General features: G+C 33.3%; 6 protein-coding genes, 1 non-coding gene and 2 pseudogenes across 13 annotated transcripts; 7 read left to right on the top strand and 2 right to left on the bottom strand.

The window, feature by feature from the left end:
* Positions 1-45,139: 45,139 nt before the first annotated feature.
* Positions 45,140-50,479, top strand: LOC18110907 (uncharacterized). 4 transcript variants are annotated; one of them, XM_024607758.2, is made up of 4 exons: positions 45,204-45,263; positions 45,481-45,554; positions 46,584-47,420; positions 48,099-50,479. In XM_024607758.2, the coding sequence occupies exons 2-4, from the start codon at positions 45,549-45,551 to the stop codon at positions 49,881-49,883; spliced, it is 2,628 nt and encodes an 875-aa protein (XP_024463526.1). In that variant the 5' UTR covers positions 45,204-45,263; positions 45,481-45,548; the 3' UTR covers positions 49,884-50,479. The 4 variants fall into 4 exon arrangements, with proteins under 4 accessions (XP_006389225.2, XP_024463528.1, XP_024463526.1 ...); XM_024607759.2 differs by having other exon boundaries at positions 45,204-45,267; XM_006389163.3 differs by lacking the exon at positions 45,481-45,554 and having other exon boundaries at positions 45,140-45,263.
* A 17,607-nt stretch (positions 50,480-68,086) lies between these two features.
* LOC18110896 (uncharacterized) lies at positions 68,087-70,665 on the top strand. The gene is made up of 3 exons (XM_006389164.3): positions 68,087-68,427; positions 69,278-69,402; positions 70,186-70,665. The coding sequence occupies exons 1-3, from the start codon at positions 68,274-68,276 to the stop codon at positions 70,468-70,470; spliced, it is 564 nt and encodes a 187-aa protein (XP_006389226.1). The 5' UTR covers positions 68,087-68,273; the 3' UTR covers positions 70,471-70,665.
* Positions 70,666-71,216: 551 nt separating this feature from the next.
* LOC18110895 (mitochondrial thiamine diphosphate carrier 2) lies at positions 71,217-75,552 on the bottom strand. Of its 4 annotated transcripts, none has more exons than XM_006389166.3 (8): positions 75,366-75,552; positions 75,015-75,229; positions 74,388-74,504; positions 73,593-73,704; positions 72,999-73,126; positions 72,603-72,755; positions 71,843-71,992; positions 71,217-71,679 (listed from the first exon to the last, which is right to left on the bottom strand). In XM_006389166.3, the coding sequence occupies exons 2-8, from the start codon at positions 75,162-75,164 to the stop codon at positions 71,461-71,463; spliced, it is 1,029 nt and encodes a 342-aa protein (XP_006389228.1). In that variant the 5' UTR covers positions 75,165-75,229; positions 75,366-75,552; the 3' UTR covers positions 71,217-71,460. The 4 variants fall into 4 exon arrangements, with proteins under 4 accessions (XP_006389228.1, XP_024463156.1, XP_024463157.1 ...); XM_024607388.2 differs by having other exon boundaries at positions 75,369-75,552; XM_024607389.2 differs by lacking the exons at positions 75,015-75,229; positions 75,366-75,552 and adding an exon at positions 74,598-74,987.
* A 21,609-nt stretch (positions 75,553-97,161) lies between these two features.
* On the top strand, positions 97,162-98,495 carry LOC18110898 (protein SRC2). The gene has a single exon (XM_006389168.3). The coding sequence runs from the start codon at positions 97,308-97,310 to the stop codon at positions 98,208-98,210; it is 903 nt and encodes a 300-aa protein (XP_006389230.1). The 5' UTR covers positions 97,162-97,307; the 3' UTR covers positions 98,211-98,495.
* A 1,496-nt stretch (positions 98,496-99,991) lies between these two features.
* Positions 99,992-101,197, top strand: LOC18110899 (glutathione S-transferase F13-like; annotated as a pseudogene).
* Positions 101,198-107,833: 6,636 nt separating this feature from the next.
* Positions 107,834-109,524, top strand: LOC18110900 (uncharacterized). Its single transcript, XM_006389170.3, has 2 exons — positions 107,834-108,590; positions 109,235-109,524. Exon 1 carries the CDS (start codon positions 107,918-107,920, stop codon positions 108,479-108,481), a length of 564 nt encoding a protein of 187 aa, XP_006389232.2. The 5' UTR covers positions 107,834-107,917; the 3' UTR covers positions 108,482-108,590; positions 109,235-109,524.
* Positions 109,525-113,367: 3,843 nt separating this feature from the next.
* TRNAG-CCC (transfer RNA glycine (anticodon CCC)) lies at positions 113,368-113,438 on the bottom strand. The gene has a single exon. It is a non-coding gene; the product is annotated as a tRNA-Gly (tRNA).
* A 13,514-nt stretch (positions 113,439-126,952) lies between these two features.
* Positions 126,953-128,021, top strand: LOC127905676 (L10-interacting MYB domain-containing protein-like; annotated as a pseudogene).
* A 5,847-nt stretch (positions 128,022-133,868) lies between these two features.
* LOC18110904 (flowering-promoting factor 1-like protein 3) lies at positions 133,869-134,560 on the top strand. The gene has a single exon (XM_006389174.3). The coding sequence runs from the start codon at positions 133,973-133,975 to the stop codon at positions 134,309-134,311; it is 339 nt and encodes a 112-aa protein (XP_006389236.1). The 5' UTR covers positions 133,869-133,972; the 3' UTR covers positions 134,312-134,560.
* Positions 134,561-144,179: the final 9,619 nt, after the last annotated feature.

Raw genomic sequence — 144,179 nt, 5'->3', positions numbered from 1 at the left:
TTGATCAAAATGAGAGAGTTTTGGGTATGTTTTATAGTTGTAAGATTTATACCTATGTTGGTTTTACAATGGTGGTTGTCGCACATGTGCAAAAGACGAGTAGAGGCTGAAAGAGTCGCTACCTAGTTGTTTGGTTCAGGGTTGCTAAGGAACCTAGGTGTATTGGTCTTATTTGAGATTTGAAGGTAAGGGACTGATTGTGACTAGGGAAGGTATTAGCACTCCCAACACACGCTGTCTGGGGTAAGTTGTTTTGTGTGGTTTGATGTGGTTTAGAGGTTTCGGATTGAGATTTACTTGTATGAATAAATCTAGTGTTTAAGAATTTATTATGCACTCGTGTACCCAAATAAATTCTTAAGAAAAAATTCTTTTTAATTTGTGTATTACGATGAAAAATACTCTCAATTAAAATTGTTGAATATTTAGAATAATTTTGAGAATTTTCTGATCAACTCCTGACATTTCAAATACTAGCCTCATTTGTAGGTCCAACGTTCTATACCAAGATTTTTAACAATTAATTCTCATGAATTAAAAAAAATATGATTTATTGAAATATTGGTCAAATTCTCATGGATTTAATAAATTGATTATTGAATCCTAAATTGCATGTCAAATGTGAAACCCGAGAACAAATTATACAAAAAAGGGAGGATTTATAATAAATTAAATTTTTATAATACAAAAATAATGCAACTACAAAAATAATAATGATGATGATAAAATTTATTAGTTTTGGAGAACAAAAAAAAATGGCTTAACTATGAAAAAGGGAGAAAGATGGGGCCAAAATGGAATTAAAAAGAAATGAGACTATAAATACCTCATTCCTTCTCTCTTCCAAGATCGGCTGGAAAACATAAAAGAGGGAGGGGATTTTTAGATTTTATTCAAGTAAAATGAGAGAGAAAAACACCAAGGTTTAACAAATTTTAAATCCTAGACAAGTTTAAAGGAGGAGAACATCATTGTACAAGAGAAATTACAAGGAAACAAATGTGGGAATTGTTAAGAGAAGGAAAAGAGTGGTCGGCTATATGCAAGGAGAAGAAGGCTAATATTATTTTTAAATTTTATGAAGTAAAGCTTAGATTTCATCCAAGTAAAGAGTCCTAATCCTAATTTATATGAAATTAACTTCAATTTGATTAGAAGTTTCATAATTTTCTTGAATTGAGAATTAGGGTTCTTGAACATAAAATTTGGGGAAAAAGCAAAATTTCTTGAAGCTAGACCTATTAGGGTGATAGTAATGACCTTGAATGTGGAGCGGTGCAATGGAAAAAAGAAGAAGAACAGATTCAAGGTGACCGACTACTGGAGGGGAAGAAAGGAGAGGAAGAGAAATTATGATTTCCTTATTTAATTAATTGAGATGTGTTGTTGCAATGTGATTGATAAATAGGGAAAATTACATCACTTAGAAGGAGGAGGAACCCTTATTTCCTTTGGATAGGCTCGACCAAAGTAAGAATGGATTTATTAAATTGGTGCAAATAACTTTGGGAGATTATAATTAGATGGGTTGCTATATATATGGTGAAGGCATGACTGTATCAGATGAGGAAGAAGGGATTAGAGATAAAATTTGATATACTTGTCCATTGACGAAACAATGTAGGTTTGACCCCTTGATTCCTGAGGGAATTTGGACCTGAAGACGATAGAATTCGAGGAAGGTCCTTTCATAAAAGTTGTTGTCGGGAGTGTCAGCTTTCAAACAAATCTGACCATATCTAATTTGGAGTTTTGGAACTCCAAATACAAATAAAAATCTGAGAGGAGGTCAAGTTGTCACCCCTGCTAGCAGATTCGACCAAGTCGATAAAACGATGAAATTTAGCCATATTACGGGTAGAATTCATTTTCTTGCCCTTTATAAAGTGTGTAACATAGTGTCTTGATCTTCAAAAAGAAATAAACTGTGATCAAAATTGAATTCATGATGTCGACTTGGGCTACTAATAAGCTGAAAATGTTAAAGGATAATAATGAGGAATGTAGGTGAGAAAGAAAAGAATGGTAAAAGAGAAATGAATATTATTGTCATTGTTGTTGTTGTGTTGTGATATGTGGACTAATATGGAACAATGATGGGTGTTTGTGGTTTCAAAAGGAACCGCGGGAGGAGTACAGCAACAACAAGGGAACGCAAGTCAAACGTCTATAGCAGGTAGGTACTCGGTACCTATATCTCCTCTAGTTAATAATTATTTTAACTAATTGCTTAACTATAAATTTTGGTGCTTATTGATGAGGAAAAGAAAAGGGGAAAAGGAAAGGTTAAACAACGGGAAAATGAAAACAGAGAACTAGATTTAATTTATGGCTCATTTAAAAAAAAAATGGACAATAACAATAAACTTTAGGAATGACTGTTCCTCGAATTTGATTAGCTTGTCCTAGATACGAGAGGCTAATGGTGTTAGCCAAGTTGGTAACATTGGCATGACCGGTACGTGGGAGGAGAAATATATAACTTGATTAACTATTCGGGTTCAGAATAGTTAATGATATTGGCGGGTGACGTCGATATCGGCAAAATTTATAGGACTTGATTAGCTTTCTAAGGTGAAAGCTAATGATGTCAAGAATCATTGGCATACCCGAGGACCTCCCAAGGTAACATGGAGCATTGATTAACTATTCTGGCCTGAAAATAGTTAATGACACCAACGATCGCGTTAATGTCGGTATTTTCATAAATTTGATTAGTTGATCCCAGTACGGGCAACTAAAGACACTAGAGGGGGTCATTAGTGTCAGCGGTAGTCTTCTCAATGTGGGGAGAAGTGGCAGGGTGGATACCCTCTATTAGAGCTTGGATTACCAAAAAAAAAGAGGGGGATATAGTTAAAGGAAAAAAATTTGTTAATCCTTAAAAGGGGTTAGTTGTGGTGTATAGAAATGCATATGACTTAAGTAGGTAGATGTGTTGTATAATTTTTCTTTTATAAAATTGTTTGTATTTAATTTTTATTTTTTTAATTATATGAAAAATTTATGTTTTGCAGGTCCCTTCCATTCACGTCAAGAGTAGAATTTAGGTTATTTGATCCATTTTTGTATAAGTTAGGAACTTAGGGATTATTCATATAATTTTGTTATGCAGTAAACATGTAACCTGAATATAATAGTAGACTCCTTATATTATTTTGTGTTTGGAATATTAAATGTATCAATATATGCTTAGGATATTATAATGTACTAGTTTATGTTTAGAATGCTAAATTGTGTTGTGTTTATATATGAAATTTCAGTGCTTGGATGGTTCTCTTAATTACTAATTTATGCATGTGATATGAGATGGAGATTGAGTATGAAGATTTGTCTTGCGTATATTCTCAAATGAATTAAATGGTTGAATTGGACAAATTATGGATGTGTTTATGGGTGGGACGTGATTATAAATGTGTGCAGGGTAAATTGTCGATAACTTGGGACCTCCCGGTATAGGGAAGACTCTGCCCAAATTTTGGTGAACTTAATGTTCAAAAAAACATATATGCTCCATTTACCCTTTATGTGGAAGTTAAACGGATAAACTGATCTAACTATTAGGGTTGTTACACCAAAACACATTTTTTTTTTATTTTTGTAATCCTCTATAGATCAAGAATCAAGAGTTTATTTATGTTAATGATCAACAAAATCATATGATTTTACCAAAAAGAGGTTGCAGTTCGAAACCAAAACTTTAGGATTTAAATACATTAAAACATGTTATTGATGCAAAAAAAATACTAGATTACTTATCAAAGATGATGGGCGAACCTATCTAAACCAGAAACTAAACCAATCAAGCCCTGAAACTAGTACCTAAGGCAAGATTCAACGGATGAATCTGCCTTAAGCCCATAAACAGGCTGCCTAAAAACCATAGATATGAAATGCACCCAAAAAGGCCTATTTTGGCCTCTAAAGTGCATCCTCTTTATCCCTACCGACCATACTATTGATGAGGAACATGATTATGGCCAAAGAAACAACAAAACAACATAAAAACTCAAAATGTGAATTGATTTCCAATCCTAAAAGCTACCAACTCAAAACAATAATAAATCTTTAATAGAATGAGCTTCAAAATCTGACTATTCTCACTTCAAATGGCCAGACGAACTGCCTAGAAGCATGGGCTATCCTTTCATTAACATAAAATGCCTATACCCCTTTACTGCCACCTTTGGCATCCCTTAAACCAAGGTTTCATGTAATAAAATGATAGAAAAGCAATCAAGAGCATATCAAGGCATTCAAGACTTTGTGTAATATCCTAATAATTAAAAAAAGCCAAAATCGATGGTAAATTTTTTTTTTTCATTTTTTGTAAGCCATCATAATCTCGATGCTTCTCACAGTAGCATTCTGAAGGTTAGTACATGGGTTCCATCCATTAGCATGGCACAATTCTCATATGATTGCGTAAATCCAACATATCTGTATAAGAAGCACTCAACACACCTACCACACAACATCATATTTACATATACATAGGTTTACATCATAATAATAACATATGCATAAGTTCGCATCCTTATTCGAATATTGTTATTGTTACTAGATTATACAAAAGTGTTGAACGACAATTCTACAAGTAGTACATTCGCTCCTACAAAATACATAACACCTAAACATGTGAATACATAGTTTTTTTCAAACATTTATGAACCTGTGGATCGGGATTACCTACGCACCTTGTTTGTGTGATGTTCCTATTACAAAAGCAAAATAGATACAAGAATTATAAATAATCTAAACATTATAATAAACAATTAGAAGAATGTTATCGTTACTTTTTATTAGCAACTTAATGGCTACATTCCTTCTTTTATTTCTCATATGCATATTGCAATCCTTATTATTTTATCCATAATATTATCCTTACTCATACACCCTAAGCTCTCCATAGGAGTTGTGGGACCGGAGTGAAAACATTGGTCGAGGTTAATCACTTCACTTTAACCCGGTCATCCACCTTGGATGCTTTTAGCTGTAGCTAACGCAATCTTGAAACTCGGCCATCCATCTCGGATGCCATTATCCGAAGCTAATCACAATATCTAACCCGATCAACTTTTATGCCATTAACCAAAGTCAATCATCATAATCAACACAGTTATCCATCTAGGATGTCATTAGCCAAACTTAATCATCATATTCAACTTGACCATCCATCTAGGATGTCAATAGTTGAAGCTAATCATCATACTCAACCTGGTCATCCATCTAGGGTGCCATTAGTCGAAAATAATCATCACAATCAACCCGACATCCATCTAGAATGTCATTAGCCAAAGCTAATCATTATACTTAATCAAGTATTCCATATGCGATTTATTATTCATCACAAGATAATACTAAATAATTCGTAATGAATTCATTTAGAGAGTTTATATTATGCTAAGAGAGGATGGAAACCACTTACCTGTTTCTCCTGTGGAGTGCCCTCATTCGGTCGAAGGTCCGCTCCCGGTCGTACCACATGACATATCAAATGATCATAATCAACATACTCGTATCAAGCAACCATATAACCATCATCATACATATCCCAAAAATACAAAATACACATATTCACATTCAAGTGTTCCACACATTATACAATCATACAATGAACATCATCGTATCAAGACACTTCTTTTTATTTTAAACGTGGCCACTCATGGACATCCTACTGTTTAATTCTTGAGTTTTGTAGTGACTTTGATCAAACCGATGATGAAATCATCACAAGCATTAAGTCATTTCTGATATGGAATTCATCAACGAAATAAGTTGTTGCTATCATAGAAAGTCGTCAGCGAAAACTACTTTCATGACTGACGCCTGGAATCGTCAGTGAATACATTCATTGTCGATTCAGAAATTGTCAACAAAAACTGCGTCGCTGCGGACTTAGAAATCATCAATGAAACTACTTTCTCAGCTAATGCTTGGATACATCAGTGCACATACTCACTATTAACTAAGAAATCATTGACGAAAATTGTTGTTGTTCACCCAGAAATCATCAATGCGATCTAGTTCTACTGTTGGTGAATGAAATCATCAGCGCACATAATCTACTATTGACTCAAAAATTATTGATGAAAATTGCATCGTTGCCGACTGAGAAATTATCAACGCAATCAAATTTTATTGCTGGCCCATGAAATCGTTAGCACATATAATCTATTGTTGACTCAGAAATCATTGATAAAAATTGTGTCGCAGCCAACCTAGAAATCATCAACGTGATTCAGTTCTCCTGCTGGCGCATAAAATCGTCAGCGCACATAATCTACTGTTGACTCACAAATCATTAACAAAAATTACATCGTTGTCCACCCATAAATCATCAATGTGATTCAATTTTACTACTGATGCATGAAAGTGGACATAATTTACTATTGACTCAGAAATTGTTGACAAAAAGTGCGTTATTGCCGACCCATAAATCATAAACACAATCCTAGTCACTGTCGATTTAGAAATCATCAGTGATGATTGAGTCACTTTTGGTTTTTACTCTTTCCCTTGGCTAAGCATAAGGTCTACGCTACCCTTTTATATTTCACCCCCAATCGAGTTTGAACATATACCAAAATCAATCACATTCAAATTTTATCACAAAACCATCGATAATGCATAACCAAATCTCAACATGTATATTCTTCCAAAGAATCCCCTAATCATCACTTTAAGGCCGAAACCTAGACTTGTTTCCCCTAAGGTGTACATCATGACATATCCCTTCATGGTTCTCTCTTTTTCTATGGCCGAACATTGTTGTCCATTTCTCCCTAATTTGTATATATGCAATTCATCATTTTTTATCATAAGTATATTCACAACCACAAGCTACAACCATACCTTTATTCACTTGGTTTATAACCATGCAATTTCATCAATCACATAGCAAAATCAAAGCATTAATATCAACATGAATTCTATTTCAACACAAGTGTGTTCCTAGGAGTTTAACAAAGTCACAATCCATGTATTCTATCATTTCATCTCACATTTCATACAAGTTCATTAATCACATGTGCAAGGTCAAGACATTAACTTCATCATAGATTTTATTTTAGTTTAAGCATAGTCTTAAGAGTTCAACAAGAACATAATTTAGGCATTTCATTATTTTATTCCACATTCCATTCATCCTTTCAATTTGGCCACCCCACTTTTAGGTTTACACACTCATATTCACATATATTTCTTTTGTAAGAGTCTTTCCTTGTGTTCTTCTATTCATTATTCTATTTAGAACTTCATATTTTATCATTCCTGAAATCATAAGTGTAAGAACCTTAAGCCTTCTACTTTAGGGTTTCATCCTCTTTTTATCCCGAAATCATGAGGTAGTAACCAGTCAAGGAAATGATATTCCTTATACCTCATGTTTTTAACAACTCCATGGAAGGTTTGATGATATTATTCTTCTCTTCCTCTTGATTTCTTCTCTTCTTTTCCTGTTGCAGTAGGCGTTCCTCTAGGCTCCCTTTTCTTTCATAGTTGTAGTTGCATCTCTTCTCTCTAACTCTCCCTTCAATCAAACACTCAAGGAAGACAACATGTAGCTAGGTTTGGTAAGGTTTTCTTTGGGGAAGAGAGACTGTTACAGCTGGAGTTTCAGCTGGTTTTGGGGGAAAGGAAGAGTCATCTCTTTCTCTCCCCCTTATATTTATATCACTTATAAATGTGATGGGGTTTTTTAGAGGTTGGTTATTTATGTTGTTATCCCTCTTTTGGGTTATCTTAGAGCTGCTTACTACCCTATAATTTCCACCTATGATAGGTTGGTTTTCCTTCCCCATTTTCCACCTATAGCATGCCAATTTGTTCTCATTAATTCTTGCTTAGCATAGGTTAGCCTTTTACTTAGATTTTTGTCGGGTTTTACATTCTCCCCCCTTAATATAAATTTCATCCTCGAAATTATAAAGGTTTCACATTCCATACCTGGTTGTTTAAAGAGTTTGGGGGTATTTCTTTCTCATTTTGATGTCCCTCTCCCAAGTTTCCTCTTTTATTTGAGTGCTCTGCCATAAAACCCTAACAATAGGGATCTTTTTATTTCGTAGTTCTTTCACTTCCCATTCTAGAATTCTTATGGGTCTCACTTTGAGTGTTAAGTCTTTCTTGACTTCTACCAGAACTTGGGGTAGGACTCGAGTGGGATCCACATCGGTCTTTCATAGCAAAGAGACATGGAAAACATCGTGACCTTGGCTAACTGCGGGGGGCAAGTTTACTTTATAGGCTACTAGCCTAATTCGCTGCAAAATTTTAAATTGTCTGATAAAGTAGGGAGCTAGCTTTCCTTTTAATCCAAATCTCAACATGTTTTTCCATGAGGCTACCTTCAAGAACATTTGGTCCCCCACACTAAACTCGAAGGGTCTTCTCCTCATATCTGCATACTACTTCTGTCTGTCTTGTGCGACTTTTATTCGATCCTTGATGGTTCTCACTTTCCCGTGGTGACTTGAACCAATTTTGTGCCATGCAACTTCATATCCCTAATTTCTTCCCAACATAAAGGAGTCCTGCACCTTCTACCATACAAGGCATTGTATGGGGCCATCCCTATTGTGGTTTGGTGACTACTGTTGTACATGAACTCTACTAATGCTATATGCTCTTCCCAGTTTCCTTCAAACTCTAACATATACGCCCTTAATAGGTCTTCCAAAACTTGGATAACTCTTTCTGATTGGCCATCGGTCTGGAGGTGAAATGCGGTGTTTATATCCAATCTTTTCCCTAAGACGTGTTGTATGCTCGGCCAAAGACGGGAAGTGAACCTTGGATCCTGATCTGAGACAATAGATACGGGAATCTCATGAAGCCACACTACCTCATTTATATATATCTTGGCAAGTTTGTCTACTGAATCAGTCATCTTTATTGGCAGGAATAACGCAGACTTTGTCAAGTGGTCTACAATGACCCATATTGCATCATTCCCTTTTTTCCTTTAGGAAATCCCAACACAAAATCCATGGTGATCATCTCCCACTTCAATGCTGGGATTTATAGTGGCTATAATGGTCATGCTGGCCTTTGATGTTCGAGTTTAACTTGTTGATGTATTCCGCACTTCGACACATATTCAGCTATTTCTCTCTTCATGTTAGGCCATCATTAGTGGAGTTTCAGGTCCTAGTACATCTTGGTGCTGCCAGGATGCATGGTGAATTTAGATTCGTGTGCTTCTCATAGAATCATCTATTTAACCATTTCATTATTAGGTACATACAAACATTATCCCATTATCAATGTTCCATCATCCGCTATTCGAAATGGAGTTTCTATCATGGCTTCTATTTTCTTCCTAATTTTGGACCCTTCAATGTCACTGGATTGAGCTTGCAATATATGTTCTCGATACATTGGTTGCACTATCAGCTGAGCTAAGTTAATACCTAATTTTGCACCCATCTCTTTCAACTCTACTAGTTGTTGCTAGTTGTCCCCCCCCCCCCCAATATTGGCTTACTTAGTAGCCTTTTTAGGGTGGCATTTTATGGTGCAGTCATAGTCCTTAATGAGTTTTATCCACCTTCTTTGCCGCATATTTAACTCTTTTTGCGACATCAAATACGTCAAACTTTTATGATTAGTAAAGATTTGGGTTCGAGACCCATATAGGTAATGTCTCTATATTCTCAAAGTGAATTCCACAGCGGCTAATTCCATGTTGTGCACCAGATAATTCTTTTCATGAGTCTTTAATTGTTTCGAGGCATTAACAATCACCTTCCCATATTGCATTAAAACACACCTTAACCCTTTCCTCGAGGCATCATTATAAACCACAAAACCTTTGGTTCCTAAGGGAAGTGTTAACATTAGGGCAGTGGTGAGCTCTTTTTTAACTCTTAAAAGTTGTCTTCACATTTTTTTTTACCATACCCACACTTGTCTTTCCTAGTTAACTGTGTCAAAGGGGTTACAATCAGGAAAAACCCTTCAATGAATCTTCTGTAGTATCTTGCAAGTCCCAAGAAACTATGTTTTTCGGTTACTAAAGTCGATCTCTCCTACTTCAAGACTGTTTCGACCTTCTGGGGGTCTACAAATGACATGTCCTAGAAACATTACTCTTTCCATCCAAAACTCACACTTGTTTAGTTTAGCATATAAATGGTGGTTTCTTAAAGTTTGTAGTACTTGTCTTATATGTCTCATGTTCCTCAAAGGAATTTGAGTAAACCAGGATGTCATCAATAAACACCACCACGTACTTATCAATGTATGGTTAGAAGACCCAGTTCATCACATTCATGAAAAGGGTCGGAGCATTAGTCAACCCAAAGGTAACACTAAAAACTCTTAATGCCCGTAACGAGTCTGAAATGTGGTCTTTGGTACATCTGATTCCTTAATCTTCATTTGATAGTATCCTGACCTCAAATCTATCTTTGAAAATAGTCTAGCTACTTGCAGTTGGTCAAATAGGTCATCTATCCACGGTAGTGGGGTCTTATTTTTCATTGTTATCTTGTTTAACTAACGATAGTCAATACAAAGTTTGTGAGTTCCATTCTTTTTCTTCACAAATAGGACCGGTGCCCCTTGGTGAAATACTAGGCCATAAAAACCCCTTGTCTAACAATTCATGTAGTTAAGTCTTTAACTCATTCAATTTTATCGGAGCCATTCGATATGGTAGTTGGGCTATGGGCGGTACCTCTGGGAAGGTGTTTATAGACACTTTTACCTCTCGTTCTAGGGGCAGTCCCGACAGTTCTTTAGGAAACACGTCTGAAAATTCCTTTACTATAGGAATATCCTTCAGCCGCGAAGTTTCTCCATTAGAGTTTAAGATGTATACGAGGTATCCCATACATCTTTTTCCCTTCCTGATGTCATAACCCAATTCTAGGTTATTCCCCAAAATCACCTTTTTCAAAATAAAAATCAAAAAAATAAAATAAAGACTGGCAATGTGGAGAAAGCAGATCAAGAAGGACTAAAAAAATAGGGAAAAATCAAGCTGCAATTTTAGAGGAAATTCAAGGCCTAACTGTACCCCATTATGCCCAAAAATGGAGAAAAAATACAAATTCAAGGTCAAATTAAATGATTATTGGACGAATTTGCATAAAAATTAAGTCCAATGACATAATTAAATTTTTAATAGGCCAATTTGATTTAATCATGGGCCAAATTAAATTTTAATTATGTTTAAAAATTAATTTGGGTCCAATTGAAGGATTTAATTAAGTGCAAGGACTTAATTATACTTTAAATTGGTCAAATTAATTTTATTTGGGGCTTAATTGGTGAAAAATTAAGTTTGGGAGCCTAATTTGGGCTTAATTGAGGAGATTGGAATTTTAAGAGACCAAATTTAATTTTTTTTTCCAAGTTAATTGATTGAAATTAGGGGCCAAATTGCAAGAAAATTGAAGTTTTGGGGTCAATTAGGGGCTAAATTGAAGAAATTCGCAGACCATAGGTTCCTAGTGACTATAATACTAGGTGACGACTCCTAAACATTAATCATAATTTTATGATTAAATCCAAAAAAACCTTCCCAACACACCACACCCCTCATCAGGAGGCACGACACGAGCCTCCGCCGTCGCCAGACGATGTCGCGCCCCCCGCGACAGGATGGCGACTCCACTGGGGACAGCCTTGTCTGGTCGGACTAAGTTTTGATTGTTTGATTGTTTCCTTTTGTTGGTCTTTTAATTTTAGCTCGCATTTTTACTGATTTAGCATGCATTTTAGTTTTGCGAATAAAGACCAATTCTAGGTTAGGTGGGGAGTAGCGGTCTGCCTCATGACTTTCAGTTGGGATTCAGATTTGTGAAACATCCAACTATGAGCTGAGTGTTTACTCGGTAATGGCGGTCACACTGTGCCCCAACCATTCCTTGTAAACCCCTATATTGCCTTCACGTGAGGTGGTCACTGGGTAGTTCATAGACCCTTTTAAGACAAGGTAGAAAGCCTACCTATCATGTAATGACTTAGAACCTTCCTTTAGAGCATGAACTTCCTACAAAGTCGTTCTGCATGGGTTTTTGCCATTCATGTACATGCATTTGCATCCATCCATTGTAAATAATATACATACTTCTATCAGGTTGAAATATAGGTCCCCAAAGAGCCTACAACACCCGTCTCCGAGCAAGAAACATGGAAGATGAAGAGCGTGCTCACCGTGACGCCCATTTTCAAGAAGAGTTAGAGTCTCTGAAAGCAAGTGTGGCTCATCTCACTAAGCAAGTGTGGCTCATCTCACTAGCTTACTCGAGCAAACACTTAGAAATGGCTCTAGTAAAGGTCCTTCTAACCAGCCTGCTATTTTTGTTCAGCCTCCAACAACAGCTCAACTTGAAGAAACAATGAGTGAACATGGTCAAGAACCTCCATACAATCCAACATTTTTACACTCAACGCCACCAGCACCCGCCCCTGCAGTCATAAATCCATTTGCCAATGAGTCCCACAAGACCAAGTCTTCCAATAACATTGATCAAGATAAGATGACAGCATTGGAAGCCCGGATTAAAGCCATTGAAGGGGCAGACTTGTACGATCCAGTACGGGCAGCAGAAATGTGTTTGGTCCCAAATGTGGTTGTCCTGAAGAAGTTTTGTGTTCCTGAATTCATCAAATATACTGGAACACAATGCCCCATGACTCATCTCAAATCCTATTATAACAAAATGGCAGAAGTAGTACATGATGAAAAACTACTGATGCACTTTCCAAAATAGCTTAAGTGGGGCAGCATTAAGTTGGTACATGAGATTGGACAACACCAAGATCTAAAAATGGAAAGACTTGGTGGATACTTTTGTCATGCAATACAAGTACAATATGGACATTGCTCCTGATAGAACCAGTTTGTCCAATCTAGAGAAAAGGGACAAGGAAAGCATAAGAGAATATGATTAAAGGTGAAGAGACCTAGCTGCTCAAGTACATCCTCCACTCCTAGATAAAGAGATGGTCACTCTGTTTGCCAACACACTTAAAGACCCATACTACGAGCATGTGATGGGTAGTTCGGCCCAGCAATTTACTGATGTTGTGGCAGTAGCTGAGCGCATAGAGCAAGGAGTCAAAAGTGGTAGAATCTATACACCTGTGGAAAAAAGAGGCTTCGAAAGTAAAAGAAAAGAGGTTGACCATGTTGAGGGTAGCTATAGGGGTAGGAAAAAGCCATTTCAAAAATACCACACTCCATCCCCTTCACCCCTAATTTCTAACATCAATCTCAACCCTACATTCCCCACAAGAAAACCTGAGGCTCAAACCAAACACGAAAGAGTCCAAGAACAACTACCTCCATTATCATTGCCCTTAAATGAGATGTACCAAAAGCTACTGAGCATCGGGCATATAGCTCCAGAACCCTTGACACCTCTGCAACCACCTTACCCCAACTGGTACAAGCCCGACCTCACTTGCGAGTACCATGCTGGTGCTACGGGACACAACATTCATACCTATAGTGCCTTCAAAAAAAGGCTCATACATTGGGTCAAAGCTGGGTGGATAACATTCGAAGGAACTCCAAACGTGAGTTTGAACCCTCTACCCAATCATGCTTTAGGTACTAGATCAATGAATGCACTGGAGGCGGAATGCTCTGGAAACCTTAAAGCACCGATGGCAAGAGCAAAGTTTGAAGCAGGCAATGTGCACTCTCGAGGATAAAGGATAAAGTTCTTCTATAGAATGGGAAGATGGAGCCTACCCAATTATTTCCTTTTGTTTGATCACGCCTATTTTAACCTGTTTTAGTTGGCAATTTAGCTCATAATGCCACAAGACTTTCTCTGTCAAATGATGTGCCTTCATGCAAATAACTTACTGAACACACCTTTTACTCACAAAACCACTGCACCAAGAATTCTTTGGTGTTTTCCCTTTTTTTTCTCTCCAAAAAAAAAAAACAAGCATGACCCCATGTTTTCACAAGGAGTTTTGGGAAATCAAAGTTTTAATACAAAAACAAAAATCAAATTGGTGTTTGTTCTGATAAACAAGTTTTGAAAATTCAAGTGATATCCTAACACCTATAAAAAACCTGAAAGACAACCCGAACACTATGAGATAACTTCAAAGCTGAGTTTTGATTGCATGAATAATGAGAAACCATTTTGCATATTCGCATGTGAGAAAGCAAAGCTTGCCGATTCTGAATGCATGCATTTGAAATGAAGAAAGGCCATCTTTGATAATCCTTTCACAAATTCTAAAAAAATCCCTTGAAGTCCCTTTTTAAGCCTAATGTATTTTTCTTGAAAAATAACCTTGGCTAAGATCACACCCTACACTGGGGGGCAAGTGCAAAAAAATCCTTAATGACTAAAAGTGCCCAAACAACCCTGAGAGGCATGAAAAAGTCCTCAACATTATATAAAAGTACCTAAACAACACTGGGGGGGCATGAAAGAAAATCCTCAATGATCAAAAGTGCCCAAACAAAGCTGGGGGGGGCATGAAAGAGTTCCAAAAATATTTGAGCGTGCCACAAAAATCACTAATATAATGATGCTCAAAACCAAAAGAAGAAAAAGCCCAACATTGGGGGGCACCGTGGACCATTTTGCAAATCAATTCCAAGGTCTAGAAATGTATGAACAAAAAAAGAGTTTGGGATATAAGCACTAGTGATCCTTAGTCTTAAAGTCCCTTAAACACCTTTTGAGCCTAAATATCCTTTTTCTTCATAGCCAAGAGCCAAAGCCTACGTTACGAGCTCAATCAAGCCCTTTCTGATCAAAAGCAGGAATCTAGATCGGCAGGCTTTGCTTTCCCATGTGAAACAAGTCATTATTCATGCAAGCAAAATGAATGCTTTAAAAACTTGTTCTTTAAAACCCTCAGATTAGATCTTGAACCCTTTTTAACCAATCGAAACATCACTTCATTTCACCAAAAGCAAAACAAAATTTTTCAACACTTATGCAAATCTATCCATGAGAATAGCTTAAATTTTTCAGAACAAGTTTGTTTTGAACAAACATCAAAATGATTTTTTGAAATATCTTTGAAATTCCAAAAATTCTCCATGAAAACAACTCCTTGTAAATAACCAAATCTTCTTCCACATAGCATCATCCAAGGAAAACCCAAATTGAACACTTGGAGACATGATCAAACTGGGGGGCAGTCCACCAAAACATATAGGGATGGCTCTATGATTCCTTTTTTAAGAAAACATGAGATATAGTGCATAGCTGGCAATCCTTCAGATAAAGGTTTGTGGACAAAGAAGTATGTTGATCCCCCTCAGAGGTCAAAATCACAAGATATGACTTGAGTAAGCAAGAGCGAAAAGAGCCATTAAAGCTTACTATCAGAGACTCAAACTTTTGAGAAAAGGAAAACTCCATGAAGAAAAAGGGACCTATATTTCTCAGGTACTTATACATGCATATTGATCATGATGCATTACTTTCACCCCTGATAGATCGGTGTCTCATTGTCACCTCTTTTTGAGCGGGCTACTAAGTCCTTATCATGTAGATAGTGTGCTTTTAGCCATATCTACCTTCTTTTGAGTGCGCCATAGAGCCCTCGACCCCTTCAGGTAGTGTGTTTTCTAACCCTGCCTCCTTTTAAGTGCGCCTTAGAGCCCTTTACCACTTTAGGTAGTGCGTTTTCTAACCTTACCTTTTTCCAAGTGCACCTTAGAGCCCTTGACCACTTTAGGTAATGCATTTTCTAACCTTACCTCTTTCTGAGTGCGCCTTAAAGCCCTCGACCACCTTAGGTAATGCGTTTTCTAACCTTACCTCTTTTTGAGTGCGCCTTCGAGCCCTCACCTCTTGGGTAGTGTGTTTTCTAACCCTACCTTCATTTGAGTGCGCCATAGAGCCCTCGACCCCCTCAGGTAGTTGTTTTCTAACTCTGCCTCCTTTTAAGTGCACCTTCGAGCCCTCACCTCTTAGGTAGTGCGTTTTTTAACCCTACCTCTTATCGAGCGTGCTTTTTCAGCCTTCGTTCCCCTTCGGGTCCTATCACTTTTTGAATGCTCCTTTGAGCTATCGTCTCTTGAATAGCACGCCTTCAAGCCCTATCATGTCATTCCTTCAAGACATTTCATTTCACCTGGGTAGGTCACTCATCACAATCAGACCTCTTTGAAAACTCTTTTCATCTTTCTTTTGGGCCGATTGCCCATTACAATGAAACCATTTTGAGAAATCCTCATATTTCTCACCACCTCCAAATTTTTTTCATTTGGGCAGGTCGCCCATTACAACAAGACCACTTTGAAAAATCTTTGTATTTTTCACCACCTTGAAAAATCTTGGTATTTTTCACCTAGGCGGGTCGCCCATTATAACAAGACCACTTTGAAAAATCTCTGCATTTTTCACCATTTTGAAAAAAATCTTTGAAAACTCTTTGCATTTTTCACCTGGGTAGGTCACCCATTACAATAATACCACCTCAAAAAACCTTTTTTTCAATTTCCTCTGGGTAGGTCACCCATGATAATTCGACCACTTCAAAATCTCTGAATTTTCAACAAAAAAAAAATCTTCCAGTTTTTACTCTGAGTGCGCTTTCTAGCCCTCAAAAGGATTCATCCTTTCTCAATATGATGAGTCCATCATCTCTCATTCTTCTTTTTCTTCTTTACAACGCTTACTATCTAAAGTCTCTTACAAGACTTTCTATCGTAAGCCTTGTAAAGAGGGGGGCAACTGTCATAACCCAATTCTAGATTATTCCTCAAAATCACTTTTTTTCAAAATAAAAATAAAAAAAATAAAATAAAGGCTAGCAATGTGGAGAAAGCATATCAAGAAGGACTAAAAAAATAGGGAAAAATCAAGCTGCAATTTTGAAGGAAATTCAAGGCCTAATTGTACCCCATTATACCTAAAAATGGAGAAAAAATGCAAATTCAAGGTCAAATTAAATGATTATTGGACGAATTTGCATAAAAATTAAGTCCAATGACATAATTAATTTTTTAATAGGTCAATTTGATTTAATCATGGGCCAAATTAAATTTTAATTATGTTTAAAAATTAATTTGGGTCCAATTGAAAGATTTAATTAAGTGCAAGGACTTAATTATACTTTAAATTGGTCAAATTAATTTTATTTGGGGCTTCATTGGTGAAAACTTAAGTTTGAGAATCTAATTTGGGCTTAATTGAGGAGATTGAAATTTTAAGAGACCAAATTTAATTTTTTCCAAGTTAATTGATTGAAATTAGGGGCCAAATTGCAAGAAAATTGAAGTTTTGGGGTCAATTAAGGGCTAAATTGAAGAAATTCACAGACCATAGGTTCCTAGTGACCATAATACTAGGTGGCGACTCCTAAACATTAATCATAATTTTATGATTAAATCCAAAAAACCTTCCCAACACACCACACCCCTCATCAGGAGGCACGACACGAGCCTCCGTCGTCGCTAGATGACGTCGCGCCCCCGCGACACCTGGCAGTTACAATCGATACTAGGTTGATCGGGTTGGGAACCTTTTCTCCTTTGAAGACCATCCTCCTACCCTCAAATATTTGGAACGTAACAGTTTTAGTATAATAGTTTATCAAGGTCTTATACTTACTCAGCCAATCCATGCTTAGGATTACATCAAAATCATATAATTCTAAGGGTATCATGTCTACTTTTGCTTTATACCCAGTTAGACTAATCCCCACCCCCACATATATACTATTTGTTTCTATCTTGTTTCCCATCGGAGTCCCAATTATAAACTCTTTTTCTACTACTTTCACTCCTTCCCTAATTTGATGACAATTCTCTTATCAATAAATGAGTGGGTGGCACATGGATCAAAAAACACATGCATATTAAAGTTATTCATCAGTAGCATACCTACCACCACATCATATACAACCCTAACCTCTTCTTGTATCAAGTGAAAGACTCTTCCTAGGGTTTGGTCATTCTATGTCCTTAGCCTTCCTCGGCTGGAGTTTGCCCTTGATTGGGAAGATCTCACCAGCCTATTCACGGTGACTGATTGTTAGTGACCTTGACTCAACTATCTAAATCTTAGTGCCTATCCAGTGTTCTTATTAGGGCACTCCTTCTTATAATGGTCTCTTTCGCCGGAGTAATGGCATCCTTGCCCTAGATACTGATAGTTTCTCCATCTGTAACCCTGTCCTCTACATACAAAACATCGCCCCAGAGAAACAAAGTATTCTCCAAAGTGCCTTTGATCACATTTCGTATAGTGAGGGTAGTTCACATTATTTTGGTCACTAGTCCCTCATGAAAAGTTTGCCTTTGAGTGAGTTTGTCCACCCATCATTCTTCCGCTTTGTTGTTGGTGGAATGACATCGTTAATGCTTCTTTTTTCCTGTATTGTTCAAACATTCCAATCTTTCCCTTCTTCATAAGTAACGGTCTCCTAGTAGAATAATCCTTATCTCTCTTTTAATTTGTTCCTTGATGCCCTTGTTGACCCTCTCCAATACGAGCTTCTAAAGCTTGTGTTACCTTAATCAACTCCCTCACTATTTTAAATTGTAAGGTAATCAATTCTTGCCTCAATTCCTACAGAAACCTATCTCTTAGCTTCTCAATCATGTGCTCTTTGGTCAGGACGTAGTGTGGGGTAAACAATAAGAGATCATGGAATCTCCTTTCATACTTCAACACTATCATCTCACCCTGTCTCAACACTAGGAACTCTTACTCTTTCACTTTGCGATAGTACCTGGAATAGAATTGGTTCTCAAACTTCGATTTAAAGTCACTCCAAGTCAGTGTTTCAGTTGCACGCCTCAGTTGAACAATTTCTTACCATGTCAAGTCTCGATCAAACAATAATTGAATGGCATAGTTTACTTGCAAGCCCTCGGGTATCTTAATCTGGATCATATTCTTATCTACCTTCATGATCCACCTCTCTACTATTTTAGCATCTTGCTCCCACATAAATGGTTCATAACCTATTTTCCTCATACTTTTGATTAACCGCACAAGTAACAACACGTTGTTCGTGGTCGTGACAATCCATGGGGTGGCCTGCGGAACCCGCGTGATTGGAACTGCCTAAGTTATAGAGCTAGCCATGCCTTCTACTATTGCCTTAACTATTTGGACCAAGAGTCCCGGATCTGCATAAGGCGGGGCACTCCTATTGGAACGGTCGATGGGTGTGCCTCTGTTCTTTTTTGTTATCCCACCCCTATTATGGTTACCTCTTTCATTCGATTTGGTACCCGTTCTCCCTCAGCTTTCGCGGTGCTTCCACGAAAGGGCTTAGATGATCTCACTAGAGTATGAGAAGCAGTATCATCCAATGGATCCTCATCCTGTGAGTCTTGGGCGTTTCGACCTCCACTCCTCATTTCTATGAAAGGTGGCTCGATTTGCGTCCCTTGTCGAGTGCGCACCATCCTAAAATAGATCACAACAACATCATCATCATCATCAATCTTCAGGATCCAAACCAGGTGTTCTAATACCAACTGTAATATCCCAATAATTCAAAGCCAAAATTGATGGTAATTGTTTTTTTTTATAAGCCATCATATTCTCGATGCTTCTCATAGTAGCATTATGAGGGTTAGTACATGGGTTCCATCCATTAGCATGGCACAATACTCATATGATTGCGTAAATCCAACATCTTTGTATAAGAAACACTCAACACACCTACCACACAACATGATATTTACATATACATAGGTTTACATCATCATAATAACATATGCATAAGTTCGCATCCTTATTCGAATATTGTTATTGTTACTAGATTATACAAAAGTGTTGAACGACAATTCTACAAGTAGTACATTCACTCCTACAAAATACATAACACCTAAACATGTGAATACATAGTTTTTTAAAAAAATTATGGACCTATGAATCGGGATTTCCTATGCACTTTGATTGTGTGATGTCCCTGTTACAAAAGCAAAATGAATACAACAATTATAAATAATCTAAACATGATAATAAACAATTAGAAGAATGTTGTCATTACTTTTCGAGCAACTTAGTGGGTACATTCCTTCTTTTACTTCTCATATGCATAATACAATCCTTATTTTTTCGTCTATTATATTATCCTTACTCATGCGCCCTAACCTCATTATAGAACTTGTGGGGCTGGAGTTAAAACATCGGTCGAGGTTAATCACTTCACTTTAACCCGGTCATCCACCTTGGATGCAATCCTTACTATTTCGTCTATTGTATTATCCTTACTCGTACGCCCTAACCTCTTCATTGAACTTGTGGGGCTGGAGTTAAAACATCGGCCGAGGTTAATCACTTCACTTTAACCCGGTCATCCACCTTGGATGCTTTTAGCGGTAGCTAACACAATATTCAAACTCAGTCATCCGTCTCGGATGCTATTAGCCAAAGCTAATCACAATACCGATCATCTCTTCCAAATGCCATTAGCCAAAGTCAATCATCATTTAGAACTGCTGTTTTGAATAGGACTAAATCTTTATGGTCAATTACATGAATTCTTTTTGTTGTAGTCGATCACTTTCTTTGATGAATCGTGACTGCTAACCAATTTCATTATCGATTTAAGCTTTCCTTTTCTTGTTTGGTTGTGAACAACCATTATTTTTATTTGAACGACATACAAATATTTATTTTTTATGTAAATACATATAGAGAATTTTGGTGGAAGAGTAGTAACAAGGAGATATTTTGTTAGATATGATGGGAAAGATTGAGAGAGAAATGATATTTAACCATGATCCTAAAAACTTTTCTTTAAAAATTAACATAGTGTTGGTTTCCTGAATGTCATACATGCAACGAAAAGAATAAAACAAAATTATTCAAAAGTCTCTAGGATCCTGTTAGATAGATTCTGAAGTTATGATCTTCTTCGACTTTGAATATTTTTTAAATGCTAGGTTGTCGCAAATCACAAGTCGTCCAATTATCCAGCTTCTAACTGTAATCCAACAAACTACTGGTGAAAAATCTTCTAAATTTCTATTTAGGAGAGAATGATTGTTATGCCTAGAGTGCTAGCTCTCTATTATATAACTTATGTAGTTTTTCTATTTAACAGGCAACCTCGGTTGAAAAATAAGAGGCATAACTTACTATTTATAGGGAAATTTGAAAAACCTATAAATTAGCAAAATATCAATTTGCCCTTTAAATAATATTCATATATTATTTATGGATAATTTTATAAATTCAATGAATCAAGTCCCTACTTGATTATTCTAGGACTAAAATTATAATCCAAAAATTAGATATATTATAGTGCTTAATTTCTAAAATTATTTTCAATCAAGTCACACTTGATTAATTATCCCAGTTTGATTTTTGACTAATGGTTTTTAATATGTGTGACCCATTAGGTTCCTAATATGTTGACCCAAATATAAGTTATAATTATAATTAAATAAATTCAACAATTTAATTTATTATTAATTCAACAATTGATTAATTTATATTTGAAGACTAGGTGCATCGTCTAACAATGTGTCATAATTCCTCAAATATTAGAAAATTCATTAATGGTTTGACTTAACATTTTAGTGACTGGTTTCTCAATGTAATTAATATCTTTTCATCAATAATATTTCGATTTAACATTAAGCATGGAGTATATCTGCCGTGTTAAATCATGTTTATTCTCTAGATAATAGTCATTGATTGTTTGAATAAGATTTGAAAAGAGTTTCAAATCTCATTCCATCTTGACCAAGGATTTCTTAGTTAATACTATTTGAGAATAGATGGAACATTTTCCCTAATTCATCTAAGATGATTCATCATCTCTTGATCAATCAAGTACGTTCATATACTTCATGTTATACCTAATGACTGCCTTTTTGTTACCTCGATTAAGATAACATGTAACGGGATCAAAACATAACATTCTTTATATAAGATAACTAAGTAATCTCAAGTCTATAGATCGCTTACACAACCGTCATGTGAGCCTTTCCATAGACATAGGTGATCTCTCTATATGAAATTCTCATGCAAGTTAGTTTAGTGTACATGTTTTATGATAAGCACTTACATATTAATTCTAGACATCCTTTATACCTTAGCTTATAAGAACAACCGCTTCCTTTCATAAAAGAAGAAACATAATATGTATTAGTCTTTATAGCTCTAATAAATTACCAATATTTAAGATAACATCGACCATGAACAGTTTAGAAACAGTGTTTTGATGCAATAGAAATCCTATAATTATAATAACTTTATAATTTTCTTTACGAAGTAATTTTTTTTCTCATGGACTTTATCTTCACTCTAGATTTATAAATAAAATATTAGATTTATTAATTTAATATCATGTTAATATTAAAAATAAATTAAATTTTTATTAATAATATATATATATATATATATATATATATATATATATATAAAACACGTGTAATCAACCGATTTACATATTAAATTAAGACATAACCATGTTTAATGGAGATTTGGGAATAGAGGATTTAATAGACAACGTGATAATTGTGATAAAGTGATGGAATATGAAAGATTGTCGGCAGAGGAGACGAGGCAAATGGTTGAATTTAAATCGAGAGGGAGGTAAAAGAAGTTCTAACAAAAGATAAGATGAATGTTCAAAGTTGATTCTACAGTAGACTACTATGGAGAGGGAATTTGTTCTCCATTGAAACTAAAAGGCATTGAGGAAAATAATTTTCAAGTTAGAGAAAATGTTTCGAAACATATTCTACCGATAACAAGAGAATTATCTCTATCTATCAGACTCACAGCTTTAGATCAGTGTTCTAACAAAGCTTTGGATAACCGATAGTTATTGAGAATGCGGGGGGAGGCACAGTTACTTGCCATTTTAGAAGCATTTTCACGCAGGGGAACGTATCTTGGTCAGCGATGGGCTTTCTTAAATAATGGAGGGTTGTCAACGTTTTACCCCTTTATGCCCTATATCATAGATGGTGAGGATTTTTCGACTTCTGGTAGCCCTTCAGGCTATTTCCCATGTCGACTCGACAATGCATTGCGTGGGCTACATGCCATTTCGAAGCCAATGCTAAAATGTTGGGCGGGTTCCTGTTCAATCCATTCTGTTGATAGGGCCTAGAGGCTCAATCCATATCTTCTTAAATTTTGAAAATTTGTGGGAGTGTTCAGTAACTGAGAAATACTCCATTTTCCCAGGAAAAATAGAAAAATGAACTTGGGAAATGTAATATTTTTACAAATTAGAAAAAGAAAAGGTGATTTTCCATGATATAGCTTTGGTTTTTATGGAGGAAGGGCTTGGAGATATTGGGTTGTTGACAGTGTCTGAGGGTGAAAGGAAGATGATGGAGCCAGTAAAGGGGTCGCATCGCATGATTTTGTTTAGTTATGGAAAATGGTGAGAGCTTGGTTTTGTGGTTTTTGTGTGACAGTGGGTGAGAAGACCATCATCCGGCAGAGAGGAAGTGAGGGATTAGAGGAGGAAACAGGTCTGTGTTGCTATTCTTGCTTATCATGAATTAATTCAATTGCTGGGATTAAGGAATTTGAATCATGAATTAATTAGGGACTAGATCGAATCAATTTGTTAAAATCATTGGACTAAATTGGGCTGAATTAAATAATTGGACTAAATTGGACTGAAATGATTGGAATGAAACAAATGGGACTTGAATGAAATTAACTAAAATCACTGAAAAAAACATATTTTTTAAAATTTATATTCCAAAAAAAATAAAATTGAGCATGATTTTCATTTTATTATTTTTTCTCGAAATGGAAAACTGAATAACATGAACACATTTTTCTGATTTTTTATTGGAGATGAAAAACTGTATATTAACCTGACAGAATATTTATATTTTGAAGGTGGGAGAGAAGATAACGATGGATTGATAAATGTATTTTGTTCATCAAAGATCGTACATAGTTGTTAATTATTGTCACTGCCAGCTAATCGATGGTAGCCTGCATTTATTTTATTTTTTAGTTAGGTGAGAAGATATATTTTCTGTTTCAATCTCAAAAATAAATTTTTTTTTTTTTTATGAATGAATATCATGCTCGCGCTACTATGAATTTATAAAAAAATATATATTTAATAATATTATAATTTTGAATTAGCATTAAATAAGTAATAGAAACTAAATGTATGGTTGAGTCAATATTTCATGACGGAAAAAAAAAATTATGTTTGTGATCAAAAACTTAGAGACTGAACAAAATAATTTGTAGCAATCCATAGTGTTTTGTGAGGAAAGATACAATATTTTCCCCACATGATTTAGCTTTTCTGTTAATAAAAAAAAATTACAAATCTAAATTCTCTACCAACTTAATATTAAAAAAAAATCGACAAAGATAATTTTGTAAGGAAAAAAAATCATAAGAAAAAACGTTGTAGCAATTGACAATGTTTTGTGAGGAAAACAACGGTGCTTTCCCCAATAAAATTAACAAAGATAATTTTGAAAAAAATCATAAAAAAAAACCATCTATAGAAATATTGTAGCAATCCATACTGTTTTGTGAGGAAAACTACAACGTTTTTCCCATATGATTTAACTTTATTTTAATTATAATTCTTAACCAACTCAATATTCAAAAAAAAAATTGACAAAGATAATTTTGGAATAAATCATAAAAAAATCATATGGAAAAATACTGCAGCAATTCACAGTGTTTTAAAGAAAAAAAATTACAAAGCTAAATTCTCAATCAGTTCGATATTAAAAAAATAAAATCGACAGAGTCAATTTTAGAAAAAAAAATATAACAAAAAAAACAGGGAAAAAAAACCATATTGAGAACACTGTAGCAATTCACAGTGTTTTGTGATGAAAGCTATAGTGCTTCTCCACATGATTTAGCCGTATTTGTAATTACTTGTAATTCTAATTCTCAACCAGCTCAATATTAAAAAAATAAAATTGACAAAGATAATTTTGAAAAAATCATAAGAAAAAAAACCATGTGGAGAGACACTGTAGCAATCCACAGTGTTTTGTGAGGAAAGCTACAGTGCTTTCCTCACATGATTAAGCTTTATTACAAAGTTAAATTCTAACTAGTTCAATATTAAAAAAAATAAAATCGATAAAGATAATTTTGAAAAAACATATTAAAAAAAACACAAAAGAAACTGGAAAAAAACCATGTGAGGAAAAACTTTAGCAATCCATTGTGTTTTGTAAGGAAAGCTTCAGCGTTTTCCCTACATGATTTAGTCTTACTTGTATTTACTTGTAACTGTAATTCTTAATCAGCTCAATATTTAAAAAATAAAATTGACAAACATAATTTTAGGAAAAAACAAAAAAAAACCATGTAGGAAAAAACACTGTAGCAATCCATAGTAATTTATGAGGAAAGCAATAGTGTTTTCCCCACATATTGTAACTGTAATTCTTAACCAGTTCAATATTAAAAAATAAAATTGACAAAGATAATTTTGAAAAAAAAAAAACAAAAACAAAAAAATCATGTGGAAAAACACTATAGCAATCAACAATGTTTTAAAAAAAATTACAAAACTAAATTCTCAATCAGCTCAATATTAAAAAATAAAAAATCAACAAATATAATTTTGAAAAATAAAAAAATAAAATAGAAAAACCATATAGGAAAACACCGTAGCAATTCACAGTATTTTAAAGGGAAAAAATTTCAAAACTAAATTTTTAACTAGCTCAATATTAAAAAAACAAAATTGACAAAGATAATTTTGGAAAAAAAAAAGAAAAGAAAAAGAAAAGAAAAGGGGGAAAGTATTGTAGGAGAAAAAAAAAGAGAAAGTACTGTAGCAATCCACAGTAACATGTGAGGAAAGCTACAGTACTTTCCCCACATGTTTTAGCTTTATGTATAATAAAATAAAAAAATCATGTGAGAAAACACCGTAGCAATCTACAATATTTTAAAGGAAAAAAATTACAAAGCTAAATTTTTAACCAGCTCAATATTAAAAAAGTAAAATTGACAAAAATAATTTTGAAAAAAAAAACAAAAAAAAAGGAAAGCACTGTAGCAATCCATAGTAACATGAGAGGAAAGCTACAATACTTTCCCCATATGTTTTAACTTTATGTATAATGTTTTTTTTTTTTTTTTGAAACTATTGTTTTTAACTATATGGGATAAACGATAACAAAGTCAAGTTCAATTAAAAAGAAAACAATCCCACCAAACTTGTAAACCGGAACAACTTAAGTTACCATAGCAAATAGATAAACCATTTTAACCATGTAAAAAGGCAAAATGAAAGGAAATAAATTACAAAACTTAATTTTCAATTACATCAATATTAAAAAAAAAATAAAAAAAAGTGAAAAAAAGTGAAAAAAATAATTAAAAATTTAAAAAAATTTAAAAAAATAAAAAAGTGATAAAAAAAAAAAAAAAGGAATGCACTGTGGATTACTATTGTAATCCACAGTGCGAATGAGTGTGGGTGAACAATGAATTCCCTATACCATTTAGCTTTATGTATAATGATCTTAAAAATATATATGATACACTCATAAATATTAATAAATTCTATGAATATTGATCTTAAAATTATAATTTTTATACTAAAAAATTTAGGATACAACATATCTCTTTTATTGTTCATATAAACAGTGAAGGAGATTCTTTCTTTTTTAATTTTTGCATTTTCCCTTCTTTTTTATTCATCAATTTTTTTTTTAATTTTATCCTTTAATATTTGCTTGGTTTAGAATTTATCTTCATAAATTGTTTCAGTTTACTTTCTATGAGGTTCTTTCAGTATCAAATAAACATCCCGACATTTGATGTATGTTTGGTTTGTGTTTGATTTTATAAGCATATATTTTTGTTATCATATAATTAAGTAAAAAATAGTTTTAAAAAATAAAGTTCTTAAACCCTATGGATTTCATAACCCGGACCACAGATTTTTGGCGTGTTAAGCCGCAAAACCCAGATCAGTTCAATTTATAGTTGTCTCAATATTACAAAAAAAAAAAAAGATCATCTTGAGTTTTTTTATGTCAAACAACGTTTTTTTACTAATCGTCCAAGTTGTCTTTAGACTTGTCGACTAGGTGATATGAAGCTCTTAATCACATGGTCAAACAACCCCCAACAAAGTAGATAACAACTCGTAAAGCCAAAATCCAAGTTTGATAAAACCCTGATCCAGAGGTAACCCTATACTTAAGAACCAAAGATATTGAAAAAAGACTTCAACCTAGAGATAACATTGTATCTAAAAACCCTAAGTATGTGAATGACGTCACAAAGCCAATTAATCTTCAATAAGTCAAATTTGTTCTTTGTCCTAACAAATAAAACGTGTTGCATAACGTAAAACACAAATTTCTTTCATAAATCCATGGTTGCTGAAGATTTTTTCTTACAAAACCTTATATAATAACTCAACTAGTAACCCTAATGGATCATTTTTTAGGTTGCAAGCTAATGGATCTAAACTAGTAATCAACTAACATTAGTCTAATAATGAAGTAAATCCCTAAATAATATCTAATGGTCCAGAACAAAACCAAATAAAAAAATAATTATTCAAAAAAAAAATAGGATGATAAAAACAAAGTCTTCATGCTAAAATTTCTTTATGTAGCTCAAATCTCCAAATTTCGACTTTCTTGGCAGATTTTAGTCTTAACTTCAAACACATTGTTTTTTCTCGTTTAGATGAATTACTGAACCTACCATATATGGTTGGGAAGCTTGAGATGTTTAGTTTTCATCTCAACTTTAATCGTAGCACAATTCCACCCATAGATCCATAAACGTCTCAAACAGTACACAAAGATCTAGTCTGGTAGATTTGACAAGATTCGTCTAGTAAGTTAGACCCTCTGAAATAATATGTTCTCAAACTCCATTTGACCTAAAAATTTACCACAATATAATTCCATGTGTCTATTACATCCTTGTAAAATTTCAACTTGATCTTGCAAAACTAGTTAATGAATATCTTAAGGCTAAATTTGGGTCTGACTTGGTTCATATCATCCTTCCCTTCTTTAAAAATAAATTGACTTCAAATATTTGTAAAGGAAAACATCTTCTAAGGTCAATAAATGAGTATCAAGCTGAAAAATAGCATCATCATCAAAATCAAGAAGAAGTTTGATATACAAGCTCTTTTTTTCAGTCATCCTCCTCTTCTTTAATTTTAGTTGCTCCTCTTTGGACTTTTTTTCCTTCTTTTTTTATTTTACTTTTAACATTACTGATATATTTTGAGACAGCAACAAACTAAAATAACCATTTTTTTAAGGAACTCTGGACGCAAACTTCTGAGTTCTAGATATAAAATAATAAAAATCAAATCAAAGACAACAAAAGCTAAGAAAGTCGAATCAAACAAGAAGAAAATAAATGATATAACTTGATTTAAGAGTTTAGCTTAGATACCGACTAATAAGGACATCTTGTTCACATAAGTTTTGCTTTTGTTTATTTGTTTCTAAAGAACATTTATTTACAAGGACAAAAAACAAATTTGATTTATTAAAAATTAATTAGCTTTGTGGTGTCATTTATATACATAGGATTTTTAGATACATAATTATCTCTAGTTCTAAGTTTTTTTTTCAAAAGCACACTTTATAATAATTTCATATAATTTTTTATTGCCTAGATATTTTTTATATATATATTAAAAAAAAAACTTTTGATTCGGGTAACAGTATCGCTAACTATAAACTAGTTTAAATCTAAAAAAAATAAATAAATAAACATACATCAGCATGCGTTTCTCTAATGACATGATTTTGTCCAAACTCTCCATTTCACATTGGTCAATTTCCTGCCCCATCAGGTCACCGTACTTACTCCAGACAGAAAATCGCTCAACAAATGTACCTTTAGAATAAAGTGAAAGGAGAAAAAAATAAGAGGACAAGGGCAAACGAAAATTCAACATGTCCAACCCGACTACTTTTCCTGGCAATTCTTGGTCAATTGATGAAATAGACTCCACGAATAGGACGGCCTGGATGCTTTGCATCTTTTTTCTTTTTCTTTTTTTTTTCAAGTTGATTAATCGAGTCTGACTATTCCTAATTCTATGTATGGAGTCCCTGTATTTTTTATCCCTTTACATATAGGCCCTTCGTTCAACTTTGTTTATTACTTGGTTATCTACTTGTGGTTGAAATGCCGTGCATTTTACTAAAGAAAATGTGCCCTTCGAAGCGTATTACAATCGGTTTTGTAGCAAATTTTACTTGGTATGTCATTGATATAAAGCAACTTAGTTGTCTAGTGGTGGTATGCTTGATCTTATAGGTGTTTTCAGCAATGTTATTAAATATCATCTGATTTAATGGGTTAAATCTAGCGACTTGTTGAATTATGATTTGAACCATACTGAATTTTAAATTAAATTGGATGGGAGTTGACTCGATCAACCCGTGACCCAATCAAAAATTGATTTGATTTAAAAAATAATTTTAAAACGATATCATTTAATTTTTTAAAAAAAATCTTGGAATGATGGTAATGGACCGTTAAAATAATATTTTTAATTTGAAAAAAACTATTGACACATGTAGTACATGCGGCAGCGTATTGGAGCTGCCCACGCACTTTGAGCAGCACGTGTAGTGGCTTCGGGTGCTCAAAAATAAACTCCAACTGCCTCATGTTATTCCTCATCGTTTCCTCTTTCATTTAGAGTGGTGTGTGGTGTCTAGATGTTTCTGGTTTATCGTCGGTGATCCTTTTTTTTCCCCTTCATTTCTCTCTCCTAGCCCAATAAATACATGGTGGTCCTCATTGTTATTGATATTTCAGATTCGATCTTTTTAGTTTTGATTTCTGTATTTATTTCATTTTCCCTTTAGTTAAAGTTTTTTTTTTCAATTTAACCTTTGCTTTTTAATTTATATAAATAATGTTTTTTTGATTCGGTACTTCTACTTTTAATTGCTTATTTTAATCCTTTACCCCTTTGTCAAAGTTTTTATGGCTTTCAATTTTATCATTTATAGTTTTTGTTTTCTCAATGATAATAATGATTCCAATTTGCTTCCTTTCTTTTGATTTTTATTATTTTTCTTGGTTTTTTTGTCAAAGTTTTTATAGTTTTTAATTGTATTCTTTAAATTAAGTTCATGACTTTATTTTTCAATAATAATAGTAGTAGTGGTGGTGGTTGTAATAACCCGACTTTTTCAAAGCAAAAAACAGTGGTGATTATATATATATATATATATATATATATATATATATATATATATATATATATGCCATCACATTAATGATGATTCTCACAACGGTATTTAGGGGTTTACCATAACAGAATTCATCTCTTAATATAATGCAATACTCATGATTTCACAATACAATATCCTCATAAAAGGAAATATCACATACATACATTCATAACATTATGTTTACATGTTCATACATTCACATCCGTGTTCCATTACAATTAACGATACAAGTAATTTCAGAACTGTCGAATGACAATTAGTAATTCGCTCCTTCCAAATACATAACACCTAAAACATGTTATTACATAGTTCCTTTCAAAATATATGGACCCGTGTTGTGGAAAGGATTTTCTACGCACTTTGATTGTGTGATGTCCCTATTACAAAAGCAAAATAGATACAAGAATTATAATTAATTTAAAATATTCGAACAAATAACTAAAAGCATATTGTAGTCTAAGTGAGTATAATCATTTTGCTACTCCTTACATACATAATACAACTTTAATATTTCTTCAATTATAATATCCTTACTCTCACGTCTCAACCTTCTCATAGGTGTGGTAAGGATTGGAGTTAATTCATTTGCCACAGTTATTTTACTACGTTTTATTCCCATCATCCTTTACTAGACCATTAATGCATTTATCCATCTTATTCCAACCCAGTCATCCATTTAAATGTCGCTAGCCATGGCTAATCCCAATATGACCAATATGACCATCTGACCATCCATCTCAAATGTCGTTAGCCATGGCTAATCACAATATATATTGGGTCATCCCTATCGGGTGCCATTGGTCGTAGCTAATCATAATATACACACTCGGTCATCCATTTTGGATGTCATTAGCTATAGCTAATCACAATTTCCAACTCTGTCATTCATCTCAGATGTCATTAGCCGAAGCTAATTATAACGTACACACTCAATCGTCCATCTAGGATACCTTTAGTCGAAGGTAACCATCAACATAACCTGGTCATCCTTCTAGGATGCCATTAGCCAAAGCTAATCATCAACATAACCCGATCATTCTTTTAGGATGCCACTAGCCGAAGCTAACCGTAACACTCATTCGAACAATCCATAATAGTTTAGCATTCCCTATATCTCAATAGTAGATCCTTCATAATACTCGTACAAACATTCCATGACTGTTTAAAATTCATTATAACACAATATTAGATCCTTCATAATGCTCGTTCAAACATTCTACAATGGTTAGCATTCATTACTATACAATAACAGACCCTCTGTAATGCTCATTCAAACATTCTATAATAATTTAGTATTCTCCATAACAAAATATTATATCCTTCATAATACTCATACAAACATTATATGAAAGTTTAATATACAGTACAACACAATAATAGATCCTTCATAATGCTCATTCAAGCATTCCATAATGGTTTGGTATTCACTATAACACGATAACTAATCTTTCGTATTGAATTCATTTCAGGAAATTAACATTATGCTAGATGGGGGTGGAAGTCACCTACTTGTTCCTTATGTGGGGTGTCCTCGTTCGGTCAAAGGTTCGATACCAGTCGCACCACTTGATACATCAAATGATCACAAATCAACATATTTGCATTTGATAATCACATAACTCGTTACCATACATATTCCAATAATACACATGTTCGCATTCAAGTGTTTCACATATTACACAATCATACCATGAAATCATTACATGCATTTAAGTCATTTTTAACATGGAAATCTATCGTAGAAAATCAGCAGCGAAAACTGATTCGCTGGTGACCTAGAATTCGGTAGCGAAAACTGATTCGCTGGTGACACAGGATTCGACAGCGAAACTGATTCGCTGATGACCTGATTCACTAGTGACACAGGATTCGACAACAAAACTGATTCGCTGGTGACACAAAATTCAGCAGCGATAACTAATTCGCTGGTGACACAGGATTCAGCAGCGAAAGCTGATCACTGGTGACACAGGATTCTGTAGTGAAACTGATTCGATGGTGACACGGAATTTGGCAGCAAAATTGATTCGCTGGTGACACAGAGTTCGATAGCGATAACTGTTTCGCTGGTGACACAGAGTTTGATAGCGATAATTGATTCGCTAGTGACACAAGATTTGGCAGCGAAGCTGATTCACTGATGATATAGAATTTCGACAGCGAAAATTGATTCACTGGTGACATAAGATTTGGTAGCAAAATTGATTCGCTGGTGACACAGTTCGACAACAAAAACTGATTCGCTGGTGACACAGGATTCGGTAGCGAAACTGATTCACTGGTGACACAAAATTCGGCAGCAAAAACTAATTCATTGGTGACATAGGATTTGGCAGTGATAATTGATTCACTAGTGACACAGAATTCGGCAACGCAATCTAGTCTTATGGCTGGGGCAAAAAATTGTCAGCGTACTTAGTCTATTGTCTTAGAAATCGTTAACTAAATTACGTCACTACCAATCCAGAAATCATCAAAGTAATCCAGTTCTACAGCTGACACTGAAATTTTAACGCACATAGGCTACTATTGACTCAGAAATCGTTGATGAAAACTGAGTCGTTGCCGATCCAGAAATTTTCAATGCAACCCGGTTCTACGGCTGGCGCTGAAATTGTCATAGCGTATATATCCTACTGTTAACACAAAAAGCATTGACAAAAACTAAATCGTTGTCGACCTAGAAATGATCAACGCAACCTAGTTCCACGACTGACATTGAAATCATCAACGCACATATCCTATTATTAACATAGAAATTGTTAATGAAAACTGAGTCACCGCCGACTCAGAAATTGTCAACACTACCTGGTTCTACGACTGACGTTTAAATCATCAGCGCACATATCCTACCGTTAACACAGAAATCATTGATAAAAATTGAGTTGTTGTCGACCTAGAAATTATCAACGCAACCCAATTCTACGGCTGACATTGAAATCATCAACGCATATGTCCTACTATTAGCACAGAAATCATTGATGAAAATTTTGTTGCTGTCGACTTAGAAATCATCAATGCAACCTGGTTCTATGGCTGACGCTAAAATAATCAGCATGCACATAGATTACTGCTAACTCTGAAATCATTGATGATTTTTGCATTGCTGCTGACTTAGAAATCGGCAACACAACTGCTTCCATAGTTGGCGCATGAATTCGTCAGCACACACAAACATGTTTTCTATGTTTTCAATTCCTTCATACTAAATTCATCAACACAAGCTAATAGTTAATGCACATCACACAAGGTTATCATTTCCATCCTATGTCTTGTCCCTCTAAGGATCATGCAATGTTTCTCCATTGTTTCCTCAATTTTTATAGCCTGAATTGATCTCCATTTCCTTAGTTACACATACAAATCATCATATTCTTCACAAGCATAATCACAACAACAAACCACAATTACACATTCATTTCCAAGATTCACAATTACACATATTCATTCATCATACACGAAACCAAAGCATAAATTATAATGTAATTCTCATTTCAGCTCCCGCATATCTCTAAGGGTCATTAACAAATAATTTTTCACTTAACATCAAGCCAACATATTTTCATACATGTTCTTCAACCACATATGCAGAATTCATGTCATTAACATATGTAGAATTTTTGTTTTCATTTCATATGATCAAACAACTCTAACAAGGTCATCATCTTAGCATTTTATCCCTTTAACTCATATTATATCCAATCCTTACTATGGTCAGCCATCTTTCCAAGTTTGTGCATTCAAAATTGTTCATTTTATTTATTAACTGTTTTGGAATTTGGTCCCCCATTCAACCCCATTTTTGTCCCTCTTTTTAGTCTAGTTTTCTTTAACAACTGGTGTAAGAATTCTAGGCCATTTGCTTAGGGTTTTCTTCTTCCTTTTCGGTCCCAAGGTCCCATGAATAGGTGGAGAAGTGGTATGGTTCATACCTCACAAATTTAACAAGTTCTATGCAGGTTTCGGTGGTCTACTCTTCATTTTCTTTTCAGTTTTCCTCCTCTCCTCACTTATTGTCCAGCCGGTCTACTACACTTCCTCTCCTTCCATGTTTTCAGTCATCAACTTATCTCTCTCTAGCTCTTCTTTACTTAGACACTCAATGCAGGGGACATATTATTGGTGTAGGGGTTTTCTTCTTGGAAAGCGTGGTTGTTGTTGTAGTCAAAGTTGCTGGCCGGTTATGGGGAAGGGGTTTAGACTCCTTCTATAGCTATAGCTTCAACCACTTTTATTTTTCTCTTAGTCTCCCTTCTTCTTCAATGTTCAAAAAAGGTGCATGCAACTGGGTTGTTGGGTTTTGCTTTGGGAAAGAGGGAGATTGTTGCAACCAAGGCTGCTGGCTGGCCTTTTGGAGGAAAGGACGAGTCATCTTTTTTTCTCCCTCTTGTATTTATATCCCTCATAAATGTGAGGGAAGTGTTTGGGTGGTTGGTTATCCATGTTGTTATCCTTATTTTGGTTCATCCTAGGCTGGTTTAATCCTTCATAATCTCCATCTAGGGTAGGCTGGTTCTATCCCCTCACTTTTCCCTTAGAGTAGGTCGGCTTGCTACCTCTAATTCCCTCCTAGTGTAGGCCGGTTTAATACAAAATTTTGTTGGGTGTTATAGAGGTGATGATATTAATAACAATGATGATGATGATGATGATAGTAGTAGTAGTAGTAGTAGTAGTAGTAACAGTAGTAGCAGCAGTGATAGTGGTGGTAGTCGTTGTAAAGGTAGTGTAGTAGTAGTGGTAATGGTGATAGTAGTGGTAGTTGTAGTGATGGTAGTAGTGTAATAGCAGTGACGGTGGTAATAGTAATAACAATAATAGTGATTTTAATAATGATAGAAATAATAATAGTGGTAATAATGATAATGATAATAGTGATGATATTACTTATTGTTACTAGTAGTTATAGTGATTTTGATCCTTATTTTTTGAGATGTTAGTTTTTAAAATCCTTTTATATGATTGATTTTTTTTTCAATTTCATCCTTTAATATTTAATTTATTGGGAATTGGACTTCATGGTTTTTCTAGATTGAGTGCTTCGAGTTTAATGACTTGGGTTACAGATTTAAAAAGTTAACACATTTTTTAAAAGGCTTTATAATTTTTTTTATTTTTTATAGGGTTATTTCAGTCATATAATTTGAATTGTGGGTTTGGCGAACTGTCTCATGTTGGCTTAACTCTAATTAACATTGTTACACATTTACCGTAACTGGTATTTAATGTTCTTTTTTACTCTATTTCAATACTTAAACATTATTTTTTATACAAAAAAATAGTTTGGTCATGCAACAAAGCACGACACCAAGGCTAGTGGATACTAAAGCTATTATGTGAAGGACTTTGTTTTTCATGATACGAACTTCTTGATCACATGGTCAAGCAACTCACATGCTAAGACACTAATTCATGAAAATCCAAGTAAATCAGATTTCATAAGATTGTGACACAAAGATAACTCATATCTAGATACTAGCACTATTCAAAACAAACCCTCACCCAATGAATATTGATTCGCAAACGAGAAGTATAAGGATGATGCCACAAAGTTAATTGTTCTTTAATAAGTCATTTTCAATCCTTTAGATAACCAAAGAAGGGAGAATATCTCACCAACACATAAATAAAGTTTGCGGCAAAAATAACAAGTTTATTATTCAAAAGTCTAACCCATTCACATCTGATAAGAAAGCTCAAAATACTGAAACTTAAGCTTCTAAACCCTTAAAAACCAAATTTGTGTACTTGTATAAAGCTTCCTTACAACCAAACCTAAACCCTTAATTAAACAAGCCCAAAATAAAAATAAAAATAAAGGTTTAGAGTTGTTGTCGTAATTAACAAAGAAAATAAAAGATATTAAATTCGATTTCTGTAGTTTATAAAGTTTATAGTCGAATAAGCCTTCCTTGCATGCTTAGGAAAAGTTGTCAACTATAAGAATTCCAAATAGACTAGGAAAGTCAATTCTGACTTGGAAACCTTTGCTATCTTCTCTAGCTTTTCTTTGTAGAGCTTGGTTTCCTTTTTTTACTTAGATAAAAATAATGATTCTTTTCTTTTTAGTTGCTGAATTAATTAGTTCCTTTTCTAGATTAGGAGAATCATTAAATAATCCTTCTTAGCTTATGAAACAAATATGCCACCCATTAGTTTCCTCGGTGGACTGGGAAACTTCTTCTTTTGAATTATAAGAATCCTCTCTCGTTAAGGATTAGATCTGGCCGAATTACCTTACATAAAATAGAAGAATAATTGTTGACTTTTAATCCTTGTAACATTAGAAAAAATAAGCACAAACAAGGTTGACTTTTGAGTCGAACACATCAGCCCCCATTAGGACTTGGATTGGGCTCTACTTGGATTTGGATTAGATGAATTAGAGGTTGTCATTCATACTTCTTTGGTGCCCCAAGTTCCTCTAAGTCTATCTTGACCAATATGTTTTGAATAAGTTCATTCAATGCCTCTTTAAGTTTGTTTACTATATCCCTTGTAATTGGTCCACTTGGCACCACCAACGGATCTCTAGCGTGTTTAAGATTGGTGTTGGACTAGTCCTCATCATAACCTTTTTTGTTGTAAATACTATATTTTCATATACTAATGTAACATAATATATATATATATAGTCATCCATTCTCTTAAAATGTAACATTAAATTCTCATTTTCAAAAAAAAGAAAAAGAAAACTAAAAGTAAGCAAAATTAAGTATATTGTTGTTTCCTTAAAATTACAAAGGAGTGTTTGTAAGAATAAAAACAATTCCAAACAGTTCAAAAGTCATTGATTTGAAGGATAGTTTATCTTATAATATATACATATTTTGCTACATATGACATATATCAAAAAAATGATAGAATGATAAATACATAATTTTTGTAGCTTGTTTTTCGAAATCAAATTAATACTTGACCTGCTAGACTTACCAGATAGGATAAATTAAATTTGATTGAATATTTCACATATATGGTTCTTAACATTAATTTATATTAATATATGGTTGGATCATCTGATTTTTTATCTGAGTTTAATGACTCTATTTTCTAAGAAATTGTACAAGTTGAACTCATTTTATTACATGTATACCAAAATTTTAGTTTCATTAAGAAAAATGTTTCAGATTGTTTTTAAGAAAAACACTCTGAATTGCTATGATTTGGTTTTCCTCCATGGGTTTAATGCGTGGTAAAAGCGACAGCTACTAATAATTTGTATCAATAAGCTAGGTAAATTAACTCATTCCAAGAAATACATGTATATTATGAAGAAATGAGGCATTCAGATTTTGCCTACAACTTTAATCAATTATCCTCCAAGAAATATTACCAAAAAAGATAAGAAACTGATAATAAATGAAGCAAGTTATTGTCAAATAATCATCTCAACTTAAAATATTATATAAAAAACTGTAATAAATAAAGCAATATATTATCAAATAGTCATCTCAACTCAAGTTTTTAAGTTTTTATATGAGGTGTTAGACTTCAATAATGATTTTATATTATTCTCTGATATACTTCCTCAAATTTCAAGCCTTTTTTTACTTGAAGCTTGTATATTTTTACCATTATCTTGTACTTCATTTTATTGATTTAGTTAGATTAAATGAGAGTAGTGAAATTTAAACTCAAACCATTTAATTAACAAAGCTCTAATATAATATTTTATTAAATAATCATTTTAGTTAAAAAAAATACTTAAATTATTATATAAAATCCTAAAATTAATTTATATCACCCTCTATCATCTCTGTTGGGTTTTCCAAAACACATACACACAGAGAAAACGGTAAATTTAAATTTTTTCGAGAGTCCCAAGGATCTTGTTAAACAAATTTAGAGTTGTTTAGGGTTTATGCGAAAATTTCTGAAGATAAGATGTTCTTTTGCTTTGAATATTTGCTTCAAGGCTGAGTTGTCGCAAATCACAAATCATTCAAATGTTTGACTTCTAATGGTAATCCATACGAATCACTAGTGAGAAATCTTCTAGATGCTTTTAGGATTGAGGGATTGTTATACCTTGGAGTGTTAACTCTTTTTTTTTTTTATGTTTTGGATGATCATGTATTATACTTTTCTCACCTTCTTTTTTTTTTCCATAGAAAACAAGAGACATAACATTATATTTATCGGGAAATCTACAAAAGCCTTATAAATGAAAAAATATCAATTTACCCTTAAAATAATATCATATATATTATTTTAGGATAATTTTATAAATTTATTCAATGAAATCCTTCCTTGATTTTTTTAGATCTAGAATTGTAATCTCATGTATTAACTACATTCTAATCCTCAATTTCTAAACTTTAATTACAATTAAGTTACACTTGATTAATCATTCCATTTTAATTTATGACCAATGATTCTTATGTGCATGACCCATTAAGTTTTTTAATAAGTTGGTTCAAATACAAATCATAATCTTATGTAAAATAAAATTAAATAAATAAAAAAATTTAATTTGTTATCAATTGAATAATTAATTGATTTATATTTGAAGATTAAGTACAATGTTTAACAACTTATCATGATCTCCCAAATATTAGAAAAGTCATAAGTAGTTTGACTTTATATTTCTGTGACTAGTTTCCCGGTATAATTATTATCTTTTCATTATGAATGTTCAAATTTAAACATTATACCATGAAGTATGTCTGCTTTGTTAAATCATTTTAGCTCTCAATATTATAGTCATTGATTATTTGAATAAGATTTTGAAACTCTTTTCAAGACTCATTTTACCTTGGTCAAGGATTTCACTATTAATATATACTATTTGAGAACAGATAAAATATTTTTTTTAATTCATCTAATGTGATGAATCATCTATTAATCACTCAAATACATTTATATAGTTTATGTTATACCCAATATCTGCATATTTTCTATCGTTGACTAGGACAACGTGTGGTCAAGATCAAAGCATAACACTTCTTATATAAGATAACTTAGTAATATCAAGTTTCATGATCACTTACACAACTATCACAAGAGCTTTTTCATAAACATATGTGATCTCTTCATATAGAATTTTCTCGTGTGTCAATTCAGTGTACATATCGTATGATAAACACCTGCATATTAATTTGAAGTATCTCTCATACTTTAGTTTATAAGAGCAGTTGCCTCCATTCATAAAGAAATGAACATAATATGTACCGATATCAACAACTTTAATTAATATCTAATTTTAATAGAATATATTAACTAGGAACAATGTTTTGATGCAAAATAAATTTCATAGTTATAACAACTTTATAATTTTCTTTGCAATGCATTTTTATCTCATGGACCTTATCTTTATTCTAGATTCATTAATTAAATATTAAATTCATTAATAAAATATAAATTAATATTAAAAATAAAAAAAAGTTTCTATTAATAATAAATATATTCTACATTAATAAAATCAGTACTATATAATTGACTAATTGGCTCCCTCACATATTCTCTAACAACTCTACATGAAACATTTTAGTGCCAGCAAATGTTTGACCATACAAAGATAAAGAAAAAACTAACAGCCAGAATGCATGTTTTATTAGTTTGGTTAAAGGAATATGGATAAAAAAAAAACTGTAATTATGCTTAGGCAATGGTGAGACAAGTAATTTTGGTTACACCACCTTCACATATTTAAAACGTGTTTAACATGGTAGCTAAAATATTATCTGTTAAAAATTAAGTTTTTTTATTTAAAATTAACTTATTTTAGTGTTTTTAAATTGTTTTATATGTTGAAATTAAAAATAAATTTTTTTAAAAAATAATTTTTTGATGTATTTTTAAATAAAAAATATTTTAAAAAATAATCAATATCGTAATACTAAACACAATAATAAATAAATTTAAGTGTTTTTCTTAGAAAAATTAAATTTGTGAGACATGTTGTGAAAAAAGTGAAAATGGATTCCAGAAGTATAAATAAAGTTAGAAAGGTGATCAACACTGCAATTCTAATAAATAGTATATATTTAATAGAAGTTAGATTGAAAGAGACATACAAGGAGGGGTTGAAGTCTTCTCCATGACACTAATTGTTTTAAACATGGACCGGTCTAGTGGTCTACCAAATCAACTTGATATCTAATTAATTTAGAGTTTGAATTAATTTGGGTTAAAAAAAAAATTATATTAGTTATACTATTTAAAAACCTAGATTAATGTTATTAACTTGAATCTTACCTTATCGAAACTTCACTATTAACACATTGACTCTTTTTTTTTTATCAAAACCATTTGTTTTGGTTATTTTTAAAAATAATTATTTTGAAATCAATTTAAATTGACCCTTTTGAACTCATAACTTAAACCTTGCTCCAAGTAAGTCCAATTTTATATGTCTTGTCTAATTATGTTTTAATATATATCTAGAGAAGGGGGAGAAATTAATCTACTCTTGTTCTCGTTGTTTGTGACCATCTAATTTATAATCTCATTTGTACAGTGTCTGATATACATGAAGACAATATCTTATTACAAAACTCGTAAATGCTCGTATGATGTTATCCATTGTAAGAAATTACTTTATTACTAATTACTGTAATGTCTAATACTAACGTGATCATTTTTGTTCGTTATTAACAAATCAATTTAATTAGTATTAAACCCAACCATCTAAAATTAAAAAGTAACTTAACTCGAATCCAATAAATATTAATATAAATATATGAGTTTTTTTAAATGATAATTGGTATTCACATGTATATTTATTATTTATTGGATAAGAAAGTCAATTATTTATACTCTGGATTTGAATATTTATAACTCAAGCACTATTTATTATTTAATATAAAATAAAAATAATAATATATATTACTTAGAATTTCATTACGTGAAAGACGTAATGTTTGTTGTGAAGTATATATTCTGTACACCATTTTTTTTTAAATATATATATATATATATATATATATATATATATATATATATATATATAATTGATCCAGATTATATTTGTTCTTGAGAAGAAAATATCAAAATCGTCCTCACGAATCTAGATAGAGGGCATATTGGTCATTTCAATAGATAAATTCTAAAGATTTTTTATTTACACGCTCAGACTTTGGCGCGTGGTCACACTATCTTAAACCATCCCTAGCAACCGTGCCGTCTTCTCTTAGCAATACTACTCTACAGTCCCTCCCATTTTCCTCTCTTGCCAACGAACCACCTTCACCAAAAGCATCTAACGAACCATGACGTGGCGAGTTTATATTATAAGAACAATTACAATTACGCTACAATAGTACCTTTTAGACCTACACTTTACTCACAACAGCGGAACTATTTTGTCACATTGAACCTCCTACTATGAAAATGTGCAATTACATCCTTGAAATTTGATTTATTTTTTGTCAACCTAGTTTTTACTACACGTTGTGTATCTTCCACTGTGATAGTAAAAATTATTAAAAAAAAAAAACCATTTTAATCAAGAAAATAAAAAAAATGCAGAATAAAGATAGTACTTTATTTTAATTTACTTGCACAATTCATCAAGTTAATTTTTTAAAACATGAAACTTGCCAAAATTTATATTGATCTAATATCAAAATTTATTTTAATTATAAAAATATAGATGTTAAAATCTAAATTTGTGACTATTTGATTATTAAATTTTTAATATTATATCAAATAACTATATTAATTTTTAAATATTTTGATAAAATTTAAAAAATATTGTTATATTAACTTATTCACAAAGAATGGTACGGTAAAAGCATTGTTTTATTATCAAAGTTTTTGTTATAAAATTTGTAATTATATATATTAAATGCTCATTAGAATCTCTTATATTTCATGACTCTCGGGTTTAGTCTGTTAGTTTTCCATGACACTTGAATTTTCTAGTGTCCTTTAATGTTCTCATTCTCTTCTCCTATAAATAAATTACTTATCTTGTATTCCGAGTATTAAAAAATATATAAGAAAATATATGAATTTTTCTTTTAAGTTTTATTCTAAATATGTATGTTCTTACTTGTTCTTTATTTTTTAACACATTATCTACACGATCACTCTAATTAATTTATATTGAAATTTTGGCACACATGAACTCCTATATTACGTGGCTTGTATCAATTTCAATATTTTTTTTCTTTTCATTATTGTTCATATTTTATGGAATATATTTGGTTTCGTAACTTATTGTAACAAATTTTCTTCTTTTTTATTCATCAAGATTTAAAATTCTTAAAGAACTAATATTGTAAGTTCCTAAAGAATTAAATAAATTAAATATAGTTCTTGAAGAACTAGTATTTCTAAAGAACTAAATAAATAGAAGTCTTAAAAAACTGATTTTTTTCTTTTATATTCATGATTTTTTTATATAGATAATGTCGAATCTGACGAAATTTGAATTTACCGTTCTTGATATATCTGGAAATAATTATTTGTTATGGATCCTCGACACTGAGATTCATCTGAAAGCTATGAATCTTTGAGAGACCATCAAAGAAGAAAATAACACATCCTTGCAGGATCCTGCAAAATCAATGATTTTCATTCGCCACCATCTCCATGAAGGATTAGAAGTTGAATATCTCATAATAAAAAATCATCTTGTTATGTGGCAAAATCTAAATGAAAGATATGACCATTAAAAGTTTACTATATTTCCTCAAGCTCATTATGATTGGTTGCACCTGAGGTTGTTAGATTTTAAATCGATTAATGAAAATACTTCTATTTTTTAAAAATTACCTCACAATTAAAATTGTATGGTGAAAATATCATAGAAGACCGAATGTTAAAGAAGATAGTATATACTTTTCATGTCTCAAATATTGTCTTGCAGCAACAATATAAAGAACGTAATTTTAAAAGATATTCAGAACTAATTTCATGTCTTCTTGTGGCTAAACAAAATAAAAAGCTTTTGATGAAAAACCATCACTCTCATCCCGTAGGTTATAAACCATTCCTTGAAGTGAATGAAATCTTTGTCTAAAAGACAAGAAAGAACTAAAGATATAGATATGGAAAAAATAAATGGAAAATGAGAAGCGATAATCCTTCAAAAGACAACCCGCCATACCACCAGAAGTGGAGACACAGAGAACTCAAATAAAAAAAATGCAAGAATTTGCATAAACCTGAAGATAAGTACCATAGATGTGATATGCATGGTCATTGGTCTTGTACGATCGCTAGAAAAGGATGAAGAAATTATTGGTCCAGAAGTATCATATCTTAATTCTATTAAAGCACTCGTGTATCTTGCAAGTTGCACAAGACCGAATATAGCTTTCGCATTCAATTTATTGGTAAGATACATTTCCATTCCCATAAAAAGACATTGGAATGAGGTCAAACATATACTTCGTTATCTCCGTGAAACAATTAAAATGAAGTTATTTTATAGTGGATCAAATTCACAATTGATTGGATATGAAGATGCAGGTTATCTCTCTGATCCCTCTGAAGAGAGATTACAAACAAGTTATCTATTTACCTAAGGAGGTATTGTAATTTCCTGGAGATCTGCCAAACAAACATTAGTGGCTGCTTTATCAAATCATTCAGAAATTATTGCAATCCATGAAGCAAGTCGAGAATGTATATGCTAAGGTCAATTATCCAGTACATAAAAAGAAAAATATGGACTGTCAACCATTCAAGATAGTCCTACGATAATGTTTGAAGATAATGTTGTCTATATCACTCAACTTAGAGGATGATACATTAAAGGAGACAAAACAAGGGATATCTTACCAAAATTCTTTTATACTCACGAGCTTCAACAGAAAGAAAAAATTGATATCAAGCAAATTAGATCAAGTGATAATATAACAGACTTATTTACAAAGTCTTTGACAGCTTCAACTTTCAAGAAGCATGTCCATAATATAAGAATGTGTCATCTTAAAGATTTATCACAAGACATGTACTTTTAAGGTGAAGTCAATGCAAATTGTATTTTTTTTCTTCTCTTAGGTTTTTCCCATTAGGTTTTACTTTGTAAGGTTTTAATAAGGCAATTTGATAATTTTATGAATCATGAAGTATTCAAATATGGATCTTGAAGTATCTATATAAAATTTTCTATTAAATTCTAAAGTATTCAGAAATCACATAAGAATGTTGTACTATTTCTCCTTCACTTGGGTTTTTTCCCATTGGATTTTTCTTTATAAGATTTTAATGGGACACATTTTCAATACATGGTCATTCAAGGGGAAGTGTTATAAAATATGTAATTATATGTATTGAATGCCGATTAGAATCTCTTAGATATCATAACTCTCGGGTTTAAAACATGACTAACTCGGTTAAAAACTAAGGTTAACTTGATGATTATATCAATTCGAATATGATTCGGTTAAAACTTGATTATTAATTTATTGATTTTTTTTATCAAAATAATATTATTTTAATTAAAAAAATAAATTTACTCTTTCAACTCGTAACCATAGCTTGTCCCGTATTGATGGAGTTAAGTTTCAAAAACATGTGAAATAGTGTGCACTAGGCAAAATATTGATGAAATGGCGTACAAATCATAGAATATTAATCTTAATCTTTAATGATTTGTGCGCTTTTTGTATCGTGCAAGATAATATATAGTACAAGGACGAGAAAAGTCGTGAGGTGGAGGAATCTAAACTTAAAGCCAGGTGTCAACTAAATGAAGAGAGTAAAATTATAAACAGAAACCGCGAGTGGAGATACCATTCTTGTCCTTGTAAACGGACCAGAAATAGAGACCCCTATCTTTCTCTTGATGAAATACACAATTAATCCCTTATTTTGAGAATCTTATCATATTTATCCCTATATTTGTGGTTTAATCATTATTGCCCTTATGCTTAAAACAAGTGGTCATATTTTCCCTTTGTTTTTTATTTTTTTGGGTCATTTCTACCCCTATATTTTCTGTTATTCGGTTTAATTATATATATATATATATATATATATATAAGAATTGTAAGTACAAGGGTAATAGTAAGTAAATCAAGAGTATAAGAGTAAATATGACCAAATTTTAAATACAGAGACCAAACAAATATATTTCATCCATCTTTCTCTCTATAAAGAAAGAACCAAACCCGTAAAAATATTTCAGTTCTCCTCTACCAAGAAGTTAAATCTTTCTCCTCCATGAACACCTAGCTTTCTTGAGGCAAGTACGTCTCCCTCCCTCCCCCTCTCTTTCTAACTTTATCTCTCGATATATATATAATATAAATATATTTTTATATACATACATCATGCTGCTGCTGCTGCAGTTTATGTTGTGTTTTCTTAAGTGGGTATATATACAAGGTCACGTTTTGTTTACTTTTAATCTATAACTTGTGAATCGGTGCGTAACGAAGCACACCCATTTCTGCTTTCAGCCTGCCTATTGCTCTCTCCCTCTCTCTGTATATCAAACTTTGGTCTTGACGGGTTTTGTGTTTTATCAATGGAGGTATAGTAAATTTTTTATCTTGAATGTTGTTGGTTTGGTTGTTGTTACTTTTAATTGCTTTCTTTAACATAGAGTATCTAGTTTTGGATTTAATATTTTTAGTCTCTTTGGGTTTTGTTAACGGTTTCTTGTAGTATTATGAAGTAAAAGAAAGAGTAGAATTTTGTTGGGGGGTCATTTTGGAGTTCTTGTTTTTGTTGGTAGTAAATATTTTTGTCTCTCTTGTGCCTTTTGGCTGTGTATAAGTATGTTTAAGCTTTGAGCTTTTGTTGTGTTTTGGGGTTTGGGATTGGTTATGGAGGTGAATGATTAAATATGCGTAATGGGTTCTTTTCATTGTATTTTTTGCTTTGTAAAGTTCGAGTCTTTTTGATACGGGGTTGCTTTGCTGCTGGTCTCGGGTTGGAACATGGATATGGGTTGGAGACTTTTGGCTTGGTTACTATGGTTTTACTAAAGTTGCCTGGTTTTATCTGTAAAACTGTGCATGTATTTTTTTTTTTCGGGGTTTGGTGATTTTCTGTAAAACTGTGCTTATGATTATTTTTTGCATTTGCAGCTTATTAAATTTCCTTAGGAGCTTTTTTATTTATTTGTTCAATACTACTTTAATTGGGAAAAAATATTTTTCTTAATTTTGATAAGTAAATAATTAAATAAATTACTGTTTTGCATGTCTTTTGACTGATATGGAAAATAATTTAATTCTAGCTGAAAGTATGGATTTTTTTAATTCCTTGGAACCTGTTTTTTTAAAAAAAAGCTGAAATTTTTTGTTTGATTAGAGCACAAGGATAGATGTTTGAGCAAATAAAAAAAAATTGTTTTGTTTTCATTTCTTTTGTTTATATTTTGGTTGGAAAACATGATCAGTGATATAGGAGTAGCTGTTATCTTCATAGTATTCATCAATCATCAAGCCTAAGTTTTTTTTTTTTGCTTACAATGCAAGACACCTTTGTTCCTTTTATTTGTTTTTTCTTTTAAATTTTAATTAATCATTTTTGTTTTTTTGAACTCCTTTTGCAGATGGATGTTATCAAAGGGAATTCTGAGTGGAATTGCATTGAAGATGAATCTGCTGAGCAATTGCTTTCTCCAGGTATTTGTGAGGCCTACAGAGATCCTGAGCTGCTTCCTCGCATTGGAGATGAGTATCAAGTTCAAATTCCAGCTCTTATGACAGAATGTGTCTACGGGTTGCTTGTAGAAAGTCCAGCTGATGCAATAATCTCGTCTGCTACTTACCATGATTTTTTGGTTGGATTGCCTTTATCATTAATGTGGGTCATTGAGGAAGTCGAGAGCATTAAACATGAACCACGAGATTATCCCTGTGGTTTGACTGACACTTCCGATATAAATAAGTCTGTAAAACCTGAAAGCATTAGAGAGGCAAATATTGTTCCAGAAGTTGACTTGAAAGCTAAGGTTGAGCTTATGGATGTTACTGTGAATGATGGCATAGAAGTAGGAGAATCTGCGAAGTTATGTCTTCAGCCAGAAATAAGTAATGAAATGCTTTGTGAACTCGGTGGCAAAGATTACTGCTTGGTTCCTGGTTCTGTGGGCAACCCTTGGAGTGATTCAGAGGAGGACAGTTTTCTTCTTGGTTTATATATTTTTGGAAAAAATCTTGTTCAAGTGAAGAACTTTGTTGAGAGCAAGACGATGGGTGACATACTCTCATTTTATTACGGGAAATTTTATAGGTCTGACAGATACCATAAATGGTCAGAATGCCGTAAAATAAGAAACAGAAAATGTGTTTATGGGCAAAGGATTTTTACAGGATCAAGGCAACATGAAATGTTATCTCGTTTGCTTCCACAATTGTCAGAGGAATGCAAAAATATTTTGCTTCAGGTATTTTATGAAGTATTTCAAGATGCATTACAATCTTAAATGCCAAGATTCACCAAATGAGTGAACTCATGGATGACTATGCACAAAAGACAAACACGTTCTCACATATCTGAAGGTCACAATGTGTATTCTGAATTAGTTAATTGCTTTCAAGAAATATGTTTTAAGCACCTTTGTTGAACTATTTGCCAAAATTATTGTGTGAGCTTCTTTAAACATTGCATTATTTGTACAAAATATTAGAATGTTTCATCTTTCAATACTACATACAGAATAGATGTTTATACTTTCTCCATGAATTGACAGATGGAGCTGGTATAAATTCTTTACATGATATGCTACTGCATTATTTTCATCCTTTATTTGGCTGATGTTATAACATAATTGAAACAAGCCATTATGCTAATGATTTGTGATTGGTTGTGTGAAAGCCTACAAATGCAGTTAATTTTTTTTCCACTGAGGATGGCTGTTAGATGACAGTACAAAAAGGGTGGTGTTAACATTGATCTGAGAAGCAAACTTCATAGTTTCTCTGCTGATAGACCTGTCCTATGTTTGTGGCTCTTATTTTTTGAAAAGAAAATTTTGCAGTGCTTGGCTGTTTCTCTTTGATCTTATCTAGTTCATCGCAAGTCCATAACATCCTATTTGAATATTAATTTCATCATTTGGCAGGCTGCTAAGGCATTTGGTGAGGGAAAAATGTTGCTGGAAGAATATGTGTTCACTTTAAAGGTGATGGTCGGATTGCATGCCCTAGTAGAAGCTGTGGGAATTGGTAAAGGGAAGCAAGACCTCACAGGCATTACCACGGAGCCTCTGAAGTCCAATCAAGTTGCTCCTGTCCGTCCAGAAATACCAATTGGAAAAGCATGTTCGACCCTTACACCTGTTGAAATTATCAACTACCTAACTGGTGGCTACCGCTTAAGCAAAGCCCGTTCAAATGATCTGTTCTGGGAAGCTGTTTGGCCTCTTTTACTTGCAAGAGGTTGGCATTCTGAGCAGCCTAATGATCATGGTTTTGCTGCTGCCTCCAGGCATTCTCTGGTCTTTCTGATCCCTGGCATCGAGAAGTTTTCAAGAAGGAAACTAGTGAAAGGAGACCACTATTTTGATTCTGTCAGTGATGTCCTGAATAAAGTTGCTTCGGATCCAACGCTTCTTGACCTTGACATTGGAGAAGATAAGGGTGATGGTAGCAAGGAAGGAACCACATGGAGCAATAAGACAAATTTGAACCAGGGAAATTTTCCTGGTCAACAACGCCATTGTTACCTCAAACCTAGAACTCCAAGCCGCACTTCAAATGCCATGATGTTTACCGTTGTTGATACAAGTCTTGCCACTGGGGAATCAAAAAGGGTGAGGGAACTGAGGAGTTTACCCGTTGGACTGATGAGCATATGCACCTCCAGAAGTGATTCTGAAGATAGTGAATCTGATTCTTTGAAGGTGCCAGCTGGTGAACCTGATTCTTCTGAGAACCTGTGTTCTGATATGAATGGGACTACCATGACAATATCCACAAAGAATGATTTGGACAAGGGAGTATTTTCTGACAGGGAAGATGTTGAAGATAATGCTTTAAAGCAGAGTTTCCGTATAAATGGTTCAGGTTTTGCCAAGGTTCCTGAAAAAATTCCCGAGTACCAGAAAGCTGATAAGTGTGATAGTATGCAGACAAGAAAGCGTATCAAGCGTCAAGCAACCCAGAGAGGCATACTTTGTGACAGAAAACTTTTGGATCCAGTGGCAAAACGTCAACAGAGATTAATTGCTTGTGACCACACAAAGACAAGCTGTGGCACAATTGATAGACATGGATCAAAACAAGATGAGCCTGGTTGTGCCGGAGAAGGTGATATCAGAGAGGATTTTCTCTTTCGAGTGGATCCACCCATGGAGAGGTTATCAGCTACAATTTCTTCTAGAGGCAGTCCAAATATTAGTAATGAAAGCACTCTCAGCAGTAATTCTTCTGGTGATGACCATCCTCATGAGAAACTTCAAACTCGGGCATTGATAGACCTTAACATGCCTGTACCTCATGATGCCGAAACGGAACCTTTAATGATGGGAGTGACAGAGGTAAAAGATGATAAAGCAAGCAGGCAAACAAAGGATTTTGGGATGCTAAAAATCTCCACATCAGCATGTGATTCTACTCCTCAGCAGTCACCTAATATGAACTTGCGAAGACACAGCACAAGAAACCGACCGCTGACCACTAAAGCTTTAGAGGCTCTCGCTTGTGGCTTTTTAAGCATAAAGCAGAAGCGGAAGAGTAGAGATGTTTTTTCTTTAGATAACCAGATGTCGAGGCCTTCACGATGTGCTCGTAGTAAGATGAGAATCACTGAAAACTTCCAGGCTGATATGACAGATTTTGAAGGAGATGAAAGAAGAAATGGTGGTTGCAAGAGTAATGGTGGCATGGTTAGTGAGGTTCAGATTTAAATCATGGGTAGTGTTGCAACCTTGGGCTTCAAGATTCTTTTGGTGCTGATTTGCCAATTTGTAGCATAGGAATGAGACCTTAAGACTCTGGAAGACTCAGCTCTTCTCAGGTGCTGAAGTACCCAAGACTTAAATGGAGCGCTCCTTTTTCTTGCTTCAAACTACAACATGCATGGCTTCATGCTAACTTCACAATGATCAGAATAGAACTATATACTTTCCAAGACCATGTCTACAATGGACAGAGAACCCTGCGAAATGTCTAGCATCAGACAACAAGATGGAGAAAATGTTACTTGTTAGTCAAAATGTTCTTTTTCAACAACATTTGACAGTACAGATACTTCTTGATTCACATCTCACCTTTGCTTGATCGAGCCACCAATTTCCCCTTGATCCAAAGCTTGGATCAAAGTCAATTGTAGCCTTAAAAGCCCATGCATATGACCGAAGCTTGACTGCTGTTTTACTTCTTGAAAATGTTTTTTGAGTTTTATTTCATTAGGAAAATATAAAATTATTTGTGTCAAATTTTACTTTACTAAATATATGAAAACTTTCAATCTTAACTTCAATCTTTTAAGAAATTGCTTACAGTATTTTTTTTTCTCTTCTTTTTCTGCCAAATACATATTTAACTTTGATTATATTTCATCATTATTTATAGAAATGGCTTTTGATTATGATTCAAGGTTAACGCTAAATGTTTATTTTTAGATAGTTATTAGTTAATCATGTTATGAAAGAGGTAGGATTCAAAATTAACTATAAATTAAAAGAGAAGGGAGTTTTATTCAAAATTAACTTTGTTTTTTTTTTTTTTAATTTTATCATTTAATATTAGATTTGTTTTTTATTGAACTATCATGCTCTCATGATATGTATTGTGAGTTTAGCGAGTTAATCCGGTTGACATAGGTTTTTTTCCTTAATTAACATTTTTTTTTAATTTTATCATTTAATATTGGGTTAATTGAGAATTAGTGTAAACTCTTGGATAAAACTCAAAAAGTTAATAATGAAAAATATCATGTTGAGTGAGTAAATCGAGTATTAGAGTTAAAAAGATGACTTCGAATTTTGAGAATTTGAAATAAAATGTTCATGTATTGATTTAAGAATAAAAGTATGAAAATGAAGAAAAATAAAAAAAAACAACTAAATGCATATAACTACGAAATGATAAAAAGGGAAAGTAATGTTGGGATATAAATTAAGGAAATTCGATGTAATTTGTTTTAAACTTGATATTAAAAATGTGTAAATCTGGAAAATATGACCCAATAAATATAAAGAGTACAATGTAGACCTGTAGCTCAAAAATTGATAAATTAGTGATAAATATAGATAATTTTTATGAATTTAGGGTGAAAATATTTAGAAAAGTATTTTAGATTTTTTAAATGAATTAATGTAAGGTTCTATGTGCGAATGATTTTGACCGCCGGTATAAACCCGTGTGCAATCACACCATTTTTAACCTGAAAAGGAACAAGATTTGATCAAAATTTGTATTATAAATAGGTATGGAAGTTCACAATGAATTAGTTAAAAATATGGATGAATTAAGTAGATAAAACAGTACAAAATTTTGGATTTTAGCGTAAAAATTACATGTTGTCCAATTTTACTCTATCATGTATAACTCTCAATTTGACCGTTAAATTGAGATAAAATTTACGAACAACATCTTGATATTTTGATCAACCTTCTTTTAAAATTTTAGTTCAATCAGATTTTAAAAAGACCATTCAAAATTATTAGTGGCTCAGAAATATTAAGAAGTATAATTTGGGAAAAATTATTAAAAAAAAAATACAAGTCAGCCTTTATAAGTGAAAGGTCAACGATAGCTTAAGGAAAAGAACAAAAAATGAGTTTATTTCCTCCTATTTATTTCAAATTGAAATTGCAGCTACCATTTCAATGTGAAAGATGAAATGGAAATTTGATGATTATGTGAGAGAAACAAGTTTGGAGGGGCAGAGATTGGGTGATGTGAGAGGGGGAGAGAAAGAGAGGATAAAGGGCTAATAGCAAGGAAAATTTAGAGGTAGAAAGAGACCACGAGTTGAGAAGGAAGAAGGTGTTGATGAAGAAATTCACATGGGAATTTGCCATTGCTCATCCAAATTTATTAAGTGAGTTACTCTTCTATAAAATATTATCATTAGTTAGTGTTTAATTATAAAAATTGAATAAATATTCAATTATTAAAGTTAGGGTTTATGGATGAAACTTGGGGGAAATGAAAATTAAGTGTAGAATTGTGAAATAAAAGTTTAATGACAAGGAATGAATGAAAATTGTTGAAGGAATTTGGCTTAAGAGAGACCCTTTAACTTTCAACCAAATGGAAAGCATAGGGGGTGTTCTTTCAATTTAGATTTCTATGTATATAGTGTGTTGTAAGATCATGTTGATGGTGGGAACTCCTAAATTTAACTAAAAGGTTGGGAAGTAAATCATGATATCTGTTAGGTTTATTGTGTGTTGGGTGAGTTGAATGTCATTGAATGTGTACTTGATATTTTTTATGCAACTATTATGGAATGTGGTACTAGCTTGAAAACATGTTAAGAAAAGAAGAATCAAAGAAAGGAACATCTAGTAAGCTTGGGGTTAGGTTTCGGCCAAATGAGAAATGATACGAGGGATATTTCTTTGAATGTAAATATATGAACATGATAAAAATGATTGCTCTAGTATAGCTGTATTAATTATGGACAAGATTTTTATTCATAGAGATTCATTTCTTCTTCCTTATTATGATGTCAATTGATGTAGTTAACAAAGTATAACTCATGTTGTGATTAAGTATAATAAAAATAAATGACAATGTGTTGATTTGAAAATATGTTAGTTAATGTAAGATGAAAGAAGAACACTAAATAAATAGGAACCTAAGCTTCGACCAAGCAAAGAAATAAAAGGAAGAAATCTTGTATGATCTACTAAATACATGTATATGCATGTTTCAGGGAAAAACAAACATTATTGAATGGGTTTAAAGTCATCTTGTTAATGGTTGTTGCTATCCATTTTTAAATAATAAGATAAATATGAGAAAATACACCTGAAGCAAACTAAAAAAGAAATGCTCGAGCCCAATTATGAAAGACCATAATGCTAAGTAAGGTTGGTAAGTCAAAATAGTGTTCAAAATACTGTGCTTCTTCTTTTTCTTCAGTTTTTGGCTAATTGAGGGGGCACTTTCAAACGGATGAATGTGACGTTTCCGACCACTCCAAGGTTGAAACCACCACCATTCGACTAAGAAACACCCCCTCTACAACCCCATGTCTACAATATCAAACGTTTACATCCTATTTTCTCTATAGATCCCCACAACATCATGTCCCTAGTCAGCCAAAACCATAGTTTCAGACGTTACTTTCAAACGATCGAATATAGAGCTATAGACCTCCAAATCAAGAAAAAGTGGGTTCGGTCGAAAGGCATACACCCCCTCTACCAAGTATAGGTGGTCTCAGGCGACGTTGACATCAGAGATACTCCAATAAAGTCTTGAAAGTGACCAACTCAGTCAGCTTTGACATCGATATTCAGTTACAGAAGAGCGCCCAACTTTCTTGTTGGTTTCCATTTAGAAACCTCTAGAAGGATCATATCAAGGGTTTAAAGCCTTTCTCTTAGGATCCAAGGAGACGAAACACTCACCTTGCCCCAAGCACCTTATAAAATCACCTACACCTGAAACTAGCACCCCCATGGCAAAACCAGCTAGGTTTTATTCATTTGAAACCCTAGACAACCCATCTAGAAGGCCTAAACTTGCCTATAAAAGAGGAGGTCAAAGAACACCAAAAATAAAAGAGAGATAGAAGAGAAAACTGGGGGGAGAAAACAGAGAGAAGCAAAGGGAAAGAAAAGAAAAGAAAAGAGAAAAGAAACTTAGGCTAAAGGGCAAGGGTCACTTTTTATTAATAAAAGGATAACCCCTACTTCTAAGTAGCTAACCTGACAATTTAAAGTGAAAATGGTCAGCTTTTGAAGCTTTTTATGTAAAAATACATTTGTTGTTTTGAGTTGATAGTCATTTAGGTTTGGAATCAAAGCTTTTTTTTTTTTTTAGTTTTCGTGTTGTTTCTTCAGCCATAACTTTGTTCCTTATCAATAGTTTAGTTTGTGGGGATAGGAAGCGCACACTTTAAAACCCAGAAATGACTTTTTTGGGCGCATTTTCAATTGCCAACTTTCTAGGCAACTTTTATGCATTTAAGGCAGATTAATTCGTTGAATCTTACCTTAAATGCTAGTCCCAGACCCTGTTTGGTTTAATTCTGTTTCAAATAGGTACGCCCTTCGTATTTGATAAATAATCTGGGAATTTCTAGCATTAATAACAGGTTTTAATATGTTTAATTCTAGGGTTTTGGTTTTCAAACTGAAACTCTTTTTTTGGGAAAAATTGTGTGATTTTGTCAATCATCAAGAGTTTTGAACCCTTGATTCTTGATCTAGGAAGGTTTGTGAATAGGAACATACCCTTTTTTGTTTGAAATCCTCTCTGGATTGAGAACTATGTTTTGGGGGAAGATGAAGAACATTTGTCTGTTTGTTTTTGTCTTTTCTGTTTTGATATGTTTCTGTTAAAAAATTTGTAAGTTTTTGTGTTTTTCATCCTTTTTGATCTGTTTTGTTTTCTTTTCTTTCCTTCGGTCTGTTTCTTGGTTGACTTGATCGGGTCAACCCATTTGGGTTAACCCGACCCCTCCTAAAAAAAGAGAAAAAAAAGAAAAAGAATATATATATATAATAATAAAAAAACACTTTTTTTAGTTTCTTTTTTCTTAGTGATTTCCCCCCTTTTAGAAAAATTCCTCTTAAACCTTGTTTTTTTTTAGATGAAAGCATAAGTAACAAAAAATAATAAATAAATTTTTGTGTATTACATTCGGCCAAGTGTCTAAAAAATACAAGGAAAATCATATTGCGTAGTATTTCCATATGAAAATTCAAAATATGTATTTGCATGCATTTTAGAATTTAATAACCAGTTTATTAAATTCATGAGAATTTAGATAATATTTTAATAAACCATTATTTTTTAATTCATGAGAATTAATGGTTAAAAATCCTGGTACAGAACGCTGAACCTACAAGTGAGGCTGATATTTGAAATATCATAGTTGACTAGAAAATTTTCAGAGTTATTCTAAATATTCATCAATTTTAATTGAGAGTATTTTTCACCGTAATACACAAATTACAAAAAAACAATTTCTAAGAATTTATTTGAGTACACGAGTCCATAATAAATTCTTAAATACTAGGTTTATTCATACGAGTAAATCTCAATCTTAAACTATAGATAGACCACCAGCCAGAAAACCATTAAAACCACAAAGCAGCTTAACTCAGGTAGGGGCGCTAGGGGTGCTAATATCTTTCCTGGCCACTACCAGTCTCTTACCCTCGAATCTCTAACAAGACTAGTACACCCGGGGTTTCCTAGCGACCTTGAACTAAATAACTAGGTGGCGACTCCTTCGGCCCCTTTAACACCATTGCCTTTTGCCAACGTGCGATAGAATGACGACTCCACTGAGGATTTATTGTTTTACAGTGTGGGACTGAGTTTTGTGTTTTATATGGTTTTGGGTATTTGCAACATGTTTAAATTTCCATGTTTTCTTTTGTTTTGTTTGCCTTGATCTATTTACGCATAGCATGTTTTAGCTTACACATGCATAAATATCAAATGTGAACACGCATTTCATACATCTTTTTCATTGCTCCGGGATACATGGGGAAACTTCAGGTTAGGTAGGGGAGTAACGGAAGCCCTATGACTTTCAGTCAGGGTTTAAGTTCGCAAAACCATCCAACTCTTTATTGAGTGCTTGAATTGGTAGTGATTGGTACACGAGCCATCCCACTACCTAATGCGCCCCTATTTTACCTTCATGAGGGTGATCACTAGGACAACAAGAAACCTTTTTTAAGCCTAGATAATGCCCTTTTCCTATCTCATGTAGAGAAATTAGAACATATCCACAAGATGTATCATTTTTTGATAAACATTGTTGCATTAAGACATACTTAACCTTGAGCATCTCACCTTGTAAGATTCTGGACTGAAACATGGCCACCATTAAAAAAACAACTTCTATCGAATATGGGTTGGAATCTGAATCCCTACAGCTGTTAGAAGGGGATTTCCTAAGACTAAATGACAATAAGTTGCCACCCATTAAAAGCATAAGCAGCTCTGGAAATGACCTGAAAAAGCTCCTCTTGCATGTAAGAAGCATTTGCGAAGATGGTTTTTCTAAGAAATATAAGAGATTATTGGAAATCACAAAGGTGCCTACCTAGAATTCAACCATTAAAGCTCTGTTGCATTTTTGGAACCCCTAGTACGTTTGTTTCACCTTCGAGGACATAGACATGTGTCCCCCCTAGAGGTGTATAGTTTACTCATAGAATTCCCTATAGATCTATAAAAGGTTTATCTCCACCAAAAACTCGACAACGTGATAACTAATTTAGCCAAGTTGACCAAGATCCTAGATCTGCATAAAATATCAGAGAAAAGCATCGGTGGTTTGAAGTGGAAGATAATAAAAGAAGTGTTTGAAGGATAAAGGGGTAACCCTATTCATTAAAGAAAATAACATAATACTCGCCTTGGGAATCTTAGGTTTAGTGTTGTTTCCAAATTTAATTAGAGTAATAAGTTTAGAGTGGGCCACAACTTTCATCGAATATGAAAACAATCAGATAAATCCCACTATGAAAATATTAGCAGAAACAATCCTGACACTCAATCATTGTAGGAAGGTTGGCAAAGGGGCAATAAGCTATTGCGAACAACTGCTATACATATGGTTGATCAGCCATATAGAAACCAAGAAGTTAGTATTTAACAATTTCTAGTGGTTTATTTCAAGTTTAGATATGGGCATTGAATCATATACTAACCAATTGATAGCATTAAGAATTCTCGTTCTTATTTGATAAAGAGGAAACCTTTTGGAATAAGGGATTTTCCTATCTAGTTTTTGGAAAGACAAAACTTGCCAATAAAAATATAGTGATCATACGGCATGTTGTTCTACAAAGATGGTAAATGTTGGTTGATGGTGATCCCAGGTTTAAAGTCCATTAAACACCATTTGAGCTCGTAAATTCCTTTCTTTGATAAACATACAACTCAACCTTTATTATGCGCCTAAAAAGACCTTTCTAATCAAGTACATAGGACGAACTAATAAATGGCGCACTTAAGGAATTAGTTGTGAAAATGATAAAATAAAAAAAAAAACTTTTTTATCTTTTGTTCATGTCGAGAGAATCCAAGCACAAAACTTCAAACGGGTTTTAACCCTTCTCAAAGTAGATCATCTCCTACACCGAGTGCCATGATAAAACACTTTTGACATGACATTAATGAATCTTGGATTTTTGAAAAGACAAAGTAAATCTTGCAAAAAGCTTTGTTAGGGAAATCACCCTAAACCCTCCAAAGCATGTGTTAGAAATGTTAAAAGCACACAACATTGTCATAGGATGGAGAGTTTCCAAGTTGTTCCCAATTCAGGATGATATTTATTGTAACCACAAAAAAGGCTACACAAGGCAAACTCGACGCTTAAACAACACTATACTTGGGGGCATGGTCAGGCTTAATAAACAACGAGAGTAGTAATTGTTGTGGGCAGCCCAGGATGGGCACTGCACTTACATTTGAGTAGAGGGCTAATATACGGTAGACCCGGACAAGATGGTGAATCAGAAGAAAACAAAAATTAAGAAGGCTTTGGATTGTAAAAGCACCCTATGACGATGGAGCACAAAAAATGGGGGCTATATTTCAAACTAGATAAGGATGCATGCATGTCTTGTAACTCTAAAGCATTGCATAAATGTTTTTGAATCTTTTTAGAAAAAATCCTTAGTGAAATCCAGCAAGATTTTGATGAATCGAAAAGGGGCAGGTCGCCCATCAAAATAGACCACCTTCTAAAAAAGGACAGGTCGCCTGTGAAAGTAGACCACCTTTTGAAAAAGGACAAGTCGCATATGAAAATAAACTAGTGATTTTAAAATGGGTAGATCACCCGAGATAATGAGACCAATTGAAGGGAAGCATGAATGCTTGCTGAAATTATTTTAGAATTTAAATGGGCAGGTCGCCCGTGAAAATAGACCAGTGTTGGGATTTCAAAATGGGGTAGGTTACTCAAGATAATGAGACCAATTTTAGGAAAGCATGAATGCTTGTTGAAATCTTTTGGAATTTAAAGGGGCAGGTCGCTCGTGAAAATAGACTAGTGTTGGGACTTCAAAATGGATAGGTCACCCAAGATAATGAGATCAATTTTAAGGAAGCATGAATGCTTGCTGAAATTATTTTGGAATTTAAATGGGCAGGTCGCCCGTGAAAATAGACCAGTGTTGGGATTTCAAAATGGGGTAGGTCACCCAAGATAATGAGACCAATTTTAGGAAAGCATGAATTCTTGCTGGAATCTTTTGAAATTTAAAGGGGCAGGTCGCTCGTGAAAATAAACCAGTGTTTGGACTTCAAAATGGGTAGGTCACCCGAGATAATGAGACCAATTTCAGGAAAGCATGAATGCTTGCTGAAATTCTTTTGGAATTTAAAGGGGCAGGTCACCCATGAAAATAGACCAGTGTTTGAATTTCAAATTAGACAGGTGACCCGAGATAATGAGACTAATTTCAGGGAAGTTTGAATGCTTGCTGAAATTCTTTTGGAATTTAAAGGGGCATGTAACAACCCGACTTTTTCAAAGCTAAAATCAGTGGATTTTTTTTTAGGTTCTCAATACTTCTCACAATGATATTCCGTGAATTAGTAATTAGGTTCCCTTCCTTATCATGGCATCATACGGATGTAGCTTTCGTAAATCAACATTCTCATAAGACGGATAATCAATACACATGCCCACAATAATATATTTTCATATTTATACATTTACATTACTTTATATTGACATACTAATGAGTTTGCATTCTTGTCCTAGTCTCGTTATTAACATGAGTTTATACCCGAGTGTCGAACATCAATTTTACACAACTAGTACTTTCTTTCATACGATTCTCATGTGATTTCACAACACAACATCCTCACAAAAGAGAATACCACATAATATATTCATAACATCGTATCTACGTGTTCACACATTCAAATCCGTGTTCCATTACAATTTTCATTACAAGTCCTTACAAAAGTGTCGAATGACAAATATTCAACATAACACCTAAGACAAACTATTACAAAACACCTTTCAAAATATGTGAACGCCTGAAACAAGCTTTTCTACGCACCTTGATTGTGTGATGCCCTGTTACAAAACAATATGGATACGAGAATTGTAAATAATATAACATAATAATAAACAACTAGAAGTACATTGTCGTTACTTTTCGTTATTAACTTAGAATGGATAGATTCCTTCTTTTATTTATTATATGCATTGTACATCTCTTATTATTTTGTTAAGTGTATTTTTCTCACTCACACACCCCAATCTCTCCATAAGAGTTGTGGGCTCGAAGTTTAACATTGGTCGGGGTTAATTACTTCACCTTAACCTCGCCATCCACCTTAGATACTTTTAGTCGTAGTTAATCACAACATTTAAACTCGACCATTCATATAGGATGTCATTTCCCAAAACTAAAATTCAGCCACAACCCGGTCATCCATCTCGGATGCCATTAGCCGAAGCTAATCATCAATTACAACCCGGTCATCCATCTCGGATGCCATTAGCCGAAGCTAATCAACAATCACTCATGAGGCCTGCTGGATCTTTCTTTTGTTTTCAATACTGAGCTTTGATTGCCATGACATGTTCTTGATTAATTTTATGTCATTTTATTTATATTAAGCTTTGATTTAAAGCTTGCCAAATGTGGCAACAAAGGGGCAGGGACGCTTTTTATTAATGAAAGGATAACCCCTGCTTCTAAGTAGCTAACCTGACCATTTGAAGTGAAAATGGTTAGATTTTGAAGCTCTTTATGTAAAAATCCATTTGCTGTTTTGAGTTGATAGTCATTTAGGTTTAGAATCAATGCCTTTTTTTTAGTTTTTGTGTTGTTTTGTTGTTTCTTCAGCCATAACATTGTTCCTTATCAATAGTCTGGTTTGTAGGGATTATAAAGGCACACTTTAGAGCCCAGAAATGACTTTTCTGGTTGCATTTTTTACTGCTAGCTTTTTAGGTAGCTTTTCTACATTTAAGGCAGATTCATCCGTTGAATCTTGCCATAAATGCTAGTCTCAAACCCTGTTTGGTTTAATTTCTATTTCAAATAGGTCTTCCCTTCATCTTTGATAAACAATCTAGGAATTTCTAGCATCAAAAATAGGTTTTAACAGTTTAATCCTAGGGTTTCGGTTTTCAAATCGAAACCTTTTTGTCGGAAAAAGCATGTCATTTTGTCGATCAAGAGTTTTGAACCCTTAATTCTTGATCTAGGAAGGTTTGTAAATGGGAACATGCCCTTTTTTGTTCAAAATCCACTATGGATTGAGAGCTATATTTTGGGGGAAGACGAAGAACATTCATCTGTTTGTTTTTGTCTTTTTTGTTTTGATCCGTTTATGTTCAAAAAATTTAAGTTTTTGTGTTTTTCATTCTTTTTTATTCGTTTTGTTTTGTTTTATTTCATTCGGTTTGTTTTTTGGTTGACTCAGTTGGGTCACCACAATCGGGTCAACCCGTTCAAGTTGACCTGACCCTCCAAAAAAAAAAAGAAAAGAAAAGAAAAGGAATATATATATATATATATATATATATATATATATATATATATATATATAATAAAAAAAAAAACAAGTAAAAAAAACTCCTCTTAACACTTTGTATTGTTTCTTCTATTTTTTAGTGATTTTCCCCCTTTTAGAAAAATTCCTCTTAAACCTCAATTTTTTTTAGAAGAAAACACAAGTAAAAAAATAAATAAATAAATTTTGTGTGTTGCATATGATCAAGTGTCTCAAAAATATAAAGAAAATCATATTGCATAGTATTTCCATATGAAAATTCAAAATATATACTTGCATGCATTTTATGATTTAATAACCAGTTTATTAAATTCATGAGAATTTAGCCAATATTTCAATAAACCATCATTGTTGTTTTCTCCTTCGGCCATTGTTGGATCAAGCTATAATTTGGATATGTTGTTTTTCCTGATGCTATCTAGATTCTGAACGGTGGAGATCAGAAAAAAACACTCGGTATAGAAGTTGTGCTTCTCACTCCTCTTAAACCTCAATTTTTTTTTAGAAGAAAACACAAGTAAAAAAAAAAATAACTTTTTGTGTGTTGCATATAATCAAGTGTCTCAAAAATACAAAGAAAATCATATTGCATAGTATTTCCATATGAAAATTCAAAATATATACTTGCATGCATTTTATGATTTAATAACTAGTTTATTAAATTCATTAGAATTTAGCCAATATTTCAATAAACCATCATTGTTGTTTTCTCCTCCGGCCACCGTTGGATCAAGCTATAATTTGGATATGTTGTTTTTCCTGATGCTGTCTAGATTCTAAATGGTGGAGATTAAAAACAAACACTCGGTATAGAAGTTGTGCTTCTCACTCCTCTTAAACCTCAATTGTTTTTAGAAGAAAACACAAGTAAATAAATAAATAAATAACTTTTTGTGTGTTGCATATAATCAAGTGTCTCAAAAATACAAAGAAAATCATATTGCATAGTATTTCCATATGAAAATTCAAAATATATATTTGCATGCATTTTATGATTTAATAACTAGTTTATTAAATTCATTAGAATCAATAAACCATCATTGTTGTTTTCTCTTCCGACCACCGTTGGATCAAGCTATAATTTGGATATGTTGTTTTTCCTGATGTTGTCTAGATTCTGAACGGTAGAAATCAGAAGCAAACACTCGGTATAGAAGTTGTGCTTCTCACTCCTCTTAAACCTCAATTTTTTTTAGAAGAAAACACAAGTAAAAAAATAAATAAATAAATTTTTGTGTGTTGCATATGATCAAGTGTCTCAAAAATACAAAGAAAATCATATTGCATAGTATTTCCATATAGTCTAGGTTCTAGGGAGTATACCCTTGTATTTTGCAATATTACAACTTTTATATAACTTAATTTGTATAATTGATGTTTAAACTTGAATAGATGAACTTAATTCTGAAATCCATATAATCATGCTTCATGTATACGTGTTTATCTCATTTATTCCCCTATAATGATATTTGTTGTTCAATGTATGTTATATATGTTGTGGTTGTGATGTTGATGATGATGTCTGTGGGATTGAGACCCAGGATGATTGGGTCTTGATTGAGTTATGAGATGTAAAATATTATAAGTGTAAACAGGGTATATGTCGATAACTTAGGACTTTCCGGTATAGGGGAGACTCTGCCGAAATTTCGGTAGACTTGTATATGAGAACTGGAAAAAAAAAATATTACCCATATTTTTACGTACCAAATCGTAGGAAAGTAACTATAATCTCATATGAAAGTGTGGGGCATTACAGTAGACCTACAAGTGAGGCTGATATTTGAAATATCAGAGTTGACTAGAAAATTCTCAAAGTTATTCTAAATATTCATCAATTTTAGTTGGGAATATTTTTCACTGTAATACACAAATTACAAAGAACTTTTTCCTAAGAATTTATTTGGGTACACGAGTCTATAATAAATTCTTAAACACCAGGTTTATTCATATGAGTATATCTCAATCCTAAACTACAGATAGACCACTAACCAGAAAACTATCAAAAACTTTAAACCACAAAGTAGCTTACCTCAGGTAGGGTGCGCTAGGGGTGCTAAAACCTTCCTTAGCTACAACCAGTCTCTTACCCTCGAATCTCTAACAAGATCAGTACAGCCGGGTTTCCTAGCGACCCTGAACCAAACAACTAGGTGGCGACTCCTTCGGCCCCTTTAACATCATCGCCTTTCGCCAACATGCGGCAATGGTGAACATAGTAAATGATGTTCTGGTTGTAATAAATGCAAATGGGTATGGATTGTTATGTTATTAGCATGCAAGATGACTTCAAGAAATTATATTAAAGGAATTAGGAACCTTAATGCTCAGTCATCAAGAAAATAATAGGGAAAAATGTCTTTTAACAAAGATGCAATGTACGCTCATGTATGAAAATGCTTTTACGAAGTAAATTATGACTTAAAAGTAACTAAATATAATTTTCAATTGAGAAATGAAAAGACATTTGGGTACGTGAGATATAAGTAAATGTAAAAGGTAACTAGGAAATGCTATGAAGACTTGAAATTTTATAGACTTGCTAAGATGTTTTGAAAGGGATACCAAACAAAACAAGGTCTAAGTTTCGACCAAAATAAAGAAAAGTGGGGAAAGAACCATTCATGATGTATTAATTTGAGTACATGTATGTAACTGGGGATATTATAAAATTGTGGTAGATTGAGGTAATTGAGATGGAATATGATGGAAATAACTCAAAATAATAAACAAATAAAGAAGAAATTGGATGTTTCTAGCTAAATGTGCGGTCATAATAAGAAGAATCTTTGACATATGTTGGTGTGTAGATAATGATTTAAATGAAAAAAATTCTTGTGTTTGATTTTGATTGCAATTTTAGAACAATGTGATTTGGTAAAAATTGTGAGTATTATAGAAATTACTAAGTTGTTGTGTTCATGAGAAAATATGTATATGATAAATGAAAATAATGTTGATTAAGTTGGTAAATTGAGTTTTGGTTAAATGAATAAATTTCATGTTCTTTACTTGAGAAGAAGGATGAAAATTATGAAATGCTAAAAGGAAACTTTGATGAATATGAGTGTTGAGAACTAGATGGAATATTTGTAAATACATAAAAATAATTAGGTTATGAACTTGTGTTTGGATGTGATGTATGGAAAGATAATATGAAAGAAATTCATATTAGAATGGATGAGCAATAGTGATTATTATGTGGAGTTTTAGGAGAGGCGTACGGGGTGAGACTCGACTTCTCAAGAACATGGATAATAGGAGTCAAGGTAAGGGATTGACCCTCCCTTGTTTTTTAATTATTATACATGCTTTATAAATGTTAGAATCACAAAAAAAAATATAGTGTATTATTGTTGTTATTGTTACTAGAAGGCGGGATGCCTTTGAAGTAGAATTTAATGTGTAATTTGTAATTAATCACTTAAGTGAGAATTTATGGTATGTTATAAGATTTTATTTAACCACAATGGTGGGAAAACCTTGTATATATTACCTTTGATTGCAACGACAAAATTTTCATGTAAGAACTATTATCGACCACAACGGTGAAAATTATATCAGGAAAATTTAGATGATGAAACTCTAAGATAACTAACGTGTGAAATAACCCACAAATATATGAATACTATTGTGAAGTAGATGCTTGACATCTTGATATGGTTGTATTGAATTAAGTAAGTACGCTTTCATTAAATATGGAATGTTCTTCTTTAATATTGATGTGGGTGGAAATAGTTATCCTGTAATGGAGCTAGTGCCCGGTAATGGGTGGTGGAACCAGTTACCCGGTAATGAGGTTAGTGCCCAGTAATGGGCGATGGAACTAGTTACTCAATAATAAGGATAATGCCTTGGTTAATGGCCTATCAAATAAACTAGTTACCCTAGTTAATGAAACTGGTGTCCTGGGTAATAGGCAATCATAGAAACTAGTTACTATGGTTAATGTATTTGATAGATCATAGAAACTAGTTACTATGGTTAATAGGCAATCATAAGTAAATTTTCAGGTACCTCGTCACATAGTAGATCATGTATTTGGTATTAATAATAACATGTAATGAAGTAAGATGTATATGAGTTTGGTTGTGTTGACAGGTTAATGATTGAGTATTCAATTAGTCCTACCAACAAAGTTTAACGTAAAAGAAAGATGATTTGAGTACGTCTTATAAGTATAAAAGTAATGGAAGGTTATGCGATAAATTATAAATAATAGAAATGGACATGAATTAAATATATCGTGAATTAAATGAAGATGTGAATTAGACATGCTTACGCAATGAATTAAGATATGTCTTAAAGGTGGTTGAGAGAGGAAAAGATCAAATAATTTATATGTGTTGAGAAAAATAAATTATGGGATAAATTTCATGAGTTGTGAAATAATAATATTAATATAAATTTAATATATTCATGAAGTAGAAATAATTATGATATAACATCGATGTAAAAAGAGACATTGTATGAAAGTGTTTGAAGGAGACTAGTTAATTTTAAAGTTGTAAGGAATAAATAATATAGTGACGAGTTAAACTAGATTATAAATGAAATAGTTATCATGATGTAAGAATGATAATGTGATGAATAAAATGATGAGAAAAAACTTTATACGGGAATAATGAAAAATGTAAGATGTTGGAAGTTGATATAAGATCAATGTTTTTAAAGAAAAAAAAATGAAATTAGTTTTGATCATATAATTGTTAAACATTAGTAATTGGGATGATACAAATGTTTAATATAATTTATTTTCTAATTTTATGTATTTCACAAGTAAATTAAGCTCCCTAGAATTATGTAGAAAGAACATTTGTATTTTCAAAAAAAAAAACTTACAAATTATTTGATTAATAATAAAAGTTGTTATAAATTATGTACATTCGTAGATTGATAAGATTTTTCATATAAAAAATATTACTTGAATTTCTATGTACTTGTTCATAGAAAAGTAAAGACAAATAAGAAAGTATAAGGTGTTACAATTTAACTTCATGATTTATTTATTTTTCTTATTTTTTATTATATTATTTTAGCCTCATGACCCAGAAATAGTGCTTAATGAGTTAATCCAAATTGACTCGAGTTGCTTTTTCTCATTTTTTTATTGATTATTTTCTGATTTAATCATTCAACATTGGATCAGTTAGGAATTGAGCTTCATGATATTTTTTTTATTTGCTTTCTATGAGGATATCTTGGTCTCACGATCAAGGTCGCAAGTTTTGGGATTTTAACCCCAGTTAAATCAGATTATTTTTTATTTTCTTTCTAAGAGGTTATCTCGGTCTTATAACATAGGTCACGAGTTCTTCAACATTGAGTGTTTTTTATTGAGTTGTCCCCGTCTCATGACCAAGATCGCAGGTTTGGCATGACCCAATTGACTTAGTTAATTTTTTTAATTAACTTTTTTTTTTATTTTCAATTTCATCATTTAATAGTGTGTTTGATTAGAAATGAGGCTTCATGATTTGTTTTGGTTTGCTTTTTATTACATTATCCTGACCTCATGATCCTGTAATAATGCTTAATGGGTTAACCCGGGTTGACTTGACTCACTTTTTGTGTTATTTTTCTTAATTAGAATTCTTATAAATTTCATCTTTCAACATTGGATCAGACAAAAATGATTGAAAACTGAATTTCATAATTTATTTTGATTTGCTCTCCATGGAGTTATCTTAGTCTCGTTACCAAAGTCACGAATTTGGAAGGTTAATCCGAGTTAAATCATGTTATTGTTTTTTAATTTTTTTCTATGAGGTTATCTCAGTTTGATGACCTGAGTCATGAGTTTAGCGGATTGACTCGGGTTGTTTTTTTATGTTTTTTTAATTGATTTATTTTTTTAATATCATCCTTTAATATTGGGCTGATTGAGGATTAAAATTCATAATTTGTTTTGATTTATTTTCTATAAGGTTATCTCGGTCTTATAACTCAAGTCACAGATGCGACAGGTTAACTAGGTTCACTTTCTTAGGTCTTTTTTTAATCTCATCCTTCAACATGTGGTTGATTGGAATTTAGGCTTTATAATTTATTGTGATTTGTTTTCTACATGATTATTGTAGTTTCATAACCTGGGTCACAGATTTCACATGTTAACCTGAGTTTACTCAAGTCAATCTAATATGTTGTTATCTTAATATTAAAAAAAATATCATCTTAAAATTGTTTTAGTCAAACTATGCTATTACCAGTTGTATGAGTTGCTTTTTGACCCGCAAAGTCAATCAGGTTACATCGAGTCAATTTTCACATGATTTAAATTTTTTCCTGCTAAAAAAAAATATTAGTAACATCTAAATATTTTTTTAACATGCAAGAAAAATTTGAACCGACCCGCAGCGTAGCGCAGGAGAATGATCTAGTTAATTTCTAAAGCAAGAGAAGATTGCATGGCATTATGAATGTGTTTTCTACTATCATGGAGAAAATAATTTTAATAATTTGATATATGAGCTTAATAAAATGAATTGAAGAATATATGAACCAATAAATTATGAAAAAACATTATTAACACTATTTTTAGACTAAAATGGAAAACTAATTTTTTTTTTAGGAATAAAAGATAAATATATATTAAGATATTTTATTTTGATTTTTTTTAATTTAATTATATGGTTATTAAAATGGTTTTTCATAAGTAAAGTAATGGTTTAAACTTTTTTAGAAAAATGTAATTTTTTGTTCTAGATTCTCCTTTTTTTTAATATGTTGTTTAATAAAAAAATATTTTTTTTTTAGCTAAGTGGTTTATTGTATAAAAACTAAAGGCAATCAAAATAATATTTGAAATAAGAAGAAAAGGCATCAAAACCTGTCATCCCTTATTCATACTTTCTTTTTCTTTTTCTTTTTTCCTATAGAACATATCCTTTTTTTTTTATATCGAAAAAGATAAATACATGAATACTAAAATTAAAGTTTTTGATAGTTGAAATTAGACCACAAGAGAACTATCTTTTCTCAATTTTTTCAGTATTTTTTTCTCTAATCTCTTAACTTCTAAAATTTAGAATGAAAATGTATTACTTTAAAAGAAAAAGGATGAAATATGAAAAAATTAAAATTGGAGGATGAAATAGAACTTCTGTGTCTTTTATTGAAAAGGGATTTACTTCTTTCATCTCCTAATTTGTTTTTTCAACAAAATGCTATAACTTTATTTCGTAAATTAGTTATTAATTTAACGTTCGGCACATGAGATAATTGGAAATGAAGAAGAGGGTTGAAAGCACCCTTTCTACCCACGTCAACAGTCGCCCAAAGAAAGAAGGACAAGGAGGATATATACGTGGCTTGCAAAGAAGCCACCAACGCGTCACCCTATTTCCCAGTTATATATATATATATATATATATATATATATATATATATATATATATATATATATATATATAACCAGCGCGTGTCGTACACGCCCATTTCCTCCTCCTCCTCCTCCTCCTCCTTCATTTCCATATTTTACTTCACTTCCCTTAAAGCTGCCCTAAAGCCACGCTCTATAAAGAAATTACAACGTGACGGAGACGGTGAAGGTGACGGCGTTATAGGCATTGGCATTTTGAGCTATAAGAAAGAAAACAAAAATGGGTCAGGCATTTCGTCGAGCATCTGGAAGAATCAGAGCGCCACCCGACCCACCTCCAAGTAGGGTCACTGATCGGAGGCCGCCGGTGACCTCCACCGAAAAGGTGGAGATATCAAGTACCACCACCACCAATCAGAACAGTCCTGGCTCTGGTTAGCTTATCAATTCATATTGCTGCTTCTTTTAAGAGATTTTTATGATAAGATATTGATTCATTCCATGATAAAATAGCACAGATTGAGCTCTATGCTAGGTTTTTTAGCCTGAACCCTGAAGCAAAAATGCATAAGGACTTTTGGGCGCTATCGAGATATCAAGGACCACCACCACTTATGTATTGGCATTCATTTTCTTGGAGTGTTTTAATTTATTGCTTTCTTCCCCTTTTGTATGTTTGATGCTATCGACTGCTTTGCTGTGTAAAGGCATGGAAGAAACTGTTGTAATAACAACAGGGAAATCAGTTTGTGATTTTGTAATTGAAATAACCTGCTAAGATTTGAGATTGAATTGGATACGTGATGCGAGTGGTGTGGAAACACTTGCAAGGTGGTGTCTTCTCGGTTCCTTCTTTCGGATTATTGATAATAATGGCTTGCTAAAGACTATTTGCTTGAACTATTCTGTCAATTTGATCGGATTCAGCACAAACTGTAACTTGTGCTTACTCACATGATTCATATTTGCAGTGTATGTTCTGTAGAAATATATTACAACTGACCAGTCATGTGATCTTTTCAATGGGTGCAAGCAGATTGTGATTCGTTTATGTTCTTGGCCTTAGTTTGGTAGTGTAAATTGGTAGGCATTGATAATTGATCAACTTATCGGATTTTACAAAATGATCTATGTTTGTGTTCTGGATATTGAGTTAGTATTTGTAAGGTCTTCTGAACGTTCTTTTTTGTGAGACTACATGTTTGTGGGATGCTATTCTTAGAAATGGAACTTACCAACTTTATATTTCTTCACCTTTTGTGATCTTTCCACTCCTCACTGAAGATGGTGCTCCAAGAATTAATCCCGACAATGTCCTTGAAGAACGAGATACACAGTATGATGCAATGCTTAGTCAAATGGTGGGTAGAATTAAATCGAAGCCTGGAGGGAAGCTCGAAACTGGTGAGGTGAGTTATCGGGATTCATTCCTGCTGTTTGTTTACTTTTTTTTCACTTAACTCTTGATTAATATGTACTATCATTCAACTTTACTGCTATTTATTGATTATAGATGTGCCAGAAACTCTGTTAAATCTCCTTGTTGCAATGTGCATTAACATGGTGCTGGATTGGCACTGATCAAAAGAAAAGGAGAAGAATAAGAAAAGTCTATTCATTTATGCTTTCCTTGGAGTACTCAGATAAAGACTTGCTTAATTTTAATGTCAGAGAGAATGCATGCTTGTTTGAAATGAAAAAAAATGGTTTAGAGAAAAAATCTTTGAAGAAAATCATTAGGTGTACTTCAATAAATCCTCACGACTGAGAACACATTTGCATGTTTAACAAGTGATTCCACTCGTATTTAGACATCTTTGACATTTTTTAGTTAAAATCTTGATTATTGGCTCTGGTGACTGGTGATGCATTTAGTTGTCCGTAGTGATCCTTTTGCAATGGTGTCAAATAGATAACTGTTATTGAGACTTGCTTGGATAAACAAATTCAGAATTTCTCCATGCATATCTGAATGCTGATATTCTTCTCAAAGTTTTGTGATAATCCACTTTGGGGATTGTAGTGGTACATGCTTGTCACTTAAACACCTCTACTGTTTTCCTTCCCATTTCTTTTAGAATTATCATATAACGTTATTGATTAGAGATAACTGCAACCTGAAAATTGTTTGCCACAGCATGTTTCTCTTACTTCAGATCATCTTTTGAAAATCCAGTTGGATTTCTTGACAGGCACCTGTAGTTGAAAGGTACGATAGGCCCATGCCAAAGCTGAGAAACACGAAACCTGATTCTGGCAGATATGAAGAAAGGGCTGTTGCTCCAGGAACTCTGAATGTGGCACAACTGCGCCACATCATTCTCATGTATCAAGGCAAGGCTGATGATCATGAAGGACCTATGAACATCCAGCAAATCGCTGAAAAGTTTCGACTTGAAGTTGCACAAGTCCAGAGGATCCTGCAGTTCTTATCACTGCCTCCAGAGGATAACAACAAACAGAAAAGCCATCGGTGAAAGATTGCAGGTTTACCTGCTCTGCTGCACTACTGACAGCATATTCTATTGAATAAGAGTCGGTGCCGGGATTTCATGTCCTTCATTATAGAGCAAAACAGCAAACATAACTATTTATTGACCGTTCTTGTAAACAAAATTTTGTACAATAATATGTTTTGTCGAGTATCTCTGTCAGCAAATTTTGTTAGTAAATCTGATACTGACCTCCAATTGACACTATTTTTTGTTTGGATATAGAGTTGGGAACTATTTCCCCTCCCCTCGCAGTGCTGAAATGTTGACCACCATGTTATCAACTCGGGGTTTTGCAAGGCTTTAGCAAGGTGACATTTTTCATTCAATGATGTTGAGGCTTCTTTATGCAATGCTAGGTTAGGACTTTTGCCACTTCATGTGCAGCCGTTGGAAGTTGCCATCCCTATAACATTAGGTTAGGAGAGATTATTTGTACTTCTCCCTCTCGCTTCAAAGTAAAGTAGGATCCATGAATTATTTTCATGATAAATCTTTTGTTTTTATTAGTACAGCTTCTGATATACCTAATAATTTCTCAACATTAAGACAAGAATTCCTGCACCTTCTTACATCCAATAGCCAAACAACCATTGTGATTCCCAAGATTTCATTGTTGAAATCCTGCTCCTGTATTTAGGGCAAATGCGATTGTGTAACCATCAAGATACATTCATTTTGGATGCCAATACAACTAAACCAGCAACAAACAACAGCCTTTCCACCATGTATGAACAAATTTAGAGATCTAATAACAGTCCGATGATTTCCAGTGATATTAAACAATTCTGAAGCCGCTACAAAAATTGACTGTGCACTCAAAATCTAATTTTACTGTCGTTTTACTCTACAAGCATAAATCCAGACTATAAGAATGACTAATCAGAATATCACCACCACCTTCATTGGAGGTAGATTCAAGCAAAAAGAATGGGACGGCCGTAAAAAGAAACAGGAAAGAATATTATGTTAAATTCAAGTTGAAATTGACTCCAGCCAGTCCGATGTAAATTCATAAGCTAAAAATGTAACAGCACCAGCTGGTGCAGCCTTGACAGTTGATGGGACGATGCCTTTATAAAGACCAGCCCAGCCCTCCATCTGCAAAATTCGGCTAAGAGCATCAAACATGTTTTTGTAAGCATGATGCTCAACTCGAGCACCATACCTTGGGTGCCTCTGTAATCCTTCGATCTGCAGCAGCCAAAAACAACAAATAAAATATCATTGACAGTGCCGGAAGACAAACAGAATGCATGAATATACAACTTGTTAAAACTCAAAGTCTTTTGACTAGCAAATTGACTTAGAACAAAGAGAATCTTTTAGCAATCAGTATTAAAAATGCAGAATCTACCTGAAACCTTTTCTTGACCACATCAAGAGGATGACAGACAAGTTTGGCACAAGTGCCAGCCGCTAACCCACAGACAAAAAGCTGAAAGCTGGAAAGGCTATCATCTGTACTTATGAAGCTTGTGGTAGATGATCTATCATGGTTCCAACCCTACAATCAATCCTGTAAAATGTATTACTGTCCAAAATAACTTGGTATGTGTGTGTGGATAGCAGGATCAAAATTCCATCAAGTGCATGCAACACCTGTAACCTTCTCTCAAAATTGTCTTTTAAGGAAATACTTGTTCTCCAGAACAGGAAAAACATTGCAAGCTTAACCAATTGGCCAGCTGTAAAGAACTAAATTCAGATGTTTATGACCAGCCAATGAAATCTATGACAGAATAGCTTGCCTATTGCCATTAAGTTAGAGGCTGCTTTGATAGAAATGACAAGGTGTCTCTCCAGTTTTAACATGGTAATGCTTTATTCAAGATAGAAAATCATGCTTAACCAACTGTCTCAATCTCTTGCATATCTCCATCTATACCAGAATGGTGAATGGTGTTGGTTAAAATTTCAGTTTGTAATGGGTGGATTATGCAAAAGGACCAAATAAGCAAATTCCTTTCAAATGTTTTACCAGCATACTATGTTGGCTTTTCAACCAAATGCTGATCCAGATCTTCCATTTCCTAAGAAAATTTAATATCCCTTTACAATCTTACCATGGTCCAGTTCTTAGACATTTAACTACAAAAAGAGATTTGAATTCTTACCATGGTCCAGCGCTTAAATGTATCATAGGTGCCAAACTGAAGGCCAGCATAAGGAACAATCTCAACCAGTGTTGGAGATAATCCAGCATATAATCCTCTGAAGCCACGTGTTCTGGTAATATCAACAAATGCTGACCTCATTGTTGGATACACCTAAATTAGGCACTAATCAGTAACATGTAATATTATCATTTTAAGGTGCCTTCAGCAAATAGTGTTTTAAGACAAATAAACTGAATAGGGTGATGTCAATTACATAGATACTCCTTTATGGAGTCATCTTATTCCAGTATCGCAGATAGTTACACTAATCAAAATCATAACTGGGAAAATTCAAGAGAGCCACATTTGTCTCTTATAGAGCATAAGAATGACACACATAATCATGTTCTATACCTTAGGTTCACCCTGTGATGCTAATATGGTTCTTAGAAGATCAAATGGGTATGATCCAACTGTAGCTGTGCACCCTGCTAATGCTCCGCTGATGTAGGAGAGGTAAGGACTCAAATGGATATGATCCTCTGCATCATCGTAAGCAATCAGACCATAACAAATAAAAGAGATTAAACATGACATCACCTCTAGTGCCATATCCTTTTAGGATATATTTCAAATAACATAGAAACAATGGCCTTCACCACCAGCAGGTATAAAATATGATAAATTCACAGTTAGAATCTGGACCACACTACTCTAAGCATATAGTAGAGCATAATACAAGGAGAAGATATCCAGCAAAATTGTGGCAAACCTGTCAGCATCGCATAAATTCATTCTATTGTATTGAACAATTTTCAATCGGTTTTATGCTAGTCTACATGTTGAAGAAAACAAAATAAAATGTGAGGTCATTTTTTATGTATAAATGTCTATTGAATCCATTCACCGGTCAAAATACATTTTCAGTTTGATCACAGCTAAACCATGTAATAGAACATGCATTTCCAGTATAAAATTACAGATGATATTAATCTGTTATAATTATACCTGTCTTAGAAGAACCAGCAGCAAATGTTTTTAATTTGTGCAACACCGCAAATTGTATGGCGGTGTATGGCATAACCATGAGCAAAGCTGGAACATTGCCACGCCAAAAGCCCTACAGCAAGCAACTGTCTTGGATAAAAAGCAGAAAATGGTATATAACCTTCATAAAATAAGTTTTGAAAATATATAGAAGGAACTCCCAAGAACAGTATTTGGACTTCATGAAAATTCAACCAAACACAATGGCATGAAGTGAATGAACTGTGGTATGTTATATCCGCCATCAAGATCTGTAACTATAAGAAAAGCATGTTTCACTTACCTTCACTGCTTGAAGAGCATGAGTAAGTTAAAAATTACGTTCTCAAATTCTGGGCTCAGACCCCTCTTGTTACCAAGAAGGAAAAAGAAAGAAATTGCATTCTCAAAAACAAGCAGGACATTGTTGATGGAAGAACTAAAACTCAATAATAACATAGATAATTCCTTTCTTCAAAGGATTATAGCAAAAATATCCAGGTGGTGTTTAGAAATGCAAAAAAAAAAAAAAACAGGTCTACATTTGAAATTCATTCCATCATTTTACTGAAACTAAACCATAAAGTTGGTAAACCGGGACTAAGCCACCTGGGTTCAGTAGCCCTGCTTCTGTAAAGTTCAAATCATAGGCTTAGATTTCTTAATACCCATCTACAACAAGCATCATTAAATCAACTACTGCATAGCAGCTTTGAATTACACTATGCAAATTAAATCATCCATCCACAAATAATAAACAGAAAGAGAGCATCGTACGGGTAAACCTTCCTCTCTAAATATATCCTTTGTAGCTTGCAACATTCCTGTGTACTTTGACGGTGCAGTCATATTCCTGCGAACCAAATCCCATGAATATGTCGGCTCCAGTTGAACCTGTCATCAAATCACAACCCAATATTTTTCTCAGCATCACAACTTAATACTTTTGACTCGAAATACAACCATGCATTTGAAAGACAAACACACCATAACTAACACCAGTGTATAAAATAAATTGCAGCTGTCCAACCTCTTCCCTCTTTTTTTACTGCACAATAGCATGAGCTCTTTTTCATCTAAAGATCAATGTTCCCCATTTGCCGGCCTCCCCCGTGAACTCCAAATTCTTATTCAAGTTGCATGTTAATTCCATTCACATGGACAACAGAACTTCACAGATATACTCTATCGAAAAACTTGGCAATAGAAATGAACAGTGAAAATTTATTCATATAAATCATCACATCACATTACATTGAAAAGGTTAGCTAACATATAGATTCATGAACAATTTATCAAGCCTATTAAAAAACCCATCATTGCAGAACAATAAAAATTCAAACTTTATAATTCAACCATTAAAAAAATCAAAAATTTACAGAAAAGAAACAAGGAAAGAAAGACCTGGAATCTGATTTTGATGACATCAAGAGGAGATGTAACGGTACGCGAAATACCACCAGCAATAGCACCGGCAGTTGCATCTATTAACGCCCTTTTTAGCTGCCCTGGTGCTTCTGTTGCAGCCTCCTCCCCCTCCCCCTCCATTCTCATTATTACTAATGCCAAAACCAAACCAAACGCCCCCTTTCCTTTTCTCAAGCTATATCAACAATGATCTAAACCAAAAACATATAAATAAATAAACACCAGCAAGTTTAAAACACTAGAGAAAAGAAAGAAAGAAAGAACTGAAAATGGTCCATAGATTTAGTTTGGTTTTTCACAAGAATTTCTTCATGAACAGATACCTACCACCAGGAAAGAGTAAGAGATGGAAGGTAAAGGCAAGGCAGCCATTCCTTGTTTTTTCTTTTTCTTTTTCTTTTTCGGGTTTAGTTTAGTGGTAAACGCCGCCTTATTAGATTTTTTAGCGGCGACGAGAGAGAGAGAGAGAGAGGTTTGGGGTTGTAAGCTGTTGTTATGTTTGAGGAGAGGTAGAGAGAATGAGGAGGCTGATGTCCTAAAAACTTTTTAATTAAATTATTTTTTTAAGTATTTTTTATTTTAAAATATATTAAAATAATAATTTTTTTATTTTTAATACATAAAAACAAATAAATTTTTAATTGCTTGTCAATACAGCGTTGCTGTAAAATTCGGAACATCTAGGGGATTAAGAAATCAACTAATCCAAGATTTAAATTAGTTTAAGTTTGAATTGATCAAAATCCAATGAGGTATTAACTCATATTTTAATTATTTGTTTTTTAAAAGTGTACGACTCCAATCGATTCTCTCAATATTTAATTTTAGATTTTATTTATTTTTATGTTTCAAAAGTATTTTAAAAAAAATTTAAAATTTTTTTATATTTTTCTTTACTTCAAATTAATATATTTTTTGTGTTTTTAAATTATTTTAATATGTTGATATCAAAAATAATTTTTAAAAAATAAAAAAATATTATTTTAATATATTTCTATATAAAAAATATTTTATAAACAACATAAATATACCAAACCAAACAGGCAATAACCTTGTCTAAATTTGTCTAGCAATGCCATTAATTATTTTAAAATCTTCAAGATACTCAGGTACGGCTAAATGAATGCATTTTGGTTTATTTTACGAAACTTCGTGAGAAAACTGTTTGTTACGAGTTCGTATAATATCATCGGAAGATACTGATTTCGTGAATACATTAAGCTATGTAATAGAACATATTTTTATTTTTAGAATTATTCAAAGAAAAAAATTAAAGCTTATCAGAAGAGCATTGAACAAAGGAAAAAGTAATTTTGAGAAAAATATTTGGATTGGATGCTTACATATTTCAATTGCTAATTTCCTTGAAATAAAAATCAATTCCATAATTATGTTTATTATTCTAAATGTCTTGTATATTAATAAATTCTAATAATTTACAAATACATGATTGTCTTTGTATATTGTAATGATTGAAAAGGAAAATTAAAAAAAAAAAAAAAAACCCTCCCTCATTTTAGCTCTTTCATCCTCTTTATTTGTATTTTTTCCTTTTTTCACTATTTTGAGAATTCATTCAATTTAAAAAAATTAGATGCATGGACTTATTGTGTTAAATATATGAGAGCACCCATGTTTCAAAAAACAATTAATTTTTTTTTTGTATGTTTTGGATCCATACATTAATTTGAAAAATAATTTGAAAAAAAAGTCAAAAAAATCTAATAATACGTGTTCTTATAAGGAATTTATGGCAACATACATATAGAGAATCAATTAACTGTCGGTAGCTTTGCTCCACAAGAAAGGTGGACTAGTCCAGCCTTAGACTTTGGGAGGGGGTTTTTTTCACAAGACCACACCCATTTGTCTTTCCCAAGGGTCATTTTATATAATTTGTAGTTTTTTTCTCTCTTTTTTTAAATTTTAAAAATTTTCAAAACAAAAACATAAATATTTTAAGTTCTTATTTTAAAATAAATTAATAAATAAAAACAACAATCATTATAACTAGTAATATTATTAAACTCGGCTTAACCCAATAATTCAGCCTAGTAATTCATAGAACTAGGACCTGACTTGGGTCGAGTTTCATGTCGAACGAGGTAAAAGTTGACCCAATCAAATCTTTATGTGAACCTCGTGACCACGCGACCCCCAAGCAAGATTGATATAATCTCGGAAAGTAAAAATTCAAGTTTGATAAAAAAATATGATACGGAGATGATCTGAACCAAAGCACCAATACTATTACGCTCGATAGTGTAAAATTATACAGTAGATACAATGACGCTAAAATCTAAATTTTTTTATTCAACATTTTCTTAGATCGTATCAAACTCGATCAACCCGATAAATTAATGTGCAACCTAATTGACCAGGTCCAAACCCAAATAATTTTCTGTAAAAGTTTGATTATAGTTTTAATTTTGCCTCTTCATCCATTTTCGTCCATTCCATCATCGTGATATAGTCTAACAAAATATATAAAAGCAATCTATTTATCAAATCAAATTAAAAAAAAAGAAAAAGAGTGTATAGCGTCCGTTATATTGCATTGATAGATGTTGATATCACATGAATTGATTATATTATCGAATGCCTGAATTAAAGTATTCCTCAGATTGGATGTCCTTTCCATTCATCGAATGCATATGGGAAAATATTTTGAGAAGACCGACAGTACCTTCTTCTCTTGTCTTTTCATCTATCTTCTTTACAAATATGTCAATGAGATGCTAAGAAAAATGAAGAAAATGTGTCCCTTTATAATATATTTTGTATCCCTAAAAGTTAAATTTACAATAAACAGACCATAATTTTCTCATCCTTGTTCAAATCTGTATTGTAGAATTTTAATGTCAGCTGTGCAATCAATACAGTACAGGGATATCTATATATAGGTGCCTCCAGCGTGCCCATTCAAATTCTTTTCACATAAAAATAAAATTAAAAGCTAAGCTAACAACTATTAACTTAAATAACACGCGATGTAAAATATAAGATTAAAATAATCATGAAAAAACAAAAAAAAATCATAAATTTTAAGAATAAAATAAAAAAAAATAGTATGAAAAAGTAACTTCGAAAAAAAAACCATAATTTGAACCAACCCGCTACCCGCTATATGAAATTAGGATAAAAAAATATATTTTAAAAAATTTTAACAAAAAAGACCAAAGTTAAATAAATAAAAAATAAAAAAAACCCTAGTTAATGTGAATTAACTTGACTAACCCGTACTCAGGGTTGACTCTGCATAAAGAAAAGCAAAAAAATCACAAAGCTTTAGGATCAATAATTTAATCCCATATAATAAAATTGAAAAAAAAAAAGTCAATTTCATATAAGAAACATTGAGAAAATAAAGAGTCAACTCGAGTTAACTTAACTAACCCGCTACCCAGGATATAAGTCAATTTCATATAAGAAACATTGAGAAAATAAAGAGTCAACTCGAGTTAACTTAAAAAAATATTTGGTTAAGAAGATAAAAATATATAAAGGAAGAAAAATAAAGTAGGAGAGCATGAAAAAAAAAAATATATAGTTAAAGGCTACTTCAACCACCAAAAGACCATACACAATTACCATTCTCTCTTAAAAATCACCGAGCACAGAAAAACGTGACCTTCCCTATAGAAGAAAAACAAAAAGCCTTCTCTCCTTTACAGCTGCTAGTCTTCCAACACATAGCCACACCAGCCTTTTTCCTCTGTCATCCGTGAGCAGCAGTAGAGGTGTTTTCAGCATCAGTCACGTCCAGCAGCCAAGCAACGTCCACTCCCTCTCTTTTTTTCAGTTCATAGCAGCTTTGTTTTTCTTGTTCCGACCGCGAGACTACATCACAGCAACAACACTGAACAGCAGCAGAAGATCCAACCGTAACCAGTTTCACCATCAGCTGAACCTTCCATGTGTATCAGAAGTCTCCTCTACATCAACCATTAGCTACGTGAGCAGCTCCAGCCAGCCAGCAGCAGCACTGGTTTCAGCAACGTGAGTAGTTCCAGCCAGCAGCTGCACTGGTCTCAGTAACGTGAGCAGCTCCTCCTCTCAGCAACGTGAGCAATAGCCTCACCAACTGTCAACCAAGCACCGCCAATAACGTGACCAACTTTACATAAACTATCTCATCAGTAGTATAACAACAGTTCAACCTTCATCTTCAAAGGTATTCTTCATCAGCAACCACTGGTTTCACCGTGACTAGTTGTAACCCAATAGCTTCCTTCAAGTAACAGATCGTGCAACAGCAAGTCTTTGCCTCTCCATCACAGCAGAACAATGATGCGACCCTAACAGAACTTAATAGAATTCGTGAATCCAAGATCTATCTAATTCAAGTTTGAATATGAAACTGAGCTTATGATAATGAAAAAACTTCGCTCCAGAACAACAAGATTATAAATCATCCAATCACAACGACTACAACTGAAAACGAGAAAAAAATAATATAAAATCACTAACAAAGATTGATTAATTTCTTGAAGGGTTGAAGTTCAATCAAGAACCAAGACAAACAATATTTTTATTTTGCAAAATCATTTTTTTCAGAATTATTCAAAAAGAGTACTTACATTATAAAGTTAAGTAATCATAGTTTTCTTAATAAGTCACACATAAACTCACTTTAAATAATACTCAAACCAAGCTAAAACTAGCCCAAACTAATTTAAATAAATAAAATAAACTAGTCTAAAACTTTAACAAGTGTTGTCGCATAAAACAAAGATAGATCAATATCCTAACTAACTAAAATAAGACATGGTCGGTTTTGACCGTAATTTGCTAGCAGTATTAAAGCTCAACTTCAAATAAATAGTTTTCTCTCATCTTAATTAATTAGAAGGCGTGTCTTATATCATTGGAAAGGTATCAAAGTCTAGTTTCTAGCCTAACTAGAATCACATCAAAATTCGACTTGTAGCTCTAGTTATTATCAAAACAGTAGCGAAAGGTCAAACTATCCGATTTGAGTCTTTATATCCCAATCCTTGTGTAATGGCCTTGGTTCCACCATCAAGGCCTTCTTGAACATGAATTAGATTAATCAAAGCTTGGTCTTCATTATTTATTACACTCTTGAAGTCCACCTTAACCCATGTATCTCGAAAAAGTCCATTGAAAACCTCTTTGAACCTCTTAGCCCTATGCCTTGTCACTAGACCAACTAGAACCTCCAATAGATCCGTTGGTGTTGCTTGGATCACATCATTCCCTCTCTCATCAAAAGGATTTGACCTCGAATCATTACCTACATCAAAGAAAGAGAGATCAATAACATTGAATGTAACACTAACACCATACTCACCTAATAAATTCACTTTATAGGTATTGTCATTAATCATTTCTATGTTATGAAAATGACCATCTCCTTAGGTATTAATTTAGATATCTTTTATTAAGGAAATCTTTCCTTCCTAATATGCACTCAAACTCAATCACTTGGTTCAAACCTCACTAATTTTTATCCTTTATTAGCCTTGAATACATATTGTTCATTCTTTTTTCTCTATTTGTTACTGAATCTTTGCATGTAAGTCCTTTACCACCTATGCTTTTTTATTACCATCAACACTATATCTTTCATCAATAGGTAAAGGAATCAAATCCAATGGTGCTAAAGGATTAAAACCATAAACAATATCAAATGATAAATAATTAGTAATAGAATACACACTACGATTATATGTAAATTCAATAAAAAACAAACAATCTTCATAATTTTTAAGATTATTTTGAATGATAGCCCTTAATAATTGAGTTAAAGTCTTGTTTATTCAGTTTGGTTATCTGTTTATGGGTGACAAATAGTAGAAAATAAAAGTTTAGTCCATAACTTACCGTACCAAACCTTCCAAAAGTAACTAAAAAACTTAATATCTCAATCATACACAATGCTCCTAAGAACACCATGTAGCTAAATGACCTCTCTAAAGAAAAGGTTTGCGATATTATTGTACTATCAGTTTTATAGCAAGTAATGAAATGTGTCATCCTAGAAAATTTATCCACAACAAAAAATATGAAGTCTCTTCCTTTCTTAGACCTAGGTAAACCCAAAATAAAATCCATAGAAATATCAACCCAGGGTTCCTTAGGAACAGGTAAAGGTGTATATAACTCATGAGGCTTTACTCTAGATTTAGCCTGTCTACAAGTTATGCATCTCTATCACAAATTCTTTGCACATGTCTTTTCATGTTAGACCAATAAAAATGTTCATGTAAAACTTCTAAAGTCTTAGCAATTCTAAAATGTTGGAACCTCCTCTATGAGCTTTCCTTACAAGCAATTCATAGAATAATTAGGCACACATAATCTATTCTCCTTAAACAAAAATCCATCATGCCTAAAAAATTTGTCCTTGGCCGAAACTCTACACTCAACATATATGGTACCAAAATCATTATCATCAGGATATAATTCTTTAATATACTCAAATCTTAACAATTTAGTATTTATAGTATTAAGAAGAACATACATTTGCAACAAAGCATTTTCAACAACATTTTCTCGACTTTGCTTGTACTTAATCACATATAGGAATGTCTCAATAAATTCAATCCACTTGACATGTCGCCTATTTAACCGACCTTGGCTTTTTCAATGATTGGTGATCGGTATGTATCACAAACTCCTTTGGCCAAAGATATTGTTGTCAATTTTCCAAGGCCCTTACTAATACATACAATATTTTGTCATAAGTTGGACAATTAAGAGCTGCACCATTAAGTTTTTCACTAAAATAAGCAATGGGTCATTTCTCTTGCATTAGAACTGCGCCAATACTTATTCCTAAAGCATCACATTCAATCTCAAAGGCTATATTAAAATCAGGTAAAGATAACAAAAGTGCCAAAATTAATTTTGATTTCAACAAATTAAACGCATTTTCTTGTTTTTCACCCCATTTAAATCCTATTGATTTCTTAATTATTTCAGTCAATAATGAGGCTAATGTACTAAAATCTTTAACAAACTTCCTGTAAAAACTAGGCAAGCCATGGAAACTCCTAATTTTTTTGATTGATTTGGGCGTAGGCTATTCTTATATAACCTCAACCTTAGCCTCATCCATCTTTATGCCTTTTGTACTAACAACATAACCAAGAAATATAATCTTATCCAAATCAATCACACTTCTGTAAAAGTCACACTTCTGTAAATTAGCATATAAGGATTTTTTTCTAAGTACTTCAAAAACTTGTCTTAAATGTCTTATATGCTCATCTAATCTTTTACTATAAATGAGTATATCATCAAAGTACACAACCACAAACTTACCAATAAATGCACGAAAAACTTGATTCATTAATCTCATAAAGGTGTTAGGTGCATTAGTACAAGTGTGTTTGGTATTGTGGTAGCTTTTGTGGTTATGATTTAAAAAAAGTAAGTTTTAAAAAATAACTTTTAGTAGTGATTGGTTTGATTAAAATATATGTTTGATTAAAACTATGGTTGAAGTTGTTGTCTAGCCAAAAGCATGTTCAATGTGTTTGGTTAAAACTATGGTTGAAATTGATGTTATAATAAAATGACAAAAAAAAAACATGTAGTAATTTCTTATTTTGCAATTGTAATCTAAGCTTTGTGATCTACATCTTATCAAGAAATTCATTCAAACTTGCCAAAAACAAATTGGTCTTTTGTTGCTGGCGTAAAGCACGCTTGATGTAAATTTGTGCAAATTCAAACTCTCTAAACTCTTAAAGACAATTCGTAGCTCTTTCGTTTATACAGTTGTTTCTTGAACTAAGGAAAATTTTAAAAGTTGTTTTGGTCTGTGTGTTTTATCAACAATAAAAAACTAAGATTGGGCAAAAACACAGGATGGGTGGTTCACTAGAAGCATGTAAAAGTTACTTCATCAAAAACTAAGGTCAAACCTCATTTATTGGTGGGTCCCATGAACCAAACCACAGGTTTATTTTGTAAACAAACACCATACAATTAAGGTTGGGTAAAAACACAACAGCTACCGCTAAAACAAATGGCCCCTAAGTCCAAAAGACATAACTAACCACTCATACAAACCATATTTAGTTTTAAAAGCAGTTTTTCATTCATCACCTTCATTCATCCTAATTTGATGATAACCACTTCTTAAATCAATTTTAGAAAAAAAATTAGAACCATGTAATTCATACAACATATAATCTAATCTAGAGATAAGATGTTTGTTGCGATGTCACGGTCGCACAAATTAATTACCTTAGCTTAAAACACAATACACAAGATAGTATAGAGTAAGCAAGAGGTCGATCTCACAAGAAAGGTTCAAGTCAGATTTTTATGCTATATGTTATGCAATTGGGGGATTTGGTTTGTGATTATCTAGACTATGACAAAATCAAACAATCAAGCAAAAATTAAACGAAACCAAAATTTATCAAGAAAACAAACCTTGGTCGCAAGTAAACATCCACCTATAGAAATCAAAATTGATCATAGAAACGAGACGTCAATTTATACTCTGAATATCTATCTTTTCTTATGTTGATTAGTTAATAGATCTGTTGTATAACTAATCCTAACCATCAAACAACCACAGTGTCCGTATTAGTAATTTAATTCAATGGCAGCCTTAAGAATAAGATAAGTTGATTAATCTAGACAACATAACTATTCGTAGTCCATGTTTGATTTGATCAATCAAATGTTCTTCCTAAGATTACTAGTCTGGATCCACCACAATTATTAATCTTAGTTGCTTCACAAGTTTATATACCACAACTCCGGTTTTGATAGCAAACTTTGCAATAGATTGTTCACAATAATAACTTAAAGTCCGCTTTAGCAATTAAAATAAACAATCATAGGAAATTAGCATAGGAGAACAAATATATTCATTCATCATATAAACTGAAAATAAAAGGTAAAATAGATCTCACAGTTCTTGAAATCCGAAGGTTTCTGTATCCTTGCAACCAAGAAAAAAAGTTTAGCCTTGCATGTTTATTGAACAACTAACCAAAAAGAAAGAAGAATGCATGAATTCGGGTTTGTAGAAGAAAGAGTTTGTGTTCCTCTCTTCTGGCCATCCCCCTCTCTCTTCCTCTTTTCCTTCTCTCTTTCTTTTTATACCCTAGGAAACCCTAGTCTCTATTTTACAAAAGAGTCCTCCCTTAAGTAGACAATTTACATTTAAGTACTTCAATAACTATTTTCCTAAAAAAAAGGAGAAATAGCCTTGCATGAAATCTTTAAGCTTTGACTTAGAGGAGCTAAATTCCTGAAATAAAAACTTGGATGTCGGTTTGGATGCTTTGGGATGTAATTTGGACTCGTTTCTTCATAAAACCTATTTGTTGGCAGAATTCATTTGTCATCTTATAAAAATCATATCTTCCTCATATGAGATCTTTTTTGGCTGAAATTTGGTACATTGATAGGTATTTGAGTCAGGAATTCAAAAACATTGAGTTTGCATAAATGGACTTTTGTAGCTCACGATATTCAAGTTGGAATGGTCGAAGGTCAACATTGGCAGATTGCAAGATTTGATTTTGAAGGCTGCGATTTCCATGTTCTTCCTTTTTTTTTTTTTCTTGCCTTATATTTACAGAAAGGTATGGATGTTAGCTTTGTAATGCCACTAGAATCATTTCATTTTGACCTCTAAAGCTCATGCTCTGCACAAAACATTGACTAAAGGTCAAATCTGCTAATTACCTCTAATTTACTCATTTTTTTATCTTTCATCCAAAAGTGCCTTCAAAATATATATATAAAAAAGAATATCAAGGAATTTTATATATTGAGTAAAGACTCGAGGTTTCATCAAACATTTGTCTCTTTTGAACAACTATTTTATCATCATGCATAATAACTAGTAACTTAGTTCATGAAGCCAAGATTTTTATGGAAAAGCTCTTCAAGTTTTGAGAGTACCATTTATCGGTTCAAATCGCTTGCTTGATTAAAATAGACTTTTAAAAGCACGTAATGCAGGCTATGGTTAATGGCTATGAAAGAAAGGGAAATTCATAGGCTCAAAAAGTGTTTGAGAGTTTCAAAGACCCAGGATCACCATCAACTATTCATTAACTCCTTTTCTCTTACTATAAAAGAAAAGGCCATATAATCATGCCTTATATTTCATCAATAAATATTGTTTCCTAAAACTGGATAGGAAACTCTATCATAATTAAGCAATAATCATGCCTCACTCTTAACAGAATTTTTGATCAGTAAAAAACTTTTAATGTTATCAATCAAGGTCAAACATTGACATATAATTATCACACCCCTTTCGTTGTTAATCTCAAACTTAAAGAGAATACTAAAACTCATTGCCCATTATTTATCTCTTGATATTCCTTTACCTTAAATTTCAATTCAAAGGAAAGGTCAAGGTTCTCTGTCAATCATTAGGCTCGTCATTTCCTTTTTATTTCACTATCTTTGTAAAAGAATGACATATAACCAGGCCACACATTTCATATTCGCCTAAAAGATCAATATTCTCTTAACAAAGGTCATAAAGCAAATCCAACTTTTTTTTTAATGGATAACCAATCTAATTATTTAAAGACATAAAAGGTTTTATTATAGATATCGAAAGACATGTTTATAGTTCAATATCCTTTTTTGTTTTGTTTTATTTTTTTACTTTTCCACTTGGCATCGACATGGCATTTGTTGTGCCTTTCCTCAATTAAAAAACCTCTTTTGCCATTCCAGATTCGACAAAAATTTTCCTACTTTTAACCTTGACTTGCCTTTAAGTGCGGTTGATTTCTACTTTTTGGTTTTCATATAGCTTTCCTCAAAATTTTCTTGGATGCCTCCCAGTCTAGGGCTTTTCACTTTTAGCCATTTTTCAATCGTTGGCTTTCGTTCTTAGCATTCCCTTTACCATTGATTCTACTATTGTCTTCATCTTTTCAATAAAAAAAATCCCTCATTTTCCCCTAGCGTGGGGTGTGATCCATGTCAGGGTTTTTGTTTTGAAAGAAATATTCCACCAGGCTCAAAAAATAGGGTTGTGAGAGATACAAATTTCAAGAATTATGAAAGAAATAAACAAAGATAACATTTTCGCATTTCAAGCAAGGTCAGTTAGAACTAATAAATTTTGACCTTGTCCATTGTAATGATTTGGACTTGCAAGGAATCATGATTCACGAGTCGATAACTACCAAATCCACTACTTGTCGTTATGTATATTGCTAAAACTTAGCAACATGATGTGTGGTTCAATTCATGTGCGAGTTCAAGAAAATTTTGGTCACCCCATATTTGTTTATCATGTCATTTTAACGAACATTGAGTCATTTCTACAATCAAAACACATTTAATCTTTTAGGATTGATTAGCCTTAATTTTGTATGTTGGAGTTTGATAAAAATATTTTGTTAAACATCTCTTGATTTTAGAACAACATAGAGGCAATAAAAAGACATATTTCATTAAAAAGATGAGGTGTGATCCCAGAACAAAAGTGTTGATTAGCAAAATTCTGTAACAAAATCATTGACAATGCGACACCTTAATCAGCTTCTCCAGCAATCATTGGTGTCTTGTCATCGCTTATTGATCATTGTTATGCTCGTGATGATCCAGTAATAATATGGTCTATGACATCATCCTTCACAAACTCAATTTGCTTAGTGCTCACCATCTTTCGAACTTGATACTTGAATTTTTTGTAATTTTCAGTCGAATGGCTAAGACCCCACTATGATATTCACATCTCTCATCTGGATTATACCACCTAGAAAACGGTGGTTGCATGAGATTTGATGGGGTCAGGGAAATAAGTCTAGAATCTAACAATGTTGGTAGGCAAACTCGAATGGCAGAGGTATGTCAATCTTTAACAAAGGCATTTGAGTAGTTGATGCTATAGTGAGACCTGGTTGGACCATACAACTAAGTTTTCTCACCTGAGAGTCATCTTCTGATTCATCTCTCATTATTGTTCTGGAATCCATGGTAGGACCTCCAATTTTTTTCATTTCGATAGCTTGTTCAATTCTTTCGGCAATCCTCATAACTCCATAGAAATGCTGAGATGAGCTTCCCATCAAATGCTCATAATAAAGGGATTGGAAGGTGTTGTCGAACAACATTACCATTTTTGTTTCTATTAGTGAAGGTTGGACATGTGTTGCCTTATCTCGCTATATTTGTGCCTATGTCCTCACAGACTCATGATTTCCCTTCTTTATGGCCATTAGGCTGGTTCTGTTAGGAGCAGTTTCTAGATTGAATTTAATTGCTTCAAGAAGGTGTCTGCCAGATCCTTCCACTTATTAATCTTGGTACTATTCAGTCTTATATACCAACTCAATGCAGATCCTGTGAGACTATCTTGAAAAAAAAATAGATCAACATCTTATCATTATGGATTACTTCAACCATCTTATTGTAGTATCACTGGAGATAGGTGTTCAGGCATTCTAGTCTGGTATACTTGACAAAGTTTGACACTTTAAACTTATTCGGCACCACAATGTTTGTCATGACCCATTTCTGGGTTATTTTCCAAAATTACACATTTTACCTTCCAAAATAAAAAAAAATAAAGGCTAGTAACGTGGAGAAAGAAAGTCGGGAAAGATTTTAAAAATACATAAAAATCAACCTGTAATTTTGGAAGAAATTTGAGACCTAATTGTACCCCATTATGCCAAAAAATAAAGAAACAATGCAAATTCAAGATCAAATTAAATGATTAAATTTTTAATAAGCTAATTTGATTTAATCATGGGCCAAATTGAATTTTAATTATATTTAAGAATTAATTTGGATCCATTTTAGAATTTAATTAAGTGCAAGGACTTAATTATATTTTAAAATAGTCAAATTAATTTTATTAGGGGCTTAATAGGTAGAAAAGTAAGTTTGGGAGCCCAAATTGGGCTTAATTGAGAAGATTGGAATTTTAAGAGACCAAATTCAATTTTTACCAAGTCAATTGATTGAAATCATGGGGAAATCATAAGAAAATTAAATTTTTAGGGTTAAATTGAAAAATTTCACAGCCAATGACCATTTTGCAAAAGGCGCCAAACTATAGGGGTGTAATTGACAAAACCCGGGGGTGAAATTGAAGAAAATTGAAATTTTAATGGTCAACTAGGGGTCAAATTGAATAAATCCGAGACCAAGGACCAAATTGAAAACAACGTGTAAATTAGGGGCTAATATTGTAATTCAATAGAGGCTAAATTGCATTAAATCAAAAGATTAGGGTCAATTAAGGATACAGTTAAACAAAATTAAAAGATGGAGAACTAAATTGAACTTTGACTAAAATCCCTAATCTAAAACAAAATGGCGCCATTTTGGATTTTTAAAAAACAAACAACGTGTCATCTGGTTACTGTTCATTGCTTCCCTGTTTTTGCCCGAAAATGCTACTCGAGTGGCTATTTTTCAAGTGTATTTAATGCTTTATATTTCCATCAAATTTAATAACACCTGCACCAAAATAATCACCTGACAACACCCTACAGCTAGGCTTGGCCCGTTCATGCCGATTGACACCACAACAGCTGCGTCGCTGGACTAAAATGTCTAACCCGACCAGCTATTTTCCTACAAATTTGACAGCTTACTATGCATATTTTAAACCAACAATTAAGATTCTTTCAAGTTAAATCGAGGGTTAAAAGTTTCCCCAGTAAAAGCAAGATTATTCTTCTCTAACCCTATAAATAGGAATGGTTTTCATGTTCTAAAATAAAGAAAATCGTTTCCAAATTTGACTGAAAACCAGCCTCCCCTAATTTTTCTTCTACACGAGTTCTTTCTCTTCTCTCTCTCCCCGTCAGCTTTTTGCTACCTCTTCCACAGCTGGCTTCTCCGCCATGAACCCTAAGCTACACACCTTCACGAACATCAGCTCCTTCCTCAGCGATTGTCAGCGCCCACCGCGATGAATAGTGATGCCACCATGAACTCCTCTATCTTTCTCTTATGCAAGCTTTTTCTTCTTCCATAGCCGACTTAGGCCATCGCCACCATTCTTCTGCTAGCACCTCCACCCACCTCACGCCAGGCCAGTGACAACAACTCCTTCCCCTTCGCAAGGTTACCTTCCACTTCACCCTGCCATCTACAACTACAAAGTTGCATGATAGGTTTGGTCGTTTTAGTGTTGAAGATGCATATAACAATAGGAAGAGTGGGGTTAGGGATTCCAGAGCTTGGTATGATACTGATTCTGGAGAAATTGAATCTGTAGTTGAGGCTGCAAGAATGGGTTATGGTATGAGAAACAAGGAGTCTGGGATTCGTACACGGGCTGCGTGTTTGATGAAAAGGAGTTTGACAAGGAGTTTTCTATGTCGTGCATGTGTGAAACAAAGAGAGAGGGTCATGTCCTGGTTGCTTTTTTTGGAGATGGTAGCTATGGGTGGCTTGATCCGACGGAACTTGTTCAATTTGATTCTCATTATGTTGAGAAATCAAAGCAAACAAATGCGAAGGTCTTCCTGATCAAGGCTGTTGAAGAGGCAGATGATGATATCAGAAGGAGGGCTGCGTATGGTTTGTTGTGTCCATGTAGGAGTCTCTATAGTTTTAGGCCAATGCATGTTGATGGGGTCCTTCAAGTTGATATATGTGGGTACGAGGCTGGGGGTCTGTACACTGTTGAACAAATTAGGAGCGCCAGAGCTGCATTTCAGTCAGTCGAGATGCTTGACTTTAAGCAGATGGCATTGATGCCATGTATGAATTTTAAAAGGAGAGTTCCTTGGATCAAGAATGTAGCTACACTTCTTGCTTACCGGAGAGAAGTCTTTGAGGAGCATGACGAGACCCACTTCAAGGCCCTTGCATGGATTGCGAACTGCATTCCCTGCCAATTCAAGGGCGGTCTTGGCACGGAGGGTTAAGCTGCAATCTCAAGCTGAGGAATCTAATGGAACATATATACATGAGATGCACCTTTTATCAAGAAAACAGAGTTTTCATGTGGTGGAGACCATCTTGCTAGCAAAGAAGTCATAACCATGGAAAAGAAAGCAGCTCTTGAACGAATTAATTTAGAAGTTGACTGGAAATTAAATTGCACATCATTGGTTGGCGGATCGCAATTTTCTCAACTAGCAAAACCAAGATATCTTGAAGTGGCTGAAAATTACAATGGATTGGACAAAAAGCCAAAGGTATGTAAACGACCTCGAAAAGAGTTTTACTTCTGAGCAAACTACTAAGAAGACAAAGAAAGAAACCGAGGTGGAAGCAGGGATGCAGTACTATCAATATAAATGCAATGAGAATGTGGGCTATGAAACATTACCAAGACAATCAGCTGGAAAATCCTACCAGAAAGATGTACTTCACGAAGAGAATCTGCTGATGAACCAAGATGGAAAAAGCAATATGGGATGCCTCACAATTTCTCCTGATTCTCTGTCTCAGTTAGAATTGATTGACCCAAAAAGTACTAAAATGGAACTTCCTCTGTTATTTGATCTTCTGCTGTCTCTTGCTCTTAATCCTTCTCATGGTCTTGAACATTGTAGCTTTGTGAACGTGCCGCAGTTCTTCTTGCAATTTCTATCTTTTTCTTGTCAAAAAGATTAAGTTGTAGCACCTTTAGCAGAGTCTTGCAACAAGTATGTTACTTGCACTAAGCCTGCTAAGAGATCCAGTGGCGTGTGCTCGAGACCTGCCTGCTGCCTCAAAACCACCAAATTAAAAAGCGGTGCAAACATGATGATTATGCTAAGTTTACAGGGGAAAGAAACGTACTTGGTGTAAAAGAGTTGCCTTCAAAAAGATCAGGAAAACCCAATGAGCAGAAGTCATTGTCCGCAGAAAAGAAGGCTGCCAATGAGAGAGAAGCCTTTGAAGTCCCAGGAAAGAGGCAGAGAAGAGACAGATATGAAAGTTCCATCAAGGTCACTTCAAAACACTGTTAAGAAGGTTGCAGCTCCAAGAAGTTTTGCAAAACCTACAATGCTTCTGATGCAATTTCCTCGACGTCAATCAGCATTTCCCCAGTTCCAGAATTGGAAGGAAGATTTGTACGGTTTGGACCTTTCCATCATCCCCCTCGTGTGTTTTGGAAATCATCAACATGCCGTATTGTGTTCAAATATGAATCTGATGCTCAGGTAGCACGTAGATACGCAGTTCAAAAAAGATCCCTCTTTGGCGATGTGAGAGTACTCTATGTCGTGCAGGTTCTACAAGTGCCATTCCCAGTGTTTTCTGAATCAAGCATTCAGTCACGTGATGAATCCTTCAATAAGGTTCCCCAGCGGACATCTACTAGCTCTGGTTATTCTACTGAATCACTGTCAAGTGTGCTTTGGGGGCAGCAGTTTCCAAGGATCCATCGAAAGTCATGCCTGAAGAAGCAATGGAATGAAGCTGTCATGAGCAGATCACGAGTAAATTTATGCCGGGTGAGGACAGAAGTAACAGGAAAAAGCAGCAGGCAATTAATAGTATCGTGCACCCGGCCGTTTAGTAATCATCCAAGTGATATCTCATCATCTTCCCTTGCAACTGATCTTGATGGCAATGAAAAGAACTCCAAGAAGGTTGAATTGCCTTTGCCTCCCTGGATGCAAGCTGTCTCACTGGATTTCTAATATGCATGAGAACCATGAGCTAGGTTTCCCAATTTGTTCAAGCTTGAGGAAGGGAACAGCCACATGTATACCTCCAGCCAGATTATATATATACCGATATTATCTTAATTTGGGACAATGTTAAAGCTTCTTACAAGGTGCTCTAAGCAATACTGAATATGAAGATGATTATCTAGAGCTTCCATACAAATAGCAAAGACCTTTTTGGTAGCGAAGCTTCCATATATGTTTTGTTATATCGTGGTTTTTTTTTTTCAAATTGAGAAGCGCAAAGATGCTCTTTAAAATAAATCAAAAAAAATATGTGAATCAATTAATTATAAAAAAAAATCATAAAAGAGTTGTTATTACTAATGAAATATTTAAATAAAAAATCAATCTTTCTTTTAAAATCAAAGAACAGTTAAATATGCAAATATTTAATAACCCCAACATTAAATAAAAAATTAATGCATAAAAAAATACGTAAAAAATAAAGAGGATAATTAAAATTTAAATAAAAAATTAATGCATAAAAAAATACTAAAAAATAAAGAGGATATTAATTATTTGTTTTCAAAAAAAAAAAAACCATGTGCTAATAGCCAAGTTCACACACTTGACTTTAAGAAAAAATCCTAGGTGCTTTAAAAAAAAAAAACAATTTGTGCAATAGGTCACTTGTAACAACCCGGCTTTTTCAAGCTCAAAACAACAGTAAAATATATATATATATATATATTTTTTTTTTTGCATTTGATACACATCGTGTCGGTAATCGGCGAACATGTTCCCTTCACATCATCAATATATAATCCATACATCAACAACAATCAACATTTTCATTTAAAAGTGAATCTTACATAAACTCATAATGTTATGTTTGCATGATTAGAAGTTCGCATTTAAAATATACATGCATAGTCATGAGTTTGTATTCTATCCTACAAATAGTCATCATGAATTTAATCTAAAAGGATCTAATAATAGTTATACATTCAATACATTGATTCATATAAAATACATCATGATTTAGAATGCAACTACATGATTCCTTGCAAAAGTAGGTTCCCGTGTATCGGGTTTCCTAGGCACCTTGTTGGTATGACGTCCCTACTGCAGTACAAAACATTTACAAGAATGCAATTACTTAATAATAATAATAATAATAATAATAATAATAATAACAACAACAATAAGAAAATAGTCTGGTAGTTTAACGAAGCATTAACATTATCTCATGTTTGAAGCGTGACATTTGTAGTTCCTTCATGTTCTTGGTATACACAACTTGCAGTATATATATATGCACCAATTCTTGCAATCAACTATAATCTTAAATCCGGCCTTCTTTTAAGACATCATTTATCGAGGTTAACTATTCACTCACCCCGGCCATCCCCTTCGAATTCCATCAGCCAAAACTAATCAACCGTTTGTCCCGGTCATCCCTTCGGATGCCATTAGCCGAAGCTAATTATTCATTTATTCCAGTCATCCATTCAGATGCTATTAGCCGAAGTTAATCAATCGTTTGTCCTGGTCATCCCTTCGGATGCCATTAGCCGAAGCTAATCATTCCTTTGTCCCAGTCATCCATTCGGATTCTATTAGCCGAAGCTAATCAATAGTTTGTCCCGGTCATCCCTTCGGATGCCATTAGCCGAAGCTAATCATTCCTTTGTCCCGGTCATCCATTCGGATGCTATTAGCCGAAGCTAATCAATCGTTTATCCCGGTCATCCCTTCGGATGCCATTAGCCGAAGCTAATCAATCATTTGTCAACATTTAAGCATTTGGCTATCTGATATCTGAATTAACACAATACGGCAACGTTCATGATAAGGTATTTCATTGTTCAAGGTCATCTCTTCAGATGCCTTTAGCCGAAGCTAATCAACCATTTGTTAACATTTAAGCATTTGACAGTCTGGTATCTGAATTAGCACAATACAGTAACATTCATGATAAATTATTTTCATTATTCAACATTATTTAAAAGGAAGGTAAAAGTCACCTACCTGCAGTAGAAGCTCTACTCGTGCTCCCCTGTTGCTGCTGTTGTACCACACCGGTGGTCCCTCCTGCAGTCACAGCCTCATCTCATAAATTTTCCTCATTCAAGGATATGTTTTATAATAATCATATCAATAGCTAATAAATCTTTCTTTCAATCATTTCTTTCTTTATATCTTACGTTTTTCTCATTACACTCGTTAATGTTGTCATCCTTTATCCAACCATAGTTATCATTCTTTTAGGCCGATATTATAGAGAATCCATATTCATCCATTACTCATATGTTACTTTCGTATGCATGTTCATTTCCTCATAATAACATACATACATATATCATGTATATTTTTCAGAGTTAGTATCTCAATGTGCAAGTGTTCGTATGACTCAATTCTTTTATATAGTATTTACGTGAAAGTCTACTGTTACTGTCTAACTTTAAACTGTTACGTACTGTTTGACTTTTTCAACTGTTACTATGTGACTTTGAACTATTACTGTTTGACTTTTCCAACTGTTACTGTCTAGACATTTGAACCGTTACTGTCTGACTTTGAACCGTTACTGTTTGACTTTTCGAACCGTTACTGTCTGACTTTGAACCGTTACTGTTTGACTTTTCCAATCGTTACTGTCTGACTTTGAATCGTTACTGTTTGACTTTTCCAACTGTTACTGTCTGACTTTGAACTGTTACTGTCTAGACATTTGAACTATTACTGTCTACACTTTGAACTGTTATTGTCTAGACATTTGAACTGTTACTGTCTACACATTGAACTGTTACTGTCCAACTGTTACTGTCTAGACATTGAACTGTTACTGTCTGAACACTTATCATATTTTTAACTATATCTAGACTTATAGAACTCTGTTTTAAGCGAGATTAGTCTCGTTGGAAAGCTAATACACAAGGCTACAAGTTCATTGAAGGAAGGAGAACCAAGTTCTGCCTTTGAGATAGTCAAAATTGCTCATCAACAAACACTACCCTACAGGGTCTGTCAAGACCCAATCTCGGTTGATGACCCATAGCTGGGGTTTTACAGCTCCATATTGAGCAAGACCAATTTCTTAGTTAGCTAACATCCAAAACTACAATTACTATGAAGAAACTTGATCCTAATTCTCTCATCCTTCTACTCGAATTCTCTCCAAAAGTTAGGAGACGAATCTGTCCAGATTCATCAACCTTTCCATTTACACACAACATCCACAATTTAACTTTTTTTTTTTTTATCATCTCAACCCCTGGCCATATCACATATCATTTAAGACTGTAAAAAAGAATATTTTTATAAGAGCCAATTTATCTTATTTATTTCAATCTTCCCTCTTAACGTTAAAATAAAACATTCTTGTCGATTTTACAAACTTTCCGAACAATATTCTTCTAAACACAATCCTTGACACAGTTTCTATCAACCATAAATAACAAAGGAATAATATTTCAAATAATCTATACTTTCAAGTTATAATGCATTATTATGAGTATACCATATCCAAATATTAACTTCATCAAATGGTGAAATTTCCAGAAATATGGGTTTAACCGAACTGACCTCAAACTTGCAGACCTACTGTGCGAGATACACAACTTCTATACTGAATGTTTTTTTCAGATCTCCACCGTTCAGAATCTAGACAAAATCAGGAAGAACAACATATCCAAGTTATAGCCTAATCCAACGGTGGTCGAAGGAGAAAACAGACAGCAAAGAAGACTGTCCAGAAGTGTATTTTCCCAAATATTTTCCTCCCTCAGTATCTCTCAAACGGGGACTGATATAGAAAATCCCTACGGTGAAAATGTACACAACATGGATGAGAACAACATACCCGAATATCGTGCTGATCCAACGGTAGAAGATGGAGTTATAGCTGTCGGTTGATTTACCATCAATATATCTTCTCTCCAGCCTCTCTCTAAACCCTCTCTCTAAACCCTCTCTTACTCTTGCCAGTCCCTCCAAGAGAGAAAATAGAATGATATTTATAGTTCTAACATCTTGTTAATTGCACATTTATCCCCACCCGTTTTTATCATTTATACATAAACTCTCAATCTTCTGTTATTTGAATGTTGACCTCTCTTGATCTTACGTATTCATTTTGTCCTCACAAATGTTTTTTCTTTTCAATGATTTAGTACTATATTCACTTTTCATTTCATTAATTTCACTATTTTTATCTTGATTTAGGTTTTTTTTAATTTAATTTAACCCATTTTACTATTGGTTAAATTTCTCATCTTTTAAATACCTAGAAAAATTATAACCGAGGGTTTTCATCACTTGTTGGGTTGTGCCTAAAATCTCGTTACCATTGGTCGGGGGGGTGGTTGCCACAACAATCCATTTTTTAACCATTATTTACCCAAAACCACCATAAGAACCTATATAAATCACCCAATAATCTCAAAACACTCAAAATCATTAAAAAAATAAAAATTAAACAAATCAAAAAAATCAAAACCAAACCAAATCAGTCTTTTTTGTCATGTTTAAAGAAACAAATCACCTTCAATGAACACTTCTTGAGAAGAAGAACCCATTAACACAAACATCTTTCTTTTTAATAATTGGATTATGACCAATTAACTATCTGATTATTTTTAGCGAGTATATCTTTTCTTTTTCCAACTTATAGATTGAAAATTGAACAAAACAAGAAAGTTAGTTCGTAATTAGCTAGGTCAATATATGGGTCAATAGATTAAACTAATTTTGTTCTCAAAACATCGTTTTTTTTTTAAAAAATTAAACAATTAATTTCAATATTTTTTAAAAAAATTTTAAAATCACATTATTTTAGTAAATAAAAAAAAAGAATCAAAATGAAACTTGACCAAGTATAAGCTCTAGATCAACAAATCATTAAATTGATTTGTGTCGAGTTTTATAAGTATATTGTTTTTAAAAGACTGTTTACTAGTATGTAAAGTTAGATGTGAGAGGTCCTATTATTAGCTTAACAAGTTGATCTAGAACTTTGTTGTTCAGCTTCCTGATCTAGGTTGAGTTTTTTAAAAAATCATTAAATATTTCCTTGACCTGGGTTGATACTTCATACTAGACCTGGTTAACATAGTCAAAAACATGTTCACTTCTTCTTCTTCTTCTTTTTTTTTTATAAAAAAGAAGCACTGTTTTAGTTTTTATTTTTTTTTAAAAGTTAATCGTGGTTAACTGTCGCTGCCCTAAGTTCCGGTTTAATAACAATGTTGACTTGTCTCAACTGAAAACCTTCTAGATGAATAAATTAAAGACCAGTCATTTTTCAGTTCACCACAAGCGCCTTCGAAATTTCGAAGTCCCAGCAGATAAAAATTTCTGGGATTGGCCAAAAAATACATAAGAAAAACTAAAAACAACGTGCATGACGACTAAACAAAAAAACCTTTGATGATCCAAAGGAATATCCTTCTTCATAGAGGATTACTCATCAAAGAATCTGACAAAGTCATTAACCATGGTCAATAATTCATTAGATCAAATTTCTATCTATATCTAACCATGGTTACTCATTATCTCATAAGAAGCCAACTCATAAGTCAAGTCATAACCCACAAGCCACGAGAGGCGACTACATTGGCCCTGTTTTGCACGTTTAATTTGTATACAAACCCGCCAGCCGAGGTTTCCAAGTCACTTGCAAATTGCAACAGAAACTCACCAAACTCCATCTCTCTCGCTGTCTGTCGAAATGGGTGAAAGAACCTTAGAGATCAATGTCATCTCTGCAAGAGGTCTCAAAGACGTCAATTATATCTCAAAAATGGATGTCTATGCTGTTGTTTCAATCTCTGGTGATGACTCAAAACAAAAGCCCAAGCAAAAAACCAAAACCCCAGTAGATAGAGCTGGTGGCAAAAATCCCACTTGGAACTTCCCTATAAAATTCACTATCCCTCAAACCCCACTGGCAGAAAACCGTCTAAATCTTGTTTGCAATCTTAAATGTGAGCGTGCTCTAGGAGATAAAGATGTTGGTGAAGTCAACGTGCCAGTAAAGGAGCTTTTGGATTCAGCTGGCGATGGTAAATCCATGAAATTTGTTAGTTATCAGGTAAGGAAACCATCAGGGAAACCTAAAGGTGAGGTTAGCTTTTCTTTTAAGTTTAGTGGGATTGAGAAAGTAGTGGTGCCTGAAGTATCAACAGCAGCAGCAGCGAAGGCTACTAATTCTAGTAGTCAACCTGTCACTGCATATGCTGCTGTGCCTGTTGTTGGACCTAGTTCTGTTCCTTATGCTGGACCTGGCTCATATCCACCGCCTCCACCTGGATATGAATATCCACCGCCTCCACCTGGGTATGGATATCCACCTCCACCGCCATATGGCGGATACGCGCCGCCTCCTCAACCGGGTTATGGTTACCCACCACCACCTGGATATGGATCTCAACCTGCTCAAGGGGGGTATGGGTATCCACCTGTTCAAGGGGGGTATGGGTACCCACCACAAGTGCAAGGGCAGCAGCCACAAAAGAATAAATTTGGAATGGGCTTAGGGGCTGGATTGCTAGGAGGAGCTGTTGGTGGGCTTTTGATTGGAGATATGGTGTCTGATGCTGGATTTGATGATGGTGGTGGTTTTGATTTTTGATTTTTTTTTATTATATATATATATATATATATTTCTTTCGGACTTGTGTTCATGGGATGGTAGTGGTTGGTGTAGTAATGGTAGCTTTTGACTTGTCAGATCGTTGATCTTTTTCATCTTTTGAAGGTTGTGGTTTGCTGGGCCAAGAACACTAGTATATATGATATTATATCACTTCACTCATTAAGATTTAGGCTTTTGAGTTGTATGTTTGGCATCATCCTCTACTCTATGTATAATGTGTATGTAATACTCTACAAAGTTATAGTTCCCAGTTCCTACAAAGTGATTTCATGTTCTTCATTTTCCATTCTCAAAAGTCTCCATTTTGAGTTAAATCAATACTGAAGTACTTAGAAGCATAGTTGTTAAATCTTTGTTGATGGGTTGGTTTGGAAATCTGGGAATTGGGATATGAAGCTTGATTTAGACCATGATTTTAGTTGAACTAGACTTGATATTAATTTGATGAAATGATTGACCAGTCAAAATGATTGACCAGTCAAGTTCAATCGAGTTAACATTAAATATATTTTTTAAAAATAAAAAATAATTGATGCGTTGATGCTCATGTCATGTTGATCGGTCCTACTAAACCAAGCCTGTCCCCAGTCAGGTTTGAAATTCCAAAAGCTTTAATAAGAGAAAATAAAAAAGAAAGCGCCAGCCTTGATCTTTGTTGTTTCTAGCCTTGTCTACTTGAAATAGCTAGGCTGATGGTGGAGCCATGTTCAATCTCCAGGCATGTTTTGAAAAATTCCTTGTGAAGATGTTGAAAAGTACTTGGAAATTAAGTTCTTGCATATCCCTTTTCCATGGAAAACTGTTTCTTTGACGAAATTGATGTGAAATTTTGAATATTGGATAGATGAGATACCGTCAGAGAAATGACCGAATCGCCAAAAGAAACGTAACACAACTTTTCTAACAGGGCTTGAATCAGTCTGACTAGAAATGTCTCGCCGGCCGGAGATGGAAGCACCTGCCACAGTAGAAATGTCTCGCCGGCCGAAGATGGAAGCACCTGCCACAGTAGAAACTGATACATACTCTCAACTACTTGAGCAAACACAGAACGAGTCATGCCATGCTCTCTCCAGAAGCAAGAAAATAAAATATACTAACTGTGTCAAAACATGTATACAAAGAAGGATTGATGGTCTGTTCAAAATGAACCAAAAAACTGTCCGATCAATTGGCTGCCAGTGGTCATTTTTCCATAGATATCTTTTGCAGCAGAAGCAACAAGCAAGCAAGCAGCTGGATACAGGAGCAATCAATATTCTAATTCAAAATGAACCAAAAAAATCCATATGGAAGAGATTCTTAGGTGCACCTGTGATTGGTAAATATGATAATATTTTTTTTATTTTTTAAAATTTATTTTTGAAATTAAAGTATTAAAACTATATAAAAAAAATTCTAAACAAATAAATATATTTAAAGTTTTTTAGAAAGCTAGCATTGCCTATGTATAAAATGGATCTATAACTTGAGTTACAACTTGAGTTAAAGGCGATGTAAATCATAATAAATAGCTTAATTATATATAATAGCTTATTTAGTATTATAGTAATGATTATTTTTTAAAATATTTTTTATTTAAAATATATTAAAATAATATATTTTTTAAATTTATTTTTGATATCAAACCATTTAAAAAATAATTTAAAATAAAAATAAATAAATAAATCAATTTATTTTAAAAACATTTAAAAATATAGAAACAAATATTATCTAAATAATCTGTGGACTTGTCAGACGTGACGTGGACGTAAAGGTTTATACATCTCTCCAAACACACCAGTTTCAATTAATTGCAAGTCATTGTTCCAATGATACCTTTTGCAGAAGCAAGAAAACAAATGAGCCGAAGAATATTTGAAAATCCAAACAGAGAAAACATATGAAGCGATGAATCATATGAAACCTAACCTAAAAGCTGTCTATTCCTGCCCAAATATATAATTGAAGCTTCAATGCTCAAGACCCTGCATTCATATCTCATTTCTTTTCAGCCAAGATCTTCTGGTTTATTAGGCTAATTTTACCAATGGCAATCAAGGTTCATATATGGTATCCCTATGTCCACATGCACAGCCCGTGTATTGCTTTGCTTATCTGAGAAAGGCCTGGAATATGACTGGTGCCGGTCGACGAGATGTCGAAGGGAGCCCATAAGCAACAACCTTATCCATCTTTAAATGTACGATCATCAACTTAGTGTTCCCTGATCTTTGAAATACAATTTACACAAGTGCTGACAGAAATTTCATTTCTTTCTTGCTTGTAGCCATTTGGACAAATACCTGCATTCGAAGATAGATGGTGATTCTGTCTCTTTGGCGAGATCGTTTGCATCTTCGATTCTTAACTATGTTTATACTACCTTAATCTCTAAGCAAACCAATAACACTATCCTACATAACTTGTTTGTACAAACTTTTGCACTATTGTCAGAATCACGAGCAATTTGCAAGTACTTGGGAACAGATCTCCTCCGGTCTAGCAGCTTTACAGAGTCCAGCATTGTCGACGAATGGATGGAAGCGGAGGCTCACCGATTTCTGCAATCATTGGACAAATTATTGTCATTCCCGCATTCCAACTTGTTCCGGATGAGAAGGTCATCGGAACTGAATTGGAGAAGCTGGGAAAAGTTCTTGATGTGTACGAGGAGAGGTTGTCTAAATGTAGATATCTTGCAGGGCATTAATACACAATGGCTGATATGAACCACATTCCTTGCCTTTTTTACTTCATGAAGACTCCTTATGCAACTGCTGTAACTTCTCGATCGCCATCAAAGTAATTACATCAGGCATGACGCTCTAGGATCCTTTTTTCTTTCTTTCTTGTGACAATAATGGATACTGTATACAACCTTGTTTTCACTGCCATGCTCTCTAAGCAAGGAATTGGTTATCCGTGTCTGTTGATTTCGATCTACTTGATCATTTGTCAATGGCATAATATTGGTAATGATACTAGAGGAACATAATCATCATCATTTAGCTTTGGCATGAGCTAACTCTGCTTTTTGACAATCTTAGTAGTGAAATGAGCAGCACTGTGCATACATTCATCCTAATGGAACCAGCTGAATAGTTTAACAAAAGAAGTGCAATTAGACCTAAATCAGCAGTAAATGCAACAAACTATTTTCAATTAACTGGTATTCTAGCTGTTCATAAGTAGCAGTCTTTTCTCTTTCTGAATGTAAGATCAAGATCATTAACATTCTCTCCTCTTGGAAATCTAACAACCCTTTTTTTTTCACTATTACCCAATGGAAATGCTAACAGCTTTTTTGAACTCTTTCTTGCTAATCGTAGCCATTTGGACAAATACCTGCATTTGAAGACGGTGATCTCATTCTTTTTGGCGAGGAAGTATTTGCAAACACCTCTCAGTAGTCTCTTGATTCTTTCCGGTATTATTGATTCTGGTCTGTAGTTCAATTCGCCAGATTTAAAATGAGTTTCATGTCAAATTAAATATAAATTGACTTAGTTAAAATTAGTTTTTTTTGGATCAAAACTAATCAACTTAATCAAAACTGAGATGAAATTTAATTTAATCTTTTTTCAAAAAATATTATTAATTCCATTTCTTAAAAAAAAAACTTGTAATAATATCATTTTAGATAGAACCGAGTCAATTCAAACTGACCAACCCAACTATTAATCTTGGCTTTGAGCAGTTTCGTGGACTGGCCGGGTTTTATAATATTGATTCTTTTCTATAGAATTTGTGGCAATTTGAGAAAATTCAAATTTTCGAATTTCTTTTGATAAATTAGATTGGTTTGGAGTTTCTTCAGTGATGGTACTTTCATTAGTTTGGATAAGAAGATCTAACAAAACGATAGATTGGAAAATGACCCTACATTGATATACAATTTTTTATTTTTATTAACGTGGGTGTTCGGGCCAGTTTGCGCGCACCTCGACTAATCCCGCGAGCCCTGAAGTTAATGACCATGTAACCCTCCAATGGCCCTGAGATTTGTGGGACTCGAACTAGTGACATCTAGAAAAATAATTAGATAGGACATGAAATATAATAATTGAGTTAATTCCCTACCCAACTAGAAAAAAAAAAAAAAACAAACCGACACCACCCATCTGGGCTAGGCTTTATATCTACTCGGGTAGCCTCCCTCTAGCAAGGTTGTCAATTCCATTCCGTTTTGTCCGGAATGGCCGAAACATTTCATACAAATTCAAAAAACGGAACAAAATGGAACAATTTTCATCTCATTTCAAATCTCGGTCCGTTCTGGATTTTTCGGATAAATTTCAGCCGGAATGTTCCGGTTTCATTTCATATATTCTGTTCCGGTCTTGAAAAACCATTGAATCAAATCGAACCCGGTTCAATTTAATTAATTAAATTACCCAAGTATAAAAAGCTCTTTTTCATTACTATTTTTAATAACAATGATATTAATAATAATATTGAAAATTATTACTACTATTTTCATTAACAATGATATTAATTTTTTAAAATTAGATTTATCACTAATATATATGGTTTATATTCATGTTGTTTTTTTTCATGTTTATACTTTGTAGGAATTTAAGCAAAACAAGGGATGTTTTAGATCCCATTAGCTTTTATAACATTGACATCGCTTTATATTTAAAATATTTGTGTTAAAACATTTTACTTTCATAATATTTTAATACTTTATTTAAGTTGAATTACTTTAAGTTAAAGATCCATTTAATCTTGATTATTTAGAAATATTTTAAATTTTAAAATTATATTTGTTTCATATTGTGTTTGTATTGCATAATTTATAATTAATTTATCTTAAATTTAAATTATGTTAGTTGAATTACAACTCCTACATTCTATTCCAATTGTCAAATTGAAAAAATAAAACACATAAACAAGATCTGGCCTGGTATGCTTACGTAAAATTAATCAAAATTTGAGGGGTAAATGACTGCTGAAGTCTAAGGCCCCGTTTGTTTGCTGGAAAGCAGTTTCATTTTGGAAAGTGAATTCCGGAAAAGTGAATTATTTTATGATATTTGGTAGTGTAATGAAAAATAAATTGGAAAACACTTTCCAGTGTTTGGTTATGTCATGGAAAATGAGCTGGAAAATAACTTATTAATGTTTTATTTTTCTCAAGTTTATTAAAATAATGAGGAACAAATCTTACAAATTAAAAAGTTGAATGAGAATAAAATTGAAAAAAAATATAATTTTATTAATTATCTTAAATAAAATAAATAATAATTAAAATAATAGAGATCAAATCTAAAAAAAAAAAATGAAAGATGAAGAAATTAAAATAATAATAATTAAAATTTCATAAATTATTTCAAATAAAATAAATAACAATCAAAAGAACGAGGATCAAATTTAATAGATAAAAAATTTCAATAAAAAAATGATAAGGGAAAAGCAAATAACAATTAAAAAAATTAGGACCAAAGTTAATATAAAAATTAAATTTTAAGAGATGAAATTAAAAAATAAATATTTAAAACAAAATATATATAGCAATCAAAAGTTTGAGAACCAAATTTGATATAATCGGCAAATAATATGACATTTCTAAATTTTTCATAACTTCTGGAAAGTGTTTTCCACTTAAATTTTTCAGGAAAACACCTTCCTGAAAATCAAGCCAAATTTTTTTTTAACTCGAAAATTTTTTCTATTAACTAATTTTTCTAATAACAAATAAATATAGAAAAATTTAAAAAGTCTTTTTAAAAAACAAACATTGCCTAAAACCCACGAGAGTATAACTGTCACAGGGTTAAAATCCGTCAAGGCATAGGCTGACGAAAAGCATTGCTGGACAGTAGCTACGGGGTGGCAGCTCGCGTGACAGTAGCGAAAATCGGCAGAGTGTGTGTGCGGCAACACACAACAGCTAGCGAGGCAGTATGCTGACGAGAGTTGGGGCTTGGGCGAGGAATGTTCAAGGCTTGACGAAACAGTGCTGGGATGACACAATGGGACAGTGGGGAATTCGGCAGCACAGGTGAAATCGGCAGCGTCGAGGAATTCGGCAGCGTCGACAAAATCGGCAGCAGGGGCTGACGATAACTTGGACAGCGGACGGTCCAAGGCATGCGAGGCAGTTACGCTGGCAGCATGTGTGCTGGCAGTGGGCAGTTGGCTTGTGAGAACATGCCAATGTAGTTGTGGCAGTTTTGGGAGCAGTTATCGGCAGTTTGCGACAGTTTCTTATGTGGGGAAGAAGTTGGCTGAACATGGGATAATGGGTGCTCCAGCTGTGCAGGAAGTTAGGGGTAGTTTATTCTTGTAACTTCCATATCTTGTAAATAGATAGGCTGTAATGTGTAGCATGCAGAGAGTTCGGTAGGAGCAGAGAACGGAAATGGGCATAGCACACTTAATGGACTTTGTGTAATCCTTTAATTGAGTGAATGAAAAGGTTGGGACTTGTTCCTGTAAATTGCTGCTGTGTTTTGTATTCTGTTCATATTCATTGAGTGTTATTCCGCTTGCTTACGTTGAAAGAGTGTGGGAATCTCTTGGGTTTGTGGGACAAACTAGTCGTAGGCAAAACACGAGTGAATAGGCGAGGGAAAGGCTGAGTCTAGCGGGACTAGACTGCCGCGCGAGGTCTGTTTCGAGAGCGAAAAATTGACCCCGTGACAAGTGGTATCAGAGCCTGGTTACGTTCTCGGCTGGACGACGAGACTGTTCTGTGGCCAAATCGGAAGACAGATTTGGGAGGGCTACCGTTTCTGCCAATGGAGAGGCAGACTTCAGTGCAATGATCAGCAACAAGAATGCTGATGCTTCTCTGTACGAATCGAAGGATTGATTTGGGAGAACCATCGCTGCTGCCGATGGACTGGCAGATTTTACAGCAGAGCGCAGTTCGCGTTCGCAGCGAAATGATGGACACTTTCGTAACACAGACGATGGATAGTTTTGTGGAGCAGATCGAAGGACAGGTTTGTTCGAAGCCATTTTGGGAAAAACTTGGCAGCGTTCTTGGGCAGAATGGGTGTTCGAAGGCTGCAAGTTTGGTGGCTTAACTACTCGAAGGGCGACGCAAAGTAATGACGAGAGAATCAGATCGAAGATGGGTGCTGATTCAGCCATCGAAAATGTCGATGGAAGGGCAGAAAGGGAGCAGAAGCCAGCGTTAGGATGTTGGTGACTTGTCCATGTCTTTTACAGAAGAAGGGACGAGAAAGAAGAATCTTGGTGGGGTTGAATCCAAGTATGCTGCTGACGAAGAATGGTCAGACAAGAAGGCAGAATGTGAGGGATTCAAGACTAAGTTCGGATTGCTACTCTTGCGATGGAAATTACTTTGAGGGATCGTTGCCGAAAGAGGGGAAATCAGCATGCGTAGACTTCATGCGTGTGCACAGCAACTAAGTCGGGTTCTTAGTTGCATAGCCAGACGAATCGAGGAGGATGTTGCTTGGCTAGACTGCCTAGTATATGGCAGAATTGGTGTCTTCAGTGGAAACCTTGACGAGGGACAGTGCAGGGAAAAGAAGACAAAATAGTGGTTGAGATGGAGTTTAGTCACGTTGGGACCAGTTTGGAGGAGGTAGGCAAGGGCTGGGCGAGTCTGCCTGTGACAGGGTAGATTTGGGGGCTGTTTTGTGCACTTCGGCAGTGGACAGTGGAGGTGATGGAAGCAAGACAGTATGCTGTGGATGTCTTGGCTGGTGGACAAGCTAGGGGACAACATGGTTTGGGAGTCTGGATGTCTTGATGATGGGCTGATCAGGATGACAGATTCGGCAGCCGATACAGTGAGTTCGGTTGAGGAGCCAGAATCGTCGACGAGGATGGTTTGGTGCACTGCTTTGGTGGGGAGGCAGTAGGAGCATTTCTGTGTATCTTGACGATGGACGAATCAGGGTGACAAAGACAGATTGCTTGGCCGTTGTTGGAAAACAGTGTTTCGATTTTCGGTGGACGAAACATGTGACAGGGGCTGAAACAGTGTGGTGCTGTTACGTCAACAAAATTTTGTGGGGATGATGAAGTGTCTTGGGTATGACAGTGCCTATGGAAAGCAGGTCAGATGGGATTTTGATGCTGGGTGCTATGTGTTGTATGCTTGAGCAGGTTCAGTTGTGAACTTGACGAAAGAACTTCGACGCAAAAATTTGTTGATCACCGAATGTGTTGACTCATTGGGTTCTTGCAGGTTTTGCATACTGAACGGTTAATGTATTGTGTGTCCGTATGGGAGTTCACATGATGCTTGAAGTGGTTTCGTATGGTGGTGTTGATCATGAGGAAAGGAATGGAAGCCTTGGATGCTGGAGGAAGTGTCTAAACTTCATGAAAACAGGCTTGCGGTGGACGAATTAGCATGTGGGATTGCTAACAAATGAGGACAGCTTGTGTGTGGCTTGGGGAAGTTGCATACGAATTCTGGAGGAGCATGGCAGAATGTGACATTGGGGTGTTACAGCTTTGTTGGTGTCCAGACGGGATTGAGGACATTGATCTCGTAAGCTTTGGGTGGAACTCAAAGTATGGTTTAACCTATGGGATACAAACTGGAACCGAGAGAAGACTTGATCACAGCTTGGGTTTTGGCAGGAGCTGACGAAGAGGATGTTAGCTTGGCATCGCAGAATCGGTGGACGAAATTCTGGATGAAAATATGGGCAAAGCCGAGAGGTTGTGGGTGGGCAATCTTGAACTGTGAACAGTGGTGCAGACTTGGGGCAGGGGTGCTTCAGACTTGGTTCGACGAGGACGTCGACTTCTTTTGGTGGGGGTGGTTTGTCACAGGGTTAAAATCCGTCAAGGCATAGGCTGACGAAAAGCATTGCTGGACAGTAGCTACGGGGTGGCAGCTCGCGTGACAGTAGCGAAAATCGGCAGAGTGTGTGTGCGGCAGCACACAACAGCTAGCGAGGCAGTATGCTGACGAGAGTTGGGGCTTGGGCGAGGAATGTTCAAGGCTTGACGAAACAGTGCTGGGATGACACAATGGGACAGTGGGGAATTCGGCAGCACTGGTGAAATCGGCAGCGTCGACAAAATCGGCAGCAGGGGCTGACGATAACTTGGACAGCAGACGGTCCAAGGCATGCGAGGCAGTTACACTGGCAGCATGTGTGCTGGCAGTGGGCAGTTGGCTTGTGAGAACATGCCAATGTAGTTGTGGCAGTTTTGGGAGCAGTTATCGGCAGTTTGCGGCAGTTTCTTATGTGGGGAAGAAGTTGGCTGAACATGGGATAATAGGTGCTCCAGCTGTGCAGGAAGTTAGGGGTAGTTTATTCTTGTAACTTCCATATCTTGTAAATAGATAGGCTGTAATGTGTAGCATGCAGAGAGTTCGGTAGGAGCAGAGAACGGAAATGGGCATAGCACACTTAATGGACTTTGTGTAATCCTTTAATTGAGTGAATGAAAAGGTTGGGACTTGTTCCTGTAAATTGCTGCTGTGTTTTGTATTCTGTTCATATTCATTGAGTGTTATTCCGCTTGCTTACGTTGAAAGAGTGTGGGAATCTCTTGGGTTTGTGGGACAAACTAGTCGTAGGCAAAACACGAGTGAATAGGCGAGGGAAAGACTGAGTCTAGCGGGACTAGACTGCCGCGCGAGGTCTGTTTCGAGAGCGAAAAATTGACCCCGTGACAATAACCAAAGCAAGAACCTCACCTTTGTTGCAGCCTTGAATCCTCAATCTACTCCTCCTCCTTTCGACAAAAACCAAAAAATGAGACCTTTAGACGAGAAAGAAATGGGTGAAGTTTTCAAGAAACATATGTTGTTCACAGGAAACAACCTCAAAAACATCATTGAAAACCCATCACATGAAGGGCCAGACCCGAACCCAGGTCGGTACCGCTTCAGGCTCCACAAAAACAAGGTATTTTACATCAGTGAATCGCTAGTGAAGCGAGCAACAAACATTGGACGCAAAAATTTGGTATCTTTAGGTACTTGTATTGGGAAATTCACTCACGGGGGTGGTTTTAGATTGACTGTTCAGCCACTGAATTTATTGGCTGCTAATGCTAAACATAAAGTTTGGTTAAAACCCACTTCAGAGATGTCTTTTCTGTATGGGAATCATGTGTTGAAAGGTGGGCTAGGGAAGATTACTGATAGTATTAATAGAAATGATGGGGTTGTTGTGTTTTCTATGAGTGATGTGCCTTTGGGGTTTGGACCTGCTGCAAGGTCGACACAGGAATGTAGAAAATGTGATCCTAATGGGATTGTTGTGCATCACTATGCTGATATTGGCGAGTATTTGAGAGATGAAGATGATCTTTGAGAATGATCCTGGAGCTTTTTGGGATTATGGTTGCTGCTTCTGCTGTTACTGTTGTTGTTCTTGATGATCTTTGAGATTCTGGAGTATTTAGAGAGTTATGGGAGTTAATGTAAGCGGGAAGTTGGTTTAATGTTAACGAGCTTGAAGCTTTTCTTCTATGGGTTTTGGCTCTCTGTCAATTTTAATGAGTGTAGTACTTTGTTGCGTTTTTTTTCCTCTTCTGATTTAGATAGAATAAACTCAAGTTTATATCTTCAAGTTTAGTGATTTAAATGCGTTTCATGATTGAACGAATGCAAGCGATGAAATCTTTAGTTTAGTTATTTGGATTGCAATGAACATTTGCTGCATTAATTCCTCTGCTTCCATAAGTTGTGTGCCCAACAACTTATGAGATGCTCATTGGAAAAGTTAGTTTGTAGAATGTTTAGGCTGTTCTGGTTTACTTTTTTATATTTGCTTGTTTTTCTGCAGGATAGGTGCTTGTGCGTGCTAATCATGCCACACAAACAAGTAATTGATATTTGAGATTGTTTCTCTGGCATTACCAATTAAATGATTGAGTGAATTAAATTTTGTTAAACAAAAAGATTTTGTTTATTTCATTTTTCTAATGGGCTTATGAAATGTGCATTTCATTAGAATGCTGAGACGTTAATTAGTATGAACTAGCTTCAGTTGTGTTTTCTTGCATATCCAATCTCTCCTATTCTGCTAATGTACCTCATCTGGTTGTATTGTTCTGTTTTCTAGCTGGTGGGGTTAGAAAAACTTAACTAATGGTTCGTGAAGAACAATTGGCGAGCAGTTATGCATGCAGCCATCAAGTGGAAACACAATGCTGTAGGGTAGTAATAACTATGCAGTATGCAGTTTGATAATGTGATCCAGGGAAATAAATGGAACAATATTGTGTTTATTTTCATGATTGAGATTATGTTGTAATCTTTTTACATGTTCATCGTTAATGATTTGCTATTTTAGCATGTATTCTTAACTGAATTACAGATGAATTAGTTAAAGATTGCTTTATTGTCTGAGCATCAGATTGAGTTCTGAACTTATTTTGGCATATGATAGACACCATGTGTAGATTAAGTGATACTATTTTGATATGTATGTAATTAAGAGAGGGTTTTTAGTGGCATATGATAGACACCATGTGTAGATTGCTTTATTGTCTGAGCATCAGATTGAGTTCTGAACTTATTTTAGCATGTATTCTTAACCCAAGTAGTTGTTTGTCACAGATCTGCAAAAACCATGTCTATGCAAGCACCACTCGTAACCCATTCCCTAAACCCATCAAGCTGGACTCTTCAGTGTCGACCTTCTTCTCGCCAACAAGGAGGCCGCAACCAAAATTTCTTTAGCTTTTTTTTACTAAAAAACTCAAAAGATCTGTCCGATTCAAGCTGTCATTGTTGGGTCTAGTTGTTGAGCTTTGTAAGGTCTGAAGATTGGTTGGTTTGGCTAGAAGCTTAAAACCCCTTTTCAGATAACAACTGCTAAAAATACAGTTACCTTGTTGCTGTCATACATGATATTCGCGAAGCCATTAACTGACCAGCATGGAATACGGCTGCTGCTCATTGCCATGAGAATTATATTGAAGATGGTTCCTACAGATTATAAAACCCCAAGTAGGAGTGCACCTAGAAATGAGAAGTCCCATTTTAAAGAAGAGATAAGTTTAGCAGAGAGCAGGAAAGGTGAAGGAGATGGAAAAAAGGCCTTATAGAGTAAAGACCAAGGTCATAGAGTTTTTTGTTCTTCTTTATCTTTTTTTTCCTTGAATTTGTTCTTGGTTTCTCATTAAACCCAGGAAGGGCATGGAGGATAGGAATAACAGAAGTATATCAGATCAGGAAAGAAGAGAGAATAGACATGCTAGCTACTCGTAATGTAAATTTCAGTGATGAAATGATTTACCTTTCTATGTTTTTGAAATTGAATTTAATTGATTTAGTATTATTTATCTATTTATAATAAGGTGAAAAATATTTGTGATGGATTTGGAGATGACATGGATATGGGCAGGAAGGAAAGGCAATGCATATGACAAGCACACTTATTGTTATAGAGGAAATTAGCATTTCCAATATAAAATTTTCAAAACCATTTAAAGATAATTAAATGAGTCATGTTTCTTTCACTATTTTCTAGATAACCTTTTTTTTTTGTGTAATAGCTAACAAATTTATTAATTATTCTCGGTAGAAAAATATTATTTGATAAATGATGCATATCCAAATGAATATAGATTTCTAAGTTCATATAAAGGTAAAGGATATCATGCACGTTCAACAATATGCAATGAGATTGAATGTAAATTTGGAGTTTGGAAAATAAAATAAATTTTTTTATAAAAAATACCCTTTTATTCTCATAAAACACAATTTTAAATTGTAATTGCATTAATAACACTATATAACTACATTAAAAATAGTCTCAAAATGATCATGCATTTGTAGAATTTAATCACCATCTAAATTTTGTTCATGATGAGATTTTAACCGATATCATGCCACATTCACAAAAACCGTCGGATACATAATATTCATGATAAGATTATAACTAGTTTAATGAGACAATAAAATTAGTTTATATTTCAAGACATGCACAAATAATAATAATGCACATTTTCACTTGGACCGACTTTGCAATTAGTATATTTATTATTGGTTTTTTTTTGTTAATCTAGGATCTTAATGTTATTTTGCTATGTTTTTTTTTATGTATTAATCACATACTTATTATATAATTTGAAGTTAAAAAACTACTATATGTTTTTTTAGTAATTTTATTATCAACAACAATTTCAATTATATTTTAACCAAATATTTTTTAATAATTTTTTATTTAACAATAATTTTAATCAAATATATATTTTAATCCAACCAATAACAACTAAATATGTGGTGTTTTCGCAGAATATGGTGCATGAATGTGGCATTAAGATTCAATTTTTCAGAAGCATGCAATAGGGTTATTGTTAGAATTTTATTGACCTCTCTTTTTTTTTTCTTTTTTTTTTTGTAATATGGAAGAACAACCATTTTTTGAGCTCCAACAACAAATTCATATTCTTATGTCGAAATTTAATATAAAATTTTTTCAAAAATATTTTTAAAATACAATAATAAACAAAGCTACAATTCCTATCTACTGGCGAGGTCTAAGCATAAATTAACAAAACACTACAAAATATAGCCAAATTATTGTAGCCATATATGTAGAACACAAGAATAATAATTGTTTTTAGTTTTTTTTAATTTCACTTCTCAACAATCTTGTCTTTTTTTAGTTTTTTTTTAATTTTATCTTTTAATATTAAATTGTTTAGAGAATTATATTTCATGATTTTTTTTTGTTGAGCTATATATTGGTTTTATAAATTTAGTTTTTCTTTCTTAATTTCAACCTTCAACATTAAATCTTTAAAATTAGAGCTTTATATTTTATTTATTTATTTTATTTTTATGAATTTATTATGATCTCATGATCTAAGTCACGAGTTTAATGTATTAACCCGGGTTGACTCGAGTTATTGTTTTGCCGTTTTTTTAATTGATTTTTTTTATTTCATCATTTAACATTGAGTTAATTAAAAATTAAATTTTGTAATTTGTTTAGATTTATTTTCTATGAGATTATTTTAATTCCATGATCCAGGTTGTGGATTTGACAAATTAACACGAGTTAACTCAATTAATTTTTTTGGATCCTTTTTAAATGTTTTTTTTAATTGGGCCTTGTAATTTTTTTCGATTTGTTTTCTATAGGGTTATCCTGATCTCATTATCAGGGTCGCGTCTTTAGCAGGTTGACCATATTTATTTTTTGGTCCTTTTTAAATTAAACATATTTCACCCTCCAAAAACTTAATCTTTTTTTAATTTAGTTTTTTTTAAATTTTATCATTTAATATTAGAAATTTGACATTGTATTTGTTTCTCCGATTTGCTTCATGTGTAGTTATCCTAGTCTTATAGATTTAGGTTTTTTTTTCATTCGATTTCAACTTTCAATATTGAATTATTAAAAATGGTGTGTCTTAATTTTTTTATTTTATTTTCATGAAGTTATCCTAGTTTCATAACCCAAGTCATGAATTTAACAGGTTAGCTCGGGTTAATTTGAGTTGTTTTTTTTTTAAATTGATTTTTAATTTCATCTTTCAATATTAGATTGATTGAAAATTGAACTTTGTAATTTATTTTGATTTTATTTTTATGGGGATATCTCAATCTTATGTTCTGAGTTACGAGTTTGGTAATTTAATTGAGATTAACTTGGTAGATTTTTTTTTATCTTTTTATTTAATTTAATTTTTTTTTCAATTTCACCATTCAATATTGGATTTATTAGAAATTAGCTTTTATAATTTATTTTCATTTACTTTCTATATAGTTATTATGATTTCATTACTTAGGTCATAGATTTAACATGTTATCCAAGATCGATTCTTTAGGTCACCATCTTAATATTTGAAACAAAATATATAATTCAACATATTATTGTATTTTAAGTTCAAGATTTTTTTTATATTAAAAACATGTTAACAACACTTAAATATTATTTTTACATTAGAAAGAAACTAATCTGACCCGTAGCTTCAACTAATAATGTAGTAAAATCTAAATGCTCTTGGATACATTCACTGAAATGAGATGAAAAGATTAGGGGCTTGGTTGGTTGATTATTATCCATTGCTAGCTGAAGAGCAGAACATGGGTTAGGAGTGTTGGGTATTATGATAATTTTGTTTAGATATGGTTCGAAAAAGTAGGTTTAAACAAAATTATAAATTGTAGCTGAAATATATTTTTGAAAAAAAAGAAAAGAAAAGGAGTATTAACTATTATGTCTAGGGCACCAAAACTTGCGCATCCGGGGAATCGAACCCCGGTCAGTACCGTGGGAGGGTACTATGATACCACTACACTAGATGCGCTGCTTGTCCACCTAGCTGAAACTTAAATAATATATATCTTACGAAGCTGAAAAATATCAAGAAATCAAGCATGCGCTGAGGCCTCATGCTCGTAGACGATGTCAAGAAAGAACACCATCTAGGGTAAAAGGGTATTTTCATGGACTCCGTATAATTTCTCATTTTAAATTAATGATTGAAGAACGTAAGCTTTACAAATTCTAATTGTAACGTGCATTTAGCTTTGATTAAAATATATTAATCCTGTCATTTTCAAGGAATTATGGAATATGAACAGGCCGAAGCAAACCATGCATGATGCATCCCCTAATTAATTTGTTCTCAAGGGGGAATTGAATTGATCCTACATTCTCCATGTTTCTTAGCACTTTATTCTCTATATCATTCTAAACGGCCTCATCCTTTCTCCTTTAATCAAAGTTAGGCATAAATTAACCTAATTATAGTATAAAATTAGATAAGAAAATCACTCTCTATCACCTTTAAATTTATTCCCTTTATGGCCGATTCTTTTTTTTCTTTTTTTATAGAAGAAAACTTCCCATTGATCTCTGCCTGAAAAAGAATAACTCAACTTTCAATGGTTTTCTCATGTAATTAACAACATAGTTTTAAAATCTGATTCAAATTTAAATAAAAACCAATTTTTTTTTTAATTTTTAGAAAGAATTAAAACGATGTCATTTTAAAAAAAAATTAACAGGTTAATAGCCGGATTTTTCATCAGATCAACCCTGTTTTTTTTTTCCTTCAACCCAAACCCATTCAAGCCCTATGTTACCCACCAAATTAATCCGGATTTTATAGTAATGCTTAAGAATGTCTTGCCAGAGAGAGAATAAGTTCACGTATAAGAGAATGGGCCATACGTAATTTATTTATGTTGGAGATTCTCAAGCAAGTGATTAAGGTGGATAATTGTCTAAAATCTCACTTTAAGAGAGAACCTTTTCCTTTGATTTGTATACAATATATAATAATTATCATGGAGCCTGCCACCGGCCTAGTTAATTAGTGGAATCAAGAAGTTGCTAATTATAAATTCTCCATTTAGAAGAGATCAAGGCATCGATTACCTCCTGAAAACCACTTTATAGACCCACAAGAAATTAACGTATAAATTACAAACACTTTAGAAGTTTAACAAATTAATTAATTAAGAATTAGGTTAAATATTGAAAAAATTAGGTTAAATATAAAGATGTTCAGACTTGATTACATCAAGGTACTTACTTGGTAATTATTTGAGGGGGAAAAAACTTCTTAGACATTAAAGTATGTATTGGAATCTTGTCTTTTTGGCTTATTCTGTATTTATTATATTATATTTCCTTACAACTTTAGTCCTAATTAAACTCTAATTAATTGATGATCTTATGTTCCCATAACTTCTTTTATAATATTATGTTGTCTTTTAATTAAAATTTTAAAATGATAATCCTTTTCAATACCATAAATAATAAATCAGTTTTGTTATGCAATAATCTCAAGTTTATCAATCCCAATTGTGGATTGGACATTGTGTGCTTTTTCCGGACGAGATATAATATTTTTTTGGATAAAAATACTTTATTTTTTTCAATTTAAATAAATGATGATGTAATTATGTATTATTAAATTAAATAATTAAAATGCACGTATGTAATGCCTTGAAGGTTGCGTGAACAAACATGTAATAAAATTTTTCTCTATATCCAGGGACTAACTATTTACATAATTATAAGAGTTTAGGACTAAAAAGATAGGTATATGTGTAAGGATTATATGTTGGATTTAAATTACATGTTAGCTACTTCAATTGATGAATTCTCTAAATTTGTAAATAAAATATTTGGAATAAAAGGAATTATGCAAATGAACAGAATTACTCCAATGAATAATGAAACCCTAGTTGGGGTTCGTAATGATAAAAAAATAATAATTAAAAGAATATTAATAATACCGGTAACTTAGATATATAGGTATAACTTAGATATAACTTGGATATATAGGTATCCATGCTGGTGTGGGTTTTTATTTTTAAATCTCCTCATGAAATTTAGTTTATTACAATTTATATATAATGTGATGTAGAAAAGTATATTACATGAACATCATTCATGATTAAACTAGAGAGACCATGTGATGACACAAACCCTAACTGGCTTGAACATTCTAGAATTTACGAAATATTTCAAGAGGGAAACCACCAATTTGCTTTAGTGATTAAGATGGGTGGTAGCTTTTCTTTAAAAAAAAAGAAAAAAAAAAAAGAAGAGGCTGAGATAGAAAGGCATATACCCTTAAAAGGAAAGGGTACAACTTAAACAAGTATCACCTACAACTTCAAATTTTGGCCTTTGCAAGGAACAAACAATCACATGGGCTTGTAGTGTACTGTGCGAGATCAAGCTCTCATTCACGTGGAGCCAAGAATATATGATTCTTACCTGTGGTTTGGGATTAATTAAGGAAAAGGACGTTGAATGTGTTTTGACATGACGGCGTTGTCTTAAAACCGGGAGTGGATCCGCATGCAGTTTTATCAAGAATCCGATTGACGTGGGATCTCGGTTACTACATAGTGTTGAAAAAAGAAAATAAGAAAAACGTTTGGCTAATCTCTTAAAAAAAAAAAAGGTTCGATAAGGTAACCTAAAGAACCAAAATTACCTAAACAATGAGAGTCTATTCAATCGTTAATTTATTGATTGTTATATTATTATTAAATATATTGGGATGGGCCGACTCACAGCCCAACAAACCTGACCTCTTTTTTTTTTAGAGCTGGGCTAAACCCGACCCAGCCATCTGGGCTGGGCCAAAACGGGTCTAGTCACTTTGCATCTGCTGACATAAGCTAGCAGTTGCGGGACGCAAATTATTTCACGTCCTGCATGCAGATGAAGGGGAGGAAAGAGAAGAGGGAGCTCGCCTAGCGCAGGGGTCGCGACTGTCATCACTAGTCTAACCGAGGATGGAAGTGCTGGTGGCTCATAGCGGTGCTGAGGTGGGTGGTGGCTGGGTTCTTATGGTGCAGGAAGAAGAAGAAGTTTGCAATGGAAAGGGAGAAGGGGAGATTAGCGGTGGTGGTTTCTGTCGGCGGCGAGGAGATGGGTTGATAGAGGGGGTTGTGTTGTGGTTGTTCACGGCGGTGCCGGGGTGGTAGCGGCTAAAACACGGTGGAGAGAGAGAGAAAGAAGAGAGAGAATTGTTGGTTGGAAGAAAACAACTGGGGAGGCAGGCTATTTTTTTTGGTTAACTTTGCACCCAATTTTCTTCATTCTCTGGTCATGGAATCCACCTCTATTTATAAGGGGTGGAAGAGGGACATTTTGTATTTAATGGTGTCAAATCTTGGCTCTTGATTCAACCCTGAAGGATCCCAACCATTGACTCAAAGTTACCATCATGACATGAACAAGTTATTGCAGAAAGGTTGGTTGGGTTGGCTACTTTAGGGCGGTGTCGAGGCCGTTGTGTAGTCAGATGTCAAGCCATCATTTGCGTGCAAGTTTTGTTAAATTTGGTGGAGAGATGAAGCATTAAATTCCCTAAAAAGGAGGGCACCCGAACAGCTTTTAGGCGAAACCAATGATGAAGAAGATGAACAGTTCCAATTGACGTGTACTTTGGTCTATCCTCTTTTTTTTTAACTATTCGATCAGTTTTGGTCAAAACGTGCCGTTTTATTTAAAAGAAACAACATTGTTTTGGCTTTTAGGGTTTTAATTTAGGGATTTGGCAAAAGCTCAATTTGGTCCTTCATCTTTTAATTTCTTTTAATTGCACCTCTAATTGACCCTAAACTTCTAATTTTATGCAATTTTGCCCTTGCTAAACTTCAATGTTAGCCCTGAATTTCAGTGCCTTTTCATTTTGGTCATTGGTTTTGGATTTCTTTAATTTAGCTCATAATTGACCATTAATGTAACAACCTCAAAAGTTCAATCAATAAATTCGTTTAACTTCCACATAAAGGGTAAATGGAGCATAATTGTTTTTTTTGAGTTCACCGAAATTTCTAATGAAATTTTGGCAGAGTCTCCCCTATACCAAGAGATCCCAAGTTATCGACAATTTACCCTGCACACAATTATAATCACATCCCACCCATAATCACATCCATAATTGGTACAAATCAACAATTTAATTCATTCGAGAATATATTCAGGACAAATCTTCATACTCAATCTCCATCTCATATCACATGCATAAGTTAGTAATTAAGAGAACCATCCAAGCACTGAAAAATTCATATATAAAAACAACACAGTTTAACAGTCTGGACATAAGCTAGTACACAATAATTTCCCAAGCATAGATTAATACATTAATATTCCAAAAACAAAATAATATAAGGAGTATACTCAGGTTACATGTTTACTGCATAACAAAATTACATGAATAATCCCTAAGTTCATAACTTATACAAAAAGGGATAAGGAACCTAATTTCTACTCCTAACATGAATGGGAGGGACCTGTAAAACATAAATTTTCCATATAATTAAAAATAACTAAAATACAAACAATTCAAGGAAGAAAATTTATACAACACATCTACCTACTTAAGTCATATGCAATTCAATACACCACCACCAACCCCTTTTAAAGACTATCCAATTTATTCCCTTTAACTACTTCTCTCCACATTAGGAAGACTACTGCCGACACTAATAACCTCCATTAGTGTCTTTAGTTGCTCATACTGGGGTCAACTAATCAGATTTATGAAAATGCTGACACTAACACAACCGTTGGTGTCATTAACTATTTTTGGACCGAAATAGTTAATCAATGTTCTATGTTACCTTGGGAGGTCCTCGGGTATGTCGATGTCAAGGATTCTTGACATCATTAGCTTCCACCTCGGAAAGCTAATCAAGTCTATAAATTTTTCCGATATCGATGTCACCCGCCGATATCCCGCCGATATCATTAACTATTCTAAACCCGAATAGTTAATCAAGTTTATAAATTTTGCCGATATCGACGTCACCCGCCGATATCATTAACTATTCTGAACCGGAATAGTTAATCAAATTTTATATTTCTCCTCCCATGTACCGGTAATGCCGATGTTAACCAGCTTGGCTAGCATCATTAGCCTCCTATATCAGGGACAGGTTAATCAAATTCGAGAAACAGTCATTACCAAAATCCATTGTTACTGTTCATTTCCTCCAAAAGAACCCATAAATTAAATCTAGTCCTTCGTTTCTATTTTCCCGTCATTTAACCTTTCCTTTCCCCCTTTTCTTTTTCTCATCACTAAGAACCAAATTTTTATAGTTCAATAGTTAGTTAAAATAATTATTAACTAGAGGAGATATAGGTACCGAGTACCTACCTGCTGTAGACGCTCGACTTACGTTCCCCTGTTGTTGCTGCACTCCTCTTACGGTTCCTCCTGAAACCACAAACACCCATCATTATTTCACATGAGTCCACATATCACAACACAACAACAACAATGACAATAATATTCATTTCTCTTTTACCAATCTTTTATTTCTCACTTACATTCCTCATTATTATCCTTTAACTTTTTCAGCTCATTAATAGTCCAAGTGGACATCATGAATTTAATTTTGATCACAATTTATTCTTTTTTGAAGATCAAGACACACTTTATGAAGGGAAAGAAAACAAATTCTACCCTTAATATGGCTAAATTTCACCGTTTTATCGACTTGGCCGAATCTGCCAACAGGGGTGGCAGCTTGACCTCTCCTCAGATTTTTATTTGTATCTGGAGTTCCAGGACTCCAAATTAAGCGGGGTCAGACTCGTTGGAAAGCTAACACTCCCGGCTACAACTTTTATGAAGGGACCCTCCCTGAATTCTGTAGTTTTCAGGTCCAAATTCCCTTAGGAACCAGGGCAACGAACCTGCCCTATTTTGCTAATGGAGAAAGTATCTCCAATTCATCTTCAATCCCTGCTTCCTCATCAGTCACAACCATACCTTCCCTTTATTCATGGCAACCCGTCTCATTTATGTCCTCTTAAGGTCATTTGTATCAAGTTAATTAATTAAGCAAATCATAAGTTCTCATTTCCTCTCTACAGTATCTCTTAGCCGAGAACACGCCCAAGGGAACCAAGAGTTCCCTTCCTCTCTTTTATGCACTAATTTCTTCTTCTTCTTTAAGGCACTTAAGATTATTCTAGTCCATTTAATCTCACTCATTTCTGCATTTTCCCAACATTTTATGTTAAAGAACCCTAATTCCCAATTCAAGAAAATCATGAACTTCTAATCAAATTGAAGTTAATTTCATAGAAATTGGAATTAGAACTCCTTACTTGGATGGAATCTAAACTATACTTCACAAATTTTAGAAGAATCTTAACCTTCTTCTCCTTGCATATAGCCGACCACTTTTCCCCCTCTTTTCTTCACCAATTCTTCACTTTTCTTCTTGTTAATTCTCCACCCGATTGTGTTCCTCCACTTAATAATTCCAAGGCTTATGTGGGTATACTAATTTTAGGTGTTTACTCCTAGATTTGACGAAGGAAAAATCTGAAATTCTCCCCCCCTCTTCTTCTTGTTATCAGCCGGCCATGGATGGAAGAATAAATGGGTATTATAGTGCCATTTCTTCTTAATTCCATTTTGGCCCCATCTTTCTCCCTTTTTCTTATTTTAGCCCTTTTTTTTTGCATTATTTTGTATTATAACAAAATTTTGAATTATTATAAACCTCCCCTTTTTTGTATACTTTATTCTCGGGCTTCACAATTAAACTTTCAAATATCTTCAATTTCTCCCCTAATTTTAGCCAATTGGGTCCCTAGAGTTCGGTGCCTTTTTCAAAATGGTCTTTAGTTACGAATTTCTTTAATTTAGCTCTTAAGTGACCATAAAACTTTGATTTTCTTGCAATTTTACCCTTGATTTAAACCAATTGACTTTGTAAGAATTAAGTTTGGTCTTCTAAAATTCCAATCTTAATTAATATTAACTACAAGTACCTTACAACCATGAACGAAATGATAACTATATAGGAAATTCTAAGATGATTTTGTTTAACTTGTATTAGATTTTGTTTTTGTAGTGTTTTGAGATTTGTAATTAAATATTAAATTGTCCCGAAGTTTATGTAATTTTGAATTTGATCTAAACATGTAAAATTTATGATGTATTAGTTTCTTTTATTGTATCCAAAATAATTAATGTGTAATCATACTCGATTTTTTTTAAAGATTTGTTATTTTATATTGATAATTTTATGTATGTAGTGAACAATAATGACATGTGACGGATATGATGTATCTAAGTTGTGGTGTGGTAAGTCTAGAGTGATTGGACAATGATTGTGATGTGAATTGGTTGAATAATAATGTGTAACAAGCTTTAGTCGATAACTTGGGATCTCCCGGTGTATGGGAGACTTTGTCAAAATTTCGATAGATTTCTCAATTTAAGATTTCTTAGTAGAATATATGTGTGTGTGCTTGCGCGCGCGCGCATTATGTGTGTGTGTGTGTGTGTATTTATATCACTCTAAAAGTTATAATATTTCATAAGACATTAAGTTTGAATACAAATAAGAATTTTTTTGAAGGATGTTATAACTATCATGGTCTTATAACCTGAGTCATAGATTTATGATGTTATCCTGGGTTGATATAAGTCGATCTAATATGTTGTCATCTTAATATTAAAAAAAGATATCATCTTGATTTTTTTTTAGTCCGACTATGTTTTTACCAGTCATCTAAGTTGCCTTTGGATCTGTCAAGTGAACTAGATCACATCAGGTCAACCCTAGCACAATTTAATTTTTTTTACTAGAAAAATACATTAGCAATGTTTTTTACGTTGAAAATTTTTTAATCTGACTCGCAGCGTAACGCGGGATAATGATCTATTAATCTCTAAGTAAGTTACTACTAATTAAAATGAAATTTACTAAAATGAGCTTATGTGTGTAGCTATATATAAAAAAAAATACTCATATCATTAAAAAAAATTAATTTAAGTGCTATATATAGAACTTATTTATTAGATTAAGTGATTGGTTTAACAAAATATATAATTATTTTTTTATTCATTCATCACTAAAAAAAATCATTCAATTCAAGAAATATATACTCGTTCATTGTCACAAATACATGATTGATGATTATTTTACTCAGAATTTGTTTAACATTTTGATGAGCACAATGTTGATTTATAAATTAATTTAAATGCTATATATAGAACTCGTTCATTTAAGAAATATGTATTCATGCTAGAGAATAATATAAAACTAAATTTTATAAACTCACCTATCAATTTAAGCCTTTTGGGTTGAGATGTTTTTTTGTCATTGTGTCAGAGTCTTATTGACCAAACAGTTACAAGTTTGAATCTCACCAACTCTATTCTCTTCTAATTACAATTAATTAATAGTACAAGGTAACATAAGCCTATGCAAGTTTTAAGTCCAAAATGTTTTCACTTGAGGGGTCCCCAAGGGGCGTGGCGTGATGACAAAAGACTTGAGATCTGCACAGCAGGTCTCGAGTTCGAGTCAAGGCGTGCACCTCTTGCAAGAGATTAGGACAGCCGAGGTTTTACTCGCTCACCTAGGCCCACAAAGTGCACTTTCCAGGGGGTGGAGTTTCCTCGAATCCAAAAAAAAAAAAAATTCACTTGAGGGGGGTTATAGGAAATATCTCCTTTAAAGAGTCATTAAAGGACTTAAATACAAAAAATGATTTTATTTTAAATTATATATATACACACACATAATAATTATTTTATTTAAAACAATAAGGAGTCGAGAGATTTACTTGACTCTATCCTTGATGGAAGGATAACAAGGACTCTTATTAGGATATGAGTCTTGATTTGTCTATAAATACATGCATGTGATTACCATCAAGTCACAAGTTATAGAAAAATAGATTAGGCTAAAAAATCTATCCCTACTTCTCTCCATTATCGAGAGAATAGTTTTCTAGATTTTACAAAAAAAAGCAACAACATGATTATTGCTTAGAGACAAGAAAGGCTACCATCATGAATTCAGGTATATTTTTCTTAATCAATTGCTTTCATTATATTTTTTGAATGTGAAAAGCATGATAATTAAAGATCTAGAATTAAAAATTAAACTAAATTAATTTTTACAAGAGTAATTAGAGAATAATATAAAATCAAATCTTAGAATCTCATCTAACAGCCTAAACTTTTAGGTTGAACTGATTATTTGTCACGAATAGCTTATAAAATCAATTTTTGGCATCATTTCCAAAGGAAAACTTAATCACTTCATATATAGGTTGCTCACAATTTAAAGAACAAATTAAGATTATACTTGAAAAAAAAATTAGAGATTGATAAATAAAAAAACCCTCATAGTAATGACTATGTAGAAATATTCGTGGGAACTTGCAATCAAAGACATTCAACCTTTTAAACATAAAAGTATTTTGATTTCAAGATATCATAAGATGCAAGTTATAATCTTAAAAAAGTTTTCTTACACTTTCATTTGGTCATGATATATATAGACACACCGCATACACACATACTACATGCATGCATACTTTTTAAGAAGTTAATTTCAAACAATTTCGAAATTGACATATATCGAATCGAAGTGTGTACAGGATCGTATTCTAAAGTTCTGCAAGTTGTACAAATCATTCTCCTAAAACAAATACTATAATTTTCGAATTTGAAGACCAATGATAAACGATTGAGAGGAATAATAGAGAACAAGACAAATAAACAATATCCAAGCAGAAATCTTTATCAAGAGAAGTGAAGTGTTGGCTTGTTGATGCTAAGTCTTCACAGGAAGGACCATTTGGCACGAGGAGGAGGTTGCAAATTAGAACATGCTTACGACCAAGGTGCTGGATAAAGAAAAAATGTGCCTTGAAGCTCTGCATTATATGGATCATCTTTCATTTGACTGGGATAAATTGGGTGATAGAATCTTACATTACTTTCACAGAATTTCAAGTTGTTGATTGCTTCTCCATGGACATTAATTGCCCTTATTTTCTGCTTTATATAGACAAATTACATGTTATTGGTTAATCAATAGAACTCTTCTAGAAAAACCTTTTAACTGCATGGCCCCAATCAACCAACTTTCATTTGTCTCTAATTTGGAAGGACACCAAAAGGTATTTCTTGTAATATTGTAGAAGAGAAATTCGCTTCAAGATCAGTTGATGTGTTAGGATAAGGATAACAATTACTATTAGCCAAATATAATTGAGTATCGACGAGAAAAGAGTACGTACGGAAATTAAATCCAACACCAATTTTGTTTTGTGAATTATAAGATGAGAAATGTTTCCATCAAAACTCAACATTAGGTGGGATGAATTGGATCATTTTGGGTTTGTTTAACCCTAATTCAAATGCAATTGACCCCTGGATTTCAACACCATTTACAAAATGGTCCTTGGTTTCCAAATTAATCAACCCAATCCTTAATTGACTTTTCAACTTTTAATTCTTTCAAAATTACCACTGAAAAAAAATCAATGAACCCCCTTATAGTATCATCGCCTATTCACTTCGGTCTTTGGACTTTAATTTTTTGCAATTTTGACTTATATCAACACCAAACTTTGATATTTCTTCAATTAAGCCCCTGATTTCATTAATTAACCTAATTCCAAGTTTAATTAAGTCCTCAAACTTATTAATTCTTTTATTTTTTGATCAAATTAACTCCTAAATTTATAATTCCATCCTTATTAGTCCTTGAACTTCCAATGTGTTGTCTTGACCCAAATTTCAAATTATTTTTCATTCATTTTTATTTTTTTTGACCAATATGCGTTGTCAAAAATTAGTTATGACATTATGTGTGCAAATACAAATTCTTTAATCTCAGAGATGGGAATATGCAATGGCTTTACCAGAGACTGTTCCCTATCATGGAGGAGAAAACTATAGGATTGAGAACATAAAAAGGAAAGGGGACTTTTGTAATTGCTATATGAGATTTCTTTAAGTCAAAATGTTATGGATAAGAATATTTAAAAACTAGATCCAAAAGTTCTTTTTCGGTGAAAAGTTGCTCAGCCTTTTTTGAGATAATTTTTCTACCAGAAGATAAACCATCTTAATCCGATATATTGTCCTCTTTCGCTCCTCCTAAGGTTGAGTTTAATCTCTAGCTTGATATTATGAATAAACTACCTACAAAATTTTTTCTCCATTGACGAGGTATGTTGCAAGGAAATGATTTGAGTTGTCCTTTATGTAAAAAAGAATTGAGACAACAGAGTATGTCTTTCTTTATTGTGAGATTGTATAATAGTTATGGTCACAAATGGTGGCTTGGTTAGGGTAGTAATAGATCTTACTAAAGTCTTCGGATGCATTTTATTTGTAGTGGCTGAAATGATCATGAGATTTATACAAAGAAGTGTGTGATCTTTGTTTTTCTTTGGAATATTTTGGTCCATTTGGAATGCTCACAATAATTTGATCTTCATTAAAGTAGAAACCAATTGTGATGGTATATATTACTCACTTTTTCATAGAATTACAACATGGGCAAAATACAGTAATGAGCCTTTTTTATATACTAGGATAGATATACTAAGATCGCAAAATGATATTCTTATGCAGACAAACAAGGCAAGAGTACATAGTGAATCATCATGGATTTCTTCTACTTAAGGTATGCTAAAGTGAGATATAGATGCATCTCCCCTCAGGGATTGGGGGTGTTTTAAAAGACTATAAAGGAAAATTATTTTGTATCTTTTCTTGTTCCATGAGTATTAAGGAATCCATTAAGGATGAGGTTTTGACAATTCAAAAAGCTTTTTTTTTTAGTCTTCGTTGCTGTTATGCATCTTCTAAGGATTGCATTGTAGAGTCTGATTCATATAGTGCATTACTTAAATAAGAGCAAACAATGTCATGAAGTTGTGGCTACTATAAAGTGATTTCAATGACATCTTTAATGAGCCCGTTTGTCTTCGTGAGCATGTTTGCGTTTCTTCAAAATGCACTGATAGTGATGTTTGGTTACCAATTGAAAATAAAATACAAATTGTTGGCCTCACCATTTATCTGAGGTAGGACCTCGATTATGGAAAAGTAGTAAAATACTGTTGTTTGCAAGTTCAACCACATGTTGAACTTTCTAGATAAAAAAAGGCTTCGGAAATTTATCAAAGCATCCTCTTCTCTTTTTCTCTGCTCGTCCGTTTTCCAATTCGCATTCATTTCTCTTATCAACCTTAACTGTGCACAACAACTCTACAGTAAACCATTACTACTGCACAACCCACAATAATGACCATCATGTCTCTTTCTTCCTATTCAGTAGTCATTGATTTCTCCTTAACAACAGAAAAAGAAGAACAAAAGCAACTCTCATTATTGCAATCAAGAACCCCAAAATAGAAATCCAGATTGTGCTTCATTCAGACACTAAAGCTGCAATTTCCAACGAGTTAGTTTGCTTAATTCACTGGTCTGCTCGTACAGTATTGTTAAGTTAATTTTTGTTCATTCCCTCTAAACCTAGATCTGTTTATTCCTTTTTATAAATCACTTGTTTTTTACTCTGGACAATGGTTATTGCTAATTGTTTTCAGCTCTCTATATTATGCCTTCATGTATCTTCAGTTATTTATGTTTTCGCTCTTGCTATGTTAAACTAATTGAGGCCGAAGGCAAAGTACTCGCTGCACTGTCAACCATTAATAGTTTTCAAGCCATTAGAAACTAGTAGTAGTTGTTGTTTGTTAATGATTGCTAACAAATAAATAAACGTAAATTAAATTACTAATTTCCTTTGCTAATTAGAAAATCCCCTGATAATTGATGAAACACAATTAAAGGTTTGAGTTATCCGTGGGTAGTTTTAGATGTTCTTTCCCTTGTCAAGAAATAGTTGAGCAATTATTGTGGATTAATTTGACAAATGTAATTGCCTATTAGTTTTGTAATGGAACACACCAGCTTCAATTGTAAAATGTCGAAGAATTTCATTACATTGTTGTCAACAGTTGTGTTATTTGATAATTACAAGGCAAATGTCGTCAAGCTTTAAATTTTATATACTGTGTATGGTAAAGCTGATCGAGTTTCTTAGTTCACACTTGACATCATTCAATCTTTTATTGAACTAGTTAATTGCATGTCAACTGTGGATGTTAAAGTTGATATAGTTTCTTTTTTCATCCCTTGTCAACATTCAATGTCTTGTTAGTTTCTTTGGTTGACCTTTTGCTGAAAATGTTATTTCGGGTTCTATTAGTATCTTATTTTAGCCTTTATCAGCATTCAATCTTTTGTTTATATAGTTAATTGTTTGTTGCATTTTTTCTTGCATTGTCAATCATTAAGTTGATATAGTTAATTGTTAGTTTATTTTTTCATCCCTTGTCAACATTCAATTTCTTGTTAGTTTCTTTGGTTGACCTGTTGTTGGAAATGTAATTTCCTCTTCTGTTAGTATCTTATTTTAGCCCTTATCAGCATTCAATCTTTTGTTTATATAGTTAATTGTTTGTTTCATTTTTTCTTGTATTGTCAACCATTAAGCAATGGATGGGTCTGACACACATAAAAAGCTTCTTGGACCAAGGCAATGTTGCACACGTTTTGTGACATTTGGATTAAAGCTATTGAGAGAGGCATGAGACCAAACACCCATTTCGACAAAGCTGGCTGGAAATTTTTCATACAATCATTCAAAGAGCAAACAAGACTTTCATTAACAAAAGATCAGCTTAAAAACAAATGGGATGGGATTAAAAAGGACTGGAGGGTATGCAAAAAATTAATAACTAAAACTGGAGTTGATTGGTCGACTGAACTTGGGACCATCTCAGCAACTGATGAATGGTGGAAACAAAAAATTCAGGTTAGTTTTCATTATCAATAGCCTCAAAAAATTATTTGTCTTGTTGTATTATTTATTAATCTACTATCATTGCTAAGTACATCCAGCTTTCATTACACAGGAAATGAGAGGCGCAAAGAAGTTTAAACATGTTAGTATAAAGCCCTCGTTGTGTGCCAAGTACGATATCATGTTTAGTAACAGAACGGTCATGGGAGAATATGTTTGGATTCCCTCACAAGGACTATTATCAGATGAAGATAATAGGGCTGCTGGAATGAGAAATACAACCAATAAGGAAACTAATAGAGAAGAAGGAAGTGGCGACCCTGAAGAGGATGCAATCCCTTATTTCATACATGATAGCAATATGGTTGGTGGAAGCAATATCGCAAACAGTAACAGCAACCCCAGTAGTACAAAGAGAAAGGGTTCACATAACACTACACCTCAATGCCGAAAAAATAATAGGGGAACTGGAATGGGAGCACAATTATTTATATGTCTGGATCAACTTGTTGAGTCTGTCTCCATGACCAGAGAGAGCACAACTCCTTCTAGAGATAAAAAAATAAAAAGGTTGTAGCATTGAAGAGGTAATGGAAGAACTGCAGTCTATTGATGGAGTTAACTTTGGTAGTGCTTTACATACCTTTGCAATTGAATTCTTTTGTGCGAGGAGCAAGAGAGAGATGTGGGTTGCAATGGGTTCTATTGATAGAAAAATATCATGGCTGAAAATAATGTTTGAACAACAAAGAAAAACTTAGATGGACAAAGTCAGGTTTTAACTTATTAACCTATTCATGTCTTTTCATTTATGTTGAATACTATATTCCAGTAACATTTTTAATTGTCTGAAATATTTTCCACTGTTCTTTTCAGATTTCCTATGCTGCAATTGTTGCTGGAAATATGTGAATTTGCCTACGTATTTGTGTATTTCCATAACCAAGTACTTGGAACACCATTACCATGTATGTTTTGACATTATGATCGGTTTAGGTTGTTAAAATCAAAATTTTCAGTTGGGTTACCTGCAGTTGAATGGTTGGTTTAATACATGGAAACCGAGATTGATGCTTGTTGTTATTACACTTTGAATGTTTGGATGCTTAACTTTGAATGTTTGGTTACTTGCTCTTGAATGGTAAGTTTCATACATGCAAAAAGTGCAGTTAGTATTATTGCAATTTGAAAGTTTGGATACTTAACTTTGAATGTTAGGTTTAGGTTGTTAAAATCAAAATTTTCAGTTGGGTTACTTGTTGTTGAATGGTTTGGTTACATGCTTTTGAAAGTTAGGTAACTATTTTGGAATATTAGTTCTATTCCTATGTATTTGTATATAAATAACAGTAAGTATGGGAAGGCAATATCACTTTCATATTGTCAATTTCCAGGTAGAAACCGAATGTTATAGTAACTACAATCAGGTATGGTGGTTTGTAATTGATGGTGTTGCTCATTGCTGGTATTTTTACATCTGTAATAAGTAAGTTGCATTTAATTTATTATTAGTTACAGCTGATTACTTTCAATGTTATGAAATTCATTATAAACAAAATGCATTCTTAGGTTTGTAAATGTCTGTTCATTTGCATAATTGAAAATGAAAAGGGCAACAAGGTTGCTAGGCTACGACATCAAGGTCAACAAGGCTTATGTTTATGGTGTTCATTGGGAGAGTAAAGGGGTAGAAATTCATGGCCTTTTATGCTAGAGACCATAACAAGACTATAAACAACGATGTGGAGGCATATCTTTGGTTTTTTCTTTTTCTTTTTCTTTTTTCTTTTCTTTTTCTTTTTTGAAAATCACAGTTATCCAATGTGAATTGTTAATTCTTTCTTAAATTCCCATTTTGATATCTGCAAATACTATTTTTTAGTTTGTTTATAGCATGTGGAATTGGAAATTTTGATTAGAGATAAAAGGAATTTTGGAAAAAAAAAATTAATTGTACTTAAAAACTAATAAAAGGACTGAATTGCAAACAAATATAGCCTCCTACAAATTGCAAAGCCAGCAAAACTACATTATAAGAGAAATGAAATAATATTACTAGTCTTATTTAATTCAAGATCGTTATTTATTGATTTTTATGGAAATGAACCTATAGTAAATGTTATTATTTTTTTATGCTAGGATATAAAATGATTCTATATATGGTAATATAAAAGTAATGCCGAGGGTAAGATAATATTTTACAATATAGTATTTCGATCTCCATAATCCATTTTTTTTTAACAAGTCTTAAGCTTTTCAATTATTCACAAAAAATTGGTATGTCATGATAGATATGGATTCGCACTGGTTTTCAGCACTTTTTGACAGGGTTTATGATGATGTAATGAATAACATAGCTGGTTACGTTAATTATGGTCATTCTTCTGATAACGATGGAGATTCCAATGGTAATCACAGTTTTGATAATGATGACAACAACGACGACGATTCAGATGAAGAAGGTGAGTTGTTTTGGAAAAGGGAGTTTGATCGTCAAAAATTGGTTCTACGCACGGCGGGTGCCCTCGCATTATATTATAATACTTATATATATAAGGAACCTTATATGGATTCGTACAACACTGGAATGCAATGGTTGAATGAAATATTACATGGACATTGGACACGCTGTATAAACATGTTTAGGATGGATGTGACGACATTTCAAAGTCTTTGCTTTCAACTTGAAAACCAATATGGGTTAAAAGCATCTAAAAGAATGTGTGTTTTTGAGAAAGTTGGAATATTTGTTTATACAATAGCATTGGGTGCATCCAACAGGGAAGTTCATGAGAGATTTCAACATTTAAGAGAAACTATTAGTAGGTACTTTAATGAAGTTCTTAAATCAGTTTGTTTGCTCGCTACAGATTTAATACAACCTGCAGATCCCGGGTTTGTAAACACACCGCGTGAAATTGTGAACAATCCAAGGTATATGCCTCATTTCAAGGTAATGTAATTAATCATATTTATTGATGGTGCTTTTTATTAAATAAATTTGTGAAATTTATTTTTTAGTCAGCTCAAATTGATGCTTGTTGATGGTTTCTCTTATATTAGAATTGTGTAGGAGCTATCATTGGTACACATGTGTGTGCATGTGTTTCTTCTGAAAACCAAATTCCATTTATCGGAAGAAAAGATGTGCTGACCCAAAATGTTATGGCTATATATAGCTTTGACATGCAATTCACATTTGTTTGGGCGGGTTGGGAAGGTAGTGCACACGATACATGAATTTTTCTCGAGGCAATTGACAATCCACATATAAAATTTTCTAAGCCACTAGAAGGTAGTAACGTGTGTATGTGTGTGTATATATATATGTTAATGTTAATTGTTTTTTGGCATTTTTCATTTCAAAAAATTTATATGTATTTACAGGGATACTACTTGGTTGATTCGGGATATCCTAATGAATATGGATTTTTAGATCCATATAGAGGTTAGAGATATCATTTGCAAGAATTTAGGAGGCCAGGACAACCACAAAATCATGAAGAAATTTTCAACCTTGTGCATTCTTCATTACACTGTGTAATAGAACGTACATTTGAAGTTTGGAAAAAAAGATGGCAAATCTTACAGAATATGTCATCCTTTAATTACAAGGCACAAGTTTAAATTGTTGTCGCATCCATGACAATTCATAATTACATTAGAAGAACTTCAATGCAAGATGTGGTATTTATGGAGTTGAATCATCATCCTGATTTTGTTCCCGATGATTTTCTAATTGATGTGGATCTACATTCACAAATCCAAAGACACCACAGGCCTTCGCGAATGGATTACATATGTGATGGGATTGTTGCAAGTTTAATGACACAATTATAAAATATTGTTCTAATATGTTTAGGTCTCTTTGCAATAATTTATTGGTTGTAAGATTACTTTTTATGTAATTGAAAATTAACTTTATGAATCAAGTCCATTTAGGTCATTATACCATAACATCAAATTGAACCACAATTTTTAACCAAACACATTAAACTATTTTTTGTTCAACCTCAATTTCAACCACAGTTTTAACCAAACATATATTTTTCTAAACCAACTTCAAGTAAAAGTACTTTTTATAAAACAACTTTTTTCAAACCACAACCATAACAGCTACCACAATACCAAACACACATTATTAATGTCTGTCTTATGCTTTCTCATGTGAATTTTACACATATTCATAGCGAATCATTTGGCCAAACATGAAGTTTATAAAGAAACTGATTAGATTGCATAGTTATAGTCTTCTTTTATAGATTTATATTTTACTTTATTTGTCTGTTTTTTTTTAAGTTAACATGGAAGTCAGTTAAATTTGTTTGATTTATGTTTAGTTTGTAAATTTCCTGGCTTTATCTATTGTTACTTTTCTTCTCCTGTTTAGCCTTGTTCTTGATGGCTAAATCATTTGATTAATAAAATTCTTGTTTTTCATAAAACACACACATTAAATGTTTTAAAATTAAATTTTAATGGAGTAACAATACGATTCTCATGAAAAAAAAAACGATATATTTTTTAAAGAGGTTTATCATAGGGAGCAAGCTCATAATATATCTATTATAATCCTTCCTTTTCTTTTTTATGAAAATCACCTCTAATAAGGATAAAATCATAAGAATAGAGTTAAACACAATGTATTTGTTTCTTTTTTATAATACAAAAAGTAATATTATTAAGATATAAAGTGACAATATACACCATATTATTCTTTATAAGTCATACTTATGAAAACAAGTCACTGTTGAGCAAACCTCCTACGAATTTCAATTTGATGGATTGATGAGTTTTACCTCTATCATGTATTCCAAGATTCATTGGATCTCTCGCTGGGAAAAAAAGACACATGATGCAGCTCTATGCCCTTACAGATTTCGTTGGAACAAGAAAAATCTATTAGAAGAAATGCCCTCATGATCTCTTAATTGAAGCCCTTAATTTTTCCCTTGCTTGAGTGCAAATCTTATACTTCAATGTCTTACCATGCATTGAGCAGTTAATTTGTCCCAATAATTGGCTTGGCTATTGTAAGATATTTACAACACAGGTCTTCCGTTGTTTAATTAGAGAACAAAAGGGGCCGAACCACCTCAACCTCGAAAATTGCCCACAATCGACAGATCGCTATGCAAATCCTGCTTAATAAATACCGACTAGGGGTGGCTAGTTGTGAAAATATCAGTGTCATATTCACAGGGTTAATCATGTATACGGCTCTTCTGCGAACGTGTAGTAACGCTAGTGTTCTTGTAGCATGGAATTTGCACATGATTTTTGGTTTCACACGAACTGTAGTGGTTCAACTCGGAGAAAAGTAAAAAGTTGGGAGTAAATGAAGTAAATGGTCAACAGTTAGGCACAGGCCCTTGTTAATCTACATATGTTAGGCCTCCTGCAAAAGGAAAACTCCCATCTCCAACGAACCAGAATGGAGAAATGAGAATCAGTTTTTGGTCCCATCCCACACCCCCTCACGTTTCTTGATCTCTCTTTCCCCCGCCACGGACCATTCCCAGGCTTTGGAAAAAGACATTATTCTTGTATTCACGTACATAAGCATCGATCCCTCCTTTCTACGTATGGAAATTTTATTCCATGACCGTTCAACTTCTTTTATACCTGTCTTTTCTCAAGATGAATTAAGCTCTCTCTTTTTAACAATAGTTCCACTCCCCCCCTCTTTTTGTTCTTTTTTGTCTTTTACTTTCATTCGATTAGAGATTCAATATACCTCGAGCTACAGAAACAAGGGTGCCCTCTACCCTTTCTCCCAATCCATCCCAAGATTTGTTTGAAAAAAAAAAAAAAAAAAAACCTCCAGTGAAAATGGATTCTGGGGCATTGTAAGATTTAAATATCTTTGATGGTTTTTACTTGCGATGATAATAAGAAGTGATTTTACCATCTATAGCATCTTCATCTCTTTATATGCACATGCAAGTAATTACTAATTACATTGATTTAAGGAAACTTACATGAAAATTACGTACACAGTTTCCATGATCGATTTACACTCCCCGGCCGAACATCCTTTTTCTTCTTTATATGTGATGCCCCCCCCCCCCCCCCCCCCCCCCCCAGATACGAATGCTAGCTGATCTATAATGTACAAATTTTGATAGCTTTTCGTTAAAAAATAGGAACTTTGTAAAGTCTTTTAATATTAGTATTCTCTCGAATGCAAGGTTGCAATCCATCAGTCATTCTATCTCTCTCTTTTATCCTTTCAAAAACAAAACAAAGATTCCCATCGTGAGGGGTTAACGAAAGACTTGGCTAAAGAAAATGCGAAGGATTCTTCTCAATCCGATAAAATGGTCCACATTAAATTGATGCTACATATGTCCCTAACGAAACCCTGACCCAAGATTTTAGTATTAGAGTATTTTTTTTGGCTTAATTTGCTTTTTAAAGTAGTTTTTGAATTGTTTTTATCATATTAATATTTATAGATTTTTTTGATGGACTTGATGATGTGTGTTGATGTTAAAAATAAAAAAAAACTAAAAAAATATTATTTTAATTATATATTTACAATTGAAAACACTTTTGCCAGCATCACAATTACCGAACACAAACTTGCCTCTATAAATACCTTGCTATCCCATGACCAACTCCATCCCAAACTTACAAAACCTTGAACACACTCACATACGCTTACATATAGAAACTCTCACTCCATCTTTATCCTCAGCAGCATTGGAAAATGTCTGGTGTTTGGGTTTTCAAGAATGGCGTGGTTCGGCTGGTGGAGAATCCAGGAGCTGAATCATTAGACGGAAGTCGGCAAGGGTCAAATACTAGGCGAAAAGTGCTAGTTCACACTCCAAGTAATGAGGTTATAACTTCTTATGCTGTTCTTGAGCGAAAGCTTTCTTCACTTGGGTGGGAAAGGTACTATGATGACCCGGATCTCCTACAATTCCACATAAGATCCACAGTCCATCTCATCTCTCTCCCTAAGGATTTTAACAAGTTCAAGTCCATGCACATGTATGATATTGTCGTCAAAAACCGCAATATGTTTGAAGTGAGGGATATGTAGTGCGTTAAGTACTCATATATAGCCCTTTATTCATGTTTGTCTGCATTTTAGTCCTTAATTTGTGTCCTTCTTTCCTTTTTTCTTTGTCGATCGTTTTGGTTTTGTTTATGTAATGTTGTATCGTAGCTCTTCTCTAATTTGGGGATATATATGAGTGTTTACTTCTTAATCATATATAAGCTGTGAGTGCTGAGGTAGGGAATTAGCTAATGTATTGTACGTGATTAAGTGCTTGAAATTTGGTCTTGATTATTGAGTCTGTGTCAACGTCGTGACGTAAATTAACTTCTGATCTACAATTTCTTTTGGGAATGGAAAGTGGCTTTCTTTTTTAATTAACTCGTCTTCTAATTTATTTATTTTCCAAGGTTACAAGTATATATGCAAAACAAACCATCCCCAATATTTCTATATAGGATCTGTCGGTGAGTTCATTTTTCTTGATGGCATTGAAATATATATATATATATATATATATATATATTGTCATGAACAAGTTCACTGACCAGAAAAATTGAAGGCATAATGTTATTATGTATCTTTTTGGAATGCAATGTCAAATGTGGCTGCGGTTTTTGCTTTTTCCGTGTAAATTATGAGAGAGATGTGAAGCTATAGCCAAAAACTCTCTTGCTTAATTACCTTGCAACAACGTAAAGTGATGCCATCTCTTTTGGGAGCAAGTGGTGAGGACCATCACATCCAATTTGCATGGAAGTCTCAGTGGAGCAGTACCGATGGAATTCCAAATGCCCACATTGCACTCTATAATTAATTTTACGAAACTTGTGAAGACTAAAGAGGATCCATTGAATTTGGACAAGCTTTCTCCGGGAATGAGACAAACGTGCATCTTAATTATCAAGCCATTCATATCGGTTCGAAATGTATAGCACTTAATGTTTAACCTGGCGGCTCAACTGGTTGACTCGACTCGATATAGGGTACAAGTTTAGTATCATAATAAATAGAATTCAAGTCAAAAACTCGGATTAACCAACGACCCAATTAAGAGCCTGTTAATGGGTTTTTTAAGAGAAAATTTAAATTAATTATAATTAACCCGGTTAACATACCCAACTCGTGACCCGTGACTTTTTGTTTAAGAACCTTACTTAAAGTAGAGGATAAATCAAGTAACATCTCCATTTCAAATTCTTTTCTTACAAGTTTACAACTCTACTTAAAGTAGAATCATCTTGTCACGAATGAGACAAACATTAGGTTCTGTTGGCTTGAAGTAGCAAGTTTGTATGTGCCGAAATTTTACTCAAAATAGATGTTTGGCCACAAAATAGAAAATGACAATTTTACATATAATTTACAATTGGATATATAAAAAATGATAGGTGACAACATTACCATTACCAGCCCATGCCCTCCCAAAAGAGGAGGTTTTTATCGGAGGGGCCAGCTGGATCGAGAACAACTTGCAAGCTCTCATCCTATGAAACAAAAGATGCCACGATCGAGCACCATATTCCCAATTAGCAGCCATGGATTTTGCAAAAAGTCCTAAGTAAATATTGATCCAATTGTTTGACTAACAAGTAAGGAAAACGATGAGAGTTAATCTATCAAAGTTGAAAGCATGACAAATTATAAAAAATAAAAATAAAAATAAAAATAAAATTGAAAGGATAAGAGTCAAAGGATTGAAGGGATCCCTTCATTTCTTCAATTTTTTTTTTTTTTTTTAAGATCCATACCTTATATCAAATGACAAATACATTCGATCCCTCCTCTCCTATCTATCCTTCTTTCAATTCCTCTTGACAAATACTTTCTTCATCATGCATACATATTAATTGATATACGTACGGCCTCAATGTGTATGAAGACATCTATAAGTAAATCGTAACATTGTTTATTTTTTTTCCTTTTTCAGTCTGAAAAGTTTAGGATAGATGGTGCATATATGGAGTAATCCCGCTGAATGAACTCTTACACATGGATTGTGCATTAATCCAAAAAATTAAAATTAATCTAATTCCATCAATTTAGATAATCTAAAATTATAAGATATATTTCTTTGTTTAAGTAGTAATATCGCATTTCAAACCATGTTTAGCTTGAAAAAACATTATTTTTTATATTTTTTAAAGTTAAATGTGAGTTAATCGTGTAGATTAGCCTATTTTCGTACCACTTTTGTTTCCACTCTTTTGCTCACGTACGGAAACATTCCCATCGGAACAAGCAGCGAGCAAGCTAGCAAGCTAGCAAGAATGCATAAATCCAACGTTTTTGTGTTTTGGCTAAGCCGTGAATGAATCACTCCAAATTGCCCGCATGTGCTTTTAAGCTTCAGAGATCTCTGAAACGGCTAAACCCTAATTTACTACAACCTCAAATGCCTTGAGTTGTTACTTTTTCCATGGAAGTCATGAGGGTCACACCCCCATTCCTTGTTTGAATGGGCTTTGCAATGCACTTTTAACGGAGTAGTCAGTTTCCTTTACTTGGCTTTTCTTGTCCTCATTAAAAGAGAGATCAGATTAAGCAAAGGAACTCATAAAAGGGGGAGGGAGAGAAGAGAAAGCTGCTAATTTTATCCTGCATGTCTACACCTAGTCTAAAAGAAGGGAAGATCCTATCCACAAAGGATGAGGCAAGAGAGGCCCTATTTTGCCTTCTAATGAATTTGATTTTGATAGCTAGAGCCTTTTCCATGTCAAAGGCCATGCATCAAGGCATATCATTGGAGGCAATCTCATTTCTTTAGACCTATTTCCAATAAAATGGGTCATTTTTCTTTTTTCACTAACAACCATATCCAAACAAAAAAGGTTGTTCCTGAACAGTACTGGCCACCTTCCTAAATTATAAGCAAAGCTTAAAGGTAAAAAAAGAAGCAATTCCATATTTTTTTTTTAGATTAATTATGATATATGTAAGGTGGTTTTGTACCATCTTGTTTCTTTATGCTCTCAAAATTTTGTAAATATAAATAGAAATTTTTTTTTTTTTTGTATTTTTATTTAAAAACAAAGTAATAAAAAAACAAAAAAAATAATTTTCAAATTTTTTTTTCAAAATCAAACAAAATGATTTTAATGAACCTATGAAAATTTTCCATTGGTGTATTTCAAGAGACTTACAGTGGGAAAAAAATAATAATGTGTCATGCTTAAAGATAATATCATCGACGAAATAAACTCGTCTCTAATATCTGTTAGTAAATTCATCGGTAATATTTAAGTTATGACCTAGTAAGAGGCCCCCCTCTCCCCCTACCCTATTTCTTCTTTTTCTTTCATTTTCCTCTACAAATAACAACAAATCCTCCTTATTTTATCACAAATTAAACTCTCATCACCACAAATCCGGCCACCTCAACACTTAGTCTGTTAGCATCCCTGTTCTGGTTCATTTTTTTTAGGATTCCTCATATCAAGTAGGTAAAACTACCCTTTTTTATTGAACTCAATTTTTAAACGTTAATTTTTATGGCATTTTGATATAGTATATGTATTTTGTTTGTGTGTTTACTTGTTTTATAGCTTTTTTCTATATAAATTTGTTGTATGAATATATGATTTGTACATGTTGGGGTTTGTTTGAAATTTTAAAAAATTATATTTATTTGTAATTTGATGAAATCGATTTCAATTTTATGACTTAAATGTTTTATAATGAAATAAATAATGACTTATTTAATGAGTACGTTTCATATTTTTCTAATTTTATTGTTAGTTGAAAATCTCGGTAAATGTAGAGGAATTTGAATTTTTGTTGAAAATCGATAATGATTTAAAGGCACTAATAAAATAGATTGAATAATTTTGAGTTAAAACAATGTTACCTAATTTATTTAACACATGTTGTCATCAATATTCTATATATGTTTGATATAAGTAATGGATTATTATTCTTGAATGTATCGAGTTTCACCTGAAGGGTTGCACATGATAAATTATTGTAATAAGGTTAAGGGTTTTATGACGCATAATCTATTCAAAGAAATATTAGTGGAGGTGGTATTGGATGTCCGTATAAGATGTGTAAAAAAAAATATGGATCTATATGTTATAACGATACATTTTCTACAAAATAGGTTCATAGAGAAATACGTATGTTGGTTTGCATATGGAGAACCATATGTTCCTTACGAGATCATGATAGAAATGATGGTTGGGTCAACTTCTAGCTGTAGTAACATGCATAGAGTTGTAGATGACAATAGTAATCCTTATAGGAGTATGACTATGAATGTGATTGGAATGAATCAAGGTTATGCAAATGAATGTTCAATTATAGATGAAGAACCAAATGTAGACGCAACTAGGTTTTTTGATCTTTTGAAAGACTATGACAAACCATTATGAGATAGATGCACAAATCATAGTAAATTATCAGTCATTGCATGAGTGTTCATCATCAAGTCAGATCATGGGCTGAGTGAGATCGATTATGACATAATTGCCAAATGGGCGAGAAACATTTTAACTGAAAGGAATAAGCATAAAGAGAACTTCTATGCTGCTAAATCCATGATGAAATCCCTTGGCCTAGAATACCAAAAAATCAATATGTGTCCAAACTTCTGCATATTGTATGACAGTAAAAATGTAGATTTGCTAAGTGCATAACATATGAGTGTGCTTGTTATAAAATCGGGACTAGCACGAGAAGAACTGTTATCGCAAATAGAAAACTTAGATACTTCCTAATCACTTATAGACTGTGAAGGTTATTCATGTCTCCAAAGACTGCTAAACACATGATGCAGTGAATGGAGTCATAATACACCTTTCTAATGGTTAAGCTTGAAAACATTTTAATAAGGTGCATCTTTAGTTTTCAATAGAATTATGGAATGTACATCTTGGGTTATGTATAAACAGATTCAATCCATTCAGCTCATTTAATGCTCCTTATTCTTGTTAGCTAGTGATACTCATGGTTTACAACTTGTCATCAGGGATGTGTATGAGGCTAAAGTTCATGTTTTTATTTACTGTCATACCTGGTCTTAATAGTCCAGATCAAAATATAGATGTTTATCTTCAACCGTTGATTGATTAGTTGAAGCAATTGTAGTCATCCAGGACTATGACCTATGATGTCTTGAGAAAACAATATTTTTCAGATGAAGATAGCTTTGATGTGAACTATCAATGATTTTCCTGCATACAGAATGGTTTCTGATTGGAGCATGCATGAAACATTAGCATGTCCATAATGTATGGAAAATAACAAAGCCTTTACCTTAATAAATGATGGTAAAGCATTTTTTTTATTATCACCAAAGGTTCTTACCAACCGATCCCAAGAAAACAAAGAACATAAATGATTCTTTATTGGTTGAGTTGAAAGGAATATCGCACCGTCAGTAGCATCAAGTGAAGTTGTATGGTGACCAATTGCAATATGATGATATTATGTTTAGTTTTCATTCTGGTAAGTAGAAGTTTCCTGGTTTTGGTGTGACCCACAACTGGGTAAATCAAAGTATTTTCTCGAAGCTACCTTTTTGAAAGACTAATATATCTCGCTATAATCTTAATGTCATGGAAATTGAAAAGAACATGTTTGAAAATATTTTTAACACGATTATGGATGTGAAAAGGAAGGCAAAGGACAACATGAAGGCTAGAATAAATATACCTTTGTTTTGTTAGCGTAAGAATATAAAGTTGGTTTATGATGGGTTACGGGTCATAAAACTCAAAGTCAGCTTCACCTTAGACAAGAATGCACAATTACTTGTCTACCAATAGCTTAAAATTTTGCATTTTCTTGATGGACATGTTTTAAACATATCTAGATTGGTGAGTTTAAAGGATTGCAGATTGTATGGAATGAAGAGTCACGATTTCTACGTGTTTATACAAACACTTATTCCACTAGCTTACTAGGATTTATCACCAAAAGGGATATGAGATGCACTCATGGAGATTTGTCACTTCTTTAGAGATATATGTTCTAACAAGTTGTATACACAACACATGAAGAGGCTTGAAACAAATATCATCCAGATAATATGCGAACTTGAGATGATATTTCCTTCATCGTTCTTTGATTCAATGGAGAATCTACTTATACGTTTACCATTTGAGGCAAAAGTTAGAGGCCTTGTCCAGTATAGATTTGTGTATCCATTCGAGAGGTTAGGGATTACACATGCATCAAAATTAAATATGTATTGTCTTTTTAAAAAAAAAATCAAAACATTCATTTAATTTCATGTAGATACTTGTTCAACCTTAAGAGAAAAGTAAAAAACAAGGCCTGTGTTGAGGCCTTAATATATAAGGCTTATATTGTTGAATAGATCTTAACATTTATCCCATACTATTTTGAGCTTCACTTGAGAACAAGAATCAAATGTGTTTCAAGACATGATGATGATGGGGGAAGTGCCTTTGAGTGGGAATTTGTCAGTATTTTTTCATCCTGGATGACCTATACCAAGAAATACAATAAGAGGAAGATACTTGACAGAAATTGAATTCAAATATGCACATAATTATGTACTATTTAACTGCGATGAACTTAGACCTTTTTATTTAGTAGTATAATACTTAACATGTCGTTATTTTTGAACTTTTTTCTCTTATACTATCATAAATTGATAGATTGAATAATTCCTCGTAGGTAACATCATTGATTTTTACTATCTCAAAATCCACAGCTGACTGAATCTCAAATTTTTCGATTACAAGATGAATAATTTTCCACGTGGTTCAGAACATATAATGATTGCTTAATTATTCTTATTTCTCGTAATACTTAATTTCATTACACCTTTCTCATTAACTATTAATAGTTGTAATTATGCAACAGGTTTATCAATTGGAAGAGAATTCTAGTATTACTTTGACTTTACTATGTTTGGAACCTGGAAAAAAAAATGTTACAACGAGTATTTCATTAATAGATATTTCTTTTCATACTGAAGAGTTTGTTTAGAGTATAAAGATATAGAATAGTGGAGTTTGTGTTCAGGGATCAACCTCTAATGAGTTCGAAGTTGATTATTATGGGAAGTTAGAAGAGGTTATTGAATTGCAATATCATAACGAGTATAATATAGTCTTTTTATTCAAATTGTATCCTTAAATTTTTATAACACTTTTGAAAAATAAATGGGAAATTTTTTTTTATAGGATATCTCTACGAAGTCCTTACCTCATCAGACCATATTATATATATTGGTTGATCTATCTAATGAACTTGATACATCTCGTGAATAACCACAAGAATTTGTTCCATACTAGAAATCTCTTATGCATTGGCTTTTTCGTAACGGTCATGTATCCTGCAAAATTTGTTATCTATATTGGCTTTTAACTTTCAACTCAATAGGTATTCGAATCATATTAATGAAACAAATCATTAACCAGTTTTGCATTTTATTTCATTATGCCCAAAACTATATTCATGTATAAGCTAGATCTTTTAATCTCAACCTTTATAATATTTCATCCATTATATCCCTCTTTTGAGGTCTTTCATTCGTCACAAAATAAATCATTTAATCCTACAAGGTAATTGTGTTATCCGCTTAAAAATGACATTATCTATAAGAATACTAACAAAAAGAATTGTTCATTTAAATTTCATCTCTCTATTTTCATTATTTAAAATGCTTGACTTCAGGATATCATCTCAACAATTTCATAACAATTCAGGTCAAACACATTAATAACATTGTTCTATGATTACCTTATATAATTACACAACTATCTAAGCTTCAACAAGTTTACTTGTTACTAAATTCCACATAGCTAATTCATACTTAATTTCTAACTTTGATAGTTCATTTAACATAAAATTTAGATTATCATAGCAAATTTACCCTTACATAACCAATATTCTAGTTGAACTTTCTTGTCTTTTAACATTGAATAGAACAATTGGAAACCACTGGCCATACATAGTCATTGCCACTGCTAATAGAATTTCATTCCACTATTATAATTGTCATCAAATTCATAACATATCAAGAATCATACAACCCCTCTTTTGACATAATTACATTACATAAAACAACTAATACGACATTTTATAATTATACAATAAATGGTTCTCAAAGTATTAATAATATTTTATCAAAATAATTTGAAATACAATATACATACATCATTAATTCCCTTAGCTATATTATATCCCAATGGTCAATGAACTTTTATTATTATAATTTCTAATCTAAAATTTGAACTATATCATTATCCTTTTTGTCATGAAGGCCATCTTCACCCTTTACAAGGATTAGGTTTCATTAATTCAATTTTATTGATCCAACGTTTAGTATCATTAACACGATTACACAACATTAGTTTTTTATTAACTGTTAAATTTTATACAATGCCTCATTAATAATATGATGAATAATCTGACGAGTCAATGATTTAGGCATTAATAGTTCCATACGGGACCACTAATCAATTCACAATCTTGATCTTGAAGTTAATATATATCATAACCAAAACCTTGTAATCAATCCTACAGAACATCATTTTATTTTTCATTAATATATCATGATCATAAATCAAATTTTCAATCAATCATATGGCACAATGGAACCATCTTACCAAATCAATTATCCTAGACATCAATCAATTGATGCCCTTAGCCCATTCGCGAGTCACTAGTTCTAATAGCCCATCATCAGTCACTAGTTTCTCCACATATATATTCCTGCATTTACACAACAACTGCATATATAATAAAATCACTTTATTAATCAAGAATTTGATACTTTATTCATAACACATAAATTTCACTTTGAGGCAACAACTATCACATTATATCTTAGTTATACTTTCATTAACCCGATAGTTAGTACATTGATGCCTCTAGCTCTATTTAGGGAAGCTAGTTGATCACTTTTTTTCCTTGTTATACACAATCATATATATATGCAAACACATTTAAAGAAATGACAATAAACTAACTATTACAGATTTTACAAAATAAAAAGATTAAGGTGCAAGGCACCTACCATAGGTTTGTGTGTGTACTTCTGTTGTCTTATCTCTACAGCCTGTCCTATACCACAACAAGATTCAATTTCACAATCAATAACTCTTGTTCATACTAAAATTCCATCTACAGTATTCATTTATCTCAAAATCATACATGCACAAACTTATGCATATTCATTAATTCATGTGTTTTTCATTTTCATTCTCATAATCCTTTATTCAAAGTTATATATCAAGGATAACTTCTCAAGCAAAATTATTTTTATTTACTCAAATAAATGAAACTCACATATTCTGAACATTGTTTAATATTTCTTTCATAACTCAACCTTTAGAAATTATATTCAGATGTGGTTTAATCCTTTCGAAAGCATAAACACACATCTTTAGTTGTTAAGAAGGAAGAGATATCAAATTCAATTATTAGCATACCCTAAATTATTCATTTCACACCCATATACAATTTGTTTATTGAGTTATTGCATGACTTGTTTGTGTTTTTAGGTCCCTAGCTGGAGTTTTTTAGCTCTAAATCAAGCTAGGTTAGTTTCTAATGAAAATTAAAATCTTCAAGCATAAATTTCATGAAGGAACATTTCCAAAATTATGTCATTATCTAGTCTCAAATCTATCTAAATCAAGAAAATTTGTCATGTGGTATACAACCTGACCCTTCTTTAGTATTTCATCCATATCTGGAGTTCCATAACTCCAAATAAATTAAAACTTGTTTAAACTGAAATTTAACACATTTATTTACAACTTTAATGCAGGAGAAAGTTTCAAAGTTTATCAATATCAAGTCCCAAACCCAACCAGAAGTCAAACAACAAATCTGTCCAGTAGGATTTAGTTCGGTCTGGGTCTTTACTTAGTGTTTAGCTTATATTTAAAATTATATAATTCTGATTTAATTAAGTAAAAATTCATTTTAA

Source organism: Populus trichocarpa, chromosome 8 (genome assembly GCF_000002775.5).
Source record: "Populus trichocarpa isolate Nisqually-1 chromosome 8, P.trichocarpa_v4.1, whole genome shotgun sequence".
Taxonomy (NCBI): Eukaryota; Viridiplantae; Streptophyta; class Magnoliopsida; order Malpighiales; family Salicaceae; genus Populus; species Populus trichocarpa.
This window is presented reverse-complemented; position numbering and strand designations above follow the sequence as displayed.

Coding starts and splice junctions, on each gene's coding strand:
- LOC18110907 (XM_024607758.2), top strand. Junction 47,421..48,098: donor GCAAAAATATTTTGCTTCAG/GTATTTTATGAA, acceptor ATCATTTGGCAG/GCTGCTAAGGCATTTGGTGA.
- LOC18110895 (XM_006389166.3), bottom strand. CDS start 75,164: ATGAGAATGGAGGGGGAGGGGGAGGAGGCTGCAACAGAAGCACCAGGG. Junction 74,505..75,014: donor TCATCAAAATCAGATTCCAG/GTCTTTCTTTCC, acceptor ATTTGATGACAG/GTTCAACTGGAGCCGACATA. Junction 72,756..72,998: donor CATCACAGGGTGAACCTAAG/GTATAGAACATG, acceptor TGCCTAATTTAG/GTGTATCCAACAATGAGGTC.
- LOC18110898 (XM_006389168.3), top strand. CDS start 97,308: ATGGGTGAAAGAACCTTAGAGATCAATGTCATCTCTGCAAGAGGTCTC.
- LOC18110896 (XM_006389164.3), top strand. CDS start 68,274: ATGGGTCAGGCATTTCGTCGAGCATCTGGAAGAATCAGAGCGCCACCC. Junction 68,428..69,277: donor TCAGAACAGTCCTGGCTCTG/GTTAGCTTATCA, acceptor TCCTCACTGAAG/ATGGTGCTCCAAGAATTAAT. Junction 69,403..70,185: donor GGAAGCTCGAAACTGGTGAG/GTGAGTTATCGG, acceptor ATTTCTTGACAG/GCACCTGTAGTTGAAAGGTA.
- LOC18110904 (XM_006389174.3), top strand. CDS start 133,973: ATGTCTGGTGTTTGGGTTTTCAAGAATGGCGTGGTTCGGCTGGTGGAG.
- LOC18110900 (XM_006389170.3), top strand. CDS start 107,918: ATGAGACCTTTAGACGAGAAAGAAATGGGTGAAGTTTTCAAGAAACAT.